At 39.5% G+C, this 119,383-nt stretch overlaps 3 protein-coding genes across 4 annotated transcripts; 2 read left to right on the top strand and 1 right to left on the bottom strand.

Annotated features, from left to right (window-relative positions):
• Positions 1 to 2,712: 2,712 nt before the first annotated feature.
• Positions 2,713 to 64,482, bottom strand: kif26aa (kinesin family member 26Aa). 2 transcript variants are annotated; one of them, XM_081718326.1, is made up of 15 exons: positions 64,365 to 64,482; positions 63,801 to 64,052; positions 46,886 to 47,368; positions 40,228 to 40,430; positions 24,729 to 24,921; positions 19,741 to 19,953; positions 18,474 to 18,567; positions 17,029 to 17,291; positions 16,717 to 16,900; positions 15,415 to 15,574; positions 14,695 to 14,857; positions 10,766 to 13,838; positions 9,790 to 9,983; positions 7,969 to 8,119; positions 2,713 to 5,248 (listed from the first exon to the last, which is right to left on the bottom strand). In XM_081718326.1, exons 1-15 carry the CDS (start codon positions 64,422 to 64,424, stop codon positions 5,079 to 5,081), a joined length of 5,856 nt encoding a protein of 1,951 aa, XP_081574452.1. In that variant the 5' UTR covers positions 64,425 to 64,482; the 3' UTR covers positions 2,713 to 5,078. The 2 variants fall into 2 exon arrangements, with proteins under 2 accessions (XP_081574452.1, XP_026854712.2); XM_026998911.3 differs by lacking the exons at positions 40,228 to 40,430; positions 46,886 to 47,368; positions 63,801 to 64,052; positions 64,365 to 64,482 and adding an exon at positions 27,358 to 28,337.
• A 17,677-nt stretch (positions 64,483 to 82,159) lies between these two features.
• On the top strand, positions 82,160 to 83,103 carry LOC113570575 (uncharacterized). Its single transcript, XM_035524392.2, has one exon. The coding sequence runs from the start codon at positions 82,160 to 82,162 to the stop codon at positions 83,045 to 83,047; it is 888 nt and encodes a 295-aa protein (XP_035380285.1). The 3' UTR covers positions 83,048 to 83,103.
• A 16,314-nt stretch (positions 83,104 to 99,417) lies between these two features.
• LOC113570574 (G-protein coupled receptor 183-like) lies at positions 99,418 to 100,546 on the top strand. The gene has a single exon (XM_026999056.3). It carries the CDS (start codon positions 99,418 to 99,420, stop codon positions 100,330 to 100,332), a length of 915 nt encoding a protein of 304 aa, XP_026854857.2. The 3' UTR covers positions 100,333 to 100,546.
• Positions 100,547 to 119,383: the final 18,837 nt, after the last annotated feature.

Below are 119,383 nucleotides of genomic sequence, written 5' to 3' on the forward strand. Positions count from 1 at the left end.
TCTTCATGGTGCACATCATTATTTTGAGCTTGCATTCCTATTTTGCTTTTTAAATAATATTACAATTAATTTTATACAAGTTGTTTATGTAGAATGACCATTGAGGGACAATGAAAAACCATATACTTTTTCAAGGGCATCTGACTGTATACCAAGGCAGTATTCCAATAGCACCACACTGTTAATGTAATCTTAGCTGTTAGAGAGTGTTTAAAGTAATTCTCACTCTACCATTGCATGATGCTTGTAATTCTCTAAATCTTTAGTCTAAGCTCACTCGGGATAATTTTAACAACCATTAACTGCATCATTACATAAATGATGGCACTCACTGAACCTGTCAGATGTTCCATTATAGAACACAATCACAGTAAATACAAATGTGGAAAATTAGGATGCACTAAGCATTAGATGAGTTCAAAATAAACAATACTCTCTAATGTTACATGAAATCTGTTTAGCATTATCCTTGTTTTCAGAATTTGATATGTTCAAACAGGCTATCTGGAAAATACAGTATGAATATATATTATTACTTTTAATACAATGAATACAACACTTCTTTTCTATGACCTTGGAATGATCATCACTATAAACAAGTTAAGTTCATAGTGGAGCAGTACCTTTATCTAGTATGGCTAGGGACACCAGCAGCCACAGTGTATCCCAGTGACTGAATTGCCATTCTCTGCACAAACCTGAAATGCTAAATTCTGCAGAAATGTTATTGTAGTTGTACATGAATATTGTCGCTCATTTCACAAGATTAGTCACACATTCTGTTGGGTATTTCACAGTTCTGCCACATTTACTCTCCTCCTCTGCATCGGTTTGACACAGTATTCACACATTCGGTCAGAGGTCCGAAACCAAAGTGTCATAGTGCCCGCCTTCATTTTTTACATGGTGGCACATATTCAGAAAGCAAGAACTCAATCACATTCACAGCCTAAGGGGAGAATTGCTTTCTTCTGAACCTGCCCTCCCCCATCCCTGAATGAAAGTGAGAGAGAGAGAGAGAGAGAGAGAGAGAGAGAGAGAGAGAGACAGAGACAGAGACAGAGACAGAGAGAGAGAGAGACACAGAAAGACAGAGAGAGAGAGAGAGGGAGGCTGCTGTTGAAGCCTTGGGATTATTATAGTAGAACAGAATTTGTTTTGTTTTAGTATTGTAATATTATAAAAGAAAATGTCAGATTCTGTTGTTAAGCCTACAGTACTTGTAGCACATTTCTCATGGTAGATTTTTTTTACTACTGTTGTAACAATTTTATTTATGTCTTAGTAGGACCAAACATATGAATGTTTAAAAATGCACCAGATATATTTGCCCATAATGGGTGACCAGTGGTTTTATGCTTTCATTAAACCAGTGATAAGCACTTTTGGAGCCACCTCTGAAGTTTGTGTTAAACTTTAATTCTTAGATGGAGACAGTACTACTCAATCAGACAGGCAGTTGCATAGACAACCAAAGGGTCCCCTCCTGGACAATCCAATTCATTAAGCGAACACATATCTGACATGAACGAATGACTGTCTTCTGACTGAAGACTAATTAAAATGGCTCTTTCTATTTCATGAGGCCATCTGCTGAGGAGAAGGAGACCAGGTGGAGTAGTGTGCTAGTGAACACATTCATAAAAGGAGGTTCCCCTGCAGATCTATAAACCTCACTGGGTTCTTCTTTGTAGCTAATGGTGTTTTTATAGCCATCACGCTCAAGAGTATAATTGAATAACTTAATCCAACTACTGTCTTTTATGGACCCACAAGCTTGAAGGAGATAAATCCATAGTGTAATTAAATTCTCAACTTTGTGTTGGCTTTGCCAATCTGCGTGGGAATATCTCTTTACCAGGCCTCTGTGTTCAGAAACACATTAACAGCCCTGCAGTGGGTGATTGGTGTGATTTTATGTTGTCATTAGTTTACACAATCTTGATCCCTGAGCAGTTCAAGTCATCAGCAACCAATTGGGTCTTAAAGTCCACATCTGTCAGAGGCTTGGCACATATTTCTGGTATTTATATCTTTTTTAGCTCCCTTCCATCAAAATACCAATATTTACTTTTCTTCTCCTACAATATGATCTTAATGTTTCATTCTTACAGAAATAAATAAATAAGCCATTTAAGGTTAGATACCTTGCCTTTACAACCAGCAACTCCTAAGGCTGATTATAACTATGGCAAAGCCATTTTATCAATGGCACTTATTACTTGCCAGTCCATGCTGCATACAAGGTTATCCTAAAACAACCAGTGCTGTCAAGTCTTTGAAGCTCTATCACAATTCCCAACAATAGAGCAGAAGCTGGAGCTCAGTTACTGGAAGCAAGCTGCCAGGATTGGCATTCAGTGATATAAGTGCAAAGACCCAGTTTCTTCTCTTGTCTTCAATGTGGGCATGCACCTCTGTATGCAGTTATAACTAGCATACAGTGTCATGGATTTATTTCAAAATTATCTTTTGTCTCCTGGAGTGTCTAGAGTACCTCTGACAGCACTTACTTTCATGGCATTACATATGAGCATCATAATGAATTAAAGTTGATGCTGGAAGACAGAGGAAGGTTTTTTGAACTAGGTGATGTAAGGTAACAGCAGGATTCTGTTCTATGTGAGAATTCTGTACCATGAGAATTCTGGCAAGAAAAAAACATTCAAAAAACATTCTTACAGTGAACTACAAAGATGAAAACTGTTTTTATTCATAAGCATGTGTTGATGCAAACCGAAGAGTCTGTACACATTCTTACAAAGCATTAAAAAACTGTACAATATAAAGCTGAAACACTGAGAAAATGTTACATATTTTAACTTGTTAAAAAAAATATATAAATGGTAAACTGTAAATAATTAATAAAAAAAACATAATAAAGATAACACAAATTAGTTTGGATGAGGAACATTTGCACCAGTGTCAAAAAGCCTGAGTCTCATCTTTAGAGAAACAAAGGATTAATTCAGTTGAAAATGTAATTTTTCAATGTCACAAATTCTATTTTAAACTGTTGCAAATCATTTGAGGTATATCCTCTCTTAATGTCTTTCTTTTGAAAAATGGCAACCACACTTCACACCAGAAACATACTGCTCATACTTTTCATGACACATATCACAAATATCATCAGTACCCCAAGATACATCACTAGACCAAGTCATTATTGTCTGTTAACTGATTATATTTTTGTAATTAAAAAATTGCCTGTGTTGGATGAAAAGCAGAGCTTTTCAAAGCTAAAGTATTTACTCTGATCTGAGCAAGCCTGGTCAGATGTCTTACAGAGACATGTTACATTACACTACGCTGCCCCAGTGCCACGAAGTAATCAGTTATGTAGAGATGAATTTGTTTACATGAAAAGTGTTAATGAAGATTACCTGTAGTGCTTGGACAGATGTCAGTCCACATGTGAAGAGGTGTGTTTTGAAGCTCTTTTCAGGACAACCTGGAGTGTGTGAACTGGATGATGAAATGAAGTATAGCCACCTATTTTTATGTAGTTGTTATCTCAGGTTTTATCACCTTAGCCTCACCACCTGGTTTGTAGAAAATATTCTGCTCTTATCTATAGTAAAACAAGTAGTGACATGGCTGGAGTCGAGTGAGGTAGGAAGGGGGCTGCATGTGCGAGTCATGGACACGGTTTATTTAAACATTTCAAGAAAGTATGCTAGTGACAGGTGAAGGAAATGAGATAATAAAGAGATGACTGAGAACAGATAAATGATCAGTGTGAGCGATCGTTGCATGACAGTTAGCTGGTCTGACTGGGTACCTGCCAGGCTGTGACACATATTTACTGCATGATTTAGAAAAGGCAAAAGATGCAGACACAGTGTCCTGAGACATGTTATAGATGTTCCTCCAGTAAGCAAATTTCTGGATCCAGGGGGAGATGCTTATTGTCTTTGAGTCAATAAAAATATAGCAGGATGGCCATAACGACACAAAACTGTATCAGAATCATGTAAAGTGGAATTTTATACTCCACTTTTTAGGCAGAGCTGCACTACACAGAACTGATTTGCTCATTTAGAATATATGGTAACACTTGTGTAATGCTATGTCTACATATTTATACTACTGAACACAGGCACAGGCTGCAGGGCCTTGTCCAGTTTAACACCATACATGCCAGAATAAACCAGTGTAGGAGTGGACCAATTTAGGAGTGGACTTGTTCATCCTCCAGTGTACACCCTCCAGGTGAAGCCTAAGGCATTCATTCTTTCAGACTGCGTGAAAACACAATTAAGCAGGAAACCACCTCATATCAGCTCATGCGAATATGGTTATATATTGGTTATATCTGGACAATCGCTTGAATGGTGTATGTAGGCAGCCTGCTAACACATGGGTATGCCACTAACAGTGTCATGTGAGATTAGTGTTTAGTGTTCATCTAGTACAACTTTTGCAAAGCCTGGTAGGAGTATCAGACGAGCCTGATCAGTTACCAGTGCAGAAGGTCCTTATATGTAAAAGGTAACAAAGGTAAGCAGCTCCACGGGAGGTCTTTAGAAATAAAAGGCAAGTGATTTAAGAATGGCAATTATTGCTTTTTTTCCCCTCACACTGAAAATTTTAATATCCAAAACATTTTTTAAATACAGTATACACTAAATTACACTGCAAAATACTTTATGTAAATTGTTTCTCAAAATGAATACAATAAGGGGTTTGCTTGGGTATGGTGGTGTCAGTACTAGCACCAATCAGAATAAAGACATACTCCTTGAATTTGCTCAGATCAAGGCACTTCCTGGTAACATAAATTCATATTTCATGTTGTTTTCTGTGTTTCACTCATCCTCTCTTCATCTCTCATCATCTACCTCTTGGCACTCTAAGTAACTTTGTCGTGTGTTTTCAGTATATTGATCAGATTTTGCTGTTTCGACCAGTGCAGGAGCTAGTGCAGACTCCCCAAAGACCTACATATCTTCTCCACAGTATGGCATACTGAATAAGATGTCATATCCTGTCTTGGGCCTTCTCTTTCTACAGCAGAAGTAAGGTCTCTGAAGCAAGCGAGAATGGAATGGAGCTGCTGTTCTGCTGCTGTTTTATCACACCTCCATCTCTTGCTCTGGGGATGCTGGTGCCATGATGTCAAAGCAAGTCTCCATCATAACCCGAGACTTGCATAGGTTGACACAGAGCTCCAGTTCGCCGGTGGCCTGAGCCAGGGCCTCCAGGTAGTCCTGTGAGTCCTGGTCTAGATCCGGGTCCACGTCAACTGAGGGAAGAAGAGCAAAAAGCAAAGAATGTGACACTGGAACATCAGAACTAAAGAGTCTCAGGCACATATAACACAAAGGCATTGCTAAGAAGGAAATAGGTGAGTAATCACTCGTGCCATCTGTGGTATCAAAGTGGAGTTTGCAATGAAGTGAGACTCGCAGCCCTGACAGGTAGCTTGATAGGTTGAAGAAAAGGTCCTGATGCAGAGCGGTGTGTGGGGGGGTGGGGCCCAAGGGGAAGAAGGCTTACAGACACACCACCCTCATTTCACCAGCTGCTGAAGAGGTCCTTGATTTATAAAGCATGACTGGCCCAATCATGGCTTTACCCAAGACAGCAGTCACAGTTGAATGGTAAACACCTCCTGGCCAGAGGGCTAAGGCTGATTGCAGAAGGGAAAATAATGCCTTATTGATTCAAGGACACACAGCGTTCTTACACCCAAATGCACACAGACACACACACACACACACACACACACACACACACACACACACAGAGACAAACACACACACACAAACACATAAATACGCACATGCTTTCGTCATTATTCTCATACATGTCCCCTTCACACACTTTGCAAGTGCAATTTCAACACCAGCCATTTTTCTGTAACATTAAAATTTTAATAGCTTTCTTTGTTTGCCGAGCCACTGCTTTTTTTCCCCTCTGTTCCATTTAGTTTCTGAAAAAGTGTAAACAAATGCAAACATAGACCCTGAGCTCAAAGATCAGCCCTGTAGGTTGGTGGATATCTTGCAACAAAGTGTGTAACGCTAATATAATTTGCTAATATAAAAGTGCGTAACATAATTTGGTTTCATTTTTCTAAAATATTTCTTTCCATGCTCTAAAAAAAAAAAAAAAGAGCTGGTGGTTTTGATAGTAAGTAACATAACCCATAAAATATAACCTGACTATGTTGCCATGACCATTCAGAGCTTAGCTTTAGTGGAACTAGAGGCTAGCGACACAGTGTACACAAAGATTCATTAATGCTTATAGTAGTTGAAGCAATAGACCAGAGAGGACTCATTCCTCCATTTGGCCCTCTTTGGCTTTACTTTATTGGGATCTCTTGCAGCTCAGATATTTAGGATAGGTCTGCTTGGATGATAACACATACAAATTTAAAAAAGAACATTTGAATTAGACAAGTCAATACATTTATACATCTGGTTATAGTAATATAAAAAGAACAAAAAGAACTGAAATTAACATATGGAAAAGTATAATCCTTTACAATTCTCATATTGTTTTCAGACTAAATTGTTAGCAAAAAGAATTTGCTTAAATGTGCCCATTAATTGATTCTCATTACCTTATCATTGCACAGTAAACCCATGAGCACAAAGTTCAAAGATGCAAATTAAAGTCTAAAAGGAGGATCATTAGTCTACACATCATTAGAGGGTAGTCCATGTCCTTAGTTACAAGGTTCAAATATGTTGGGTAGGAACTGATTGATACACTATTAAATGTATGTATGGAGCATAAAATAATAATCCTGCTGACAGTTGAAAAAGTTGTATAACTTTGACCAAAGAACATTTAAACCTGTGTAAATGATATTTTGACTGTGTAACACTACATATATGTCCTTTAGTCTTTAGTGCCTATTACAACCCCAGCTGATTTAAGTGAATTGAATTGAATTTAATGTATTATTACACAGGAACAGTTCAAAAGTGACATAATAAGCATTCTAATTTCATGGCTGTGTTGGGGCGTTAAAGCCACCTAATACTGCATTTTATTAATTTTGTAGGTCGCGTGTGCACTTATTGCCATTTGTTAAATTGGTGGACAGAAATATACATGCCTGAGACTAGGTGGGTGTAGTGGTGCAGCAGGGCTTTGGCATTTAAAATCCACTGGTGCAACATTAGTTTTAAACCCATTTTGGCTTAAAACCACACTTTCACTACCATCTCCTCAGACCTGCCCTTCCTCAGACAAAGCTAAGTGCAACACATAAAATGTTTCTCACAGTGGGATTTTGTCCCTGAACATTACCCAGCTAAAAATATATCTCTTAATTGCTATCTAAACACAACAGATTTTTTTTTTTCCCATACAGATTCATTTTTTCCATAAACCAGTTGTATTGTGACTAATAAATGTGAATAATTAGTCAAATCACAAATATATAAATATTAATTTAATTTTCTTCACAGAGAACAATCATCATCATCATCAAAATGTATTATGACAATTATTGTTGATATTGTTAATAATTATTATAGACATATAGACATATAAGTATGTCTGTTTTCTAATCTGTGAATTATTTGGCACTGCCATTCCTGCTTACTTGCTGCCATGACTCAAATATCACTGCAGTGTTTGTCCTACACATGCTCAGATTTTAAAGGGAAAGAGAGGAGTTAATCTGATTGGATATTGCAGCAGCACACCCAACCTGCTGATCACATATAAAGTCTAACCTGACTTCTTTTTGTAATTTCACCACTCTGTGCTGGATTAGTGCCTCTGCACTTGTCATGAAAATAGCAAACTACAATTCTGCCACGCCCACACGTGCCTGCGTCATGGTCTTATGCCTTATTCCTGTGCTTGCACTATGTCCATGAAAATAGAGGCCCTAATGTTAAAAGGTGTTACAATTGTACTGCTTAGATTTCGGCAGTGCTTTTTTTTTTGTTCAAAATGTTCCAGCAAAGTGGAAGGGATGTTAATGGAAGGGAAACTCACATTCTCCAGCCCACTTTTCAGGGTCCAGCATTAGCTGAGCCTTGGCGTCCTCCAGCTCCCTCTTCAGCCTGTCGTGCTTGACCCGCAGCTCCCGGAGCCTCTGATGCCGCTTCTCTAGCATGCGCAGGCGAGCACTGAAGTACTGCAATCCCTGCAAAGACAGAGGGAGAGGCAGCGGGGGGGCTGAGAGACAGATGAGCGACGGCTGACCTGGGATCAGCCGGCGGCAGAGCTCTGCATGCATGCCTCTGACAGCGTACCAGCAGAGGCAGTGCCCCGTGCTCCTGCTGTTGGTGCCTGTGTGCTTCTCTGGGCTCCTGTGTGGGAGCAGGTTCACTGCACCAGATATTAAGGCAAACTGAGTCACGCAAAACCTATGTTAGGGGCAGGTTCATTGGTGAGAAATAAAATTTGCCTAAGCTCTCCTAATCTCCTGGATAAATGTTTTCTTAAGGTAATAAAGAAACAATTTATTAAAAATAGAATAGAAAAGTGTATATTGTGCCACTGAGGTTCATTTCAATATATTGTTCATTTTGTTGATGCTGACTTTGGTGTTGTTCTTGTGCTTTTTTGTTTGTTTTTTTATCCAAAATCTTAACATCACACCATGTGTGAATCTGAATATCTTTGCAGTTTCAGCATGCTACTTTATTCAGTGGTTTCACTTTCACAAATCAGGCCACATTCACACACTTAAATAAACATACCTTTTCAACAAATGGCTGACAGGGACGGAGGAAAGAGAAAGGTATTTGAGTATGCTAATGCAAATATAATATAGATACAGAAATGAAGTCTGTGTATCTGTCTCAGGAGATGAAATATCCATATTTGTCCACAAATAGCATATATGAGAATACTCCAAAATGTCATAAAACTACTTCCCCATTCCATAAACACACATTAGTGAAAAGCACTTTGTTAAGTGTGAGCTGCCAAAATCTGAAAGATGAATTGGAGACATTTTCTTAATTGAAAATAAATCATGGCACCTTCCAATAGACTTAGTGTCTGCTACACACAATTGGCTGGGCAAGGAGGGTTGGACTCATGTGTGTGGTTAATGATCTGTGGATGTGCAGCACAGAATGGGACATAAAGAAGCATCAGGCAGGCCACAGACTCAGAGGCCACACCTGGTCATTCATCACTGAACTCTTCTCTCTTTCTCAGCCACAGTGCCAGCCTAGCCAAACTCAAGCTATCAGTCATATCTGAATCCACTGGGAACCATCGGTAATTGTTCCTGAGATAACCTCCACAAATGCAAATGTTATATTTATAGCGAGCCCAGCAAGGACTGGGAGGGAGAAATACTTGCGACTCTGGCTGATGCTTATGATTTTTAATTAATGTCATGCTCAATTAAGAGCGATGAGCCACTACACTGTGGTTGAGCTGTTCACAGGACACAGAAATGAACTTTAGGCATTCTCAAAGGAGGAAAGCTTTTATACTAATAGCTTTCTATAGCCTGAGATGTGGCTATCTTAAACTGCTTTCTTGCTTAATGTGAGGGCAATGGTCATACAGTTGCACTACACTGCACTCCCATGCATTCTTTGTGCTTAGTCATTCTCAAATCTCCTCATTGAATATGTTCAGTTATTTGTAGCAAAAGCAACTTATACTCTTACAAATATGCTGGATATATGTTATAGTTTAAACAAACATGACATAAAAATGGAGTAATGACACCGCTTACACAACAGATAAATGAGAGAATTCAGTAAGCACAGACGTCTAAACAACTATGCCCAACAAAATGCCCTAACGGAACACTCCCAAGCCTACTAGCAAAAGATAGAATGCTCTTACCTCCGTGACTGAGCCCTCCTTGCATCTCTGAATTCGTTCCACATCGTCTATTTCGTACACCTTAATCTCAAAGGCTTCCTTCAAGGAGCCTCCGAGTGGAGGCAGGTCCACCCACTGGCCTGCAGCACCTGCCTTCCTGCCCAGAGAGGATGTGTCCGGCAGGGGAGCAGGGATCAGCCGCCGTCGCTGCAGGCCTGGAGAGGTCAGACAGGGCAATGCTCTACATCTGGGCCGAAGATGCAAACCAGGAACATCCCAGGGCTTTTGGGCATGTATGAGGCTTGAATGCAGTTATTTAAAAGTAGAAGTGACTTCAAAAAGCGGCGGGCTCCAGTATGGGGCAGATTATATATACATTAAGGACAAGACTGTACCTTCTGCTTCTTTTATGGACTACCAGAGATGGGCATAAATGAATGCCCCTTCAGGTAGGCTACACAAGAATACATTATTAAGCTCCATTATATCATTGAACCCGTGTTATACAGCAGTTTGTGATAAGAATAGGATCAGCAAAAATGTCCATATGTAAGCATGGTGCACAGTCATTCACAGAAACTTTCCCATTTCCCATTTACAATTCAGTCATACATCAGTATACTGTGAGCTGCTTTGATGAACATGGAAATTGTGCCTATGCAGTATGAAATACAGGGTTACATTACATTTCAATTCTAAAAAGCAAGAAACATGCAGGTAGGAAGATGTGATAGGGTATCAGCAGTACTGTCAGTGCTGTGTACATGCACAGCTTGTTATCTGAAGCAATCTCAGAATAAGCATTGAATGTCCTTGAAAACATTAAAAAGTGCCAGCCTTGTAGTCTCATTCTTAAATTCAATAATTCAGTGACAGAGAGGACATCAGAATCTACAACCAATGGCTGAATATTCCCAGTATCTATGGCAAACATCATTTTTTGGGAAGTTCAAAGTGAAAAGCATTAGCTCCTAGGTGCCCTGGAAGTGAAACCTACCATTGGCTCTCTTTTTGGGAGACTTTGAGACCTTGGTTCGACTGGCAGTAGACACTCCACTTTCGCTCATGGAGTCATGGGCTGATGATGCACTGCCTGTGGTTTCACTATCCCTTATCATGCTTTCATAGCCACTGCTGCCTCCGCTGTGGTAGAAGAGTGCCGTGCGGCCCATGGCTGGGGGCAGCTCCCCACTAAGAACACTGCTGTTGTCACTGCCGTGCCCACTGCTGTAGCGCTGGGGCCGGCGCGGGGCAGTGATCTTGCTGTAGGGCGAGGGCAGCAGTGCAGGCAGTGAAGGTTCACCAGGTGTTGGGCCAAAATCACCACAGCTGCTTGCCTGATCACCAGACCCTTTGATGTTTTTCTTTGAGCTGCCTGACACCAGTTCACTGACCCGACTGTTAGCTGCTCGAACGGCTTGTTTTGTGCCCATGATGGTCCCCCTGCCTGGCTTGCTGTTGGTGCCAATAACAGAACGAGTTGGGGTTTTCCCACTTGGAGGTAGGCTGGTCCGTGCAGTTGAAGTGGACAGTGATTTGGTGGAACTCAGTGGTTTAGACCCATTGGTAGACAAGGACTTAGTTTTGTTTCCATTGCTAGCAATGGCTCTAGAAGTTATACTAGCTTTGATCTGTCCCAGCTTACTGATTCCAAGAGTAGTGGTTGATGGAGGAGAGATGGATGCAGGTGTGGAGCTGGAAACCCCAAGTCTGGGTCCTGTCCTATTGGATTTACCATTGCTCCCCAAGTTGGCACTACTGCTCTCTCTCAATGTTCCATGTTTGGATCCGAGTAATGTTAAGCTGTCACATCTTTCAAGGGACAAAAGACTGCCAAAGTATCTTCCAGTATCTCCTTTGGACCCTCGTGCCTGAATACTAGATGCTGTCTTTAAGCTGGAAGATTTGTAACTAAAAGAGTCCCCTCTGAACTGAACATCAAATTCCTCCTCTGAGACCGATACTTTTGATGAACAAGATTTGGCTGCATCACTGCCCAGTGATTTTAAGGCACCAGGAGACAGCAAAACACGTGTTCTCTGGTCAAGGCTAGATTTTCGAAGGGGTGGGGCAGGAGGTGACATGCTTCCAGACTTTGGGAGCAAGCTGCCCTTCTGTCCATTTGCTCTCTTTCCCAATGATGAGAATTTCAAACTGGCACTTGTTTGGATGGTGTCATGACTCCACTTAGACTCTGTAGAGTTTTGAGGCATTGAGACCATGCCAAGTGTTGTGGCTCCTCGTCTCAGCTGTGGCATTCTACTCAGGCTCTCACCTTTCTTTACACTGGATTTCTCATAGCCATCCACTACTCTCTGAGATGAGGAGGATACAGGTATTTTTGGTGATCGTGGTACACTGTTACTATTTGCACTTGTCTTTCTAGATGGAAGCCCACTCATTCCACTTTTAGATAGCTTGCCAAAAGAGATGATCTCTGTATTTCTTGAGTCTAACTGACCAGTGATGTGCATCCACTGTTCATCTGTCCTGCTTCCTTGCTGCTGCAACTCACGACTGCAGCTGCTGCTTGAGGCAACAGATGAGGTAGGTTTGTTTTTCCTAGGGAGACTAGAATGAGCAGTGTTGGACATTTGGATGGATTGTGAGGAGATGAAGGTATTTGGTTTCAGAGGCTTTGGACCTCTGAGGGATGGTTTGATAGTGTCATGAGGTGGACGGTGCTTAGTCATGGGCATTTTCTCAGAGGTTATTGATTCATAGTTCACCTCTGAAAGACATATTGCACTGTCACTGAAGGAGCTTTTTGTGCCTTGGTGGGAGAAAGAATCCATATGTAAAACAGGTAAATTCATTGTTAATTTATTATCAGGTCCTCTGCATACACCTTTTAATGTAAGGCTTTTTGCGGAATGTTTTCCTTCAGTATTCATGCTACCATCAGTTGTTTTGTTCACCCAGGCATCTTTAGAAGATTGCACTGTGCTGTGCCCAGCAGAAAGGTCATTTTTTAATGTTGTTTGGCTTATCTGTGTACGGTCCATTTCTGATGAGTAAGCGTCAAACTCATCATTGATGCTGCTGATTATACTGACTGGCCTTGAGCCAGGGGCTAGAGCCTGCAAGGAGCAGTCACTGTTAAAGCTAATAATGCTGGAAGGTCGGCCATTGTCTGGAACTACATCAGTAGGCAGCTCCTCTACCACAGTGAACACTAGCTCATCTTCGCCATTTAGCTCCACGGGCTGCTGTAATGTGACGGTAGTCCTTATAACATCTCTGTCTAAACACCTGCTTCTTAGGGCTGCTCGGAGGTGACTCACCTCCATTGGACTCCTAGTCATATAATTTGCCGAGTCAAGCACTGGAGAACCAGTGCGTTCCCCATGCCTTAGGGCTTGCTGGCTCATACCCATTGGAGGCGTTCTTGTGGATAAGCCACTATCACTGGCCAAATCTGAGGTTCTATGCAGTGAGGGGGAAGCATGGGGTTTAGGTAAAGGTCCTTTGTTGAGGCAGACTTTCTCTCGTACAACTGAGTCTTGTGCTGAAGTTCTAAGATCAAATACAGCTTCATTTGAGGTTAATTTGGAATGTTCCATGAGAGCAGGCTTCTGGAGTGAAGGCTTAGTTGTCTTGGGAGATACAGCAGTTGCTTCTGTTACTTTTATAGTTCCACTCTGAGCCTTAGGGACTGTCTGAGACCCTTTTACCTCACCTGTAAAAGCAGAAGTGCTCTCACTTCCATCAATACACTCAAGTCGCTCTTGTAACTCTGCAAAAGTGTTACATTTTAAGTGATCCCTGTCTGATTTGGAAGCCTCTTTCACACGCTTTTTGTTCAGTGAAGGAATGATGGGAACAAAAGCTGGAGGGCCCTCATTGTCACTGAGTTCACGGTCGGAAAATGGAGCCCCTCCTGGTCCCACGTAGATAACTGTATCGCAGGAGTGCTCACTGCTAGAGGAGTAATCTGGGTCACTGGACAGAAGAGCAGGGTGATCTGGATCTAGGGCCACTGTCCTGGGGTGGAAGGGTTTCAAGTGAGATGGCTGTCGGATTTGTCCTTCCTCACAAGAGCTCTCCCCTCCTGAGGAACTGGATGCATACTGAGGGGATGACAGAAGATACACTGAGATCAGGAAATGCAGAAATTTGCAGAACTTCACTATGCACAATTAATTCAATTCCTCCACTTGTAGGTATGTGTCAATATTATCAAAGCTTAAGTGTACACACACAATAACTGTTAAGTGTAAAAGCACAATAATTTTTAGTGTCAATGTAATATATTGTATTATTGGCTTATGTGATACAAGGAACTTCACACAATCTGTTAAATATTAATAAAAGCTGTCAAAGTCTGTTTATATCTGTTGGAAATATGCTTCTGTAATATGAAAATGTGAATGTCATTTTCCCTTATGAGCAGTAACATTGATTACCACTGGAACATGTTACTGAAAACGTCTTTCCATAAATTAAAGTTGAACCAGTTGAAAAAATAAAAATAAAAATATATATATATATATATATATATATATATATATACACATCATAAATGTATATATATATATATATATATATATATATATACACATCATAAATCTGAATTACATAAATATATACACATCATAAATCTGAATTACTTTCAGTCAGATTCAGTCAGATTCTCTCAGGCAGACACATTAACTGAATGCTTTTGTGAAATAAAATACCAAACGTGAAATTCTATGCTCCATCCTCGAATCTATATGACTCTCTATATATTCCAGTAATAACTAAAGTCTATATACTATACTGTACTATACTATAGTAAAGCTCTTTACAGCGAATGCCCTGTTTCTTTGGAAACCAGTAAATTACACCGAACTCATTTATTACCTCTACTTATTTAACTCTATGTAGTTACCCTCTTGAAAGGTCTTCACACACACACACACACACACACACACACAAATGTACCTTGGACTTCTTCTTCCTCATGCGATGGATGCGGGAGGCTAGCTGCAACGTGGAGAGCGACTCAGCGTAATTGGCTGGGGAATCAGAGATGTGGGCAATCATGGTGGTTCTGCAGTTGATGTTACCCAGGGTCTCGCTCAGAAGCATGGTGAGCTTGCTGTCCCTGAATTATACATCACAAAAATCCCCTCGTTAGACCAAAAGAAAACCAGACCACGTGCAATTCCAACCCCTTGTTAGCCCAAAGAAAGCCAGACCAAGTGCAATTCCATCTTCTTTCCCCTTAAGATCACAGATTACTACACAAAGATGCTGGTCACAAATGGTGTCCTATAGAAAATTAGCTTTCCCCACTTTCCCCTTTCAACTTTTAACACACCAGCTTTTACATTACTGTGGGGTGCGCATGGACATATACATTTTTCAACATAAAGAATATAAAAAAGACCCTCTTACCCCAGTTTCTTTCTTCACTACCACAGACTCTTCTCTTGCCATTCCCTGAACTACATTCCTGTCAATAATCTCAATGACTCTCCTCCTCCTCCATTTCATTTCTTTATCTCTACCAACCAGGCTAATTGTCCTGATTGATCTGAAGAGAGTGAGAGCTCAAGTTCTGTTGTGTATGGAGATTAGTGTTGCTCTATGGGTGCTCTCAGATACATCACAAGACCTTAAAGTCACACTCAGTGAATAATTATGTCATGCAGAGCATACCTGTATGGAACATGCTTTGCACCATTAACCAAAGCAAGGATGACATTTCCCAGAGCAGCCAGCGACAAACACTGGCCACCTCCTCCATCCCTTGTTTGACTGAGGTCAGATTCACAGCTTCCCAGGTCCAAAAGATGCAGACGGCTGCGCCCTCCTGACACTAGAGAAGAGAAAGGCTGTATATATTCATAAATACCACATACATTCTACTATAACCACCCTATTCCAGGTGTCCAATACAAAAAGGGTAAAAATGATACCCTTCACAACAAAGATATCTGTGCAGCGTATCTACACTCCATATAGTATAGTATAGACCAAAAAATCAGATGCAAAATTAACTAAGGTACACAAGTAACACAAGTGTCTAACTAAGGTACTCAAGTAGATCCTATACAGTGTACTGTAACTTTAGCAATATAGATAACTTTATTCTTAGATGTACACTGCTCAGAATCTATCTATTTATCTTTGAAGTTTATTGTGAAGAATAAAATGAGATTATATTCCCATGTAGATCACCGGGCTAAAACCCATTCAGTATTATTAAGGAAGAGAGATGAGGCGCTTATTTCACACACAAGACACTATTAACCTTGCATCAGCAAATTTTAAATAGACTGGGTGCCCAGAACAGCAAATTTGCATGAAGCAGGGGATGCAAACTAGCCTCTTCCTCATGCCAAGATCTATAAAGATTCCAGGAGATAAGACTTTAGCCTCATTAGATATTGAAATTTATGCTGGCAGTGGTCAGCGCCCAGCCCGCATTCACCGACAGGGGTGAAATTTTAATGATCAGCTGAATGTTGAACCACTACTTTGATATGTAGGTAGTGACTCTAAATAAAAATGAGCTATCTCCATTTATTAGGTGTGTTGTTCAGTTATTATCAGCATGGTCAAATTTATCTAATTAATATACAGTATGTGCAAAATTAGGAAAACATAACAGAATATCCAACAGTGTGCAACACTGTAAGTTCAATGATGAATGGAAAATATGGTATCGGTGATGGAATTTAACCCTTTATATTCAGGACAAAATGTATTTCACATATAGCTTGGAAACAATCCAAGTTTGTATGTACAACAAGCCTTTTATTTGTAAATCTGTAATTTAGCATAAACTGTATGCATTTAACATATAGTTTTAATAATTGAAGGACAGCTCAACTTTTCTTTAATATGTGGACTTCAGAACTCTAAAACTCTCTCCCCATTTTTCTTACAGACACACAGACACACACACACACACACACACACACACACACACACACACACAACTGAATGAGGTCATACTTGCTCCCTTGGCACTCTTCTCTGTGCGGTACTGGGTGACGTGTAGGGTGAAGAGCATGTGCGAGTTGCATCTCTGCTCTTCGGCACAGTTAGGTCTGCTAATGCTACGTGCTGCCAGGGCTGCATCCAAGAAGAAAGCAGCCCGCTCTGCAGAACATGCACGCAGCTCACTCTGGTTCTGGAGCTGGAACATTGGGAACACCAAGAGAATAATCAGCAAGATCAACTATGTAACAAGATAGAAATCTGAATTGGCTACTGAAGTAGTGAAGGAAAGATTGGAATGCAAGTAAGTAATAGAAAAAAAATGACCTGAGATCCAGAAACAGGGTCCTCTCTTAGGTAGACCCCAGCACCTTGGCTGTCTTGGGAGGTGCCTGCAGACAAGTCAGCTAGAAGATCTGTCAAGACTTCCTCCCTGCTGCTGATCTCAACGGCTGACACACGGACGGAGAACCGCGCCCCAGCCTTCTCCTTCTTCTCTTCAATGAGTTTGAAGAGCCAAGAGATTGCACAGGGTGCCACTCCCAGACTCTGGGTGGCGCTATCTTGGCCAATCATGGTATAGGTCTTGCCTGTTGAGAAAAAGCTAATGAAGGACCCAACACGTGAAATCAGAACGTGACCAGCTTTAGCAAGAAAGATGATAGAGGAAACCTGAAGAACTGAGAACAACCAGAATACCTCAAGGGACAACCTGATGACCAAAGAGACAACCAGAAGACCCCAAGAGACAATCATAAAATCTCAGTAAATACATATAAACACTGGGCTTTCTGCCAAGCACCTATTAACAGTAATATCCTCTGGGTAAAATACAAGTTACATTTATATACCAACACAAAAAAAGTACAGTGTACCTACATTGGTCTACCCCTTTGTAAATGCTGTACTGGAAAAAAAAAATTTAATAAGAATAACGAAACCAGAGCATGTGCCAACACATAAAATATAAGGTAATTCCACATGTAATGCTAATTACCTATAATGTGACATTAATGTAAGTTGAATAGTTATGTAAAGGGATTTGTGATAATAAACACGATATTGAATGGTGAGCTATGACAGAAGGAAATAAACAGCAAAACTAATTGTGAGGGAATGGTGACATAGCAGGAATCCAAAAGCCTCTCACAGTAAGTGGCCATACAAGAGAGTAAAGAAAAAAAGAGAAGCAACTAGAATGTTTTCCAAACAACTAGCATGAACCCTTGTGCTCAACATGCTGTAGTTAAGCCCAACATAGTGCACATCTAGCTCCTTTCACTTGAAAGCAACTCATTCTAAAGTGAAAATCAAGAATTTTTTTCCTGGAAGAAGTTCAGTGATCAGAGACACTCATTATTCTCTTACAATCACAAAGTTGATTTATGTCTATTAACTCTTTAACAAAAAAAATGCTAACCATGCACATTTTAAATGCCTCAAATAGACTAGTGATTGATAAGTATGTGTAAATGGGGTTTACAAAATCTTTTACACATGTTTCATGTTTATGGTTTTTTTGGTGATATATTATTTATTTATTTGTTTGTTTGTTTCACACACAGAGTCCCAGTGTATGCATTTCTGATAATGCAAATGGCAAAAAAACTAAACTACTTAAATATTTACACTAGTTTAAACCAGTAAATCTGAACTGTTATATATATATATATATATATATATATATATATATATATATATATATATATATATATATTAATAAATACAAGTGTTTGAGACTGAGGTAGAAGCAAGGATAAGTGGGTGCTGACCAAGGTTGGCATGTCCGAAACAGAAGATGCAGCCATCTGCCCCGTTCACCACGGACTGAATGACCTCTGCCACAGTGCCCGAGCACACCTCTGCCTGTAGAGACATAGTGGACTCATTAACATGTGCACAAATGACACAGATCATTAAATACAAAAGATGTGGCCAGTGGACACAATGACCAGAGCTTATTTATTCTGTCTCAGCATAAGCTCTACTCTTGATTAAAGACAATATGAGACATCTGAAAGACCAATACATGAATGAACATTGTGATACCATGACTGTATAGAAATTGTTACAGTAGACCATGGCAGGTGTTATATAATCTAGTGACAACATATACCTGAATTATACAGGACCTAATTGCATTTTAAAACTATCAAAAGCTGTAACTGTAAATCAAACAAACAAACAAAAAATGTAGGCTTAAGATTGTTGATGGGTTCAAAGATGTTTCATTGAGTTGCACCACATCTCTGGGGTCCTAGGCTTCAACTAGCCCCGCCCTCTATTCCTGAAAAGCAGCGTACAAGCCACCTATGTTGTTACAGTTTCAAATTATGTCATTTCTCACTGCTCTAGATACAGTATACTGTTACATAACAATTTTCAACTGCATGGCAATACGCTTCACATTCTAAGTGTGAGAGGAATATAGAGATAAGAGATAAGAGATATGAAAGCTCACCATGAAGGGTTCAAATGATAAAATCATATGTATACACATATCTCCCTAAGGAAAGCTTTGAGAGTGTTGCAGTGAGAACTGCTTGTGATGCTGGCTTCTTGAAAGCCTTCTCTCCTTTGAACAATGTAGGATAGTCACTAACCAGATATAGTCAAAACAGGAAGTCTGAGATTCCACTATAATGTCCCATAGTATGAAGGATAATGCAGAGAAAAAGTACTACTGTGTGCTGTGTCTTTCTCCAACACATTGCAGGAACACCCTGCACCTCAGAGTAATATTCCCTTCCCATATCCTGGAATACTTCTATGTGTCCCCTCAGCAATCTAAGCTTTCTAGCTTGCTTTCTCTTTTAAAATAAATACTTTGATCTGATCTTGGGGTGCCTTGCCTGAGAACTCACATGAATATCATTGGATAGAAAGATCTGCCAAAAGATTTCACTGCTAGAAGAAAAAGCAGTGGTTACAGAGGTGCTTGAAGGATGCCCTTGGAAAAACTCACCTTGCATATTTCTTATGTTATTCTTTCACACTCAGGAATTAATGACAATTAACAACAATTTAAATAAAACTTACTTGTGAGGCATCCTGGGTGAAGACCGTATCGAAGTTGAACATCTTCAGGGCGGTGGCAGCCGCAAAGCGCCTCTGGGCTGCAGAGGAGTGAGTGTTGTTGGGTGGCTCAGTGAAGGTCAGCTGCTTCTTATGGGTGTCTACCTTCAGGAAGGACATGGACTCAGAAGTGTCCCATGCTCCTTTGGCAGGGCATATGCGCACCATTACCTTAACCTGGATGGTAAAGATGCACGCAGGAACAATTTAGGAATCAAATGTTTAAAATACATGGAGTTCGCACTGAGAAATCAGATAAAAAGGAAAAATAGATGTCTGGAACACTCAGTCTTACTACTTCCATTGCAAAGCCTATCTACTTCTGTGATGCTCAGCATTGTTTGAGGCAACAGTTTTGAACACAGCATGGTGCACTAACATCATTAGTTTCCTTGCCAAGGATTACCCTCACATTACCAATACTTGGAAAGGCTTCAAGTTGGCAGCAGCTTGGGTATGAATGCCAAAACACACTATGCATAGCTCTACCCTGTTGTAATGCAAGTGGTAAGTGGGATTCTCCCTGCAGAGGCAAGATATCTCATGCACTGACCAGACATCAGATGGCACTAGAGTCTCCAGTGGTCAAAACCTCCATAGGCAGAAAACGCCTCCTCATCCTCATGCAACAGGTTCTCTGTGGTGTGGATGACATCATTTAACCAGATTTCTCACAATGCTGGGCAGCACTTTTCAATATTGTGCTTGTGGACACATCATGTGAACATGTGTCATTGAAATGTGAGACATCTGTAGAAAACAATCTGTATAATTCAGGTATATCTCGTCACTAGATTATATAACACTTGCCATGGTCTACTGTAACAATTTGTATACAGAAAACAGTCCGCTGCTGCGTAACATTTCTGCTGATGAAATTGATCTTTCAGATACCAAACAGCAAATTCAGCATTCCACTCTCTTAAAGGTGCAAGTAATGTTCATGTGTCCACCCCCCGCCAACCCGCACGACCAGTAGCTGCAGCTTTTGCCCTTAAGGCAAGCTGATTAGCAGCACTCCAATCTCCTCGTTTTTCACACAGGACAAACATTATATGCAGAGCTCATGGAATTCTAAATCACCCCCCAAGCCATCTAAATATTGCAGACTACCATTTAATCCACTGAAAACAAAAATTAATTGTAGCACCCTATAGTGCCAGAATGTTTTGAAACATTTGATTTTATACAAAACAAGACCTTCATACATTTGGCACAGATAAAGCTCTATGAACTATTTTTTGGCTGAAAATAACAAAAATAAACAGACACTAATTTGGTAAGGTTCATGGAGCAGCCTGACAAGATGGGGACACTGTGCCTCTCGGGCAGAGGTATTCAAAGCACAGTCCTCAAGGTCCAGCTCCCACAGATTTTTCAACCTCTTTTTACCTAGTAGTCAGCTGTGATGTCAAAGTGGCAAACCAGATACATTAATCAATTAATCAACTACAAGAGATTACAAAATCCAGGACAAGATTTTGAAACAAGGTCACTGTTCCAAGAAATCCCTACAGAACAGAGAGTCCAGCTGGGACCAAAGCTGAAGTGCAGCTCCTGGAGCAGACCATGTCCAAAAAGATCAACACAGCTCCACCCTCCCACTAAAATGGGTCAGCACTCTGTAGCCACTCATCTCTAGGCTCAGGTATCCATTCATTCATGTACCGATCTCCAATCTTTGTCCAGCAAAGCTTTGCAATGTCTGACTCCCCACGAATACACTGATAAGCTAGCTATGTACTATTTTTACTTGCATAGACAAACATCAGTGACCTTCTGATCCAAAACCACCTACCATCAACAAATTTTAATGGAAGTAATTTAAATGTCTCACATTACATCTGACCTAAAAATCACTCTAGGATGGTACACAGCTACTGAAAGCCATAATAATACTTAACTTGCCCTGTGGTCTAACAACTCGCAATGCAGTGATGGCCTATGACAAAGTCCATTAGCTTAGCATTCAAGCCTGCCAAGTTACTTGGCTACCTGCTGCTAATGACTGAGTCCTGTTCAGTCCATTTATTGGATGACCAACAGGTGAAAATTAATACAGGACTGCCAAGTCTCATGCATTTAGCATGAGGCTTAGGAAATTCGATTCTTATACTCTCACACAACTGTCATAATTCTCATGCTCTCACACAATTTTACGTCTCCGTCCAAACTGAGCTCCAGACTGAATTCAAACACTCGTGAAGTTGCTACTGATTTTACTGACTGCCACTTTGCTACTGTTGCAGCTTCAACTGATTAAAAAAAAGCCTGTACTGACAACGGTGGCATTTCATGTTATTATAAATATATGCAAATGAAACAGAGTACACTAACTAGCTAGTAAGTTATTGCTGGACCATAGTTCAGTGGAATCTGGACTTGTAATGTTGCATCAAGAATCTAGCCAGAAACCATTAAGACTTCTCCCGAAAGTCAAATGACTTGGCGTGAATGTAATGGTGTAGGAGTAATAAAAGAGTAGGAAAAAACCCTTCACTAGGTATACATTGCAAACAAAAAAGAATTTTAAAAAATGTCAAAGCACATGGACAATAAACTAAATATAATTAATAACAAGATCATTCTTTAAGAATATGAGATTACCAGACTGTGGTTTTAACATTTAGATAAAAGTTGATAAATTTGTGATGAATGTATCATCTGTTTTAATGTTTTTGGGATTTTCTCTAGCAATTTTGATCTGTTTACCTGACCACTGTTTGCTTCTGGTTTTTGACTTAGACCTTAGACCAAATATCGCTTTGTAAATTGTTCACTGTTTGACAAATCTTTGCCTTTGTATAATATGCTTTAAGCCTTGACTTTACAGTTACTATCAACTTCCACTGAGCTCCTGTTTCCACCATTTACAGTATGGATACACTCTTAGTAAAGACTACTCCTTTCGCCACATAAATCCATTTCCATTCAGTTATAAACAAGTGCTTATCTACCACACCTCCACTCTTTTGCATTTCCACATGCTTGCTTCAGTGCCTGTTGGTAATCTGCTGCAACTCTGTGGACCTCATTAGGAATCTCAATAAAATTTTGCAGCTGTCCATTTTCCATGCCTATTGTGCATTTTAGGCTTGTAAATTAGACCTCTTGATGTATACCAACTGAACAGACAGGCACTCAAATGTAATAGTGAATGCAAGGTGCCCTAGCTGCACAGACCTATCTTTGTAAGGGATGCGGGAACACACCTGGCATCTAATCCACCGATTTAAGGGGTCCCTGAAGGTCTCCTCTCTGAAGTTTAACTGAGATGGCTGACGTCATTGCCCTTTGTGAGATGGCTGTAGGAAGCCATCTCCCAGTAGGTTTCACTGCACAATAAACCTGCACCATCTGCTGGTGTTTACGAGTCAACTGGTCTGTTGCTCCTTGTTCTTCTGGGAGAAGCACTGCATATTTATCTGCCCAAGGATCATGTACCTACCACAGTAACCAACTTAGTAGATGAGTCAGTACGGAATTACACAGGCCCTTTCAGTTGTGCTATCAGAGAAGGTCATTCTGTGGTCAGATCAGACCACAGCAGCCTTCAGGGCATCCGGGGGCGTTGAAAGAGCTCGTAGTTCAATGTGCAGATGCCATGCTGATATGAACCTGCAGGTCTGCCTCTAAATGGCTCCAGTTGGCACAAGATGCTTGCAGTTATCACACAGCGCATGGGTAACAACACTAGCACACATTGGCAGCTAGTCACTGCACTAATTGTGACATTGCTAAAAGTAGACAAGCAGATGTCTTGCCACTCTCATCCACATATTCTACCACTGGCTGCAAAGCTGGTATGAAGAGAAGGAGGTGGGTGGCTGTGCTATATTAGGACCATGTCTAATCCACTTCAGTGTAATCTCTTAGTACACGTGTAATGTCTGACATACAACACTACTACTTTCTAGGATTTGACACCAAGACTTGGCAAATAGTGGCTTCCTGGACAGCCATAGATAGTCATTTTCACTATGATAATCTGAATCCCCATGACCCTCATGGTGAAGGAGACAGATCAAAATACACCTCCAGAAAGAAAATATAATGTCTGCACTCATTTTAGGCACCTAAGACTCTCTCACATGGCCAGGGTAGTCACTTACATGACCAGGGTTGGGAATGTGCTTTTAAAATGTATTTCACTACAGATTACAGAATACATGCCCTTAAATGTCATTTGTAATATATTACAATAGATTTCTCAAAGTGAGTTTAAGTACTTTGGATTTCTTCTACAATATATGGTACACAACACAGTGTTATTTATTAGATTGTTTCTGTTTCTTATGAAATGATCATAAGAAATAATTAGAACTTTGGAGGTGCATCAGAAGAATTGTATTGAGGAACATTATGATGTCATATCAAGGTCATGTCAGTTATGCCGATGCTTGTCGGTATGTGTCTATGAGTCATATGCATCAAATAACGGGCTTCTATTATGTCTTGTGAAAAGATTTATTCCTTCAAATCTTTCTGAGGCAGTCAGTCAGTAACATCCAGTCCTGCCTCTGCAGTTTCTAGCACTCCAGCAGATGCCTGTGCTGGGACAGAACCTCCCCTTTCAGCTGCATGTGACCCTCTGACCTGCCACTTTTTCTCACTCCCACTGCCTATAAAACACTCAGAGATAGGAATGCTGTCTGGTATTCCAAAGGAGCTTCTCAGAATTCCAGCATCCTGGGAATGAAGGCTACTGGCCTGTCCCGAGCTGTCAAACACAGTCTGCTTTGATGGCAACTTGAGAGCTGGCCAAATCAGATTTCTTACAGAGCCTTCTTGATCTAAAATGGTTACATATACAGAATGAGACCAAGTAATACATTGTTTCCATCTAAATCAAATGTTAGAGCAAGCTTATGCAAAAGTACAGGATTGCTGTGTCCCAAATGTCACAGTTGAACCACCTGGCCTAAATTCTTAGCTTGGGGACTTGACTGTACCTTTCCCATGCCGGGGGTGTCTTTGCTCTTTGAGCTGGCCCTGAGCAAGTACGGTGGAGCAGGTGGAGGAGAGAGCTGGAGGGCGGCGCTGAAGCCGTCAGAGTAGAAAAATGGTTCATCAGGGTCAGGCGGGGATGGGGGTGGAGGAGGCTGAGGCTTCTTCCGTTTGGAGAGGTTTAGCTTCTGAGCAGCCCTGAGGGAGGGAAAAAGAGATTAGACTTAGGTTCTCACCATGAGCCAGCAGTAATGGATGAATGCAAGCTTTAGATGTTTGCTATGCCCATGAGTAAAAATGAGATTCAAAACAACTTCCATATCAGTTTTCAGTTTTGTTTTGTTTTTTCATTTTAGTAATCTGCACATCTTTAGCAGTATTTTGTCTTTCTGTGAAATACTTTCATTTTTTTCTTTCTTGGAACCTATAACAAATCAGGATCAAAGTCATATTTAAACAATGAGTAGGATGCCATTAAACAAGGACGGCACTGGGAGGCATATTTTGCACTCAGACCAGAAGGACACTATGCACTTTAGGAAAGCACTGCAATATGTGAATTCACAAATTTCAGAGAGAAAGCTTTTGCATTTATTTGCACATAAATGCAAAAATATGTATATGTATATGTGTATGGTAAGACATAGGGTTATGGGGAGTATAGAAAATGTTTGAACTCTCAGTACATAAGAGAGTGAGGGTCAGAATGACTTGCAGCACAGAGATAAAGAGTGTATGAGTCATTGCACACCTTGGTGCACACTTTCTCATTCACTTTTGCTCTGTCTGTCTGTGTCTGTGTGTGTGTGTGTGTGTGTGTGTGTGTGTGTGTGTGTGTGTGTGTGTGTGTGTGTGAGTGTGTGTGTGGGAATAAACTACTGCATGGCCCTGTGTTAAGCCCACAGGGAGGTAGGTTGAGAAAAAAAAATATGAAAGAAGAGTACTGGGCTTAGGGTTCTCTCATCAGGATTTTGGAAATTGCAGCTTGCATCTAAAGCAGTTAGTTTGACATACATGCATGTTAAAAAGCTAGTTTCAGCATTCAGTTCTGACTGTAAAATGTCAACAAAATGTAATTGCGTCATGTCAGTCTGTAAACAACTTAAAATACTGTAAAGGAATTGTGTGTGCATGTTTCAAAATGACTTAGTATGCAGCTCAGAGTGCTAGAAGACAGGAGCCTGATCTCATTAGAAACTTTTGTTCTGGTATCTCGTACAAATGCCTCCCCTTTCCCCCAAAACACCTTCCCACCACTGTCCTTGTCTGTCTCTCTCTATCCTCTTTCACTCACTCACTATCTCTCTCCCTCCCTCTTTCACTTGCTCCTTCATCAGCCCACCTTCTTCACTGTAGTCCCTTCAGGGGTGCAAAATCACGGAATACACTGTGTAATTACAGCCTCCGTGAAGGGTGCAGAGGCAGGCCCTTGTGGGATTTGCATGTGTGTGTCTGAGCATGCGTAAGACTGTGTATATGGTTGTGTATATGAAGGACTACATCTGTGTGTGTGTGTGTGAGTGCGTGTGTGTGTGTGTGTGTGTGTGTGTGTGTGTGTGTGTGTGTGTGAGTGTGAGTGTGCTTGAGTGAGTGTGAGAGAGAGAGGGAGAGAGAGAGAGAGAGCACACACGAGAGAGATCAGAACCTGCAGTATTCAGTACGGAAGACACATCTGTGGAATTGTGGAGATATATAGACACATTAAAAATGTAAAAATCAAATATATAGAAGATAAACACATGCCAGCATTCATAATGCAATTTTCTCTGTTCTCTGTGGAAGAAATATTGAATTTCCATCAGAGGTGTGAATGAGGGTGGCAGGCTGAGGAGGAGGGAGGGTAAGTAGATAAAAAAAAACAGGGCCAGAAAAAAAAGCTGAGAGAAAGGAGGAGGAATTTCTTGCCCTAGACCCACCTCTGGAGACAAAGCCTTTTCTATTTGAAATTTCACCTATCACACACACACACACACACACACACACACACACACACACACACACTAGTCCAACATAAAGAGAAGACCCACGCCCACACATGGGAATGGGGGGCTTACTTCACTGAGCCAGGCATGGCAAGCTCCTGAAAAGCTTCCCACACTCCCCGAACCCAACCACAACTAATACACGGCAAAGAGTGACCAGCCTTGAAACCCACTGCACACGAACACAATAGGATTGAGATATCTGTCAGTGGTGGCATTCACCGACCCATGGAAGGAAAAAAACAAAAAAAAACAAAAAAAAACGGTATGCTAGACTGATCTGAGACATGTTAGACTAGGATTTGCCAAGATGCAGCCAGCCACCTGTTAAATCTCCCTGTCCTTCTCCTCTGAACACTCTCCCTCAGCACATGCTAATTTCAGGGAACTCACAGTTTTGCTGATGTTGACCTACCGGGAACCACCTATCTAAAATTTAATTGCCAAGTATGGCAAAATCTAATTAACTTGGGAACAAAAATATTTTCCACTGGGGCTTTCAGTTAATTGACATTGCAAAGGGATCACAAGTCATAACTCCTATGCTAACAGGCGCTTACATAAATATCAAGTGAAAGAAAATGTGTGTTGAGGGGCAGGGGTTGAAACAGGTGCCATGATCATACAAAAATCTGTAAATGGGTGTACTTACAGTTCTCTCCAATCCATTGTCTCTTTTTAGAGTTCATAACAGCACATAGGTGAGAGACACTGTTCTTTTCCTCATCTGTTCCCGACCAATGCCGGAGAGTTCCATGGTTGCCAACACAAGCGGGGCAGAGGTAACCAGGAGGAAGGGGCAGGCAGAGTGCGGAATGCCAGGGGTGGGGGCAGGAGATGCACGATAGAGAATGAGGCTTTCATCAGAGAAACAGGCAAGTCGGGCAGCAAGTGCATGGAGAAAGCACACACCGGCGCGGAGCGGGGGGGGGGGACACGACTTATCCTAAAAGCTCATGATGAACCTGGTGAAAGTTACCCAGCACATGTACACACAGAGGGTGAATCCATCAGAAGAACATTCTGGATCTCATACAGGTGGTCTGCTTCTCTACCATCATTAGTTCCTGGCTAATGACTGTCATGTAAAAGAGGAATCTTCCAAAGGTTGGCTTTGCTTCTCCTCACCGTGGTCCACTTGGATATATGTCTCTTTCGTCAACAACTCCAACTGAGACCCTTAATGTTATCCGTCCCTTTTCTACACCATAGCGAAAGTTCCTTCTTATTCCATTGATTTACTAACAGTATCTCTCTCTTGAACTACTTGTTGTCCCTTTTTTTTCCTTTTCCCGTCTTCTTTGCCCCACTTTTCCCAGACTCTCATTTCAGCCCCAGACCTTTGATTCACCTTTGCATTGAGCCTGGCCTCATGTACACTCCCCACTCTGCTGGACTAGGTGTTCTTTCGCCTTCCTCGCTTCGGTGGACTGAAAGATGACAGGAGTCCTGCAGCACGCAGAAAGGCAGAAAACCCAATGCGAAACGGCAAATCCACCGGGAAGTGGGAAAAGGAGGCGATTCCTGCTCCTGCTGTTGCTGGGAAACCCTGGCAGAAGTCCAATGGTCCCTCCTCTCCTCTCCGCTCCACTCTGCTCCTCTCAGCTCCCTCTCCACTCCACGTCTCTCTCAATCAGTGCATGGCTCTCACCTCTCTCTCTATCTCTCTTTCGCTCGCTCTCTCTCTCTCTCTCTCTCTCTCTCTCTCTCTCTCTCTCTCTAGCACAATTGTGCTCTCTCTCCTCCCTGCCCAACCCCCCCCTTCTCACTCACTTCTCAGACGCAGTGGCAGTGCACAACTGCTGCGCAAAGCGACTCTGATAGGCAGCACGCTCTTGGTACACGCACACACATATGCACCAGCACACACACCCACACCGACAGTCACACACATTTTCTTTCTCTGGATCATACAAGCAACTCCCATATACAGCACTCACACACACCATCACGCCCCCACGACATGTATGACATGAATACTTCATGAGCACAGGGGCGCTCCATATTCTGATTCTGCTGGACTTCAAAGAGATTAGGGTAGTGTGTGTGGGGGTGAAGATGGGGTGGTGGGATGGGTATGTATAGTTATACCAGCATGTAACACACACACACACACTGTTGGTTCTAGATAAAATAGAGCACTATGGGAAATTAAGCGGTGTCAGGAGAAAGATGGAGTAGCCTCCAAATTAAAGCTCCTGAGATGGATGAAAGGATGCTTTACAGGAGAACTGATAGCAGTGCTGAAGGATAAATCAATATGTAGATAAAGCAGACAAAGACTGTATATAGATTACAGGAGCAGGTGAGTTATGACAAGTTAATCAGGGCATCAGCCAGCAAGCTGATATTAATGTGTTTTCAAACCTGTCTATGCAGCTTCTTTTAACTTGTGTGGTTAAGTAACACAGAGAATGGCCATCAACAAATTGTCCAGACCATGACTGTTAAGACCTTTTGAGTGTGGAGATTCTTACTTGGTAAAGATTTCCAAATGTTTTATTTAAATTAATTTATGTCATGCTTTGGAACCCCACCCGCAAATGTAAAATGTATAATGGTTAATCAATGCATTCAGTGTCATACTGCACAAAATAATGACTACAAGAAACTCGTAGTGTCTGCTAAGTGTGCACCCTGATCTAATTCCGGGATGACTAATTATTACTATTTCTCAAATAATAAGCCTATTGGTCAACCTGACATAAGCTTGGAACAGAGTTAGCTTAGAGGGAATGAATGTTGGTTAAGTAAATGAATGAGACTGAAACAATTGGCCTTGTTTCACCTGGAGTCTTTTCAAGGTTTGTCAAATTGGTTATAGTCATTCTTTTATCTTTATGGTTATTTGAGGAAATGTTGTCAGTTTGATTGTAAAGAATTGGTCCCAAACCTCTGCAATGCCACAGGAGTGTGAAGGCTAATTAATGACCAGCATTCAGATGTCAAATGATAACCCACAGTTGAAAACAAATTCACTGCTTTTTGTCTTTGTGCAGGGATTTGTCTGAATGAAAGAAAACTATGAGGGATCATGCCACCCTCCTGACTGGCCAGAGCCAAGCCTTTGGACTTGTCCCCCAGACTGGTTAGCAGAACTAGGGGTTTACTGTGGCCTTATGTCCTTAACTGCACAGAGGGGGACATTTTAAAAGCAGAATTTAATCACACAGCTGTGGCTTAAAACAGGCGCTTAGAGCAACAGGAGGATTGAGTGGCCGATAAGAGGCTATATGACAGCTTTCGAAAAGGAAGGCTTAAACAGAAAACGGATCCAATCCACATCTATGAATGAGAAAGTGATGAAATGTTTGGGGGCAATTGGTATCCGTCATTGTGAGAGATAGTGGGTTTCACAGCATGAGAATGGAAAGACAGTTAAGTCCCCCTTTTTGATTAAGGTTTCAATTATCCTATTTCTTGTTTGTTCTAAACTGCACCTGATAGCTATAAAGTGGCGTGCAGGGATATTCATTTCCATTTCCATTTGCTTTACAACGATGCTTTGACACAGCTGGAGAGAATAAGATTTGCTTACATTGTTTGAGCAAGAAAAATATGGGTTCACAAGTCAGTGGCATAAGTTAGAAGGTAAGGTTTTATAAAACATACAAAACACAAGTATTACATTTCAAAACCAAATTACAAGAAAATAGAGCTATTTAGAACCCGAGGAGAAATTAAAGGGGGAACAGGTTTTTCAGATTTTTAGTCTCTTATCAAATGCTGTAGTGAAACTGCCCATTTGTTTATATGCAACACCATTTTGCTTTGGCTACCTATGTGAAAAATACAACAGTTATTACAATTTTTTTTAAATGCCATGTCAACAATTTTGGAATCAACTATAACCAACCAAGAAAATAAAATGTAAGGTCTGTATTGTCATGCATTACCTGCACATGGGCTTTGATTTTCACCAGGGTTGAACATTATTATGGGACTCAAGCAAAATATATACTATCAAAACCAAACCATTCACTCACCATATTCAATATTTTATGTGTCAGCTATTTCTTGGTGCTTCTTAACAGTGTACTTTCTAATATTATAATCTCTGCACTAACAATCTAAAAACTACTAGTGCCCATGAACACAATTGAAAAGTCTTGACGTTAATGGACATCACTCTAACACTAGCACTTCTACTTGCAGCAGTATCTCAGTAACTTAGCAGTCTACCTAATACCATAAACTTTTTTTTCTCAAATTTGTCCTTTTTCCCCAAATGTAAATTACTTCTTTAATGACCCCCAATCTTAAAAACAGACATTTTAGATGTTTTAAGGAGACATGAGCATTCAAGACAGCTAGCTTCCTTACTGTGCACACAGGTTTTGATACTAGGTGTTGTCAAATATTTCAGAAAGTAAATAAACTGATATAAAAATGAATACTGACACTGGTTATCACATCTCCCCTTTTGTTCCTCATAAACTCCTCAGATCTGTTTGCAAGTTTTGCTTGGTTATTTTTAAAAGTGTCCATGAAACGATTGCACAGTGTAGCAACATTTTTGGACCCACTATAGCAAAAATTAAGATATCTACAGCAATTGAGAGGGGCATGAGAGGGGCATAAGCCATCTTTCCCTTTTGAAAGAGATACTTTTGAAGGAGAGACTGACTATGTGAATCTAACTGTGAGTTTGAAGATTTTTGGTACTTTGTGACTATCTGAAGAGATTGAAGATTTTTCTAGACTTTGATATTGCTTAAAATGTGATACAAGAGAAAAGTTTTATACAACTTAAAAATTGATTGTTAAGGATGGAGTTATACACAAACAGTTCCTTTGTGGTTATAGTTACTATGCCTTTCATCTTTTGTAAATGTCCATGTTAAAGCAGGTTCTAAAGCCTTTGAAATTATGAAGCCACATGCTAGGAATCAATCCATGATCTCTTTCATTTGCCCTGAGTGCCTCCTATCACAGATAAAGCCACTAATTTGCCTATGGGTTACAAGTGAGCACTAATGGAGACTCAGACTTAAAACCCTCAAATTAACAGCATGGGGGCTAGGTAGCTGTGGCTAAGTCCCAAGTGTCATAGCCCAAGTATTCAGTGCTTCCTTGTCTCACCTGTCTGGACACGCATTACCTGCTGGGCAGCCATTTTCTTTACTGCTAAAGCCTTTGACCTTTGTATTGTTAGCTGACAGCTCTTCTGCTGATATCATAGGTTGGCTGATGCATGACTTATTGGATGATGTTTAATATGTGGGGCCCTGCCCCAAGGGACGTATGGTGCTTTTGTTGTATTGTGCCAGGGGGCAGCAACACCATGCCCAGACAATGCTTTCCAGAGCACGCTAGCATGTCTGGGTTTGTTAGTGACAATCAATGCCCAGTGGGTTCATCTAACCTCACTGTGGTGCACCTTGATAGTACATAGCTGCCCCCCTCCCCTCCTTTTTTTTTTTTGATTGAAGCCTCCCTGAAGGGTTTACCGATCGAGCTGGATATGAGGGACTTCAGCTGGAGGCTACATACAGAGCTGGCGCTAATCAAACATTAACACTAATGTGACCACCCACTGGTCAAACAGTAGTTGACAACAGTAGGCAACAGGGGCTCAGATGTGTGCAGAATAAAGTGGCTCTGTTACTGAACTGACCTATGTCTTTTTGTCTTCAGATTCTCAACTGGGGAGAATCAAATGTGGGTACAGTGCTGCAACCCCCATCATTTTCACAGAAATACACCCAGAATGGAAAACATCAAATACTCCAGCTCAGATACTCTAGCACTGCCACCTATCGACTGTCAATATTTGAATAAAAAGTGTTCCTTCATTGTTCTTCATTTCTTATCCCCTCTACCCTCTTGAATGAGAAAAGGACCCAATCTACTGTATCTATGGTGAACACCCTGATAAAAGGATCAAATGAAGGGGGTGCTTTTTAAAAATGAAAAGCAGGTAATCTCCAGTGATCTTATTAGCATTCATCTATTGCAGCATTGACTGTGAAATGAGAGAGGCAGGATTAGGCAGGTAGTGCAGGAGAGGAGAGGCTGGGTGAGTGAGGGAGGGAGAGCATGAGCGTGGGGTGGGGGTAGAGGGAGATGAATGCAGCGGGGTACATAAAGTATTTCTGGCAGATAGCCAGCTTGAAACCTGATAAATTATAGTGAATAAATTTCAAAGTGAAATGATTGCAGAAGCCACACTGGACTTGTTTCCAAAAAGCTTCTATTTCCCAGAGTGATGGTTCTCTGTGGGTACCAAATAAATTAAACTGTTAAACACTAAATGAGCAGTATTCACATTTGAATGATAATAGCAGTTTAAAGCATAACTGAGCACAAAGGGAGGATAAGACACTAAATAGCTACAACTGTGACATTAGGCAACCATGTGCCAGTACTTGATATAACAGTATGCCAATTTTTCAAATTTTAAAGAGTCCAACTTCAATCTCACTAAATCTAAACAATTCTTGTGTTATTACAGGCTGGGTATATAACTTCCCCTAAATATTATTTCTGAATAAAGCACAAATATAAGCGACATGATATCACAAAGACCAAAAGTTATGCTTCTCTCAAATGAGGAGGAAAACTATTATAGGGTATGAAAAGAGAGAGGCAGGTTTACATGAGTACCTCAGGAGATTATCCTTCAATATGCCTAATTCTTATACATTATAGCGCATATCTGTCTGTGAGGCCCACCTAAGGGGGCCACTTTAACTGTATACTCTTACCGTATACTCTTACATAAGGCTCATGACATGAGTTTGACTGTTGCGATGATTCAACGTGTTTTGCTTTTTTTTCAAACTAAGGTTGAACTATAAGTTTTAAAACTATGTTTACTATCTACTAAAACCTCTCAGGGGACAGGAGAGTAGTTTCATGACAAACTACTGGTAAATACTGATCAAACTTTGTTAAATCTAACCTTGCTCTTCTTTAAATGTGCTTTAATCAAGAATTCAAGAAGCAAGTAGATTAAGCAGGTGAACACAACACTGGAATGATTTTTTATACTCTTTGGATTTCCCTTCCATTCCTGACCAAGAGCACAAAGCACACCTCTGAGATCAATGGTGTCCAACGGAATTACATTTTTCTAGCATTACCATAGTTAACATGACTTCACTTTTGAGTGATGTGGTAGGCTGTTTATTAATAATACATCATTATTTAATAAGTTTCTATCAAAAGTGAATCGCATGATAGCTATCTCAGGGTGAAGGTGCTTGCATGCATGCAGAAGTCTAGATAAAATATAAGCATCAGGAGAGGGCTATGATGCTACTCTTCCCCAGCAAAGAACTGATTTGTTTTACTTTGCAAATTATTATGACCGTTACATTTCTTTTTTCTCCAGAGAGATTTATTGTCAAATCATGTTGCCCAGGTAGTCTACTCAACAAATTCTTCTTGGCATAGCAATGCTGCTTGGCCATAGCAGTAATCAAAATTCACAAATCTTGAGGTGTTTTGCCCATTACAATATTTCTTTATAATAAATGTATCAACCTATAAACACTTAGAACTGGGCTCATAACAATTGGCGATTCACCCATGTTAGCTAGCTACTTTACTTAGCACTTTAAGTAAAGACGATTTATACGTGATTTAAATAGTTCAACACATTATACAGATTATATTTCCACTAGACACAGAATAAGTCATTCTCCATCCAGTTTCATCCCCTTTGCATGTAACAGTGCTTTCCATTTTGGAAAAGCACTTTAAATGTTAACATTTGTGTTATTATGTTTCATGTCATTCATATTTTTTCCAGCACAACATGACTTTTGTCCACAATACAAGCCCATGGCGATGCAGGGCTCTAATCGCATTCCACCAAGTGGGGAAAACTGTATCAAGAAATACAACAAAGACATTAGTTTTCTTTAAACTTAACACACAGCCTCAAGGTCTAGGCCTAAAGATTTAAATTTGCACTAATTCCACAAATGTAAAATAACAATTGGTAGGAACAAAATAAGTAACGCAATGATAAACAGATGCAACTTGGCTCATTTCTTGCATGACCTCTATGGTTTTAACAGGTTCAGAGCTGCCTCTCCTGGAACCTGTCTGTCACATTCATTGTAATGAGCAGAAGAGGGGATGTAGATAGACTAAAAATAATTATGTAGCTTCACACTTCTAGCAACCCATCTCTGATGCTCTATGACAGGTGATTAGAGGGTACCTGTTTACCTCCTGTACTTTCTTCATTCTGCTACAGTGGCGTCTCTGTGACTCATGTCACACTTCCACTGATAAGCTACTGCTAGCATGTGAGACTCTCTCATTTTCTCTCTCTTTTGTGCACTCTCTCTTGTCCTTTTCTCCCACCCTCCTGATCTCTCTCGCTGATTTCTTCACTTCAGAGAAGCAGAATGAAATGTAATCATGGCTTAGCCTCCATCGAGTCAACCATGTGTATAAACATATACAGAGGCTACACTTCACTAAGCGTACATGACCACACACACACACACACACACACACACACAGAAGAAGATAATTACATATAGAGTGTGTGTTAAAAGGTGCAAGAGAGAGAGAGAGAAATTCCGACAGTTGTTTGGAGAGAAGTTATGTGCTAATACACACACACCTGCATCTACTCCCATTCAGTTCTGACAGCGTTCAACATGCTGAGGCACTTCCCGGGAATTAGAAAAGGCCCTGAGAAATGATGGTGGAGGTGAAGGGGGAAGTGGGATTGAGAGAAAGAGAGAGAGAAAGACAGATAAGTAGGGAAATGAGAGAAAAAATGACAAAGAAGGAGAAAATGAAGGTGGTATAAATGCAACCCCAAAGGAGCAAACGGATGTGCAGACAGAGAGAATGAGAGCGAGGACGATGCACAAGGACAGTGAGTGCTTCTTTATTTACTTTTGTGCTCATGCTCAGTCTCAAACCAGGGGAGCCGTCTAAGCCCCTGGCATGGTGTGTCCTAAAGGGAGCAGGCTCCTCAGCTTCTAAAGGAGAGATGAAGCTTAGGCAGAGGCTCTATGTCTGACAGCAACACTTACACAATGTGAAGAACAAAAGGCCAGTTTATGCCCTGCAAGCACATCTTAAAAAGTACAATATAGCAGGCTACATAAACAAATAAGGCATATGGGAGCCATACAAGACTATAGGTGCCCAAAATATCCATGGTAGAGGCAGAATCAGACTAGAACGTGTGTGTGTGTGTGTGTGTGTGTGTGTGTGTGTGTGTGTGTGTGTGTCAGCATGTTTGTGCATAAGTATGTGTGTGCAGGTGTGTATGTACATGCATCTGTGTGTAGATGCGACAAAACGCCATTGCACAGACAGTAAATTGCCAGAGACATGACAAGGTGGTAAAAGCTAAAAATAACACTCAATCAATATAAATAATGGAGACCTTTTTATTTGAATCACATGTGTCTATTGTTGCTTTCACATGTGATTTTAAATGTTCTATTAAATTAAACCAAAACTTGAAAATAATTAAATAAGTCTATTAAGTGTCTTGTAGTCATCAACCCCGTGAATGGCTTAACGGCTTATTGTCTGTCATGAGTCGGCTTAGAACTAGACAAACTGTTATTTTCTGTAATTACAATTTTTGTTTTGTTTCAGTGTCTCCCATTGTCTGCTTTAAACCCTCCAAAATGTGGACCCACAACTGTGTGACTGCACTTTGTACTTCTTGGCCATGTAAATGCAGGGAAATTAGGGATACAACAAGAATGCATTCAGCAAGCTATAAGCACAACTGTTCAGCTAAGAATTTTAGCTTATATACACATGGAAATAGGTCTACATAATATGACACACAGATCCAATTGTAATGCTTAAATGCTTTTTTTGTGAATAACAGAGCAGCATTTGGTGAAAACTAAATTAAAGCAAGAGTATGAGTTCAATGTCAGCAAGAAATCCAGGCTATCACTGCAGAAAGCTAAGAGAGCAACTCAAAACAGTGCTTAGCTTTCAACAGTGGGAATTCTCCTTTGTAATGTTCAGTCAATGGATTCATATATATTTTAATCCTTGCAATAAAATGGGATTCATGAATATTTACAGACACCCAGATATGACTTTCAGAGACTCACTCACATATATCACTGTAAACATGTCTGTGATTAATTGCACCTATTTGCAGGAATGCGCAGACTTTACATTTCCTAATAGTTGTGCTGAATATGTCCGCATACTGCTAAAACATTGATTACATGAAACATGGTCACCTCTGCATCATTTCTGATGGGCAATACAATTACATGCAATTTCTCTCTAACAAAACAAGCAATGGATCTATCTGCTTCCGTATGAATAATTCACCACAGCATATGGCATGGAAGAGCTACTCAAACAGCACAGTGATTCACCACAGCACATGACACAGAAGAACTACTCAAACAGCAAACTGATTCACCACGGCATATGACACGAAAGAACTACTCGAACAGCACAGTTACTCACCACAGCACATGACACAGAAGAACTACTCAAACAGCAAACTGATTCACCACGGCATATGACACGAAAGAACTACTCGAACAGCACAGTTACTCACCACAGCACATGACACAGAAGAACTACTCAAACAGCACAGTTATTCCTGCATATGCAGTAAGTAGATCTTATGAATAGAACGTACAGGAAAACTATGAGGCACAGGTGAGACTCTTCAGGGAAACTATGAGGCACAGGTGAGACTTCAGCTGTGGCTGAACATCAAAGCAATAGCAGGTGGCCTTGTCAATGCTCAGTCGAGGCATTCATTCTCCTTTTATCTGGAAATCTCTGAAGGCAAGAATATGGCTGTCTCACTCCCATAAAAACACCAACTTACTTGCTCCCAGCACCTTTATTTTTGTGCTCCCATCTCCTACCCCCAACCCCCACCACACCGCCCCCCCCCCCCCCCTACACCATGGCAACAGCCTACCTTGAAATCGGAAGTAAATGCCATGCATGTAACATACATGCCTTGGTCTGGACCATTGCTTTCAAGGGTCAATTTCTGTAGATCTTTGTGATGAAAAGAATTGGGTTTAGATGTAATAAAGTGGAAGTCTGTGCATCCTCCCATGTTGAAGTACAGTATGTAGGGTGCAGCATTCAGTACACCATTATGGCTCACAATCAGAACAAATATTATAATAAAAACAATACTACTGAAATTAAGATGTCAGAAACATCATATTCATTATATGGATATATATGTGACATATGCAGTTATAATGTAATTAAATTTGACAGAATTACACAGGAACACAGAATTGCATACTGTAATTGTGTCCCATAGTTAATTGAAAGCTAAATTTATCTCTGTCAAGATATTGAATGTAAATAAGTATACACAGTGTGATGTCAAGCAGATGATTGCAATAAGTTAGAAAAAGCAGGCCCAAAAGGTCATTTAAAGCATCTGTATGTGTGTATTGTGAGTATGTGTGTGTATCTGTGTGTGTTCTCTCACTCCCTCTAGCTTGTTTACTACCCTGTCAAATCATAACACTGTCAAAACAGCCCTTCCATTCTCAAGCACTGTTTGGCCAACCACTGGGGTCAATGGGCACAGCAAGCCCCTTCAGAGGGCAGCATGCTGACAGCCCATGTTTCAGGCTGACAGGCTTTGCCAGTGCAGTGAATGGGCATTAGCACCAGAGACAAGCTTAAGCAAACAGCACTGTTATGCAGCATGGCTGGATTTTTCACTGTTGCTGAAGTGACATGGTCCAACCCTTTCTGTCTATGAATGCCAAAGGAAGAATCCAGATTTGTTTTAACCAGATCAAGGGAACGCTCCAAAAAAAAAAAGCAATGCTTCTGAAAATTACACGCTGCCATTCACCCTCTCTCCAATTCTCTGCCTATTCTACCTTGCTCTTATGACTGTGCAACCATGGCAACTTTCCTTGGGAGACCTTGGACAAGGTGTGTGTGCCTGCTGGAAGTCAAGGCCAAAGCGTGAGCACAAGCATTAACAGACAATAGAGCGGCTCCCATTCCCCACCCTGGCTGAAGGTGCCAAAACATTTCTCCCTGAATATGTATAGTGACCACAGGCAATCTGTTGAGCAATATGTAAAGCACTCTTTGTTTGTCAGTCACATTTAATTTATAAAATGCCCTCACTTCAAAGGATTATTGAATGAGAAAATGAACAAAGAAATATCCATTTCTCGAATTGACAAAAAAGAGGCAACCACAGAACATGCCCCACCCTGTCTGTCAAGCCAAACTAGAGTGTTTTCCCCCCCAACAGTCACATAACAAATGACTGGATACACATTAATTAACATAATAAATGGCAGTAATAAAACACAGAGGTCCGAAGACAGTGAAAAAAAGGCCAAAAAGGAACTTGACATCAATAATCTAATTGTATGCATGGTCACAAAGCAATTAGAGTCTAACACTTCTAAGCAACTCATCCTATTCCCAGACACATAGTCTCATAATTCTACACACACACACACATACACACACACACACACACACACACACACACACACACACACACACACACGTAGAAATTCCAGTATGTGTATATTTGAACACGTGTCCTTTTGACCAATAATTTGATCACAATTGAGGAAATTGCAAATGTGAGCTTTTATACTGGTTTAATGTTGGGTGTGACATTCCAATTTTTTGAGTCAAAACTGGACAGTGAGTAGCGTTTTAAAGGTCAAATGATATTTTAACTTTTACTGGCAGTAATTTGGGTTACAGACAGTGTAATTATTGCCAGTATGCCGACACCCTTTTTTATCCAGTAAATTACTGTTGACTCTGGGTCGAAGTAGCCCTTACAAGTTTACAAGTTTTCTCTGAATGCAATGTGCAGGGGATGCAGTTTTCTTCACTAACCAACGCTTGACACATGAGAATGATTCATTAAATATCAACTGAAATAAACCATACCAGAATATAAATTAACATTCAGCAAAAACACCACATCAACCATGAAAAGAGAAAGACAAAAAACATCTATTGTCATTTAGTACTTTTGGCTCACATCAAATTGTTGCTTAAAAACCTTTAAACATCATAGTAAATTTTTTGAACGCTCATTTTAAAATTATAGTAAGCTCTGATGTTCCCAAAAATATCAAGAATATATCCATTTGTTACCTTTTATCTAATAAAATCACCGTGTGATACATTAGTATTCTCCTGGAGGGCATCCATTTGCTGCACCTGCAGTTGCCCAGCTAAGTGCAGTGTTCACCCTTTAAGGCAGTTCTGTCCAGGTACTGACTGATGACATTCCCCCTCATTATGGCGTGCAGCCTCCTGTGGTTTTGCAGAGTCAACAGGCAGGAAAACTGCTCCATGCTGACAGGATGGCCAGAGGCTAACAGGAGCGGCAGATTTTAGGAGAGAGGAGGTGGAGGAGAGACTAAAAGAACTGCAACAAAGCGCCAGCGGCCATGGAGCCCTGCCTGGGGTCCCAGTAGCCCACCCATATTGCATGCTCCCTACCCTTACCCCTAGAGGGGGAAAATGCATATGGCTCCTGTGTAAAGACAAAGTAAAAGGTTACAGAGGACACTGGGCTTACCTGAGGAAGAAGGCAGCTGCAGAGCTGGCCTGGGGCACAGGCGATGGTGTAGGCTGGCCAGGGGGTGGTGTAGGCCGGTCAAGTACTTTGGCCTGGCCGTGGTTGGTGTGCCTATGTCCTGCTGGAGGCAGGGAAGGAGCGGCACTAGCATAGCTAAAGCAGTATGTCTCATATGAGGCTGCGTCCTTCTCTACAATCAGACCCTACAGAGAGGGAAAGCAAGAGAGGACTTAAAGGATGCAAGAGAATAGATACAAACTCATTTAAAAGATATATCAGGTGATTAACTCCAGTGGTCACTCGAATGATTTGGCTGAAAGCAACTGTAGTAAAAGAAAAGAAAAGGAAGGAAGGAATGAATTAATGAAAAAACAAATGAAGGAACATGTGAACAAGTCCCAGATATATCAACGACTCGGCTGTGCAGAAATCTTAATGTTACAGAGTTTCTTAGTGTTATAGAAGATCATCCTGACAGACACCAGGGCACTCAGGTCCCAGTGCAAGGAGCACATGCCCTGAGGCCTATAGGATGGCTACACTGAGCAATCATGCATAGCTGAGGTGTCACATTAGTAAGGAAGATAAAACTGCAACGGGACAAAGCAAGGCTTACAGTGGCTTAAACCTGAGTTTTTTCAATTATATCTATCTCAATGTTAATGTATTTGGGCCATCAGTTGACTCTCAAAATGAGTTCGGTTTTTCAGGGCCTATTATTCTACACCACTCCATGCTCACACACCCACTAGTTAACAGGATTATGCACACAAATGCTCTAAACCAGGGGCAGGGGAGGGGAGAAAGGGTCACCATTTATTCAATCAAGCCATATATTTTCAAAAGATTACCAAACACCAGGTTGGTTTCACAGAAAAGAGGGCTAATAACATCAGCTCATATTTAGGGTGACACTTTTATCCAAAGTGACTTACAATTAGAGCAAGTAGAACTTGACGGTTAAGGGCCCAACAGCAGCAGAGCTTGAACCAGCAACCCTCCAATTATAAGTCAAGTGCTTTAACCACTGAGCTGTTCACATTCACAGAGAGTGAAAAGTCATTTTTAGCCAAGTTACCTATGTATAAATGATCTCTTTTGCTTGTCCTTCAGTAACCTGAAATATGTAAAATCACTACCTCACCCTCCTTTTTTTCCTGCTTTTGTAAGAATGCATGTATGTCCATGTCATCATCTTCTGACTTTGTGCTTAGTGAGCAGGGATCTAAAGCCAAGGCCCTGAGCCAGACGGATTCTGTAGCATAACTTATAAAGTGTTACTATAGCTAAACTGCACTGCTTTAATAAACCTGCAAAAAAAAATAATTTGGGGCTTGCATTTTAGGGTGTAAGCCCCAAAGGCCCACACCTAATGATGCTTCTGCTCCAAACCCACAGTTACAACACATGTAATAAAACAGAAGTGGCACCACCTCAGATACAATCATGTGCCACAGAGTTTGACATGCACTTGCTTGACTGTGGCACTGAGTCATATCCTAAAGCCACTAGCCTGCTGTGTAAACTAATACCCCACCAGCAGATACAAAGCAAAGAAGGAACCCCAAACTTGTCAATTCATCACCACACCATATTTATATATCTGCATACTGACACAGCCACTTGCACTGACACATTAATCCAACACTACACATACATTGCTGCATACATTTTTGAAATTCAGACATTTTAATAATCAATCAATCTTATATTAATAATGTAAAAGGTTAATTAATTTTCTATCAAAATTTGCAATTTTTTACCAGCTCATGCTGCATGACTCAGTGTTAAGTGTCTTGAACAAGAATGCTGTGACATGCTGGTGGAATATATATGGACCCTGAAGAGCAGATCCTAGAGATACTCACGAAAGGCAGAGAGTATAGGCACCCAGGCAGCAAATCACAGCTTTCGCACACCACCAATTAATATCATGGTAAATGTACTCATTTTTATGTCTTGCCTCAAAGTGCAAAACGTCTGTCAGCAGCCATGAAAGGTGACTAATAATCCCTCACGACTGCTTATGACCCTTTTGATACTATAACACCATTCTGCAGACTATTATATTTCACAGGATTTGCTTTTACAGAGCCTCTGAACTGAAGGCGCACACCTCTGTCTGCTATAGATCCATGATAATAGCATCAGAATGGTCTGCGCTAGACAGACTAGGAAGTGAGGCATGGAAAAAAAAAAACTTGCCCACATACAAAGCATAACGCATGAACCCTGCATGTCTGCCGAAGGGGTGCAGGCAGACAAAGTAGGGTCAAGAGGGACGTGGGAATCTGAAAACTGGAAGAGCTGTGATCTGCTGACAGTCTGATGGTGAGATAATGAGCACAGAAGAATGGGGACTGCTGGCTCCGGAGAGCAGCCTCTCTTACACCCTCCACAGCTGTGCGCACTAGTCCATGTCCCAGCACACTTGTACTAATTATATCTTCACGTCAGAGTCCACCATTAGGGCCCAGCAGGGATGCTAGGACGGACATTTTGAGTTCAAAATGGAAGGCTTGTTTTTTTTCCCCTAATTAAGTTGAACTTGTGTTAAGGTGCTTCAGAAATCCCATGTGTGAAACTATCAGTGTGGATTGATAAAGGGAGTGCTCAGCAGGGTGGACAATAATTTCAATTAATGCCAATAAGGCTGTATTTTCATTACAGCAACTTAGCGTACCTTATATCATGCTGCCATCAACAAAAGCCTAAGACTTTATAGTCATTTACAGCTAAAGCACTTACATGAGTTGTATTGAATGAATCACCCAAACGAATAACCCTATGACATGTTCTGCCTCACATATACAAACGCACACATACACACAGATGATCAGTCTTACTGTCTCACTTTCTCTTGCTCACAGACTCTCATTCTTGTAATCTCTCACCTTTCTCTCTCTCTCTCTCTCTCAAGCATGTACTCTCCCTTTCTCTTTCTCTCTCTCCCTTGTGATTTCTTTACACACACAAACACACTCACAAGCATGTAATTTAGACATAACTGTGCTCCAACACATGGGAACATGATGAAATCCTACTGGCAACCTGAATCCATTTATAGTGTGTATCAGATGACAAAACGACCTAGGGAAGTTCAAGTACAACGTCTTGCAATCATCAAACTGTTATTTCTATGGCTGTGACCCACTGGAGACCAACTCAGCAAATATTCAGATTAAATGGCTCATATGGCAGTGTTGGTGTAACGCTGATCCAGTTGTCTAGGTCTTATTTTGCAGGAAGAGAACCTGCATACCTAATACAGTCGGAGCTGTTACACAGACTGCACTCTGCTTTTCTGCAGCACAGGATGCCATCATGTCCTTCCCAGGTTCAGAGTCGTGGCAGGTTAAGGGGGTAGCTCGGGCTGGCCCTGCATGTGCAGTCAGTCAGGCGCCCATCCCAGATGGACGTCAGCTGCCATTTTCTCACCTTGGGTGAGGCTGCAGTCCCATCTGTTGACAATTTGCAGCTCTGGCTTCCTGCCACATGCTTGAAGCAGGCTCTATGCAGGGCCTTCTATGTCCCAAATTAGACAAACTGCCAGAGGAGGCAGAGGAGGCTTCCTGCCACATGCTTGAAGCAGGCTCTATGCAGGGCCTTCTATGTCCCAAATTAGACAAACTGCCAGAGGAGGCCCATTAGGTCGCTGTGGATGATATCCAGACCTGGGATGAATGGTTGAAACTGGTCCTGAATTGCAGAAAAATGGTCTGCATTCCTCTGTCTGTCCACAAGATGAACTTAAACTAGGCATGGTTGGACGGAGCTGCTGGCTACCAGTGGGTGTAACTACACTCTCTGGCTGTTTTGCTAATGTGCTGACCAAGGTGCACCTGACTGGCATTTGGCAGACATGTGCATATGCTCCATTCTCTCAAGAATGCCACAGAATTTGTGGTGTAAAATCTCTGGACAATACCTTACTGCACCAAAGAATCCTCAAAGGCCAAAATAACCTTGTGTTTTGTGCACTGTTGATAGGCAGTACCATTCAAGGTCTAATTGTTTTTCAGTCTTTGTGAGATGGGGGCAAGAGAGCTCCCTCTGTCTGCCTATGACGCAAGACCAACTAGCATGCAATCATTTCAGCATTGACACATCAAATGTGCAAAGGACTGTTTGCATATGTACACTTGCTGCCTACTAAAAAGTTACTAAAAGTTTGTGCATGGAAAAAACATGAAAAATGAGAAAACCCACAAAAAATTGTCCAAGCTCACCTACTAACCAAATCTATTAAAGAGTGCATCTTTCAGATGAGCATAACTGCATGTTTTTTTCTGTTTTGCAAGTTTGCTTTAATGCATATGAATTTGGACATTTAGTTTAAACCTATTGAATAATTAGGTTAACATAGCACCTGCAAGGTGATCTGTTTAGCCTGAAAGTACTTTTGAGAATGAAGGGTATGTACTTATCGTTTGTGTATTTCACAGATGAGACTAGAAAGATGTTGAAGCAGATTATTCTAAACCATCTCAGGAAGCCAAAATAATCATGCCAGTGCCATCTTCTGACATTATTCATTCACTTATTTATTTATTAATTTATTTATTATTTTGTACTCATGTCTCAGTTTAACTAACACTTCTAAATCCAAAATTTCAGTTTCAGTTTCAGTTTGATCTCATCATGACTAAAACATTTAACACAAGTAAGCCACTGACCCACCCAGAAGAAAAGGAAATATTTTTAATTTGCATGGAAAATCTGATAATCCATTATAGTCTCCATTAACACATGAAGGGTGAAAAACCACTTTCATTGTCATTTTGACCAAGGGTCTCTCCCCTAAATATGAATTTCTATATAATATTTAAACATCTGGCATTATAAAATGCTGAGTATTAATTTCAAGGTCTTTGACTTTGAAACATGACAACAGCATGGCACTCTATATATGCAGACGACATACTAAACAAAAGCTCACATTTTTGTGATTCTGTAATCCTTAAGCAAAACAAGACACTATAGCATGACTGGAATCACTAATGCTAAATTAACTCCTACAGAATCACAGAGAAGTGAGCACGCCTGATGAATGCTTTAGATCTGCCAATCTTATGAATAATGGAACAAATATCTTCACTGTTTTGGTTTATAATCCATAATCATCATTTTTGTTCAGAGCATGTGTAATTAGAAATTGGAAAATCAAGATTTTGAGACTTTGTGAGTCAAAAGCAAAAACTTAGACTTGATTAAAAACTTTAAATCCCTAAATATGTCTTCAGATTTGACCTATACAGATTAGACTCCACCTGTGAATTATGAATCCAAGCCTGCACAGTGCATAAAGATGAATCTAAGACTACATACTCTCATCTAAAGTTGGTTCACCCTTAAATGTAGCAGCTAGCGTCATACATAATATAGAGCTGGCCTAAGGAATTGAGGTCACAGTTTGCCAATGGTGCAGCATTCCACATTAAGACTTAACACTCTCTATCCTGAAGCGAAGGTCAAGTAGCCTCCGGAAGACCAATTTCAAAGACACCAGTCCACAGAACAATGATCTATTTCTAATGTTAAGTCACTTAGTTAGCAGGCCAAGGGAAATATCTTTTATTAGACAATATTACTTGCTTTGAGCAATGGTGTACTTTTGTAGTCTATGGAATTAAAGCAGATTCATCTATCTGGAGCTCAAATTCAAACTCTGACTCTGGATTTTTTAATTATTATTTTTATGTAAAAAAAAATTATTCAAATAACAGCATTGGGGGTCCAGGTATTGATTTTCATTTATCATTTATGTGTAATTTAAAAGGGGCCAAGCAGTTACATGACCTGTTCAATTAACTACCAGTGATTACAAAATAAATAAAAAAACCTCTATAACATCATTAAACTCTCTAAATTAGGTCAGACTGTTACTGGCTAAAACTACACGACCTCAAAATATAATTTTGCTGCAAATACAACAATACCTTATTAATAAAGGTAGGACTGAAGCAGGATTACATGATGTAATATTTCAAAATCTGATTTAACACATAACATTTTCACAATTTTGACACAGGATATTAATTTTGTAACAATACCTCACAGAATTTTGTCCTATTAACACAATTTCCTCCTGAACAGATGGCATGCCATTCTCTTAGCTGAAGATCCTAGAGGTCTGCTATGACATCCATTTAACCTCAATAATATTTGAGCCTTGGCCCTGTACTGGAAGAGAGCACTATGACATGATTATAATCAAGCCCATTAAACATTTGATGAGGGTCTCCCATATGAAAACTGCTCCTGGACTCTGCTGATGCTGAAACCAAAAGCCAAATATCAGAGCCTCCATATTCAGAGGGACACAGAAAGTGAGTGGATGGTGAAGCCAGCTGTAAAGCCAGCTTCAGTGCTGTATTTATATATGTGCAACCATTTTGGATAAGTCTGTGATGTCTGTTTTACTGTATAAAATCACCAATGCCAAAAGAAAAGAGCATTTGCACAGTCAATTTCATATGTCTAATCAGCATAAGTGAAGAACAACTATTCCCAAATGGCAACAACTGAACTTGCACACTAAACTTATCAGGCCAAAGCTTCCATATGGCAAGGTAATATGGAGCTGCAAACATGACCTTGTGTGTTACCGCACCATTAACTCTGCCTTGCAAAGGCAGGCTAAGACTCAGATGCTTACCTGTGAGTGCTGGTGTTGATAGCCTCCACTGACTCTTGACACACTCCACACACCCTCTAAATAGAGCTGTGCATGGGCAGGGAGCGGAGCGACCGCGGAGAGGCAAGTTGTCTTGACGTCCACCCCAGCAGCAGCGCTCTTGATCCAGCCCATCTCTTGCAGCCTCACACCAGCTGCTGGATCACCCTGGATCCTGGAGAGGGGCTGAACTGAAGCACACAGAGGACTCTGGTCTAGTCGATCCCACGAAGGGTTGGCTGAGGGTGCTCTGTGGGCAGCCAGATGGGGCAGTAGCAGGCCTGAGGTGGTCCCAGGCTGTTGGTCGGGTGTACAGTCTTGTCCCAGGGCAGAGCGCAGGGCCAGACACTTCAGCTGGTAAACGTGAGTCCCACACAGCTCACAGCGGCTGTCAGTAGCCTGACCCCTCAGAGGCCATTCTATTGCCTGGAGCTTATCAAGGAGGAGGGCTGAGAAGCTTGGGTCCTGCAAGGGAAAAGGGATCTGATTCATACTAGTTCCAAAGTTCAGTGGTAGTCATTTTGATCAACAATCAATTAACTATCATTGTTCATGACCACAACTTTGAAAACTGAATTATTCTTTTACATAATTCCCTTTTGTATTATAGTGCACTTAATAAAAATATTCAAAGTCACAAAGGCATTTGATTATTTAAGAGCTCCCAGACATAAAGGGATTACACGGCTTGTTTGAGGGGAATATAGTAAATTTAGATATTCACAGAGTGCTGAAGGAATCATAGATTTAAAGTTGTAAAAGTGTAAGAGGGAGAGTGAGAGAGAGATAGGGACCAAGCACAGATCCACCAATCTACATTTTCTGATGGGTTCTCTTCTGCTGAAAACCAAAGTTAGATAGCCACAAAGGTAAATACAAATGTGTAAAAATCAGCAAGGATATATATATCGTATTGCCCTTTAAAACTACACAACATGCATGCTCAGAGGTGAGAAAATTATCAAAATCATATATATTTAAGTTTCATATTTGAAATATGGTCACTTGTTTCTAAAGTTCATAACTTTTCACATTCAAATCTATTTAAAGATCAGTATGCGACTCAACAACTGGTCTGTAACCTAAAAAATATGACCCCACCATATAAACCATATAAACATATTATTTTAAAACTGTTCAAATGAGACAGGGTGATAATACACAGTATAAACAACAACAGCAGAAAGAAGAAAATAAGCCCCTTGCATTTGGTATCAAAATCTAACCGAAAACATTCAGCTACCTCACAGCTGTCCCATTCTTTTACATCTTAAATCGCTCAACAATGTGGGGAGACAGGATTTAGAGGGTGCAATAAACCCGTTCCACCTCTCCTGCTGTCGTGTCCAACTAGACAGAATACTGGGGTATCCCCACCTCTCTGTGTGCAGGCAGGAGGAGAGGGAGTGGAAGCTCTCCTCCCTCCAGCACCCTGTGATTGATTGCTTATGCCGGGGGCGGGGGGGGCAGAGGACACTGGAAAGCTCGCTGAAGGGAGTTTGACTAAACCAACATGCCAGATGTCTGCAATCTGCTTCAGACATCCCAGCATGCATGCATCACAACCTGTTTGAGTGGTGCGTCCAACCTGGCTGATACCCTAGGCGTGTTTCCTACTGTGTATCTTTGCTTAGTATTGATGCAGGGGGCATCATAAAAAGGATCTATGGAACACTAGAATTGTATCTGTAGGTTCAGACCTTTTTTTTTTGTTTGTTTGGGTTTTTTTTACATTTTACACTGTCTAGTAAAGTGGTACTAGTATTCAAAACGGACAAGAAAGTATAATGATCTACCAAAAATGTTATGTTTTGTTTTTTATATAAAATATACGCTGGTAATTTTATGGCATGACAGCTGCAAAATGGGGAAAGAGTATTTTCCCTGAACACATGCACAGACAGAGCTTCTTAAAGACCCACTGGCAGACCAGACAATAGCTGCTTATACAGCAGCAAGCAGACCTTCACACGGCTGGAGAGTGGCTTACTTTTAATGAAATCCAAAAAGTCTTGTTGTTGTCTGTTTCCTGAATCTAATGCATTTTTGGAGTTCTATAGGCAAAGGCTAAGAGGTCACCAAGCTATTAATCATGAGTCACTTGCTTTCAATGAGCTGCCTTGCCCCAAGTGTGTCTTCATTGGTCCCTGCATTCTGATAGACAGGGGCACGAGCCACAAGGCACACTTTGGGGGATGCCTTTAGATAAAAAGTAGTCTGTGGAAGGATGTGGTGTCTCCCCATCCAGCTACCACCTGTGCTCCTCTTTAATCGCCTCCACCTACTGTACCGCCTACATAAATTGTGGATGTTTTCAAGGTAGTTATACAAAATTTGATAAAAGCAAATCCACTGAGAGAAAAATTCGAATTTAAGGATTCACATAACACTCAGATTTAATGTATCATTATGTTTTTGTAAACCCCACAGAGATGATGGTTTAAAGATTTTTGTAAGTGGACAACTTGGATTTGACCTTATAAACCATACAGAGTAATTGGATATGTGGATTTAAAGGGTGGGTGAATTGCTTCCTAGAATGCCTCGACCATGCTCCAAGGGGAGGAAATTACATGTAAATTATAATTTTCTGTTAGGTTCATCATAGTGTTGAGAGTATTAAAAAGCTATGTGTTTAAAATAAGAAAGAAACAGGGGGAGAAATAATATGTTTAAACTTAGCCTAACAAAAAAATTTAAAAAATGAAAAGAGAAAATAAGAAAGAAAAAGTTTGATAAATTTGTTCAAGATTTTAGACATTAACCTGTTGAGTCCCAGTCCATTCCAGTAGCACAAAATCTAAGGTCCCAATCCAAAACAGTTAACAGTTTACATCCATTGTTAAAAACTCCAGAAACCATAAAAAGACAGTGTTAATCCAATGTGGTATTACAGGTTGAATAAAATGCCTCCCAAAGTTCTGTTCTATACACTTTCTGTGATTGTTTGAGCCAGCTGGATCTTTCCTTAGTGCTGGTGGCATTCATCATTAGAGCAAATCTGACAGATGCCATCCTTCTAAAAAGACTGTAGAAACAACAGAAAGAGCTGGAAAAAATGATGATAAGTCATGATTATTTTTTACCTTGCCTTTAGGGTGTTTTCCTTTCCTATTAGCAATGATGAAACTGAGCTCTTTTCTTTGCGAGTTATCTTAGTCTCTTGACCCAGTGCTCTTGGTTCACTACAAAACCACAATTGACTGGGATAAGAGGGAACTCTGGCTTCTTATGCACCAAGAACATAAATCACTTAACACAATAAATGCATTTTTCCTTTATAATTCCAGCAGCAGATGGGGCGTTTTTGGGAAAAGGAGGTGGAGTGACACTTATTGCCTGAATTGGAAAACAGTTTGATCTGAGACATTGTGAGCAGGATAGATCTCTTAGTATGTTAGTCATGTATGGCTGTAAGAGATCTATTTAGCAATCACACTCTTAAAAACCTATAACAACATTTGAGGTGTTACGGAAGAGCAGTAGCAATGTACGTTTTAATATCCTCCCAGGTCTAACAAACATGCTTCAGCACATTACATGCATGGCAATTTGTTGAAGAGTTGAATCTGTTTTGCCAGTGCAAAGATATGACCCAACAGGACTAGAATTGCCCATCCAAGACCTAAGGCATGGCTCAACATGCATGTTTACTAAAGTGACACTTCCAACACTAGTGTCTGCCTAATTTTCATGTAACCAGTATGAAATCAACACAAGAGCTCTGCCCCAAGCAATTCCCTCAATGAATTCTATACAGATTTAAAATATTCCTTGTGCATATTCATACTGCCAGCAGGATCCTCTTCAGTACACCACTGTTCATCCCCTTACAACGGAACCAGACACAGCCCTCAATGGAGGTTTACTTCCCTGGCTTTTGGCACATGTACAAAACATACTGAGAACAATTTAAACAGCCTAAAGCCAACACAAGTGTGTGGAATCATTAATAAGAGCAAATGCTAAAACAACTTCAGAAGCAAAAGGCAGAATAAGGCCACCGTAACAGTAAAGTAGGCTGTTTTCTCAAACATCAACTTATGAAACTGATCTTGAATGTGGAGGCATTTCAGACAGCTTTTTGAAAATAATAGAACTTCTGGATAGACTGCAAAAAACTAAAGCTAAAGCTGTTACATCAGAGCTCATACTGTGGAGTTCTTACACTCTCAACCAAGACATGAAGTCTATGTCCATTAATTTAAACACAATTCCAATCAAATATTTTATTACTCACTACATTTCTCTATCGCTCTCCCTCACTCTTCCTGGGTACATGAATGTGTTTTGGAAATGTAAAAATGTTCTCCCTGTCTGTGATCTGAAGCACTTTATTTGGCATAAGTAAGCTTTGAACTTTTGGATATCATCTAACAAATGGATAAGCTGATCTTCTCTGTCCCACTACCTCACGATTTTTTTCATGGTATACTTTGTCAAATATGAAATGTTTTATTAGGCTAAAATTGGCACCCTAGTCATACACCCAAACTAGCCTATAAAAAGAGGTACATTTTTCTAATATATAAGAGTCCAGTTCTTCTTCAAATAAACAGAGAATGTTATTGTTTGACAAATTATTTTCTTTCCATTAAGGAAACTGATATCAGTTGTGCAGATCCAGCGACACTAAAGATAATGATGTTAATGACACAGGCATTGACTATGAGATGTGGGGAAAAATTAAAATGGAGGCACTTAACAGAGCAATTGTGCTCGATTATGATCACATCACAGCCAATAAGATCTCATTAATGCCACCAAGCACAGGTTTGATGGAAGCTTTTGATGATATGTGAATACATTTTGCATTCAAGAGTCCATGTTCAGAACTGCACTTTTTAATGATTTACATAATCAGTGAAACAAAAATTTCTCCAATATAGAGGTGCAATTCATATTCCCAGTACTAATTTCATGGAGATTTGCAAACAAACTAATTATGGTACTGAGGTAAATTTGAATAGATTACTGTGATTATCTGGATGCATCTGTCTAGTGGGACCCACTCTGCCTATTGCTATAGTATGCTCCAAAGCATATTTTTTAAATTAATCTCTAGGTGATTTTTTACTTTATGTGCCACTAAGATTTCACAATATTGACAAATCATTTAAATACCAAACAATCCTTGCTGTTCTTTAATAAATAACAGCGGCCAAGTGTTTATGTCTGATTGATACATACGCAGTTGGAAATAATGGCATCCATCAAATCCTGAATGTGGGTGGAGCATTGTGAGGGCTGTACAGTGGAGCACTTAATGGTGTATGTTATTACTGCAGCAGAGTGAAGAATTATCACAGTAAAACTACTGCACCTCTATGAAGAATCAGCAGGATAAGTCATATCTATTCTTGCCATGTGGCATAATTAATAAAGACAAGGGAGTAAATGAAAATTATCTGATCCTAAATGCTATTAGAAATCAACCTGAGCACTGTTTTTACAGGCTGCTCAGCATCTACATGATTAAAGATACCAATTTTAATGTACGTGTCTTCTCCAGGCTTCAGTGTGTGGGGTTGTATCAGCAATCAATACCATTAATTCTAATAATGAACACAGGGCATATATTGTGTCCTGTTCTGTAAAACCAAGCACTCACTGAAGAGTCTTTAGCGTTACCCCAATGCACATCACTCAGGCTAATTAGGTAGGTGATTAATATAATCATTCAGCAGCATGAGTCATGTGAAAAATTAAATTTCTCAGATTGCACAAAAATAATCCCCTCCCACACACATGACTACTGCTTCATTCCCTTATGCCTGTTTTCTGGAACTTAGTGGATCCTCTGGGTGCTGTTACCATGTTTTCTTTGGAGAGGGAAACATATTATCTGAATAATCGGACAAAAGTATACATTTGGGTAGTATTAAAGAAAATTAGAAAATTCAGTCCACAGACTAATGTTAAGACAAAAAGGATTACACTTCAGGTTTAGTATTAATCTTAATTCCAGTAATATTATTTGGATCATGTAGAGAGGAAAAGCAAATGTGTAATGGTGTGATAGGAGAAAAATGTTTCAAATTAAAGAAAGTAAGCAAAGCCGTCAAAATTTCTTGTAACACTAACGTGCTAATTGTCTTTAGACTTCTTTATTAAAATATAGACACAGACTACATATCATTTCAAATAATGTCTCCAGAAATAAAACTGGTTGCTAGTGCTTCATTAATATTCAGAGCATTTGTCTGACTGAATATTTAAACTCTCAACAGTGATGAGTGGTGTTATCATTTGTATCATCTGTAAATGCTTATGTTTTTGCTGTTATTTAGGGGAATGTGTAGATAACTTGTTGTGTACTGTTCCTCTCCTGTTCTTTGTATTGGTCCATTCACTTATGTTAAGTCAAGCAAAGCCAGAGCCACCACTTGATGAGTAACAGCTTACCTAGGATAAGACAATCAATAGACAATCAACTAATAGACAATAGTTAGACAATCAATACATAGCTGCTCATGTAGCAGTCTACGGGACAAAGAAAAAACAGACCTCAGCTAAGTGCTCCTATTATTTCATGTAATAAACTGGAGTAACTGAGTCTGTCTGCATAGGGAAAAGCTAAAACACGAAGAGAACAGATACAGTCTGACCTTGTGGAAAATCAGAACTCATCCTCTGTCAGACAAATTATCATAACAGACACAGGGGTCAGGATGAGCCATGTACATTTTCACAGGTCATGTTCCTCCCAAAATCCATATCGGCCCTGGTCTGTCCCAAGCGTATGCTGCATGGATAAGCTAATATTTCACGCTGCAGCAGAGGAGGTTCCGATTACATGTTCCACATCAACAAGGCAATGAAAACCTCCCATTTTAGACACCTCACCCTGGGTTTTAGCCTCTATGGCTCTGTTTTTCAAATAAAGGTCAAAGGCAAACATTCCCGGACTCTAGCTGACAAACATCAAACGTACTTTTCCACTCCTCCCTTTGTCCTTCTGTCATTTCCTGTTTTGACAGGAAATTACACCTCATTTTAAAGATAACAAACTGTAAAGCAAACCTGATTTAACTTTTTTTTTGTTTGTTTGTTTTATCAAGTCTTGGCCCTTTCATTTTGCTCATATTGTTTATATATCAGCTCTCTCAAAAGATCAGTTGCCAGCTGTGTTTCCAGCTGTTGGACATACATCACCTCTTTAAGCTACTTGCACCACAGTCCCACCAGCACAATTTAAATCATACACATGGGGAATCTATAGCTTCGAAGTAGTAGCCATAGATCACCCAAAGAACACATAGGTTAAGGGTAATAGCATGTACAATACTATGACCTAACCCTAACCCTAAACTTCAGTAATGCTTTCAGGTCACTATAGGACTTAGCAGCAACCGTTAGAGCCCTTTGATGTTAAAGGCTCAGAAGCTAAGATTTGTAAAGAAGTAGACTATTTGATCACAACCAACACAGCCCTAGATGTGTTTATGAGCTCATCATGCCAGCCACTGTCATAAAAACTGGAGGCATGTCTATACAGCTGAGAGCTGGCGCTTTGTGCTTCACACTATAAATTGTCTGTATTGGCATGCCTTTGTTAGCTCATTACATCTTGGACAATGTCTATGGTTTATATTCAGACTGTTATGATCCAGTCTAGGTCAGGCGGTAATGAGAAAAGTAGGGTGTTAATTATATGCATATTGTTTGTGTGTGTGTGTATGTGTGTGTGTGTGTGTGTGTGTGTGTGTGTGTGTGTGTGTGTGTGTGTGTGTGTGTGTGGGTAAGAGAGAGAGTGAGGGAGAGAGAGAAAATAGAGGGAGAAACAACACAGTAAAAGAAAAAAATCTAGAATGACAAGACAATGACAATTTTAATCTGAAGACAAGGGCTGGAGTAACATTACACAGAAACTAGACTGGGATGACACCACTTTGCTTCTTCTGTGCTAAAAGTCCATAATATCCATTTAAAATTAGCATTTGAGAAACATTCTTTGATGCTGATATATTAACTTTGTATATTTAGTTTACACCAAAACTTCAGAGGGGAAAAATCCCTATCTCCTCCACACACCTGTGCAGTGTTACTTCCACCAAATGTCAACATTCTACATCCCAATCCTTGAGCTATCAGAAATGACAACCAATCTACACAGGCTCACATTAGACAGGCTGTAGTGCGTTGATGAGATAAGGGAGTTGAAAGTCACACAGTAAGAACCAGTAAATGACAATACAGGTGATAATGCATGGAAGCAACTAAACCAATGAGCTAACATACTCACAGAAGCTTAGAGCAATGCAAATGGCTTAGAAAATGGCCCAAGTCACAAAGTCAATCAAGAATGTAGAATTGTTCTGGTTTATCTTGAATGAATTGTGCCCCTTTCATGCCATGGGCCTGTAGAGCAGATCTCAAGAGGAGCAACCTCTAAATGTGCAACTTTACAGCTCCAGTGGTTAGCTGGAGTGAGCATGGCAGGGCTCATAAACCTGGGCTGAGTGCTTCTATTTTGACAGGGCACATGGGGACTCTTAGGACAACCTACCACATTAAACTACTGTGTATCCGTAACAAAACACACTCCCGAACATCTCTCTAAAAACAGTGAATAGGACATTAAATTGTTATAGCACCCCCAGTGTTCAAGAACATTAGCGCATGTCAAAGTAATCTTTAAATAATCAGAACATAGTTTATTGCTTAAGATAGTCTAGTACAAAAGTACATGTAAGCTCAGGAATTATTATTGTGCATGTAGTGGGGGGTCAGAGGGATGGAGCACAGCCTCTCAGAGACAAAGAAGGGTACATCACCTAATAGATATGGTAACCATGATAATAGATTTTGTATTAATAGACTGTAAGTTCACATATTAATTTTTTTCTCCCTTGAAGTCACAATTTTAAATATATTTATATTACACATACTACATATAAGTAATTGAATTTTGAAATTAATTAAAGTGTTTCTGCCCTAAAGTAACCTTGATCACTAGGGTTTAATTAAAATTGTGCTAAAATTCTCAAACCCACTGACACGAGCCAAGAGAAACCTGGTTGATGGAGGTTTTGACGGAGTGACAGGCCAGAAGTAAAGCTAGCAAAACCACAGCATTGATTTGCTTCACAGGTCACTTAGTCTGTCATTCAATCTCTTCCAGCCCTGTTCCCTCAGCTTATCTGTCTCAGACCCTCACTGATGTAGTCCTCCTGTGCTCGCTCCAAGTCACCGTATGGTCCCACCCCACCACCAGGCCCAGACAGCCCCAGTCAGGGCCCCATTCCCTCAGGTTAATGACAGGCTCTGATGGCAGCAATTACAGAGCTCTCTATCTCCTAGCCCACCCGTCCTTTTCCAGGTGTCGCTCTTTTGTTGACTCCCTGCACCCCTCCCCCCCCCACTCCCCACCTCTGCCGTCTCTATGCTCTTCTCTGCTTTCGTTTTTTTTTAAGCCTACAACTTCTGCTCTGGCTCGATGACAGTCATTTCAGACTCTTTCATATTTCTATCCCCCAGTGTGCTTTCTCAGTGGTGAACACCTTATTCGTCCATCTCCCCACATTTTAGTGAACTTGAGGGAGTAGAGAGATGTATTTCAAAGGGGAAATGGGGAAAAATTTGAGCTCTGGCTTTGAGCAGATATTAAAGCAATGACCCTGTGATGAAAAAATGAATCCGTTTCAATTTACAGTACTCTCCATTTTACTGATCCTAACACTACAGAACATATGTTCATACATTAAATGCATAATTTATATACTGCATACAAAAATCATGATCTAAAATAGATAATATCTCTACTTCCTTTTTTTGGCACTAGCATGCAGTCTCAGCATGCAGTCTGGACCTGGAGGCTTATAGACTGATGGCTCTAGTACACGGGCCACTTCCTTCATGTGTCTCCACTCCACACACTCATCACTCATCATGTGCTAGCAAGTTCCTACTCAGGAGTGATTAATGCAAATTCTGCACTGAATTCACAACTCGGGAGAGCTTCTACTCTGCCCCCTCCCCCACAAATTCCACACATAATCAAAGGTTACCCTCGTTAGCTTGGTTTTGCATGAAGCACTACTGCTGAGTGGCCTTTTAAAAAGCCTTGCCATTAAAAAAAAAAGTATATCAATCCTCAGAGAAAGACTTAGAATGTATGTGTCTAATGAATCCTTTCTTTAAAATGTATGGTGGACATGGTCTGCTCTAGTGGAATGAATTTGGCTGTCCGAACAGTGATATCTCTTTGAAAAGCACCTTAATTAAACCTAATCAGGCACTTATTATATTAGATTATATTTGCACTTATATTTGTCTCATTTAGTAATTACTCTTGAATTATATTTGTATTGTAGCTCTTATTGTAGGTTTCAGCATGGACCCTTGGTTCTGTGTTGTTTAAGGGTATTTGTGGTCTCTAACCTATTTGTGCTAGCTAAGGGTACTTTATGTAGACAAAGCACTTTTGTAAGTTGCTCTGGGTAAGAGCATCTGCTAAATTCCAGAAAAGTAAAGTAAAAGCAGATGAGCAGGGTTAGAAGGATGGCTATAGTGTGATGTCCCACATAGATCAGCGGTACACACATGAACTCAGTTCCACATAATGCATTTGTTCTTCCCAAATAAGGTTCAGCCTGCTAGATGACAGAATACACACTGAATGGCACCTCTATCCCATGCAGCATATTGCTGTTCCCCATTATGTTTCAGTTACATTTAGCAGATACAGTTATCCAAATCAACATATAGTTGTGTGCAATGGAGGGTTAAGTGTTTCACTCAGGGGCTCAACAGTAGTAACTTGGCGAAGGTGGGGCTTGACCTAGCAACCTTCGGAGCACTAGTGTAATACCTTAGCTGCCTTTACTTCAGTTTGCATTTGAAAGTAATCAAATAGTATTAAGGGATTAAGGCCTGATGCAGGCACTTTGGTAAGGCTTACTCAGAGTACTGTTGTCACCAGAAGCTAAGGAAGACCTGTGAGGAAGTTGTTCCTTGTTTGTTTTACTGCTCATACTTACTAGGGCCATGTGATGTCACATGGGACAAGGAAATGCATTGAAAGTTTCTGTGAAAGTAATACTATCATGTAAGGTTTGCTATTAGCAGTTTATTTCTGTTGGCAGCTGTTAGAGCTTTTACGATCTCAAGTGTCTGTGAAACAACCTCTGAAAAAAGAGAGATAATGTCTATCTTTTGCTATTTGCTTTTGAAAATGTCAGTAAACATCACTAAACTCTCACCACTATTGTGTGGGTCTGTAATACAGCACCACTGGAAGTTGCCAGGAAAACAATTTACCATATAAAATGTCAGGAAATGCATATGTGTATAGCCATTATTCTTTACAAATAATCTCATGAAGGAAGAGGAAATTCATAATTATTTTTTTCTTGATGTTTCCTCAAAGCTTCCTTTATGTTTCACAGGACCAGATACTACTGGCCCTAAGATATGTTTCACGTCTTCTAATTTGTCTTAGTTATAACCCTAACCATGTTATGGATCTACAGTTTATTTATCTTTTATCACAATATATTTTCCGGTCATTTCACATAGGGCTCATTCAAGGTTTACTATTCCCAATGTGTTACTAATGATGGAAAATAGATAGATGGAAGGTGTGAGAATAAAGCAGTTCACATACAGCTATGTCAGCTATGCTCTGTAAAGATGCTTTCTTTCAGCATCCCTGATTCAAGTTCTTTAACAACTGGCATCCCATCACTTAGACTGATCTGTGAAGGGCAAGCTGGAGTGCCCTCAGGGCATGGGATAATCAGTGCAGGGAGGAGCAGCGAAGCAGTGCCTCTGTACTCACAATGACATCCAAATCTCAGCATAAGCAATAAAGCTCGCCATTTTAGTTCCAATGGTCTCAGAACTATTCCAGGTGACAGATCTCTGAACTTAACTTAAGTAGCAAGGCAGGTGCAAGGCCAGTGAAATGCAGGAGAAGGCTGAAGTCCTCATGAGCATTCTGCGAGAAACACTCATTTCCACCTGCACTTTTTAAGCCCATAAAAGTTATGCTGCAGCACATTACAGGCCATAAAAAGAGCCAGAGTAAGTCAAAAGGTCATCTGCTAGCCTGGAAAAGATGAAGCAGGCCGAGGAACAGCCCGAGAGACGAAGGCATATCTTCAGCAAGGGCTTGGCAATGTGAAGAGGCAGCCATGGCTCCCCTGAGTGAGTCTCTCACTCGCACTACCCATAAACCCCAGTCACGCTCCTTGAGCAGAGAGCTGAGGCAGCAGACATGTGGGCAGGTTTAAATTCTCATCACACGGACCAGTACATCAGCTCCTTTCAAGAAAAACGAGGGGAACCCCTTTGAGCTTATCTTGCTCATAGGGTTTGATATAGATGATATTATATGAATTGTGGTTTGGGTTTTTTTGTGGTTGTATCGATGACTTTATGTACTGTTGTTATGGTGAAGTGATGAATATAACTGGAAAATAGAATACAATACCTAATCGCTCCTGCAGGCATCAGTGTTTATCCAACAGTTTATACTTTCTCAGTTTCTGGAAGGGTCTCTTTGTGCTAGTGTGAATTAGGATCACTTAAAGAAAATCTCTTAAGAGGACAGCGACTAAGAATAAGACAAAAGCACTTAGGCCAGTCCCATCCCTCTTCATGCTCAGACTGTAAGGTATGCGCAGGACAGCATCAGAGGTCACAGTCAAGATATGGTGATAAAGCACTATCCTGCTATTCGCATACAGAAGCATACAGCACAATAAATACAGACACTCTGCAAGACAAGATTAGACGCTTACGTGAGATGCATTACAAAAGCTTTTTGAATGACATTACTGGAAATACTTTTTTAGGTTATATTTGTAGGGTGTTTCTAATAGTTAGGGTGTTTCTAATTAGTTGTATACAATGTATTAGATGTATGCAATGTGCCTTACAGCTTTTTTGTTCTCCAGTCTAAAGGAAGTGAAAATGCCCTGTAATTCCACATATAAGTGACTGTGATAGGTCAGCCTACCAGGGCTGCTGCCTGTTCTACCAAAGACTGGATATCATACTTTCTCTTCACTGCTTTAATGTATTTCAAGTGCAGCACAATCAATGCTGTCAATGCTGACCTTTCTCCAAAAATGTCTTCACGCAAATTATTTTCCTACAGAAAATTCTTCACAGGGGGTCCAGCTTTGAGCTTGGTATGTAGAGGGTAGCGTTTGCTTTGAATTGGAGTAGTTGAAATGGCAAATGTCCAAATGAATTAACAGCAAGCAAAATGAGATCTGGTGCAATATGAGTGCCCTTTGAGCACTATGGGAAAAACCCATTTCCTCAATGCCCTTTATTGAGACATAGGGAGACTTCAAGAATCAACTGGAGTCTCTATCTCCCAAATGTGAGAATATTTGAGCACTGTGAAAATATCTAGCTTAAGCTCCTTATGGCTCCTCATGCTTAGCAAGAAGCATCAATGCACTGTTTAGCTTTCCTGAAAAGCAACCGTTCCCAAATATAGCCCTGATGACTTAGAATGTTTGTGTTTTCTTGCTCTGACACATAAAGGACAAGATTAGTTGAATCCAATGTGCTAGAGCAGAGAGAACACAAAGATGTACTGGCATCCCCCAGGATCTCCAGGTAGCATTGGCTTGGGTTAATGTTAATCCATAAGTGCTCTTGCTCTTGTGCTCAGATATACCATAGCTATAAAAAGGGAATGGCAACATGAATTAGTTATATACATATTTGTATTCAATGATAGTCCAAAAATCTGATAACTCAAGGACCCCCTTCTGCAATGAAACATAGAGGCGATATTGTTTATATATACGTAAGTAGGAAGAGAACAATCAGAGTAGAAAAAGTTTTGTGTGATGGATCATACAAAAGCAAAAGCACAGAGGTAATTACACTTTGATATTCATTAATTGTAGAAAGCGTGTCATATCACCCGATTCCTCATCACACTGCAACACCCAGTAGGCTGTTCGTCACCCAACCCATGACTCCACCAATCATGATCGTCATCACCGGAATATTGAACTCACCTGTGTACTTGATTATTTAAGCCTGTCTTGAACTTTAGGACACTGCAAAGTATTGCTTCTAGAGTCCTATGCATACCGAGCTTTCTTTTGGATTGCTTTTCTGTGTGCCCGACCCTGACTTAGTGTTTCCTGTTTCTGATATTTGCCTGCCCCTTTTGGATTCTAATGCCTGGATTATTGGATGGTCTTTATGGCTTTTTGACACGGACTGTTTTCCCTACTTTCGAGTTACTCCCTTTTTTGTGATCGTTTCCACTACCTGTTACTACAATAAATCCCTGTTTTTTATCCGCAAGCATCTGATTTTTGTCTGGCCTGTAACACCATAGAATAAGGCTTTGCTAAATACGGTTTTTCTTCCTTGCTGGAAGAATGTTATAATGCCTTTATTATACTTGTAAACTTCTGCCCCAAACGGATCACAAACCAATGTGTTGAAGCAAAGGAGTTCTAGGACATTAAACATAAAAACAGGATATTACTTTAAAGAAAAGACCATCACGTCAATGTGAAGGACCGCACAGACCATGGTGACTTGAGAAAACAGGAACACACTTTCATTGAGCTGTGGAAGGGTAAGCACTGTTAATTTCCTACTTGGATGCTACCACATACATTGTTCCTCAAACACAATGAATCCAGGTGGTGAGTGTATACAAGCATGACAAGACAGATGTGGATACAAATGGGCTTGCACTCACCGTCCTACTCAATCATGGCACTGTATGGACAGGAACTAAACAGTAATACAGGAAACATTAAATGGGTCTATTCTCAATTAACTGGAAAGCAGTTAACCTCATGGCATAACCAATGGCTTAACTCTCATAAGCTGATCATGTCTGAGTTCATGATGTCTGAGTTCATTTTTACTGAAAATTCTTCAAATTCTTCAGTGTGACAAACGTTTGTTCTTCCTCTATTAAAGGATGAACATTGATGCACAGTAAGTATATTACTTGTTCACCAAGTCTTCAACATACGGTAACAGTGGTGGCAGATTTTAAAAAAAAATCTAAATGTAATTAATTTGTTAATACTTAGAACAGACTAACATTAATTAATTTAATCCAGGTGGTCCACATGTGTCTGGATGTGACTATGCATATTAATCACTCTGATTCTTAGCTCTGTCAGAGACAAACACACCACCCAAAATAGGCAAAGGGCTACTTTACACCACTATGGTAGTGCTGCTGATGCAGACAGTTGCATGGAGAGAGAGGGCAGCCTTGATTTGGGTTTACCTCAATGGTAAAGATGTTCCCATAATACATCACTGAATTCTGAACACTATAATTAAGATGAGAAAGGTATTTCTAAACATCTTGTAAATAATAGTCTGACATCTAAATGACATCTAATACAGTTACATAATGATATGTAACTGTATTAGATTTGATCTGTATTTGATTTGACAGGGGCATGATATTTTTTTGTATATGTACTTTACTCTGTTTCTGTAATAATGTAATGCTGTTATTTTTTATTTTAGGGACACATCAAAGTGGCTTGCCTCAACTCCATGGATTGCATCTTGCCACTGTTATCAGGATGGCTAATTTCGAGGAAATGCATGACTGCTTACATTTCTGTATCTCAGCAGTTCTTTCCTTGAATATAACCATTCAAAGTGAGACATCCCTCACTATTCATAGGATCATAAAATCCTGCTGAGTAGATCACCTTTGCCTACTTGAAATCATTCAGACATGTATTTCTAACATATAATAATTAAAATATATTCTCACCAGCTATTGAACTATTCTAGTTCATTGGTATGTTTAATTCTAACCTACTGTATTGTACTTGGATATATTCTATGAGTAAATGACAAAGCACTTTTGAAAGTCTCTCTGGATAAGAGCGTCTGCTAAATGCCGTAAATGTAAATGTTTTGGAATTACACTTTATTTGTCGTTATCTTTGACGTCATAGGTAACGCTTATTGCTTACCGAATCACAAGCGACCTTATATTGCATATTTATGAATTGTGAAATCAACTGACTTTACTTGAGTAACGAGGATGGCACGTACATACAAATGTTCTGTTTTGAATGCAAACTGAAAAAGGTTACGCCTTACATTTTATTCGAAAATGAGACTAAATCGAAATGGTTCAAATTTCTTTCTGGGGTTGAAATGACACCAAATAAAAGAGTTTCACATTACTGTGAATTCATTTGAAAATTGCGCTCAGTACAGCTCTGGATTTGCCAGTCGAATAAGGCTTAAGAGGTAGAGTGACTGATACGTTGGTAAGTCTTTATTTTAACTGACAGTCATTGCTTTCATTTTATAATTTATTAAATAATGTAACAAGCAATGAGAATATAACAAAACAGTAGTAAAGGCTAACATTTGCTAACTTTATGTAATTTAGCTCAGCTAAAAACGTATTTTTATATAACGTTATATGATGCAGTGACATTTTTTAATGACCAATAATCATTGACTTTCCCACATTTGGCTCCCGCGTGCATAGTGTATAGCCTGTTAGCTAGACCTGATTAAGAGCCAAACATACGTTATGTATAATATCATAGCTATGCTAGCTATGTAGCTAACCCTAGCTAACATTAGTTAATAGCTTTAATGTAAACATGATCAAGATGTAACAAATGCTCAGATAATACCGCTCTAAATACGCTCTTAATTGTGGTTTACGCCCACACAGAAAGGTAAAAGGCGACAGAGAAAAAAATTAATTTAAAACACTGCTTTTAATGTCGTTTTAGCGTAAAAAATTAAGATAAGTGAAATATATAATATTCTGTATTTTCCACATATTTTAATATGCAAAGGTGCATCAGATTTAATCATCTCATAAATACAATGGTTTTTTGGTGGTGACGGAGGTGACTTATGCAAAAAAAGTACTGTTATAGATTGAAATAAATGTACCAACCTCTAGCGTTCCCGGTTCGGTAAGCGCAAGAGCCTTCCTATTCAGTTCGTTCGAGATAATTTGACATCTTTGACATAGGCTGCCACCGTTGTCCTTTATCTCTGAATGGCTTAATTCCCTAACCAACACCGAGCCGGCGCCTTCCGGGTTTGGCCGGTTGCGGCACAGAACTTCTTCGGCCGAGTGAAGTCTTTTCCCGGGACTGAGTCCTGAATCGTGTAAGGTGTCATTACTTGCTGCGCTGTCAACGACCTGATGTACAAGTACACAAACAGAGTAGTATCGAAGTGAGGCATGGTAGGCAAGGGGACAAGATGAAAATAAACAACAAAAGTCAGACAAGCCTTTATCGTAACAGATGATGAATAAACGATTCAGAACCATCGCACAGTTAAACTCATTATAAGACTTTTAACGCTGTTAATGTGACTCTGCCATATATTACACTAGTTCCTGCGCTACAGCACTTTTGAGGAAATCTGCTCCTCGTTTCCGGTAGCTCAGGTAAGTTACATTAAAACATTTAGCCAGATTTGGGGCTCAGTCTTATTAGTTATATCTTACCGTAAACCCCGTGTGTTCCAGGTTACGTCCTCCAACCGAAACCAGATATTTTGTGTACATGTTTTTTTTGTTTTGTTTTTTTGCCCTAAATGTTTGAGCAAGAAAATATATAATATAGCTTGCTTTTAAAAACAATAAACGACTTTGCTTTTGACTGATTGGTTTTCCATAACTTTTTCAATCTAGTACAGATAACAACTTTTATCAGAAAAATATTACTACAGGCATCAGGTTCTTGGGTCCTTGTTTCGGCACTGACCCTCCATGGATTAAAGTTGCAGCTCAGAGGTCGGATGTGCAAATCGGGCCACTGAGGGGAGGAGCAGGCATGTCCCTCACACACAGCACATGTGCTATAAGGGGGCTGCTGCACTGGTTTCTGTGAGGCTAAGAAAGCCAAGTAGGTGGTTCGCGCTTTATTACATGATTAGATAATTTAGCAGATTAAGGTCTTGTCATTTCTATTTTTCAGCCTTTACATTTTGTAAGACTTACTTCAGTTGGTAATATATAAACACATACCCTTAAACGTATTATGCATTTAAAGACAACAAGAAATGCAAGATCCTTTATAAATACTGCAGGGGGCCTGTACAGTGGTATCAGTTTTCTTGATACATTATCTGAATACAAATTGCACAAGGAATCACAAAAAATTAAGAATAATTACTTACTCCAAATTTTTTAAGCTTGTTTCCCTTATGTTTAAGTTCCCTATCTGTTTGTTTGTTTTTTTTCCTTTTCATTTGTTCTTCTCACTCTTGTATTGCTATAACAAGTTAATTTCCCCGAGGTATCAACAAAGTCTTATTTTACTCTCAACACCAAATACACGCAGGCATGATGTTATTTTCCGAGACATTAGCGCCACCTTACGACTATACTCTGAATTGGCAAAAAAAACTGTTTTAATATAGGTACTTCTCATGCTGTTTTCACGTCAAGTTATGAAGACAAAGTCTACTGAATGATTGAATTATGTTAGTGTTTAGACTATAGAGCGACCCCACTGCAAGTCTTCTAAAACATCTACTTGACATATAATAAATGACTAATAATTAGTGATGTGATAACCATTGTCTTTGCGTTTTCCTTATAGAAACAAAAGGTAAAAATATTTTTTAAACAACGTGTATAGTCATGTAATTGCAAACTGCTGTCTACTTGGTCCTGAAACAACACCTTTGTTCTGTATTCCGCCGCTCAGTAATTTCGATAATGAAAAACTGCGTTAAATGATTGAGGGTAAGTAACAAAAGCTTGGATGTTTTTTCCACGTTATTTAAAAAAAATCCTACCTTTTGTCTTCTCTTCAAAAGGTGACTCGTAAATCCAAATATGGCATCAGTATCCACAAGTGATGCGCTCAGATCTACAGGTGTTAGGTTTTGCAGCACATCTTGAATCTGTGTTGGATTTTGCAAAGCCATACGAACCCGTTTCTTGTCTTACCCTCTCCTCACTTGGAACAGCAAATTACGTTCTCACATATCTGGTGCTTTGCTCATAATTAAGGCACATATATTAGCCCAACACGTCTCATCCTTTGTGATCCAAAGCCAGTGGGCACATCTGGTCATTCCACGTCCCAAACGAAACTGCATGCGAAGCGTGTGGACCTCCCCATGATGTCCCAGTCCCTCCTCCAGCTGCATTCATCAGCCATTAAAACATACGTCTCAGTTAACTGAAGCCTATTAAAGGCATGTGTGTACGGGTAACGCGTGGGTCCATAGCCTACCAGCAAAGGCGTCAATAAAGTGATTTATTATTTATCGGTTTACCTTTCATAATAGCCCATGGTCTTGGTGACTGATAGGCTATCTATCAAGATCTTACTGCTGTGAAATAAAGAGGAAAAAAATTAAGTTCCAACTGTCGGTCATTTATCGCACGTGAACGAGAGAAGTGACGAATTATTTGATCACAATAGCCTGTTATTCATTCGGCAGATTTTTGAGGTAAAATTTACACGTTAACCGCATAATAATCTTACCACCGCCAAACAGAGCGGCTCGTTTTAGATAACCAGACAGCAATACTGATCTCAGCAGTCGTTTATATCATGCCTCTGGCCTGCGGACACAAAGTATGTGGGCCTGGTCCTGGTGAATTATTTTCTTACAACCGTGTTCATGAAAACTTGCCAGCATGGATGCGTTAGAAATTAAGAGATCAGTGCATTAGGTTTTTCGAGTATATCTGTACAATTCATATATAATACCTATATATACGTATAACTTTTTCTTTCTTTCTTTCTTTCTTTCTTTCTTTCTTTCTTTCTTTCTTTCTTTCTTTCTTTCTTTCTTATGGAAAAGCAAACAAATCTCATTTTAATCGCATGGTCTGTCACATCCCATGGGAAATATTGTAAACAAAACACCACCCATTGCTCTAATAACCTGACAGTGTCCTGCCTCCTCAAGAAATACAGATATCACTTTTAATACTTGCCCACATTTATTCTTGTGTGTGTGCGTGCGCGCGTGCGTGCGTGCGTGTGTGTGTTTGTGTGTGTTTGTGTGGTCTCAGATTTCCAGAAAACCACATACCATGTGTATCAATTCTTTGCTGTAAATTGTAGGGGAAAATCTGTGAATTGAGGTAAAATTTACTTTGTGACAGATTATCTAGGGCCCAGAGGCAATTGTTATAATCCATTGTTATTTTGTGATTTGTAACATGTCTGTTGGTCCTGTAGAGGTAATCAAGGCCTGCTTGGAATTCTAAAGACCATGTCCCCTGAGATCCCCTCAGATGGTTTCAGCCTTTGTAATCTCACTGCAGACAGCTTCTCATTAATTAGGGGACAAGGATAAACCTATACGTTTCCACTTCAGATTTGGGCATGATGCTTGTTCAACCACATTTAGAAATATATTTAAGTGCACGCAAAGCTGCATTTTGCTTGGGATTATTTATTTGGCTTTGAACAGAGAATGTGTCTTAGACCCAGTGCTTGGGGATATAATAGTGACATTTCACCAACAGAAGACACTGAACATATTAGACATTTGACTGTCAGGTACAAATTAGAAAATAAAATACTTGCAATAATATGCGCTACTGTGCATGTCAATGGTTGTGCTCAATATAGGTCTACTCTAAATCTATTCAGCCATGATTTGCAAGTCAGCATGTTTTCATGTTCCATCAACCCTTTGATTTATCATCCAGAATCTGAGGGTTATGTTTAGTTTGTTCCTGATAAAATACATTGATATATTTTACTCTCAGGATGCCCATATAGATCAGAGTTGTGCTATGGTTTCAGTAGATACATTTAGGGTTCATATTTTTTAAACAAATTTGAATGTCTAATTTTCTAAGAAAGATGGCATTTAAAACTTTACAAAGAATTTACAAATGATATTCATGCTTAAGAATAAAAAGTGGAATAGGGGTGGGCGGTTCCAAGCTATTTTCTTCATTAATGTTAGGATTTATGGTAAAACACTAAGTGATCATCTTCTTTTCTAAGTGTTCATTGTTCTGAACATTAGATTCCTCCCCCTAGATTTACAGTAAACACAGTCAAAAGGCACAACATAAAGTGAAGAGAACTAGAAAGAATAACCACTCCTACCAGAACAACTGATGCAGCTACAATAAGCTTCCTGCTTACAAAATACAAATGAAAATCTAATTTCTCCTGATTTTACAAAGCTATTCAAGTGTTTTATAACTGAAAAAAAGGCACATATATTTTTGCTGAATATCCACTAAACCGTTTGGTAGATCTTTACAGTTTTTTACAATCGTTTTCACACTTGATTCAGTACCATGTCCACTTCTTCAAAGCTCTTCTTACAGTATGCTTTGAAACACCACCTCAGTACATCAGTTAACCTTTGGGCAAAATGCACTTCAAACACCAAAACCCTTCATATTTCATCCAAAAGTGACTCATGCTTGCATAACTATAACATGACTATAACATGCTTTCTCCCACAAGACTGCTTTATCACTCAGTGTACAAGGAACTTCAAAACACAAACAACTTGTAAGATTGCAAAATACATATACTATGCATTTCCTTCTTCTATTTTTACTTCCACAACTATTTCAATCTGGCTAAAGAAACCTTTGACCTGTTGGCTTACTTCTTACAATAGATGTCATGACTGAGTGCGTTACAGTAAATTTACAATAAATTGTAAATGAATGAATGTTTTACTTTATCAGAAACCCAGAATATTTACAATATTTACTTCATAATGTAAAACATATGATAAAGAAACAAACCACAAAAACACAATATTCTTGCTATATTTTGGCATTTGTTCTCAGTGCAATGTATAGTTCAGAAAATTATATATATGCAATAAATTAACATATACAGTAATACGGTAATAACAAACACATTAATACCTTAACTTAAACCAAATAGTTATAAACCTAATGCAATCAATCTAAAGCTAATGCAGTTGCACGTCATTACATGCTTTATGTAACAACTTCGGAAATCGCTTTTTAGCTTGTTTTTATAATTTTATTATTGCTAGCTGTTGACGTTAGCATCAGCTAGCAGTAAAGCAAGCAGTTACCTTTCAGAGAACATATTTAGCCTGTGTGTTGTAGGTTTGTATATTTGGAGAATAAGCCATTGGTGAGATCATACTGTAACAACACAAATGAAACAAATTGCACACATTTATTCCTCTTTTATTTTGTACATTCTTTTTTTTTATCACATTTTTATATTAAAGAATGACTAGTAAAAAGCAGTTAAGGAACAAAATATAATTATTTTTATTCATTTATATTTTATTTATTTTTTTTAATAAAAAAAAAAAATTAATAGGAGCCACATATGACTTCTAAAAATCAATTCCTCCTTGGTAATATTTAAAAGTTGGGGGGGAGTGCCACAATTGAAACCCTAGTGCAAACAATGTCAAAATCCATTATTGTTTATATGAATGACAAGCAAAAAGAAGAAGGTGGGGAAACAACATGATATGTACAAGTAGAAGTATATCTTCATTACGTAGAGCTGAGCTACAAATTTAACACATACCAGGAGTAGGGAAAAAATGCCATCAGACTATCACATAGTTCAAAGTCTTTTAAAGTCAATTAAATTCTAAGAAGAGCATGCATTCTCAAAACTTTTAGCGTTTTTTATTTTTTGTGTTAACATTAAGCTATTTACATTTCCAAGCAATACTCAGGTTACTAAGAACATTAAACCACAGGAATTTAGACAGCAAAAGATTACGGTCATGCAAACAACCCATGCTACAATCCAATTCAACAAGCCTTGCAATACTAATTAATTCAGGTAACAACATCATTGATCAGTAGGCCCGTCCATGGAATAGGTGAAATTTTCCACAATCTGACCAAGTGGTCCTAAACATTTCACAATTTTGGTAAAGAACTGTTGAACTGTTTAGAACCACTTGACCAAAGAGGGAGCCAAGTATAGTGAACAATATAATTTACCAAACTTTATTCGCCTTCCGTCACAGGATCTTCAGTCTTCTCAGTTTAACACTTGGTGTCAAAAAGGCAGGACATCTCAGTGGTAGAATAACATTTTCACTCTGAAAAGGATAAGTCATGAAATCCCAACTGCACTGTTCTTCTCTGTGTGGTGCTTATATACTGTACAGACAGGCAATGAATGTGTGTGCTGTTTTGTATGATAACAAGTTCTGCCAGTCAGAGAGGTTCTTTTGATGCGTCATTTTCTGCATTCCTACTGGACAGGTAATGTAGCTATGAAAGAATGCATGTATGATGTGAACCATTCAGAGTGCAAACTTTATTTTGTGTTCTATCCAACAGATAATTTCTGGAAATACTTGGCATCTCCTTTCTAAATTCATTTTTCATCATAATCAAATAAGCTCTTTTAATTTCTATCTGTTATCTTGACTTCCATCATTCCTAAGCATTTAAATCACTTGCATCTGAATATGTTTTGAGTTCAAAATGAGGTCATTTAAACACTGCATATTGTAAGACAAATATTTCAGAAAAAGGGAAAGACTAATGTGGGTAAAGAAGTAAATATCAATATCTTGGCATCACAATTTTTACTGAGCTATTTCAATGCATCAATTAGGAAACAAACTGTTATCCCCATGCTTTCTTTTATATAGTTGCAAGTATGCTGTCTTTGAAAAGTCATTTTTGAAAATATGAGTGGAATTCCTGCAGTTAAGATCTAATCTAATAGGATGTCATCCTTAAACACTGGCTGAGCCTGATTTTTTAAAGTCACAAAGGGAACTTGCCTAACTGCAATCATTCCAGGCCTTTAATAAGACCAACTCATGATGCAAGGAAGGAAAATAAGAAAGAAAAGAAAGATATAATAATATATGGAGATATATTGTTGTAGTACAAAATGCATAAAGTTCTAAGGTGGTGTTCTGATATATCTGAAATCAAAGTTCAATAGTATAACAGGAAAATCATGTTGAGGTTTTTTGTGTTTGTTTTTTTAATCTAAGGTGTCAGACACAATGTTACACACACTTTCCATGAAAGTGAGCCAGAGGTGATAAGCCGCAAGTACCATTAAGATTTATTTGGGAAACCTGGAAAGAAAAACTACGGTCATGCTAATAACTGAAGCAAACTAGGAGAGTGTATGATTGAGTTCTGATGAGTTGTAATGAATTGTAATGAATTGTAATGAGACTGTGAATGAGGAAGAGGTATGTGACCATGCAGGCACTGCCAGGGCAGAAGTGCTAGGATAGAAAACAATGTATTTTAAATTTTATTTGATCATTAGTGGTTTTAAAATGACCTAAATATTGAAGCACTATTTACTTTCAGACTGTCTACATAATTTTAGGTTTGTGTTCCAGGAGCTATAATGTCTATGTCTGTACATAAGTTTGCCAGGGAACCTCAGCTTTTGACAATGTCTACACTTTTTCAGGGCAATGTCCTTATTCAAAGTAAGCAATTATGACTTGTGTTGCTTCTTTTGCAGGCAAACTTGTCTTGTAGAACTATAAGACATCTTGAAAATCTTTTATTGCAGTTTCCAAGATGTCTTATAATTCTTGACAGTTAACAATTTGCTGCTTTAAAAGTGTTTGTAGGAGTAACACTGTGTAAGATTTAAATTCATAAATTAAAATGAACTAGATTTCAGTCATTTCAAAATATGTCTGTATTTTCATTATGAGATCCTATCATATGACCAATGCACTTTATGAATAAAATGACATTTGTAGATAAGTACAAAGTAGTAGATGATTCAGTTTCGGGGTGTGCATCAGACTATTGTGTATGTGTGTGGGGGCAACTGTGTGATTAAAAAAACCCTGCAGTATAGGTTCATGTGTCATTAAATGAGTAAATGTGTCTAAACCTGCTTGTGCTGTTGAGCCAGTTACTTTAGCACCATCCTGTTTTTACCAGATCATGACTCTGGCATGGAGAACATAAAAATGTCCTTCTCTATACACTTAGCATTCACCCACAATATGTTACCTGCCACTCCCATCCTCTGTATTACTGCACCTGCAAAGGACAATGGGGCTTTTAGTTAAATCTCTGCACCATCCACTGGCCCCTATACTGTCATCTTGGGATCTCCCAGCATACCAAGAGTGTTCGGCTGGTTGAGCCACCTCAATGGTTGTCTGACCTGCCCAGCCTGTGGAGTCACAGTAAAACTGCAGCACATTTTACAATGATTGCTTAAACCACTGCTATTTCATTCATGCACACATACACAGGGAACTAAGAGCTAAGTACTAAGAACATTTCCTTAGTTAAGAACATTCTTATTTAATTTCCTTAGAAAACACACCTTCACATTGCTCAAAGCAGAGCAATTGTAATGTTTTAATGATGCATTGTACTTGCTTAAGTGTCAAACTCTCAAGACCTTATGCTGTTATTCCAGTGAATAATGAAGCACCAAATCTACAAACAGGCATGACAACATTACAGTGATATCACTTCACATATGCTTTCTCCTAGTCCAGGTTTCAAGGTTTCTGCCCTGAAACAGCACAACTGAAGTTTAAGTAGAAACCCTTTTTTTTTCCAGAGGCCTAGTATGGAATATATGTACTGACAATATATTCTATATTAAGGGAATATCTAGACACATAATGTAATAGCATCTTTTATAGTAAAAAATAAAATAAATGTGCTTGTATTTGTGCTAAAGGAATGTTTTTTTCTGAAGATGATCAATTTAAACAATCTGGTTAGCTATGACTTCTGGCCTCAGCTTTAGCAGTTTCTTAGTGGAGTGTTTAAGGAAAATGATCTGCTATGTAATGTAAAATTAAATCAGGTTTCACTACTTATTTTGATCATGAATCAAAGAAACAAAACATTATTAGGGTGGAACAAAGGGGTTGGACAAAATTATTAAATTACGTATATGTTCAGCTAAAAAAAAAAAGGTCTTTGACTTCCCGAAGGCATATGCAGATATAAATGACAGACTTGTCTTACATGTCATATTCATTCTTACTACACACTTATCACTAAAATATTGGAAAGCATAGATAAACTGGCCAAGGAACAATAAGGTTAAAATAATAATTCACAGTGGCTCAGTCACAAACCTTTAAGGAAGTGATCTACCAGTGATGTTATATTTTTATCACTACAGTTTGAGAGAAAAAAGAAGGCAGCATCTTTGTGAATGTCAGCAGTTCACTAATCCAATCCAGATTTAACAAGGATTCTGAACAATCCTTTAAAAGATTATTGCTCTGCTTCCCCAGTACACCTTAATTTTATGTATTTACTGGAACACTGTAATTGCCCAAAGTATTATTTTATCCACAATCAATGCTGTACATTACACAGAACATCAACCCTTACCACCTCATCCTCCTCTGGCAGGTTTCTAAGCCAAAGCCATGGACATAAGAAGGAAGCAGAGACAATATACTGAACTAATTTTCCACGGTAGCACATTTCACATGTAACTGAAAATCAGCTGCTAAAGTAATCAGATGGACATTCTTGCTCGTTTTGGTAATAATTGCTATAATCATTTCCAGGAACCAGGCCGATCACACACGCCTCACATAAGTCCCCAATGTAGCTGCTTATTTCTCATTATCTACTGATTATCTAAATATTTTCATCATTAGACATAACTGACATATACAATATGTAGTATGCATATGTGTAACAATCAGTATGGCTATATTTCTATACTATATCTGGGTAGGCATGTATGATGGCCTTTTGATGAACTATCTGCCTGCTACATTAATTATATAATTGTGGACTTAACTAGATCCACTTGAATTAAACAGGGCCATATGGTCAAGTTTTGTGCCATGATATCTGTTTCCTCTACACATCATCCATGATGATGTAATCTGCCCAGCCCAAACAGGTTCCAGTCTGACAGAGTGAAATAGTTTGCCTCAGAGTAAAAGTCTGACTTATTTGTCCTGTGTAAAGAACACCAAACATGTTTATGACAAGATGTTATTTTTTGCTTTAATGGCGGGGGAAAACCTGTTTATTAGGCATAGAAGCATAAGTGATTAGAGAACCATCCCTGATTGCTGTTGTTGCATTCAAGTAAACAATCAATTATTAATTGTCAATTACTATTTTTCTACCATTGCAAGATGGTAGCTGAGACTTTATTGCATTATGGTTTCCATGAAACAATTTCAGTGCTTGGGAGGGTTTTTTTTATATTTCAGTCTTGTATATTTATATGTTTCAGTCAAATCTATGAAAACAAAAGAAAACAGTCTTCCAGTCACTTTTGATTATGCGTAAAAGAATTTTGAAAGATACCATAGTAACAGTGAAACTGTTCAAAAATAAATGTATTTAAGATGTACTTCTAGATGTATACCAAAAAATATCTGAGCTGACAAATGACCGGCCAAAGATCTGCAGCAGATCTACAAAAAAAAACAAAAAAACAAAACAAAACAAAAACAAACAACAACAAAACAACTCTTGATTACCTTGTTAGCCACTCTTAGCATTGGACAAAGTGTAAGATGTACTTTTGGGGAAGGACCTGTTTGTAAGTATATTTTTTCTGAGTGAATACAAGCCACTGTTATTTGGCTATCTCCATAGGTTAGAGTCAGTGTAATTTGATTTGAAATGGTTTGGCTTCAAAAGGGATATATGAAAGCAGCACTACCTTGGGTGTAATTTGCTATTCTATATTTTGTGATATTGTCATAGATAATAGGTATCTATGTAGACACGTTAAGTAGCACTGGTCCAATGAACTCCCAGAGATGCTCAGGCCTACTTTGATTCTCTGTGCTCTGAGACTGGTAAATCAAATGAGAAACTTCTTGAAACTCAGCAACTGATGACTAATTAATTCAGCATAGTGTAGTTTTAAATGAAGAGATGGAAGTCAATGGCTGTCTTCTGACATTTATTTGAAGATGACATTGAACTGCCAATTCCTCTCCCTTAATAGTTAAACATTAAAAATATACATGATTAGCTGGCTTGTCACACCGTTCCCGGTGGGTACAGTACATCTTCAATAATATTAATCCGCGTAATTATAAAACTAACAACAAAAAAATACAATGAGTTATTGTAAGAGTAATACTATACAGTGATTAAAATATGCTTCATGAGTTTTCATCATTCTGAAAGGTTAAATTAAATGCATTTTAACTTGAAAAGGAAACGCTGTCATGGTGCGCCAGACACCCCCGAGGGATACTCACACACCCCGCTCCTAATCACCAGATTACTAACCACGTGCACCTGCACCTTGTTTTGCCTTTGTTGGTTCTATTTACGTCCACAGGAAGACTCGCCCAGTGCAGCGTAATTACTTTGCCATACTGCGTTTTGGAAGACGGTTCAAGTGTTACTGCGGCCCCTGCCTACATCTTCGCACCCCGAGTTTTACCCCTAGCGTTGCTTTTTTTCTGTCGTCCATACAGCTCACTGCTGTATGTCTTTATTTGTGATGTTGTGGAGAATAGTCGCTCCCTCCCTGCAGACGTCACCCACACTACTATCCCATCATGCATAAAAAACCAAAGAAGGGGTCAAAGGGGAAGGAGGAAATTTAGATTAGGGAATATTACAGCACAAAAGTCCCGCACCAGTATAAGCCATGTCTTTTAGTCAAATCAAATAAATGGGGCAGAAGTTTGTGTAATTATAACAAAATAAAGTATCTGTTAGAAAAGTAAATTTGCAGGCATTGCTCATAATAGCCAAGAGAGGGGGGAGTTATTATTTATAATGTATTATTTTAATGTGTGTTATCTTTATACAAGAAGTACAAAAATAGCTTGAGAAAACAAAAGTTAATTATTCCCAAGAACTGTATATAATAGAACAATGATCAAGTTGGTGGATACCAACACCATTTTATCATCCTTTTTTATGAAATTGTCATCAAATCAAAATGTATTTATATAGGACTTTTCATAACAGGTGTATTCATTGGTGTGTGAAACAAAAAGGGGCACAATATTGTCTAAAGACCAGAACTATTTAATGGAAAGAAAAAAAAAATGAAAAAAAAAAAATCTTTACATTGATATGGCTTCAACTGACATAGAACATTGCGAACTTCAGGTGTGAGGTTCGGTTAATGACATATGCCTCATATTTTTCTTAAATAGTTTTTAAAATAATGTTCCCTGTGCACCACAAGGTGGTGTTAAATACAAGCAAAATGAAGCGCAAACAGCCGCTGTACTGAGAAGTATAAGGGAACAATTCCAGACCACTTCATTAAATTTAAATTGTGGCAGTTTGCTGGACGAAAAGCATAGTATAGTTCCAATACAATAAGGTGTTCAATATTTTTAACAGGGCCATTCAACCACACTTGTGGAGATCGATCTCTCCCTACAAAATGAATTTTAAACTAGAACATTATATCCCATTCATATGTATGTCAAGGGCATCTTAATATTTCCAAAAGGGTTGTTTTTTTCCCCTGAATCATGGAAATTAAATTTACGGATGTTGGATCTCCAGGAGTAGGGTTGGATACCTCTGGTTAAAACATTTAGCTGAATCAAAAAATAATTTTTGTAGATTAAGATTCAACAGATGATTAGAATTTAACTTGTAAGATCATTGCAGGTGTAATGAACATGGCCAAATCCAGTTGTCTTGAGGATTACTGAGCAAAATTACTGAAGAGCTAACAAGGCCCCCATCTATTACCAACATCAATTACATTTTTCATTAACTGAGGGTCAAACCAAGCAAAAATAATAAGAAATAATAACAATGACAATAATTTACAGAAGTCAAGAAAACAACATTTAAGGGCTTTACTAGTAACGTTAATCTTTCCATTATAAATTGCGTGCAGAAAAAAAAGGTGGGGGGGCTGGAGAGAGAATTATTACAAAATTTCCAGAACATCATTAATACAGAATTTGAATTCTAAACAAGGATTCTGAGCAGTCCTTAAAAACATTACAGCTAGGTAACACATCAGCAATCAGGATGACCAAAGCCAGCAGTAGATAACTGCTGGTAGTGCTAACCATCAGCAAGGAATCCATTTGATGAACTGGAAATCAAGGAAAACCATCACTGTCTATCACTGGAAAAAGAAAACTTACTGGCCATATTACTGGAAAAGCTTTCTGCATCTATCAAAAACAAAACCATCAGATCTTGCATCAGTGACTCCTAACAGCTACCAATTTCAAAAGAGTAAGCAAATACTGGGTAAAACACACCATATACCATATATTTATCACTCATATTTTCACCATATACTCATAATACATCTCTGGGCCTCTATCAATGGTCGGTCCTGTACCTTCTAACAAAGTTCACTCAAACATGAACACAGAAGTTCACCAATAAAACACATGCAAGCATTCATAAACCATTCACAGGCAAAACACTAACTTCATGTCTCAAAGATTCAGATCACAACCTAGGGTTGGTCGTAAAGTGCTATGGATGTTTTTTTTACTACTGTACCTAGGATCCATACTGTAATCCACCATGACTCATTACAATTACAGTAAAATCATCAGTACACATAAACAGATGAATCCAACAAAGTGAAATGCAAGAATGAGAATCATATCCTCTTCACTGTAATTATAGTAATTTTATTGGGCTTCATAATATATATTGTAATACAAGCTTTTTCTTTTTGTTTTTACAAAAGACAAAAGTTTAAGGTTTGCCATTTTCTTTGCCTGATCTACCCTATCCCTGATACTGGGCCACGCATGTTCATCAAGACCACACAGAATATTTTCCCTGTCAATGTAGTGTGGGAAAAATCTCCAGACATACTTGATCCAGCTCTGGCAGTGTAATACTGTGATTGCCCTATATGTCAGTCTTAGCATCTTAAAGTGGCATTTGGTCATAGAGATAGAAATCATACACTATCCATCTCCAGGAGAAAATAATTCCTCAAAAGGTTTGAGGAATGGGGAATATGGAGGTAAAAATTGAATGTATGATGTGTGATGGAATAGAACATTGTCCTACGTGGCTGCAAAATGTTGGCTATTGACCAGAAGTAGTCTGCTGATTGGTGTAGAGTTAGATTTGCAGGCAGTGGTTAAGCAATTGCAAATTATGTCCAATTTGAGGAAGTGTTTTGGGATTGGTAATTAGCAGCTGCAGCCATGGTGTTGTTCGTTGCTTGATCAGACACTTTAAGATGATTTTTGTGTTAAAAATAATCAATGTGTCTATTGAAAAAGGCTATTAGATATTTCAGAATAAGGTCTTTAATGGCAGACTGAGGGCACAAATGAGCCAATTTCTCATCTAATATCATTAATGCCTCAGAATTGGGGAGAAAGCACAAGGAAGGCTCTACCTGCCTATCATAAGTCCATCAGTCTCTGGAGAATATTCACTGGGGGTAGCAGGAGAGATGACCTGTACAGGAATCACCAAATCTGGACAGAGAGACAGTCAAATGGGAGAGGCACCTTGTTTCCCATCTGAAATAAACAGACCACTGACCATCTACCGTATTTTTTTCCATAGTCTCTTGGGAGGACTCTAAGGCACATCTAGCCACGGCATGCGTTAGTCACATGTGCTCTCTGAGGGAGTGCATATACTGAAAAGGATGCTTTACATCACTAAACTGTGCAGGGGGATAACCACTGTTCCTGAATACAATATTCTATGAATATTCCTATCAATATTCTTTGTTTGCTTTACTAATAAATGCAATTAACATTTCTAGTAATACAAATGGTCACAGAAGTCTCATACAAATCTCCAATATAACTGCATATTTAATAAATATGAAGTATAAAATCATTCTTCTGAAAGAAAGTTTTATGTTTATTTAGACATGCTAAAATTATTAGAACAGGGAACAGAATGAAAGATAATATATTTTTAATTAAAGAATCTGTTCCTACATACTTTCTCAGAGAGAATACAACACACAACTAATTGGCTTAAAGTTTAGAGTACATCCATTTTCTCAGTGTGACTTGAGAGAACAACCTTACCTGTGTAGGTTTGAGTGAGTACAGTAGAGCTCTGATACCGATTTGATTTGACATAATTTGACTGCCAAAGAAACATGATATGAAAGCACCTCTACCTTGGGTATAATTAGATGTCCTAATTTTATTGCTATTTTGCCTTTGATTTTTAGGAAATTTGTAGATTGCCCTAGTTAACAGCTGTAGCAGCGTTTAGTGAGGGGAAAACACTGCTAATGAGCTCCCAGAGATGCTCCAGGCCTACTGTGATTCTCTGCTCTGGGACTTCTACATCAAATGAGATCGTTTTAAGGTTTGTTTGTGTGTTTGTCCTCTGCGCACATACATGGCCTCCTGGTGATCTTCAGTTTTATATGCTGGGCAGGAGAGTTTAACTATGGAGGTAGTCTTACAGCTCCATGGAGTTCAATAAAATAATCAGATATAATCATTATTTACACATTGCATTGCATATTGAAATGCAAACTCATACTTTCAGATATCTGTATTGGGGTCTGGTAAACACCACTGGCAGCCAGACTGCAGAGATACATGAAAGAAGTAGCTGCCTGTGAATAAACACCCTCTTCACCAAAGAATTATTTAAAGTATACTTTCATTTACAATGCAATAAAACCTAGACTATGGAGCCACACAAAGATGAAACAGATTAGAACTGGAAGAGTAAATGAGAGATGGAATTATCACACAAAAGTAATGCTCAGTTGTTAAGAGATCTCAAGAGTTGTTGGTTCCTTTAGTCAGCAACATGGATCAGGTCAGATCAATGGTGTTTCATGTTTGTGTCCCACTGTTGGAGACATGCTATTGTAAGGCTGATTAGTTCTTGTTCTGGCAGTTTGTGGTGCTCTATTTCCAGAGATCTTAACCACTGAACACTGTTGTGTTGATTCATTCACCCATATGCTCTTACAGTACCTTTCCATTTCAGCTCTGGGTGGATCCACAGTCAGGATTCTGTTGCACTGTTATTGAGAGTATATTTGGATTGTTCTTTGGTGAATAGGGCATTTATTCTTTTGGACACTGCTTCTTTCATATTGTTAGATTATACTTCTTCTATCTGAAGAGGTTGTAGAAGTTCTGGCTTGCACCTATATGAGATGTGTGCATACTCAGATTGGATTTCTTTTAGTTAGTAGCAGAGAAGAGGAAGACAGTTGGGGCTGGTTGGCAGTGTTGAATATCCCCTCAGCAGCACCAGTGGTCCTGACAAAGAAAAAGGATAACTGCTGGTGCTTTTGCATGGACTATAGTAGGCTCGGTGCTGTCACAAATCCCAACTCATATCCACTTTCAGGCGGATGCCTTGGATCCGCTAGCTGGGGGTTCAGCTCACTAGACCTGCAGTGTGGATATTGGCATGTGGCACTCTCTCCAGACACTAAACAGAAGATGGTACTCATGCTAGGCACAAGATTGTGGTAATTCAGGGTGATGGCCTTAGAGTGTTGTAATGCAACAGACACATTCGCAGACTTCATGGAGTGAGTGCTTACTGGTCCCCAAGGTTCAGTGGATTATCTACCTGGATGATGTACTGGTTCACGTGCTCAGTTTCAACAATTTGCTCATCTGCCTAGAGCAAGTGTTCCAGGCTATCAAGTCAGCAAACCTCTAGCTATATTAAAAGAAATTTAAAGAAATTCTTCAGTGGCATATGATCTTCCTGGATCATGTCATGGGGGAGTTGGAGTAAAAAAACGATCCAGGAAAGGTGGATACAGTGTTACTGTGACTCACACTGTGGACTATTCGTGATCTGTGGAGCTTCCTGGACTTGGCTTCATACTACTGATGCTTTGTGTATAGGTTTGCTGATATAGCCACACCACTTCGAGCTCAAGGTGAAGGGGGCTGCATTCTAATGGGAAGTTGAGCATATATTTGCTGATCTCCATATTCAGTTATTTAAGGCACCATCATTTCCTTTGACAGTTTAGTATGCCAAAGGAACTCATGTTCAGCTATCCTCCAGAGTCAGAGGATATGCTGAGGAGTTCTGCAACCACCTCCATGTTATGCAACAGCTCAGCAGAGGATACAAGGGCAATGCCATTGATTGCCAAAAGCAGGCATATGACGTCCTGCAGGGACAGCTGCTATCGCTGGTCATGCAATTGTGGCTATAAAACCCACACCACCAGAATGAACGTTATCCCAAGCTCCAATCAGTAGGGGAGGGACCCTGTGCTGTTAATGAGCACCTGGGCGAGATGTTATATTGGGTCTGGGCAGAGCATCTCTGAAAGGGAGACCTCACTAGGCCACTGTGTTGGGGGCATGGCCCTGAGGGAGGACTGGGAACAGGCCAGGCTGGAACTGGAAATTGGCAAGATGGTGGAAAGCTGGGGCTTTGGCTGCAGAGAAGCCACGGCATGAGCAGCACACACCTAAGCACCTTAGAGACTTTGTGAAGGCTGCCTGGGTTGTTGGGTACAGCTGACCCTTGAGGGAGCAAGCTGTGTGGCATCCAACACTGGATGTTGGGAGTGGTCACCAGGAGAGTGGAGTGGGGAACGATGAGTGTTCCCAGGATTATTTTGTTCAAATTTAGTGTTCAAATAGTTTTTTAGTTGTTTTGTTTTTCAATGATTGCAAATAAAATAATACATTAAACTGGAAAAACAAAAATCATGTTTCTATTGCACAGTGGAAATACTGACTATTAGATTATCTATCACAAGAACAGACCTCAGCTGGACTTAGAAATCGAAATAATAATTACGACACTGTTTTCATCTCTTCACATATCTCTGAAACTGCCTTTTAAACCACTATACATCCAACTGAACAACCATATGCACTCAAACTAATGTTAAAATATTTGATTAGTGTGGCTGTGGTTGGTTCATATTAGTCTCGTCAGTCATTCATATTTTGTTAATTTCCTAATCCTAGAAAAGTTCTGTCCTCATCGTGGTTTCTGTTGATATCCCAACCCACTTTTTTTCACGTTAAGTTCATTTTCTGCTTATTTGATTTAAAGTCTTTTTAAACTCGCAATAAAAGAAATTTCTCTGGTTTTTCATCCGCGCTGTCGCTACCATATGTTGATCATTTGTGCTATAACGGATTCATATGAAAGAATCGAATTTATATATATGTGTGTATATATATATGTGTGTGTGTGTGTGTGTGTGTGTGTGTGTGTGTGTGTGTGTGTGTGTGTGTGTGTGTGTGTGTGTGTGAAATAAATTCGATTCCTTCATTTTAAAAAAAAATCGGACTTCATTAAAAAAAAAACAAACAAAAAAACTCGTTTGAGAATTGAATAACGAGACCACTAGAGGCTAATGGGTGTAGTAAAGTCAGTCTTTAAAAACGCTGTCATTGTCAAACTGAAAATGATTCTTTTATCAGCCAAACATGAACGGAGCATTGTGTGTAGAAAACACAACTGTCCGTGGCATTCCTCTTTCAGTTGATTTTACTCATCCTGAAGATTATTTTATCTTTACTTTCCATATTGTATTTGCCACAAGCGCTTTTCTTCTAGCTGGTTCCGTGGCCATAGGTATTTTAAAAACGAGAGTTCTCCGAATGCAGAACAGATTTATTTTCATGATCAACACAAGCATTTGCGATATTCTAACTGGCGTCTCCGTTTATTATTTGTGTCTTTTTGATGTTCAAGAAGGATATCCATCCAGAAATGGAACTTTCGGCATTTTCCCATCTTTGCTTGGTGTGAACATTCTGACATTTATGTTTGCTCAGTTTGACCGGTACTGTGCTGTATGTCACCCCTTCTTTTATAACCGTTTCATTTGTAGACCAATTGTAATTGGAGTTTGTGTGTATTGTTGGTTCCATGTTTATATTCAATTGCTTGCATCAAATATGGTGTCAGTTTCCGTAGCTACCAAAATATACGCGTTTAGCATTGCCAGTTTACAGGTTATAGTGCTGACTAAAGTAGTCATGACCATAAAATTATACATCATTGCTCGCTATCAACTGGCACGAGAGCCACCAGGCCCGGAGAGAGATAATAAGAAAGAATCCTTACGGATTATAATTTTTGTAGTTATAATTTTTTTAACTCTCTGGACCCCTTCCTTTGTCAACATTATTATAAAACAGTCGAGCAGGTACGGAATACACTTCAGGAACGAGGGCACCAATCTATTCGCCATTATGGCGCGTTTTAACGCGATCAGTACGTCTGCACTTTACCTCTTGGGCAGTCCTGCATTACGCACGGCAGTTCTGCGAGTTGGTTGGCACAAAATGTTGCCTCAGTGGACAAGGTAAAATTGAAATGAAAATTCCAGAGTACAAACATAATATATTTTGTTACATATGTAATATTTAACACACTCTCTCTCCTAGACCTGGCCAAGCGATGTAAAATAAAACGAAGAGTGATGCCCGTGTCCCATCGCTCAGTCATTTACTGAATCATTAAGCAAAGTTAACCTTTTAACTTTTCAAGCAATCAATCTACAGATGTCTTATTGGCGATTTAGCATATGCTATTGTTTTCGTAGCATAGATATACATTGTCTAATTGTATTCTTTAAATATTGAAATTGTAATATGAGCTGGTTTTAATTGTTTATATAACAGGTAAAATTAATTTCGTAATAGACTAGAATGAAAAAAAGTCAATTTCTTCTAATCATTCGTATTATTATTGTTATTGTTGTTAATATCATGTTTATAGGGGCTAAATGAGTTAATAGTGACTAGGACTTATAGGACAGGTGCTGAACAGTCCTGAAACATGAAACACAATTTGAGTCTAAACGATTTAAAGGTTTGGGCGGTATGTGACACCTCTGACTATCGCTCTGCACCGCTTTGCTAAAATCTCAACCAGACTGTATCGTGAGACAGAAGATCTGTGTCACAGAATGTTCCTGAAGACTGCTACTTCAGCATAAAAGTAAATAAATTACGTAGATTTAATGCCTGTTACAAGTGTAAAAAATAAAACCGATACTCTAGTGAAAATACAGTTAAACTAGCAGAGGAATCCTGATGATTGATGAACAAACTTCAGCATAAAAGTAAATCAAATATGTAATTTGAATGTCTGTTACAATTGTCCAAAATGATAATTGATGAAAAAAAAAAGTTAATTAAACGTTAATTAAAAAGAAAACTAAAAACGACTTCTGCATATAACAATGCAGCATTTATAGCAGGTGTTAATGGATGGCTTGTTCTTTTTCATTTTTGCAGTTCTCCTATAGTGGCTAGACCCCTTATTCATACTGGTGCATGATACAAGAGTAGCTTGAGAACAAACTTCCCTCCCTCAAATTAAATGGAAATATGATGGTGCAAAAGGTTAGAATCATTATTGAGATGGTCAATCCCAGTTCAAAACTAGTAAACTAGTTTGTAATTGTAGAAGATACCACCTTTGTAACTTAAACATGTTAGTTACATAAACAATAGGTCCTGTTAATTATAAAACTACAAAATGGAATATTAAAGTTATGATATACAGAGCTGAGCAGTATCAAAATTTTAAAGATTTTCAGAACTTTATCCAGTGGTAGAAAGATTGACACACAATGGTCTGTGAAAAATCTTTCAGGTGAAATGCCATCAAATGGCATCCTGCATTGCTATGTTCAGCTAAATAAATCAAGTTAATTAAATACATTAATACCATTTTGTGAATTTAAAAGGACTGTCAATTTTGTAAGCAGCTTTTGATGTTTTTATATTTTATTTAACCCTTATATGATTCATAATCTAACCCTTTATGGAGGGGCCTGCTCATTTTGGACCCCAATCACCTACTGCCTCACGATTAGTCTCTGTGCTAGATTTTGAACCATTAAATATTTTCTTTTACAGTAACACTTTTAAAACTGAATTAATTGGCCAAAAATGTGCAGTCATTTATAGAGACTAGTGCACACTGAACGTTTGGGAAACCATCCCAAAATACCATAACCATATGATATATATAACATTTTTTGCCAGTCTTTACAAGCTGTCCTACTTTTTCAATTTATATGAAAGATTTGTATAAATGAGTAGAAAAAATGAGTTCAGATCCCTCCACATAGGTGTACCACATGATACAATGACATTTACATACAAATGTGTTGTGTGAACTAAGATGGCCTTGATTTTGAATCAACATGACAAAAGACAAAGTTTCCTTATTGGGTATGTGGATGGCTAGAACTTCAGTCACAAAACCTGTTCAACCAATTATTTAAATTGCAGTGGGACTATTTGCATCCAGAATTATGAGAAAGACACTAGTAAATAGGGCTGGAAATTGTGATGAAAGGCACACATTGAATAACTATGTGTAATGTTGCGCGGTAAGGAGGTGGATGTATGTGCGGAGAAAAGCGAGATTTAATAGGTGCAAATCCAAAATCAGAGTCGTCGTAGTCCAGAGTCAAAGAGCCAACACGGAGAGCACGGGGACACATGACTAAACAAAATAAACACATGAAGGAACGAAAGTAAACTGGGGAATCAGGCTATAACAGGCTAGGAAACACAAAGGCTAAGATGAGCACAATGGCACGGAGTACAAAGAAACAACCATCAGAAATAACATACATTCAAACACATTTGCAAATCATTCAAATGAACAGCGATGACCAAGGCATACAATAGGGTTTAAATACATGAACTTATGAAACTAGAAATGAGGGACAGGTGTAAGCAGTGAAACAAGGTGAGGACAAAACAAAACTATGGAATGGAACTAAACACACGACAGGAAAAACACGGAACACGGAAGATGGAAGGGACTGTTCGTGACACCATGATGCTTATGCATTAGTCTGAAAAGGAAAAATTGAAAAGCAACTGTCCTTTCAGTTGATTAGGAATGTCAATTGTCTCTGGACAGTTATATAGAGAGGGATATTATAGTAGAGTTGTAATGCATAAAACCCCTATTACAAGGACAAATGCACATTTGAGAGTTCAATGGTTTACTGTACTACAGAAATGTGGAAAAAAGTGATATGGTCAGACGAGGCATCTTTTACTATATTCTTGACAAGTGGGCAGTGCATGTGTGCCATGTGCGCCCATCACCATTATATTACTGTTTAGGCTGCATTTTGTTGTTAATTTAGAGGTACTTTAGAAAAAGACATACATTTTTAGACTTCGAAATTTCACTGGTTTTATGGACTTCCAAAAGCAAAATAAGTCAAATTTGACGAGAACAATATATAGGGGTTGAACTATTTGAATTATAAGATGCACAGAGAACAATTATTGTCATGAACAATGATCCAGTTAGACCACCTCATTAGATGTAATTTAATTCTCTAAGTTTACCAAAAACCTGACTAGCACAGTTCAAATAAACTTAAAGGATTTAAGGCATTTAGGTCTATATTGATCTCTGTCCTGCACAGCTCAATTCCAACTTAGCACATGTAATCCTTCTAATGTTCAGGAGCATCTGAACATTACCATCTTGTGCGTTATCTTAGGTTTGGGGGAAAAAACCAAGGCTGTGAATTTCCATGGTTTGACACTCTTAAGTGAAAACAGTTAAATAAAATGGTTTTGGAAAGTTGAAATTCAGCAAATTATCAGAATATAACTGAGCATCCTCGACAACCCTGATGTCCTGCATGTGACATTATAGGGAGGTTTGAAGCATGAGGGCAGTGAAAATAGAGTGTTTTTACTGATACTCATGTGAACGTCAAGAGTCAACGATACTCTGTTCTGGACAGTCTCTCTGGCTTCATGTAAGGCTTTGAGGCTGAATGTGAAGCACTGGGGAGATGAACCTGTGTGATGGGGGATAATAAAAGAGAAGCAAGGAGCATGAGTGCATGGTAAATAGTTAATATGCTGGTGCTTGGGAACAGGGGAGTGTTTGAGAACTGGAGTACTGTGTATGTGAGTGTGTGTGTGTGTGTGTGTGTGTTTGTGTTTGTGTGTGTGTGTGTGTGTGTGTGTGTGTGTGTGTGTGTGTGTGTGTGTGTGTGTGTGTGTGTGTGTGTGTGTATGTCCCTTTGGCTGCATCTTGCCTGAGTCGTGACACTGTGTATTATCCAGTATTGTTTTTTTTTTTAAACAGCAAAATATCATAGGACCTAACACTACCCCCATCTATCACCAGTGTCAAAAACAAGATTTACCACTAAAGGAGGGAAAAGCTTATAAAACAAACAAACACACATTTAAAAATAATTACAATTTAGAGAAGTCCAGTAAATTAATTTTAAAGAAGGGTCTACCAGTCATGTTATCTTTTCATTATTGTATATAATTAAGTATATACAATTAAGTATACTTGTCATTAAGTATATATCTACATGAGCTTGTTGGACATCCAGAGGCATGGGCATTCACATGGAGATGTCCCCTACTGTACAACAGTAACCGGCTCCACTCTTTTGGGAATGTTCGCCACAGAGTGTGTCAGTGTGGCTTTGTGCGCATTCAGTTAAACATGAATTTGTGGTCAGTCACTGATGTGAGATAAAAGACCTGGCTTGCAAACAACATTACAGTTCATCCCAAAGATGTTCACTGGGGATGAGGTCAGAGCTCTGTGAAGTCCTCTGGAGTTCCTCCACAATAAAAATGTCAAATTGTGTCAATATTAAGCTTGATTTGTACATAGGGGCTTTGCACAGTAATGCTAGAACAGGAAAGTACCTTCTCCAAACTGTTGTCACATAGTTGGAAAAATCTAATTGTCTAAATTGTCTTCATGTGCTATAGTATTAACATTACCCTTCACTTTAACTAAGGGGCCTAGGCCATACCCTGGAAAACAGACTATTATTTATCCTCCACCAGACTTTATGGTTGCCTCTATGCATTGAGGTAGACAGCATTCTCCTGGCAGCCAGCAAACCCAGATTCATCCATGAGACAGCCAGTGAAGTATGATTTATTTCTCCAGAGAACACATTTCCACTTGTTCAGAGTCCATGACTGTGATACTTGCACCACTTCAGCTGATACTTGGCACAGTCCATAGTGATTTTAGCCTTGCATGCAGCAGCTTGGTCATGGGAACCTATTTCTGTTACTGTGCTGATGAAAGCCTTTTAGAACTTGGCAGTGAGTGATACAACAGAGGATAGGTGATTTTAACACACTTCAGCACTTGTTAGCAACAGCTTGTTTGTGTGGTTTACCACTTTGTGGATAAGATGCTGTTGCTCTTAGATGCTTCTGTTTCACAATAATGCCACTAACAGTTGACCAGGGAAGATCAGATCTATCCAGGCAGAAATTTTACACTTATTTGGGGACAATGTGGCATCCTATGACAGCACCACATTTAAGATTTCTGAGAACTTCAGTACAACCCATTTGACTCACAGTGCTGGTCTATACAGTAGAGACTGCATGTCTAAACTGATTATTCACTGTAACACATTTCACGTTATTGATAATCTTTTTCAGCTTGACATTTGTGCTTGTTTTGCTAATAAATGTTGTTAGCCTTTCTAATAAACTGACCAATCATGCTTCTTATATATATATATATATATATATATATATATATATATATATATATATATATATATATATATATATATATATATATATATATATATTATATATTAGATGTGCTGAGAAATAAATATTTGCACTGGACACAGAGATGTTCTTCAGGGGAATCATTTGTTCATAAATATGTTTTCAGATACAGCACACAACTTTAGAGCATCCCTAATTGCCCAGTGTGAGTTGAGATCACTATCTTACTGCTCTCTGTAGATTTGAGTGAGTGCAGTAGGGCTCAGTTTGAGCCAATAGACACTGATTTGATTTGAAATGGTTTGGCTGCCACAGGGAAATTCTATGCTACTCTGCCTCGGGTGCCATTAGCTATCCTAATGTTTGTTCCATTATGCCTATGTGTATTCCAGTAAATCTTAGCTTGTCATACTTTAACAGCTGTAGACACATTAAGTGAAGTGGAAACATTGGGCTAATGAGCTCCCAGAGATGCTCAAGCCTACTGTGATTCGCTACTCTGGGACTTCTACATCAAAAGTACACACATGTCCTTGTGATGAATGAGACTGTTAATCCTTTTGGATTTTTATGCTGGGCAGAAAAAGGAAGTAGTCAAACTACTCCATGGACTTGAATAAAAGACAGAATGTTCTGTTAACTCCTATGTGCACCTCCAGTTTTAAGATCATTTTTGAACGATTTGTACTTTTTCATTTTAACACTAGGTATCTGAAATTGTACACATAGCACAATGATCATTCAGGATTCAAATTGAAGTAGACACTTGCGACAAGACATCCTTTAACATCCAGGCTTATTTGTCCATCATTTAGGTTCCATTTGAGCTCATCTAATACAGAAGAAAATGTAAAAAACAAACAAACAAACAAACAAACAAAAAATAAAACGCCTTTGATTTTTTGGTGTATAATGTGTCTATTGATGCTGGAGATTGAGTTTCACTCATGCTCTACATTTCCTGATTCACCAGGGTCTTGTCTAATAAATTGAACAGTTTCGAGCATATACATGCAATGACTAAGTAGCTACACAGTATTTTCCACTAGGTGTTCTAGACATCTCCAAAGTGTCGAAAAACCTCTCCAAATGCACACAAAGTCATCAGTCACTATACATCAAGTTTGCATGTTTCTTTTTGCTAATCACAGTAAGTTACTTTAGTAGGTTCTACAACAATATTAGCTTCATAGTATCATTGTTATTAGGGGAAAATACTGTAGCTAATACTGTAAATGCTGGGGAAAATACTGTAAAATGCTGTAATACTGTAAAGAAATAGTATATTTTCTCATTTATACTTACAATTTGTAGCAGTATTACGAATTTTTCCAGCACTGAATGGAAACATCCAGTGGTTTGCTATGCAAACATCGAAGCTAGTCTATGCTAGCAGCACCCAAATAACTCCACATAAACTTCAGCTAAAATAAGCCTCTTCCTTTCCATGATGTCCAAAAGTATTGGCAACAAGTTTCATCAAACCACCCCCCGCTGCCCATTCCCCTTCACACATTGGTGAGAATTGCTGTCACTCTAAGACAATGGTGCTGCAATGGCCAATATAAATCAATATAAAATAGAAAAGGGGGGGTCTAATGCTCTATTCAGGAACACTTTTGCATCAGTAACGTGCATTTGCAGGTACCTGAAAGCTTGCATATTTTGAGTTTGCTTACGAAGGAACCGAACGCGTGTTTTTACGCAAAGAAGTGAGCACGAAATTAAAGAACTTTACTAACACTCTTTATACTATTTAAACATGTCACGGAGTTGTTTTGATGGTAATTGAATTTTCTATGACAAAATCTGTAGTTATCTTATACTGGAAGAATGTTTTAAAAGGCCATTTAAAAAGACAGGCACGTTGTTGTGAAATGTGGGATTTCAGGCGAACGGATGCATGTAGACAGCTGAAAATTGGTAAGCAGGTACTTGTATTAGTCCTAAGAAATATTATGTTGATAAATTTAATGTACTTTAAGAATATTTGATTTTATCAAGTAAGTTATTTGAGTATGCTAGTTTGGACCCGCCGAAGGGCCTGTTAGGGGGCACTGGTGCAGGAACAAACACTGTTGAACATATTGTGCTGCAAACACAAGCTTTCATATATTTATATAAAAAGAAAGAAAATTGTGAAAGAAAACCTATTGTTTATCACTATTTTTCCCTTTCTTCAACATGGTGACAATACAGTCAAGGAAAAAGTAGCAAGGAATATATGAATATATACAAACTGTTCTGCCATTACACGTGGCAGAATAAGGTTGTGACATATTTGACACAGGAGCTCAATGTGAGTGTGTCAGTTCACAGCAGCAACGTTTACTTGCAAAATAAAGAGCTTACCTAAAAGGCATACAAAAGCTCTGGGCAAAAGGCCAAAGTGGATTAGAAGTATAAGACAGGAGCTTGTGAGCTAAGCAAGCTGAACTACAGTGTCTGTGGGGGTTTAAGGAAAAAGTAAAGTGAAAACAGGTGAAGGAAATGACTGATAAGTGGGTGATTAGGACCTGGGGCGTGTCTGAGAGTGATGATTGACCGGAATTGAGGAGTGGCTAGAGGCCAAGGTATGACAAAGGTTGGGGTTGGAGGTGGTGCGTCTCTATGTTCAGATTCAGTAAGGCCTCAAAATCAATAATTTTATTCAAATGTATGAGCATTTTAAGCAGAGTGGCACATGCCCTCACACTAACTCATGTTTTAATATTCAGTGACTTAAACACTTGAATGAATTCTAGATCACTATTTATCACTTCAGTACTGGTGAACAGTAAAACTTTCAAATCATGAAGTGTGCTCATGTGAGACATCTTCAAGAAAAATTACTATTTATGTTACTCATTTACATTTACATTTACGGCATTTAGCAGATGCTCTTATCCAGAGCGACTTACAAAAGTGCTTTGTCATTTACTCAATATATCCAAGTACAGTATAGTAGGTTAGAGTTAAACATACCAATGAACTAGAATACTGTAGAATACAGGGATGAATGCTGATACCTAGAAGTGCAAAATATATAAGGTCTATCTTAAACAATGATAAGTGCTATAAACAATAAGTGCTAGAGTTTGTTAAAAAGCATAAATAATGCCTTACAGTAAGTATTAAATTAGTCAGTCAATAAGGGAGCAGTGTCAGTGTCAGTTGTCCATTTAGCCTTATGGCCCTTACAATTGCGCAATTATGATGTCACGGAACACCCTCCCCGCCCCACAAGTGATATGGAACAGCCTGCCATGTGCAGGGGGGTTCACATTTGTTTGTAGTCACACCTTCCGTGATGGCATGCACCTGCACTGGGTTAATGTTGAGCGTTTGTCTGTTTATTTAAACCCCTGTCAGTGTGTGCCTCATTGTTAGTGTCATTGTCATTGCTTATGTCCCTGTTAGTGTAAACATTAAACACCACTCTCTGTTAGTGTTTAAACTGTTTGTATGTTCATGTTCACCCTTGTCCCTATGTGTGAGTGCCGCCATAGCTGTTAGTGTTTTATGTTATTAAATGTTTCACTACGTTAAGGGAGTCTGTGCATCCTGCTCCATGCCCTGAGGCACTCAGGCCAATGTTACATATTAAAATATACATTTCACACATGAAACATTTAAATGCCTCAAATCATGATCAAACAATCTATGAAATGTTTCACATTGTTACTAAATTTAGAACCCCTCAGTCAGACAATCCTCTGGTAGGTTGTGTTTTCCAAATTTTTAAATAATGTTTTTGTTTTTGTGTGAGAGAAATGTGCTTTATTACATTTTGCTATGGCTTAGATTTGTGTAAACATGTTTTGATCCTTTATACTGTAATAAAATCAAAGGAATATACTTTTTTTTACTACCAAAAAAAAAACAAAACAAAAAAAATGCTAACAAAAATCAAATTTGTTTATTTCTTCTGGCAGTGTTAGTGTCTGTTCTAGGTGTATCCAATCTTCCCCTTTCCTCTTCATGATTTGTTGGTACTGCCACATCTGTTGACTGCTTCACCTCTTGTCTGAGCAGCTGCATCCTGTGTCTCATTAGTATAATTTTGGAATAAATTTATTAGTATAAAAAAGTCCCTGTACTTACAGACTGTTATCTCACTTGTTGCAAAACTTCTTAGCTTGTTGTAAATGTATCAGACCTTGTTGCCTGTTCTTGTTTGTGTGACCTACTAGATTTGACTCTTTGGATTACAATATTTGGTAAATCTGTAAATACCACAACAGTACACACATATAGCGTTCACTGGGGGCATGTGGGAGTAGACTGCTGATGTCTTTTATGTTTGTTCTTCTTTTGTTTGTGTGTGTGTTTTGTTTCATTTTGATTTGGGCAGGAAAGGCAGATTTGTTTTATAGCTGTGTTTATTTTGGCTATTTCAGCTAAAAACACTTCACCCACTGCATGTAAAATAACAATAAGAAGTGGTGTCCTTTTTCTCCTGTGATCTGAGCCTAGGCCAGGCTGTAACAAAAGCCACCTGTCTTCAGGAATACAATAACTTCACTAAGGCAATGAATGCTAAACATGTTGCTAGGATGCATGTGTGTATATTAAACAAGCAAATAAGAACACACTGACAACATCCACGATCAGACAAGAGGAAACAACAAGGATCAGGTGTGAAACATGAGGGCGAGACAATACAGACAAACACACACACAAACACACACACACACACACACACACACACACACCGAGACGTTTGAGGGGGGAAGTACATTGATATGTACTTAATATGTCCAAGAACCTGGTCATAAAACAGCTGTGAATGAAACGCCAAAGAGCAAGGCAAATACACAAGGGTAATCCAAAAGCCTGAAAACACTAATAACCAAGTCCCTGGTCAATACATGAGTAATCACTAAACAAAAGAAAGCCTCCAAATCACATAAGGCAGAGTTGAGGAACTACAACAGTACAGTAAATAAAATACTACTCAGGTAACACAAAAACCGAGTAGGGGAAACATAAGAGCAAAGGCCACTAGAATTCTGGTGCTTAGTGGTGATGTCAGAAGCCAACGTGACTAATAATGGAGGAATAACATCTCAAGGTTAATGGGTGACTTGGGCCATCTAAAAAACACTGTTATTATTAAAGTGAATGCACAGCTACTCTCATCAGCTATGAATGAATGCATTGCATGTACATAACTCTGTGGTATTCCTTTTTCAGTTCATCCAGAAGATGATTTAATCTATATATTCAGTATCATACTGTATTTGCCACAAGTGATTTTCTTCTAGCTGTATGTGTCCACAGGTATTCTGAAAATGTGAGCACTCTGAATTCAGGATATATTCATTTTTTATGAATTTGCAACACAATAATAGGATTCTTTGTATATTATTTGGATCTTTTTGATGTTCAAGAAGGATTCACATGTTGAAATGAAACTTTCAGCATTTTGCCATTGTCATGAATCCTATGGACCTCCCAGTACAATGCCCATATCTGCTTCTCACTAACAGATCTGATCTAACTCACCACAATACTAATGAGACACACCTGATCCTCATTTCCTCCTCCCATAAGATTTCCTGTTTATTCAACCTATGGTTGCATCCACCTTATGAATATTGCCACTGTTATGTTATTTACTGAGCTGAGAAATATACATTATACATATACATAAAGTTACAAGCTTTTCATCAAACAGTCTCTGTATTTTGCAAAAGTTTACAAGTTATTTCTTCACATTTAAAATAAAAAATATTTTATGTGTGTTTTGTGTGGCTGTGGTTTACTTTAAAAAAAACAAAAAACACAACAGCAACAACAGTAAAATAAAAACAATATTAATATAGAGAAGAAGAATGTAATAATGAAGTGAGGTTACTTAAAGTGAAGGAAAAAGATTAAAATCTTTTTTTTTTAATTACAAGCTAGAAAATAAATACAATATTAACCAGAAAGTAAAGTTTGCACACAAACTTTGCACAAACTTACCAAAGTCCAATGTAACTCTAAAAGGTGGCTCACAATGCCAGTGGGCTGCCACCAGAGGGAGGCTATGAGCTGGGAGTTATCAGTGCTCATTAATCTGATCTCCCTCAGGTAGCCCAACCCTACATAACAGGTTTGTAAAGTCTTTGTGTTTGCAACGTGTGCTCTAAGCTTACTGGTAATTGGTGTTCTCGAGTATGAGATTCGTTGGTGGTCTTTCCTACTTGTTTGAGGGATTGTTGTCCCTTGCGACTGTCTCAGCTTTCTTCTTGGGGAAGTGTTCCCCTCTCTTAGTCATAATGCTCCTGGCCTTCATCTGACACCTTTTGATGTAGACGTCTCCTAACTTTGGGGGCCACGACTCGAATCATTACTTAAGACTCATTAAATTTAATGGCTGAGCACCAGTTAATGGACCACCCTAAAGATTTCACATTCTTAGCTACTGTTAAATGGAAATAACGTCTTTGAAAATAACCATTTCTTTGAAAAAATCACAAATTCAATTAAATTGAAGGAAAAACTGATGTCCCTCCAGAAATTCCAGAAAGTTGTGACATCACTAGTGGACCACAGTGAAAAACGTTGCGATCAAAAACCATTAGGACTGACTTGGACTGCAAGTTTTCCAGTGCTGGTTCTTCAGTTTCCAAAGATATTTTTGAATTTGATGAAGATTATGAATCTGCAGTGTCCATGGTACATAATCTACACAAGGATGGAGGCTTCCATCCTTCTTTTTCGCAACGAAAAAGCTAGAGGCTACATGAGACGTGGAGGGTTGAATGAAGCTCTGGGTTAAGGCCTTGTGTATGTATGCTTCCATGACTCATTCCTCCTCCTGTGTGAGAGGATAGATCCATGCTTTATGGAGTGTAGCACCCTCTATAAGATCTATAGAACAGTTGTAAGGACGGCATGGGGGAGTTTGGTGGCTTTGTACTTACTGAACACTTCCGTAAGATCAGCATATTCCAAAGGGATGGTTTCTGGGTCTGGGCTTTCTATAGTAGTGGATCTCATAGTGAGGGCAGGAAACTGTAAACAGTTCTGAAAACAATAAGGTGACTGACAACTCCCGCTCTGACCAAGAAATGCGGGGTTCCTGTCGCTCCAACCATGGTAGGCCTAATATCACAGAGCATTCAGAGGAGCCTCTCACAAGGAAGGTCATAATTTCTGTGTGGAGGGCACTGGTGGTTCATTTAACTGGTTGAGTTCTCATAGTGATGGAACCATTTACTATTGGGTCCCCATCCAATGCTGCTACTTTCAGGGGTTGTCAGTCATTCCACTGAGATCCGTAGTTCCTGGACCAGTTGAGCGAGGATAAACTTACCCTCAGCTCCAGAATCAATCAGGGCTGAATCAGAAACAGATCGCTGACAGTACAAAGAAACACATTAATTCATGGAGTAGGCTCCATGCACTGTCCAGGCACCTGAGATCTGCGTGGACGAATACGGCAGTCACGGAGGACATGCACCACTCCACTGCAATATATGCCAAGACCTTCATGCCATCACCACTGTCTTTACTCAGATGGGAGGAGTCACACTGCATAGGTTCGACCTGGTTATATGCCTCACAGATTCTGGGACAAGGACGTGAAGTGCATGAAGTACTGGCTCTACAAGACCTGCATTCACACAGGAGTTGGTCCGAACAAATGGACAGGGTGATGAGTCCATCAAGGGATAAGCTATTTTCTTTGCATGCCAGTTCTGTAAGTACTTCCGCATTAAGGCCATTACGGAATGTCACCAAGAGAGCGGGCTCATTCCACCTGCTACTAGCAGTCAATACCCTAAATTCAAATGCATACCCTACTACCATGAATGACTAGCAGAAACACATTGGGAAATATTTAATTACATATCTTAGAGAATTCCTCCAGTTTTGCACTAGATCAAATTTGTTTCTTGGCAAGAGCATCAGTGTCAACTTTACACAAATGCAAGGCTTTAGGAGACAACTGGTTGCCCACACATGTGGCTGTGACTTGGAGTTGCCAACTAATTATAACAACTACCCAGACTTCCAACACGAAATAGAAAAAGTCTTAGACAGCATTGTGTGAGTAAAGGAGGTAGTCTAGCAGACTTCACTTTCAGTACAGTGAAAGGGACAAGCATTCAAGGTTCAGGTTTTGAACTGCTTCAAAAGTTCAGTTTTATCTATGAATTTCTTAGAACCAATGCTTGTTTTTTCCATGATACAAGTTTCTTTGTACTTTCTTCTTAGTGATGTTCTTTCAAGCTAAATTTCACATTTTGTAAACAGGTTCTAACATTTATAAAACAAATTCTACAAATTCTTTTCTGTTTTGAAAAAAAACCCAAAAACATATCAATACATTTCCCCCCTCAAACGTCTCTGTGTGCATGTGTGTTTGCGTGTGTTTGTGTGTGTGTTTGTCTGTATTGTCACGCCCTCACGTTTCACACCTGATCCTTGTTGTTTCCTCTTGTCTGATCATGGATGCTGTTGGTGACCATGGTAGCCTGCATGCTACGCCCTTGTTGTTAAGTGTGTCAAGTAAATGTCTGTTTCAACGTGTCTTGTCCCCGAATCCTGCTTAAGCCTCTGAATGTCACAGAAACACCAACACCAATGAAGAATGCCTGGGAGAGACAAAAAGGAGAAGGGAAAGAATGGAAGTAAACGCCCTCCTACAGCCCTTGCAGGGAAGCTCCCCATGTTCTTGGGCACCCTCTGGACTCTCACAATATGGGAGAGTGGTCCAGGTGAGTGTGGTCCAGGTGAGAGTTGTCCAGGTGAGTGTGGTCCAGGAGCGGAAGTTCCTTCCCCCTTTTCCGGACTGTTAGCCAATCCTTTGTGTATTGTTCATGTGCCGTCACCGTGCCTGTCCCGATTACGCTGCATGTACTGATCGCTTTGTCCCCCTTTGTGTCTGTGCCCATCCCCATTAGTGTGTGCGTCCCTGTGTCTGTCATCATTCTGGTCCATGTCCTTCCCCCCACTGTCCTGCTCACACCAGCCTGTGGTGGGCTGTTCAGTCCTCTTACCTTGCCATTTGGCATTGGTCTTGGGGCCGCAGTCCAATAGGCTGGCGCGGCGGGAGTCGCACCGTTGAGGAGGAACTCTGTCACGGTACGCCACCCCCCCACCCCCCAAATATCTCCATGTGTGTGTGTTCGTCTGTATTGCAATGCCCTCGTGTTTTACACCTGATCCTTGTTGTGTGTCATGCCACACTCACTCATGCCAGTTCCTCCACTCCTCAATGGCAATCTTCATTGCCAGCAGCTTTACATTGTTGACACCATAGTTGCGCTCTGTGGGGCTCAGTTTGTGGGAGAAATAAGTGATAGGCCAAAGCTTACCAGTTTTACCGGCTCCCTGGGACAGCACAGTATCGAATCCAACATCTGAGGAGTTGATTTCCATGACAAAGGGCTTGGTGGGATTGGGCTGCTGCAGAACCAGGGCACTGGTGAACGCAGCTTTGAAGTCCTTCAAGGCAGTATCTGCCGCTGGCATCCAGTTCAGGTGAGTAGCCTGCCCACGGAGCAGGTCAGTGAGCGGCCTGGCCAGGGTGATGAAGGACTAGATGAACTGCTGATAGAAGCTGGCAAACCCCAAGAGCTGGTGGAGCTCAGGTCGCTTCTGGGGATTTGGCCATCCAGTCACCTTGTAGGACTGCCACCGTTTAGGGTTGCATGTGCATGGTGCCCCCCGTAATGATGTAACCTAGGAAGTTTACTGCACAGAGGTGAAACTTGCAGTTCTCCAGTTTGCAGTACAGGTGATTGCACAGAAAAGTGCTGAGGATTGCATGCTTGTCAAGGATGTTGGTCAAAGGAAGGAGAATAGATCAAAATGTCATCAATGTAAGCAACGACGGATCTACCCAGGAACTCCATTAAGACTCGTTTAGGTATACCTGGAGAACAGAAGACAAATAACCAGTATATGAGGGGGTAGTGTTTGCACAGGCAGAGAATTCCTAACGTGATAGGCTGGCAAGGGGAAAAATTAAAAATAAAAGTTTATGTGCTCAGTATGGTTACGGTGCACATCTAGACACACATGGGGTGATGTAATGAACCCTGAGCTTACAGGTCCTCCATGCAGTGTGTGTACATGGAGTGGAGAAAGCAGAAGGACAGGCTTGATCTGCAGTGTCCTGGCAAGTCCTCAGTCTGTGAGATTGCCAGGAGCGCTGGAGTCCACCAACGCTGAAACGAGAGAAGAGCGACCCCTTTGCGTAATTCTCACTGAGATGCAGAACATCTCTGATCCGGGAGGGTTACTCACCTGATCCCATCTTCTCCCCTGCTCCTCTCCTCAGGTTTGCGATGAATATGGCGCCACCCATCTGCAAGGGTCCTGCTGATGATGTGGACTCCCTTGGAGGTGACCCTCTACAAAGTTTTTCTTCGAGGAGGTGGTCATAGGTGATGACAAGAGGGACAACGTCATTCAGGGTCGCCGCCTCCTGTTTGCAGGTGAGTTCAGCCTGCAGCCGTCCTCCCACGTCCTCCCACGAAGATGTCTACGAGGGCTGGTTAATTCCAGCAGGTCCCAGCAGCCAGTGTCTGAAACTCCATGGCGTACTCAGCTGCTGATCTACCACTGAGTACACCATGGAGTATGCTGCTGATCTGAAACCTGCCGATCTCCTGCCTCTGCTGTCCTGGAGCTGTCATCTGGACAGCCAGCAGGTTAGCCCAATCCATGCTGCTCACCTCGCTCCTTGTCAGATGCACATTTTGTGACGCTGGTGTCGGAAGGAGCGAGATGTAAATGGAGTGTTCTGGAGCATCCTTGTTCTCCATAACAAGCTCAGACTTGAGCAAAAATAAAAAATAAAAAATAGAAAAGCGCACAATAGCAAGCAGCAAGACTCAAGTCATCTATCAAACACAGTGTGACAGGTAGAGAAGCAGGTATGCAGTAGCAGTACAGCTCATTGTCCTGTAGGCTCAGCATTGTGCAGCACTGATGGCAAATACTTGCCGGCTTTAAATAGCAAACAAAAGAGGGTGCTATAGGATGTAGGTCAATGGTCAATAAGTGGGTGATTGGGACCGTGGCAGGTGTTTTGTGGCAAGTGAATGTGGCCTTCTAAATTTACAGAAAAAAACATCCATAGAGAGTGGAGCAAACACACCTCTTGAGATTAAGATGTGGTATGGGCCGCCTTTAAAACGCTGCCATACGCTGCCATACGGTTGTTTTCACCATTTCACCAGCCAAGTATGAGCGGAGCATTGCGTGAAGAGAACGCAAGTTACCATGGAATTCCTTTTTCAGTTGACTTTACGCATCCTGAAGACTATTTCATCTTTATTTACCAGATCGTATTTGCCACGTGCGCTTTTCTTCTAGCTGGATCTGTAACCATGGGTATTTTGAAAACAAGAGCTCTCCGAAATCAGAACAGATTTATTTTTATGGCAAACACAAGCATTAGCGACACACTAACGGGCCTCTCCGTTTATTATTTGTGTGTTTTTGATGTTCAAGAAGCATATCCATCCAGAAATGGAACATTTTTCATTTTAACATCTTTGCTTGGTGTAAATGTTTTAACATTTATGTTTGCTCAGTTTGACCGGTACTGTGCTGTATGTCACCCCTTCTTTTATAGCCGTTTTATTTCTAGCTCACTTGTAACTGGAGTTTGCGTGTATTGTTGGTTCCATGTTTACATACAAACACTTGCATTACAAATAGTCCCTGCTGCTGTGGCTGTTAAAGTATATGCGTTTAGCATTGCCTATTTTCAGATTGTAGTTGTGACCAAAATAATCATGAACATAAAATTATATGTAGTTGCTCGTAATCAACTAGCACGAGACGCACCAAGCCCAGAGAGGGAAAATAAGAGAGAATCCTTACGGATAATAATTTTAGTGGTTGCAGTTTTCTTAATTCTCTGGACTCCTGCGTTTGTCAACATTGTTGTAAAACAGGTGACCACATACGGCATATACTTCAGGAACGAGGCCACAAACATATTCGCATCAATGGCACGTTTTAACGCGATCAGCACGTCGGCGCTTTACATTTGGGCCAGTCCAGAATTACGCGAGGCTGTTTTGCACATCGGCTGGCACAAAGTTAGGCCTCAAATAACTAGGTACAATTTAAAATCGAATTCTAAATCTTGAACAAACTGGTCTCTCTCTCTCTCTCTCTCTCTCTCTCTCTCTCTCTCTCTCTCTCTCTGTGTATGTTCTTGTACTGAAATTGGAATGTGAGCTGGATGTGATTGCAACGTTTTGGAATTGATTTAAGGATTTCAGAGGAAAGGTCTTCTTCTCCTTTATGTTAATAATAATAATAATAATAATAATAATAATAATAATAATAATAATAATAATAATAATAGAATGCTTGTGGTCTATGAGATGTAGAAAATTGTTTTTTTTCCTCATAGCATTTTTTATTGAATAAAGAAAAAGAATTCTAATTATTCCAAAGAAAAGGTATATGATTATGTCAGACCTTAGAACCATAATGGACTAAAATGTATTAGTTACATCATATAACAATAGTTTTATAAAGTGCCAATTCTACAACTGCAAGATGTAATCTGAAAGTTTTAGGTTAGTTGAATCATACAATGTCAAATGTTTTCAGCTCTTTATCCAATATTAGGCACTGCATAAAGGAGCACACCATGTTCTAAAGTCCCATGTTGCTGAATGGACAAATGTGAAATACATTTTTTATTTTTTTTTTGGCTGAAATGTCATTAATTGGCATACTGCATTGTGACTCTCAACTATGAGCCTCTATTGATGACATATTACATTTAAATACATTAATATTAATATTGTTTCATAAAGCTAAAGGCCAGTCAATATCATGAGCAGTTTTTTATGTCCTTTACCTTTTGCTTAAATGGTTTGAAAAACATTCTCTGTGTACCACATGGTGGTGTTAGAGACCAAGTAAACTGAAGTGCAAACAAAAGCTGCATGTACTGAGAAGTGTAAGGAGAGTTGTGAACAACTATACAACTACTATGGGGGGCAGTGTTGTCTCAGTGGTTAAGGTACTTGACAAGTAATCTGAAGGTTGCCAGTCGCTTTGTAAGTCGCTTTGAACAAAAGAGTCAGCTAAATAACCTTAAATGTAAACTATAGAGTTAGACCACTTCATCAGATTTAAGATGTGGTAGTTTATTGGATAAAAAATGGACTAAAATATTTCCAAATATTTGGTTTCTTGTTCAACCAGACAACCAGAGATTGATCTCTGTGCTGTAAAACTCAGTTCCAAAATATACACATATTTTATATGACATTATTGTTCTGTTTCTCCCAGTATTGTTCTGTTTCCTCCAGTAATGTGTTCTGTATTTACTAGGACATGGTATTCACCCAAATAATTACTTTATCAACAAGAAAAATCTATGCTATAGATTACACACAACAACAATGCTTATCACTTTATCATAATTTTTTAAGTCAAAGCAATGGACATAAGAAGGAAGCAGAGACAATATGTTCTGTGACACTGATTTGATTTGAAACCAGTTTGGTTTGACTGCCAAGGGAAGATGATAGGAAAGCAGGTCTACCTTACGTACCTTAGGAATCCCAATTTTATTGCTTTTTTATCTTTGTTTTTAGGTAATTTTTACGCTGCCCTAGTTAACAGCTGTTGACAAATTAGGTAAGAGGAAAACACTGGTCTAATGAGCTCAGGCCTACTGTGATTCTCTGCTCTGAGACTTAATAATAGTAATCAAATGGGAAAGTTCTTGAGGTTTATTTATGTATGTGTCCTCTAGGCAGGGGCAGTCTTTGCATTAGGCAAAAGTTGGTAGTTTCCTAGGGGTTCCATGAGCCAAGGGACAAATACAGTTGAGATTTATGTGTTGGTGTCATATAATTTATGTATCAATATATCTTTAAAATGTTTTTTATATGATGCTGTTGCAGGTCTGTTTATTAATCTAGTAATCAGCACCCCTGATCAAGGTTGTAATGGTCTGTTCTGTGCATTTACATAATGATGCCACTGTGTCAATGTAGATGAGTGCAAGTAAGTAAAAAGTGATAATGTCAGTGTGATTAGAATTTACTTCAAAGTGAGGTATGAGATAAAGAGAAAAGGTTATGTAAGTGGAGTATAAAAATGTACAAAGAGGGACTGAAAGCAGAAAGTTTTTCATTGTACTACCAAAATTAATTACAATTTTTCATTGGATTTTTAGCATATGGGTTTAAGTGAGAGCCTAGATACAGGCTACAAAAATTGCATAAAATACACAAAACTGTAAATGTAAAACACAATAAGTAATCATTCAGTAATCATTCAATTGTCACTACTTTGTAAAAAGCAACAACTAGGGTATACGAACATTAATTGTGTTTATTTCATTTTGTTATTCACCCAATTTAAAGCAATAACAAGAAGTTGTTGAACATGTTTAATGGATCAGACATAATCTCATTGACTCTTAGAATCTTAGAATGATTCCAGGGAAATGTTTAGCCTAAGCAATAGAATTTTTGGAAGCAACACATTCATAGCTGTTTGTAATTTTAGCAAGCGAAAGTAGAAATGAAAATTAACAGAAATTGTGTATAACTTATTTATTAAACAATATGTTTTTGTATTAAAAATACTGATTTGTGAAGGCTTCTTTGCAGTTGGCTATGGGACCACAGCAGTCACATTAAAGTGTAAAGTGTAAAAGGACGAGTAAACTCAGGGGTTGCTAGAACAGGAGTGCTGCACAACAAAAATTTCACTGAGTCAAATGTATCTTGACAGGGTTGTGACCATTCAAAAGGGGTGGTGTCACGAAGCAAATTTGTGAGGGGTAAAACAACATCAGAGAAGTTCCTACAAAAGCAACGATAAAACCCTGCCATGCCCAAAAAGCGTCGGAGTTGTCTTTTCATCTCTGGGGGAGGAAAAGTCTTGATTGCTTGTACTTTGGCATCAAAGGGATGCATACTACCACAACCCACCAGTTTCCTCAAGTAGGCAACCTCACTCTTACCAAAATCACATTTTTAGCATTTAGATTAAGAACAAGGGTAGGCATCCAGTAGCTTCTTAAAAACAAGATCAAGCAACTGTACATGTTGTTCCCAAACGTTGGTATACACAATCACATCATTCAAATAGACTTCACAGTTAGGCACATCACCTAAAACCATAGTCATCAAATGCTGAAAGGTAGAAGGGACATTTTTAAGACCAAAAGGCATTACCATATATTGTAGGAAACAGTCAGGGGTAGCAAATGCCAAAATGTCAGATGCACGAGAGGTTAACGGAACTTGCCAATATCCCTTAAGTAAATCAAGCTTACTTACAAATCTAGCTGAACCAATCTTATCCACACAATCCTTCCCTAGGCATTGGGAAGGAATCAGAAACAGTAACTGCATTTATTTTACTGTAGTCAGTGCAGAAGCGGTATGTGCCATCTGGTTTTGGCACCAGAATGCATGGGGAACAACAGGGACTAACACTAGGGATCGCAAGATGATTTTCTAACAAATACTTGGTTTCTTGATTTAGCAATGTACATTTCTTGGGATTGGTATGATACGTGTGTCCTCTAATGAGTGAATGAGAACCAATATCAATGTCATGCTGAAGGAGAGTCGTACGAGTGGGAACGTCTGAAAATAATGTGGGGTATTTCTGAATGAGACTGGTGATGTCGACTTGGGCTGCTAAGGGCAAGTCAGACAACTTTTCAGGGAGATGTGTTAATGCTTCTGAGTTAGGCAGACGAGGACAAGGCAAACAGTTCTGACCTAAATGCAAATCATCCTGTTCTGGGGCATATTCAGTAGGGGTTACAACAACTGAAACAGAACTACAAGAAGGGGATCCCGAACCAGTATGCTTAGTGTGATCATGGTAGGGCTTCAACATGTTAATATGACACACACATGACTTTCATCGTCATTTTGGTGTAGCTATCACATAGTTGGTGGGAGACAATTTAGACAGGATCACATAGGGACCAAAAAATGTGCATTGAGAGAAGAACCAGTAATGAGGAGAAGAGTGAATACTTTCTCACCGACCTCAAATTGTCTCTCAACTGTCTTTTTGTCATATTTAATCGTCATGGTGGTCTGAGAAGAACACTGGTTCTTCTTGGCTATTTCTTGAACTGCCTGTTGCCTGTCATGAATCCTAGAAACAAAGTCACAGACAGACACTGCAGGGGCAGACACAGGGCCTGACAGCCACTTCTCATGTAAGACCTTAAGAGGTCCGCGAAAGAGCATTCACAGTGTCACAGATGGCAAATAACAAAAGTGGGACTCCCTCCCAATTTTTATCAGATTCCAAACAATACATCCTCAGCATATTCTTAAAGGTTTGATGGAACTGTTCCAAAGCACCCTGAGATTATGGGTGATAGGCACTGAATACTTGATGTTGTATGTTGAGCTCATGGGTAACCTGGGTGAATAGATTGGACATAAAATTTGTGCCTTGATCGGACTGGACACATTTGTGTATGCCAAATGTGGTACAGAACTTAATCAGTGCTTTGATCACAGCTTTAGGGAATGAAGAGGAATAGCTTCAGGATATCTCGTAACAGCACACATCAAGGTAAAAAGATAACGATTCCCTGAGCATGTCTGTGGCAAGGGTCCAACACAATCAACTAAAATTCTTTAAAAAGGTTCACCAACAATGGGGATGGGACACAGTGGAGTGGATGGAACAACCTGATTAGGTCTCCCAACTAATTGACAGGTATGGCAGGTACCACAGTACTTTACTACATCAGATCTAACTGATGGCCAGAAGAAATATTTTAAGATACACTGAGTGGTCTTTCTGACTCCTATATGACCAGAGAGAGGGTGATTGTGAGCTAGAGATAATACGTGGGAGCGATATGACAAAGGAACAACTATTTGAGTCACAGAATCACATTCTTGGTTAGTAGTGAACAGAGCCCATGTTCTCATTAAAACATGGTCCTGAATGAAATACTTACTTTGATATCCTGAGTGTTTAATTTTCCTATCAATCAGTTTTTAACAATGAGCTAGTGTCTCATCAGACCTCTGAGCAGCAATAAGATCTGACCTAGACATCAGGTCATGTGAAATGATCAAAACAGATACAATAGGGTTAGTATCACGAACAGTTTCAGAAACATCAGAATCATTAGAAGGATTGCTCATTAAAGTGTCTGATAGGGAAATGTTACCTAACTTGCGTGCCTGAACACGGGTCAACACACAGGCAGGGAACTGACTAAAATTATCAGGCTCAGAGTGAACAGGGTTTTCCACCACTTCGGGTATAGGGAACACAATACCACCAGCTATGTCATTCCCAAGTATAACGGAAACTCCACTCACTGGCAATTCAGAATGAACAGCCACTTTAATAATACCAGTGTAATTGTTTGAACATAAAAACATAGTGTGCAGTGGTAGCCTAAGTATGCCTAACTCAACGCCTTGAACTAGGACATCACTGCCACAATAGATCTTTTCTGAAAATGGCAACACACTGTTCAAAACCAGGGATACGGCCGCTCCAATATCTCTCAGACCTCTGATTTGTTGTTTCCTTTCATCAGATTCTGAGAGAGAAATATAACAATCATAAATTAAAGATCTAAAAACTGGCTCTATATCTGACAGTGGTAACAAAAGTAATGTACTCATAGCGTTTAGCTTTTTCAGCGCATCTGCGGCCAGTGCATTCTTGAGCTTAAGAGCAGGACAGTTAGCTATTATATGCTCGTGACAGTAAAAACATTCTCGTGTTTCTACTGGGGATATAGCTATAGTCGAGGGAGGTGTGTTCTTGAGTTTCTGCGATGGGGCTGGAGCATGACTGCAGGATACGGGGGGATTGAAAACAATTTTGTGGGTTAATAAAAATTCATCAGCTAAAGTAGCTGGGATTGTCAAAGTATAAGCTTTCTGTTCATTCAAGTACACAACCACATTTTCAGGAAGACATTGCTTGAATTCCTCTACAAGCATTAACTGTTTTAGTTCATCAAACATGGTAACACTATCTTTCAAATAACACAGTTTTTTCTCTTGCAAATTCAGTGAAGGTCTGGTTGGGGGTTTTTACTAGCCGTCTAAAGTTTTGTCTGTATGCCTCTGGCGCAAACTCATAGGCTCAGAGAACAGCAGCTTTAACAACTTCATAGTCTAAACTCTGTGCAAGAGTTAACAAGGAACACACTTCTTGTGCTTTGCCCACTAGTTTGCACTGTAGCATTAACAACTATAGGTCTTTAGGCTATCTCAGAGATGTCGCAATGCGCTCAAATATCGGAAAATAGGCGTCCACCTCATTTTCCCTGAAAATGGGCACAAGGCACAATTTGACAACTAGCATCAAAATTGTCAGCAGCGGGAGTAGAGTTGGTTGGGACCAAGGTTAATCGAGGAGAGCGTGGTTTAGGGACCGGAACAAATTCCTGCGATGGGCTGGCTGGTATAGGTGAGGCAAGCTTCCGAGGAAGAGGCACCGGCCTCTCGGGACCCATACTCATCCTCATCAGCGTCACCTCCTTGTCCGCCTCAATCTGTACAGCCCTAACACGCAATAGTTTGTCCTAAGTTTTTTTATCTCCAACTCCTTCAACTTCACCGCTAGCATAGGATCTACCCCAGGGAACAGAGACATACCGGGATCTATATGTAGACCAGCCTCAGAGTCATCAGCTGCCCCTGCCACCGGCGAACACTGAGCTGAGCCCATCGCAACACCCATCGGGCTGCCCCTCTCGAACAAAATCCCATCACGAACAAGACAGGACTCCGACTCTAAATGAATGTCCCTTTTAGGCGCAGTACGGGGAACTTCTACATTAAAGAAGTCAGCTATAAGCAAAAGGTCAATCTCACAGCATTTATCAAACTGTTCAAGCAATGGACAGATCGCAAACTCAAAACTTGCCATTGTAAAACTCAAACGCAATTCCAGCAACAAAAACACAGCACAAACACAACCACCCCACCCACAAGAAAAAAAACACCAACCAGACAAGCAAAAGCAAAGCAACACACCGACCAACAGAACAGACACAGGCCAGAAAAACAGTGGATGAGCCCCCAATTATTACAACCCCATCTAGGCTATGAGGCTGTAACAAGGAAAAGAAGTACAAATGGCTAATGTAATGGAAGTTGTGAAAAAGTGAGCAGCAACAAAACAAACAGAAGCACAAATGGAAGGTTTTTTTCAGTATATTTTACAGAGGTTATTATTCATAAACAAACAATTATGCTGGTGCAAATGTCTTCAGGAGTGACCCAAGCCAAAATAACAAACAAAACCCACACTAATTAAATAAAACTACACAGTAACTAATCCTAACAACACAAGAAACATGCAACAAACTTTCCTAACTCCCTAACACAAAAACAGAGACAAAACCCACACCCAACAAAAATGGCACTCCCTACCACCAGTGTTCAACACCAAAATACCAAACAAACAATATTTACACAATCTATATATATGTATATATATACACAGCTACTGAAGCAGGAGGGGCGAAGCCAAAGACGAAGTCCAAAAATGGGGAAAAACAAGGATAATACACAAAACATCATACAAATTTTCAATCACAGGAAAACAACACGGAGTCTCAATCAGGGTGGAAATCCTGGCAGTGGATCTGGAACACATACACACACACACACACACACACACACACACACACACACATACACACACACCCATCCATCTTTCTGTAACAGTCGCGTTGTTATTTTCGGTTTGTATCTGTCGTATTAATAAAGACCGGTTTGATTAGAGAAACTTGTCAAGGCATCCCACTCCTTCGACAGGACCATCACACAAGAAATGTAAAGTTCAAACAAAAATTGTATGCATTAAGATGTGTAAGTCTGAACAACAATCTATTTAATCATATTTAAATTGTGGTAATTTATTGGATAAAAAAATGGACTAAATAGTTCCAATACAGTAAAGCTTTTAACACATTTAGCAATAACGTTTAACTATACACAAAGAGATTGTGCTCTGCTCTGCAAATCTCCAAAATATTCCAAAATGTTCAAATACATAACATACAATTCCATTCATCAGTTTGCCTAACAGCATCTGAACATTACATCTTGTTGCATTAGCTTAGGTTTGGAAATTAAATTTCCAGGATGCTAAATCTCCAGGAGAAGATTATTGTTCTGTTTCCCCAATACAGCTTCATGTTCTGTATTTGCTAGGACATGGTAACCACCAAAAGCATCAGTTTTTCCACAAACAAACAATGCTATAGATTACATACAACACAAACCCTTATCACCTCATCCTTCTCTGGCAGTTTCCAAGTCATGGGCATAAGCAGGAAGCAGAGGCAAAATGTTAATCTGATTATCTACTGTGGAACATTTCACATGAAACTGAAACTCTACTGTTACACAAATCGGACGCATGTTGTTGCTCATTTTACTAATAAATACTATTAGTAATCCTGTGATGTTTCTAGTAATCCAGCCAGTTACTCAAGACACTGACAAATGTGCAGTGTAGCTGCATATTTCTCATTACCTGTGAAAGAAAGCTTTTTTTTCATTTTTGTATAGATGTACTAAACAAGATTAGAACTGGGCACAGCATGTAAATCAATATTATTTGGGACAATGGACCTGTTCCTAAAAATGTTTTCAATGATGGTACAACCCACAAGTAATTGGTTTACAGTGTATCTATTTTCCAAGTATGATTTGAGAGAGATATTTCTTTTTGATTTGAAATGTTTGACTGCAAAAGCAAAACAATATGAAAATAATATTAAAGCAACTCTACCTTGAGTGTGATTAGGTATCCTAATTTTGTGTTATTTTGCCTTTGTGTCTTTTATGTAATTTTTGGCTTGTCCTATTTAACACCTGTAGCCAAATTAGGTGAGGAAAAAAAACACTGGTCTAATGAGCTCGCCTAGACATTTCAGTCATTCACTGCACTGGAACTTGTAAATCAAATGAAAAACCTCTTGAGGTTGATATATGCATATGTGTCCTCTACATACATACATGTCACCCTAAGTAAGTTTAGTGATCTTTTTCATTTTATATGCAGATCAGGGTCATCTATGGAAATAGTCTAATAGTTCTGTGGACTAGAATAAAAAAGATCTAAAAGTTCTTTACACATTGTGTTGCATCTTCCACCACAAAGATTACATTACAGATATCTATACTGGAGTCTACTAAACAAAGGTTAACAGCACTGGCAGACTACAGAATAGAAGAAGTAGCCAATGAGTAAATTCCCTCTTCAACAAAGACCTACAAACATTTCCCTGACTGTAGGTCCACCCAGAGCTAAAACAGATCAGCAGTGGCAGAATATAAGAAAGAATAATCATACAACACCAGTACTCAGTGGTTAAGAGAACTTAAAGCATAGTACCAGTCTTCTGTTTTCTGCAACAGCTGGATATCTAACAATTGGCAGGGCATACATGTTTATGGTTTTGATCTTATTATTTGCTCTTGAGGACCTGACATACCTTGTGTAGGCACTTTGATGTACAAAAAACTCTGGATTGGTATTACCTGGGCCAATTCCTTGTGTCTAGGCCAAGTGAGATCTTGACCATAGATTTTGCAGTATTGGAGCCATCCCAGAATGGGTTAGAAAATGTCCTTGTAATGACTGATGTGTTATAATTCATGCCTGTGTTTAATAAATACACTTTGGCTAACTGCACTTATGACCAGTTGGCTTCTTCCTGTCTACCTCAATAGAAAAAAGGTTACAACTGATTATACTTATGTATTATTATGTTTAGTAGGCCTATGGAAAATCAGTACCAAGGAAAGTGAAGCCCCTCTATGTTAGCAAACTATTACTACACAGAGAAGGGATGCTCCTAAGGCCAAATATTTGTGAAATTCATACACAAACCCTGCTACTTGTGAATTTGTCCTGTTGTTAAATTAATTTGACCTCAAGCAACGACATCTTGTCAAACATACTTCATGTAGGACTCTCAGACCATTACAGTATTTTCTTCAAGTTCTTTATGGTCACTATTTTTAAAACTCCTAAGAAAACTGTTACAAAGTGCTACTTTACAGATGACTCTGTAATACATTTCTCTCATCTGTTTAGCTCACTACCTTTTATCAAGAAAAGGTAGTGAGCTACCTGGTAGACAGGTTGAAGACTGAATGAATGTATAAATACCATAGCACCTCTAACAACCAAACATAGGCACAATACTTCTAAAACACAATGGAAAAATTCAACATCATTAATTAGGTTAAAGAGAGACTGGAGAACAAACTAAGCTCACTGTCCACTTTGAAATTTGTAAAAAAAAATATGCAAACTGAATTCAACATGCAGATCAGAAATGTGAGGGCAGCCTACTTTTCAAATCTTATTGATAACCACCAAAATAATCCTAAATTCTTGTTTATTACAACTGACAAGTTAGTTAACCACTCACCTCATGTCTCATTAGAACATTCTAATGACATATGTGACCAATTTGCTGAGTTGCTGAATCTCTTTTAGGAATAGCATTATACAGGGTTTCCAATGGAATATTGGCCTACTCTATTAAGAATTTGGGGTTCATTCCCTCTTTTCCACCTCCTTTGAGGAGTGAGACTTGGTTTCTGTTTTATAAAGCTTGTTCATTCATTCTACTATATAATCAGTAATACCCTGTTCTTAAAATGACCACTCTAAATCAAAATAAACCATGACCATTCAGGTTGCTGAATTAATATTAGATGGGGATAGTGATATTCCAAGGGACATGATGAAGGCTGAGTTTTTTTCCCTTATATGGCTCCAACATGTGCCTCTCACTGGCTTTTCAATTCTGTTTGAATTCTGTGTCAAAAAAGAACCAGTATCTGTGGACTGGTTATTTGCATGCTTTGTGGACTCATTGTCAGGAAGGTTTGTTCACTGATAATCATGAGGGTCTAATCTCACTTAATAATTAGTGTGATATTTGTACTGTTCCTAGTGAACATTTTATTACATTTTATGTCCACACAAGAACCTTCAATTGTTCTGCGAGCCCAACCAATTGTGGAAGAATTATTTAAGTGGTGTGAATATTTGTCTGCTCTCCATGTATGTATTGTTCCTCTAGACAGGGAAATAATTCTGTTGATTGTACTTAAACCCCAAGAAGCTGCTGTGGTACTTGAGGAGAAGGGTGGTGACCCCTCCCACACTGCTCCTGGCAGGTAAGAGGAGAGCAGTGATCAGTAGTGCCATGACCCTTTGCAACAACCTTCCTTCTTTTCAGATTTGAATCCCCTTCCTTGGGGCCCTCTTCCTCCTCCAAATCCTAAGGCTCCACCTGCATACATGGGCCCTACTAGACAACCTAATGGTTGTTATTTTTCTGGCAACCGTGGTGTGCTTGTTTCTCTTACTATTTGAATGTGGTTAGATATAATAGCTGGGTGGGTCTTGGCACGGGTTGTTTTTTTAATATTAAGGACCTCTATTGCATTGTTGAATGTACCAATCCCACTGACCCCAATGGCATCATGGTTCTCCATCCTTCCCCAGTGCCCCTGTGTTAGGAGGCCCTGGAACCACTCTCAGCCCCACACAGCCATGTCCACTTGCACACACCCCAGATCTGACTCACCAGAGTTCTAGCACACACCTGATTCTCATTCTCCTCATTATTGACCCCCTTTATAAGCTTCCCTCCTCCACGTTCACAAGGCAAAGAATTGTTAACCCTATGTGGTGTACCAAGTGTTTCCAAATGTTGTATGTCTTCTTGGTTATTGACTCCTGCCTGCTTTTTAAACCTCGTCTCCTGCCTGACCCTTGGACACTCCCTGGACACTGCCAGGTGTTTCGATCCTGGACCAAACCGACCGCGCTTACCTGCCTGATTTCACAGATCTGTTTGATTTGTGAAAAAAAAACCCTCATGCAATTAGATCTTCTTCTCTGTGTGTATGTACAAATGTTACGCCATGCTGATGTCCAGACATATGCCCATTAGTATACTGATCTATGTGTCCAGACCCATGAGTGGTTTGGAAATGTTGCTGTTGTGACCTATATTGAAGTAACTAATGTTGTTCACAGTGCAGATGAGTATTTCGTGCAGTTATCTGATTACTTTACAAAGGTACATGGAGAATATGTTCTTAATAATCATGGCCCCAATGTAGATGACCCTATAATTCTGCATGCTGCTTGCAGTAATTTTCACAGTGTTCTCTCTCAAGTCTATCACACTAGCATCCCGTTTTCCAGCCTTTAGCTGACTTTTTTAGCCAGGGATTGCCTGCTCAGTCTGAGATCTCTCAGCACCAAGACACCAATTCAATGCCAGGTTGCAGCCATAGAACCTGCTTCTAATGCCCCAAAAGATAAGAACAATCACAAGGAGAGCAGTCTGCTCTTGGCATGTCTTGAAATACAGAACATTGGGCTTACAACTGGCCTCTAAAGGGCTCACCGTTTCCTTTATCTAGTACTTCAGACATCTATATTGCACCCGTCATTCCTAAATCCCCAGTCAGCTAGTTGTAAAGTTAAACATTCAAATATAAAATGAAGATGCAGAATTAGTTAAAGAGAATAGATGGTCCCGTCCTTTATTGCAGGTTAACTTTAACAAGCATTATTGAGGCACCCTCCGGAGAATGTCTAACAATCAATCAATGACACCACATTTTTATACATTGATCAGAAGTGATTATGTATTCACCCCACCGCTTTACATACTAGTGTTTGCATTTGCCACCATTACATCCAAACCATACATTTGTCAACATATGCAAACTGATATTCAACACCCACACCAGTTGGAACCCATTACCACCAAATCCCAAGAGTAGACTTCTCTTAACCTTGTCCTAAAGAAGATTGTTTTTCTAAATGGTTTTGAGCCTGGTGGAGAGGTCATATAGCTTACCCTGAGATCCACCAAAACCTAAAAGGATCCTTTGCTGAAGCCTGTGCACAAATCATTCTGAAAGGACAAACAATCTCTATACTCCTATGTTATATGCTATTAATATGTCTAATGCACTGTTAGGCCTCTTTTCCCTGTTAACACTCTTTTTATTACCTTACACCCTAACCTGATTGATATTTATCATGGGGTACAGATTTATGCTATGCTTAATTCATCGTGGGCATGGCCTGTTATGGAAACTAAAGTATGGGGCCTAAAATCTAAACCTAGGAGGAGACTGGATAAAATCCCCATAGGCTAGGCTCCCTGTCCTTCTGGTCCATTTACTCACCTCCAAATGGTTACACAATAAAACGAATTTCAATAGTTACATGTTCTGGTGTGCAAATTGTCTTAATGGATAGAGGCCCTTCACACACGGAAGGCAACAAAAGTTGTCCAAATTCTAGTACATCAAGTTAGGTTGAAAGTGTTGATGATTCATACGCAAGTATCCTGAGCTAAGGCTTTCAATTAAGAAGTCATATTCACATAAGCTACTCCTTTGCTGAACCCAGGTGATGGAGATACTATAGCACACAAAAGTAGATAAGATGGGAATTTTCCCTACTTATATAACAATATAAAGAGGATTTTCACTTCTCTGGGGAATGACTGGGCATAAAGCTTTAACCAATTTTATTTAATCCTATGTAAAACAGTTTCATAGTGATCTTCTGGATGGCAGTATCTTTCTACTTATTGATGTAAACAAAATAGGAATCTTGTTAAACTAACAAAAGGCTAAACATTATCATAAAACATTAGCAATGGCCCTTAGTGAGATAGATGGTTTTGTGTGTGCTACCAATTTTAGCACCATGGTTGACTTCCATGTATATTATGTTGAATGTGAGACTATTGTTTAAAAAATCATGGGCCTAATCTCCCCCTTTCACACATTTTGTTTATCCATTAATCCCTTATCTGATCCCGTTTTTCTGTCTGACTGGATTCCCTCTGGAGGAATCTTTACTAAACTCCTGTTCTTTTTGTTTATTGGACTCTTATTTATGATCTTGGTATGGATTTTTAACAAGATTTTCTTGCGTCCTAATTAACAGAACCACATATTATTTCATGTACTACATTTTGTGAAATGTATTTCATCCTTTGTCAGAATCGACTATTGTCTAGTTTGAATATCATTAGTTCATGTGTAATCGTGTATGTTCATAGTGATCAAAATGAGGGATGGGTGTATGGCAATTTGATTTTGCATGATTTATTTTATATGTACTGATATTTTTATGTGTAAGTAGTTTAATATAAAATTATGTGCCTTTTAAAAGTCATTGCCTGTAACTTTCCACAAGGCCTATTCTCATTCCCATAAAATGCTCATAGAGATGTCTTCATAGCTCATCTTGTACCTTGGTTGCTAGGGTGACCACCCTAGCTCCATCCTGTTTTGAAAACATTTTTTGTCTGCCCTTGACTATAAGATTTCTGTGCAACAAAGCAATGTTCACTCTCGACTCTCCCTCTGTCTCTCTCCCTATTAGAAAGAAATACCAAGGCATTGTATTCTTTATAAATAAGTTAATGTTTCAGATATTGTTACTTGTCTCAGTGCACCTTTCAGTTCCATTCATCTTTATTTCATTGAAATTGCCTGTTGGATTTTTGTGTTTTATTTTTTAGTTTGTATTTTCATTGTTTGATTTGTATTTCTAGTGGGCTATTGTTCACCTGCTTTTTTTCTTTTCTTTTTTTGTTAGCTGTGTGTGTGTGTGTGTGTGTGTGTGTGTGTGTGTGTGTGTGTGTGTGTGTGAGTGGGTGGGTGAGAGAGAGTTTTAATGTTTATGCTCAGTTATAGTTGAATTATTGTAGTATTCCTCTCTAATATACGGTGCAGTGTTGGGGTGGATGGAAAGTAATGTGCTAGTGTCCATCCTGGCTGGAAAGAGATAAGTGGTCTTTGTATGCTATTAAGTTTTGGCTACCTAGTAGGTGGTAGATTGCCCCCCCACCCCAAGTTTCTGTTAACTTTGACATGTGGGACTAAGGCTGGATGGAGGGCTGATACAACCCATATTTTGCTATCTGCACTGCGCCATACTGCACACCTTCACCCAGAACTGGATAACTGCACAACTGCACAATTGTATAACATCATACACATTATCTTACACAACCATTTTTTCTGCTATTTGCAATGCGCCATATTGTATGGCAGAATATTGTACTGCGCCATATTGCACTGTCATATTGCACACCTTCACGCTGAGCTGGAAATTGTAAAAATTGTAAAACTGTAAAACTATGTGGTCTGAGGGCAGAGCTGTAGGCAGGGATAGCCTGCAAACAGGAGGTGACTCCGTTAAATGAGTGCATTTAGCGATCACGAACAATCGCCTACTATAAGAAAGACGTCATCACCTGGAGCGGAGAATACCCCATCAGGAGATTACCCCACCGAGAGGACTGGCGGATACACCAGAGCAACCCATGGGTGTGGCTGGGGTCTGTCGTAACCCTAGAGAGTGGAGGAAGAACAACCGTCCCATGAGTTACTCCCCCACTAGATCCATATGTAAAATCCCGGTTAAAGTGTATCACCAGGGCCCTATCCAACCTGCCACAGCACTTGTCAAGTCAGGAGCAGCAGGGAACATGATGGACTGAGAGTTTGTAAGGAGACTGCGGATAAGAGCGATTCCTTTGCCCACCCCTCTAAGAGTTCAAGCGCTGGATGGAATACCGGTGGGATCAGGTTACATAACTAACGTCACACCTTGTGTAGTACTAAAAACGCCCGAGGAACACTTTGAGCTCATTGCTTTTTAGCTTCTTTCTTCCCTTTCCCACCCACTCATGTTAGGTTTACCCTGGCTAAGGGTGCACAGCCCTCACAAACGATGGTCCGAGAGCTGTATCATTAAGTGTGCGGTTTCCTGCAAAGGAAAATGCCTTCGTCCCTGGGCAGTGCCTCTCCAGTCGACGACCATCAAGAGCCCAGAAGTGGACAAAGGGCTCCCCAAGAGTATAGCAACCTGGTGCTGACGTTTAGTCCTTTGAAGGCCTTCCAGCTCCCTCCTCACCATGAATGGGACTGTGCCATCATGCTAAAGGAGGGTGCAGTTCCTCCTAGGTGTAGGATCTACCCTGTATCCCTGGAAGAGGAGCGGATAATGGGGCAACATATAAAGGATGTTTTGCAGCAGGGCTACATTTATCCCTCCACCTCTCCAGCTTTGGCCAGTATCTTCTTTGTGAAGAAGAAGGATGGGGGACTAACACCCTGCGTGGACTACTGGGGCTTTAATGAACTATTAATACCATACACTTACCCTCTACCCTTAGTACCCAATGCACTAGACTAGTTAAGGGGAGCTTCCTAGGGTGCGTTATCCACAAGGGCAGCGTGCACATGCAACCCGGTAAGGTGGAGGCAGTGAAGGATTGTCCCAACCTGCAGACGCGGCAGGAACTACAACGTTTCCTGGTGTTTGCAAATTTTTTATCAGAGGTTTATCAGATCCTTCAGCACCCTAGCCCAGCCTCTCACAGACTTACTCTGGGGACAGGCCAAGAGGTTAAGATGGAACCCTGAGGCGTTTGAGTAACTCAAAACTGCTTTCTCGACCGCTCCAGTTTTGCAGCAACTGGATCCTGAGAGGCCGTTTGTGGTAGAGGTGGATGCGTCGGACGTGGGGGTAGGCGCGGTTTTGTCTCAAAACAGAGGAAAGGTAGGACAGCTCAAACCCATCGCCTATTTCTCTAAGAAACTGAGCCCCACAGAGAGGAACTATGGGGTAGGATATAATGAGCTCCTGGCCACGAAACTCGCATTGGAAGAATGGAGACAGTGGCTAGAAGGAGCGCGACACCCCTTCACGGTCATAACAGACCATAAGAACATGGAGTATCTCCAGACCACCAAGAGACAGAATTTGAGACAAGCCTGTTGGTCACTCTTTTTTTCCAGATTCCAGTTTTGAGTCACCTATAGACCTTGAGAGAGGACTGTCTAGGCAGATGGCTGCTCTCATGGCAGCATAATACGGAGGCACAATCAACCAGTCTGGAGCCGGTTCTCTCCTCCTCACGTTTTTGGCAATGCTATAGTGGGACCTCGATCGGGAGATTGAAGCAGCTAACCCATATCCACTATGTCCTCCTAACCGTCTCTTTGTGCCTTCCTGACACCACGACACCCACATAATGTGGGCGCACACCTTGGTGGGAACGGGACATCCGGGATCCACACACATGGCACAACTCCTGAGTGCGCGTTACTGGTGGCCCGCATGCATAAAGAGATAGTGAAGTATGTGGCATTGTGTGCGGAGTGTGCCCGCAGTAAAACACCACGTGCCCCACCTGAAGGTAAGCTGCTACCCTTACCAACTCCTCTACGTCCTTGGTCGCACATAACAATAGTTTTCGTTACAGACCTGCCCATCTCTGATGAGAACACAGCAATACTGGTGATTACAGATCGATTTTCAAAAATGGTAAGATTTGTTCTGTTGAAAGGGCTAACTATGGCCTGGGAGACGGCTGACCAGCCCTTCTGTCAAATATTTCGGCAATTCGGGTCGCAGGAAGACATTGTCTCAGACAGGGGTCCACAATTCTCTTCCAGAGTGTGGAAGGAACTGCTGGGAAAATTTAACATCACGATCAGCCTCATGTCGGGATACCATCCACAGGCTAATGGGCAAGTTGAAACAGTGAATCAAGAACTGGGTAAGTTCTTATGCTTGTATAGCAACATCCAGAGACCTGGAGTGCATATCTCCCCTGGGCTGAGTATGCCCAAAATTCACTTCATCATGCGGGCATGGGAATGACACCATTTGAATGTGTTTTAGGGTATCAGCCACCACTTTATCCCTGGAATCCGACCAGCCGGCCATGGAAGAATGGTGTCAACGCAGTGAGCAAGTTTGGGAGGAAGCGCATCAGAAACTATGTAAGGCAATCAACAATTCTTAAAGAAAGGCAGATAAGAGATGCAGGGAGACCCCTCGATATGAGCCGGGGCAAAAGGAGTGGGTCTCCACAAGAGACGGCCGTTCAACCATGAGAGGGAGGTGCAGGGCCGTTCCACACTAATCAGGAGCAATTGGCAACATCTGTTTGCCTGGCTACTTAAGCACACAAACTCTGAGGCAAGTCTTTATTCCAGAGTTCTGGCAAAATACTCTCTCAAGCTTCTTTTTTTTCCTCTTGCTTATTGTGAGTCCTTCTTTTTTCAAGGTGAATTTGCCTTCTCTGAAAAGGGAAAAAAGAGTTTTTGATTTCTGGTTGTCTCTTTACTGTGAGCAGTCAAGTGTTTTTAAAGATTCTATAAATGTTAGATGTGAGATTAAAGGAAATTAATACATTATGCATATGTCATGGGTTTGCGAAAACAAAAACAAGCCCTGGGCATAATAGTGGCAGCATTGTGCTTTGTAAAACCATGCTTCAAGAAGCAAACTTGAAATTTTACAAACTCTTTTCAACTCCCACTTATTTTGTTTACTTATTTCATTTTTCGCTTATTTCGCAATGGCCAGAAAAACAAGAAAGGGTGTTTTGTATAAACGATGACATATCAAGCTGTAGGACTGAATTAAATAAAAATTTTGCTTGTTTCGATGCTGTTGCTAAACACGGTTTCTTCCCATAACCATAGTGGATGGAAACAGGACTTAATTCACTTTTTTTTTCTGCCAAAATTTTGTAAATACACATAATATTTGCGATACATTTGAATGGTAACCCGGCTTATGACCTGATCGTTTTAAAAATGTCAGTAGCCTGATTTCCATCCAAACATTTCATGAAGCCGTGATTAAGGGCACCATCGAAACATGCAAAATGGAAAGATTTACCTTGGTCTTATGACTTGATACTTCATTTATTAGAAAATCTTTTCCATCACTCTTTTTTTCAGCTTTTGGCTTTAGTGATATTCTGACTTTTCCATGTCATACAAGTGTACAAATCTTTTTGTGATATACAGGTAAGTTTTTTTTTGTTTTTGGTTTTTTTTTTTCAAATTTTTGGCTTTTTCCATTCAGGATTTTTTTACATTTTGAAAATTTGGAAAACCCACTAGTGTATCGTATCATTTAAGATTATAAAATAAATTTGTACCCAAGATAAATTATATAGCAAAATTAACAAGCTGTAGCCTGCATATTATGTTCTCATTGCTTGCTACATTACTGAATAACATGTCAAATGAAAACACTGTTATTTTAAAATAAAGACTTACCAATTTATCATCCCCATTGCCTCCAGTAAACATTAGA

The sequence above is a fragment of the Electrophorus electricus genome, chromosome 7 (assembly GCF_041902795.1).
Source record: "Electrophorus electricus isolate QZ-2024a chromosome 7, ASM4190279v1, whole genome shotgun sequence".
Lineage (NCBI taxonomy): Eukaryota > Metazoa > Chordata > Actinopteri > Gymnotiformes > Gymnotidae > Electrophorus > Electrophorus electricus.

Bases quoted from the DNA above. Each gene is read 5' to 3' on its own strand.
- kif26aa (XM_081718326.1), bottom strand. From the start codon at position 64,424: ATGTACACAAAATATCTGGTTTCGGTTGGAGGACGTAACCTGGAACAC. The intron at 64,053-64,364 runs GTAAGATATAAC...CTTGTACATCAG, and splicing joins TGGAACACACGGGGTTTACG to GTCGTTGACAGCGCAGCAAG. The intron at 40,431-46,885 runs GTAAGCATCTGA...CCCTCTCTGTAG, and splicing joins ATCAACACCAGCACTCACAG to GGTCTGATTGTAGAGAAGGA.
- LOC113570575 (XM_035524392.2), top strand. From the start codon at position 82,160: ATGAACGGAGCATTGTGTGTAGAAAACACAACTGTCCGTGGCATTCCT.
- LOC113570574 (XM_026999056.3), top strand. From the start codon at position 99,418: ATGAGCGGAGCATTGCGTGAAGAGAACGCAAGTTACCATGGAATTCCT.